Source organism: Maylandia zebra, linkage group LG11 (assembly GCF_041146795.1).
Source record: "Maylandia zebra isolate NMK-2024a linkage group LG11, Mzebra_GT3a, whole genome shotgun sequence".
NCBI lineage: Eukaryota > Metazoa > Chordata > Actinopteri > Cichliformes > Cichlidae > Maylandia > Maylandia zebra.
The window spans coordinates 20442914-20585715 of NC_135177.1; the positions used below are offsets into that span (position 1 = coordinate 20442914).

General features: G+C 39.9%; 8 protein-coding genes and 1 long non-coding RNA gene across 11 annotated transcripts; 3 read left to right on the forward strand and 6 right to left on the reverse strand.

Annotated features, from left to right (window-relative positions):
* Positions 1 to 3554: 3554 nt before the first annotated feature.
* Positions 3555 to 6626, forward strand: LOC101465511 (uncharacterized). Its single transcript, XR_190938.3, has 3 exons — positions 3555 to 3693; positions 5740 to 5906; positions 6018 to 6626. It is a non-coding gene; the product is annotated as an uncharacterized LOC101465511 (long non-coding RNA).
* A 1812-nt stretch (positions 6627 to 8438) lies between these two features.
* Positions 8439 to 13350, forward strand: glipr2l (GLI pathogenesis-related 2, like). The gene is made up of 5 exons (XM_004541410.3): positions 8439 to 8771; positions 9344 to 9452; positions 11161 to 11264; positions 11678 to 11755; positions 12397 to 13350. The coding sequence occupies exons 1-5, from the start codon at positions 8759 to 8761 to the stop codon at positions 12561 to 12563; spliced, it is 471 nt and encodes a 156-aa protein (XP_004541467.1). The 5' UTR covers positions 8439 to 8758; the 3' UTR covers positions 12564 to 13350.
* A 2349-nt stretch (positions 13351 to 15699) lies between these two features.
* nacad (NAC alpha domain containing) lies at positions 15700 to 28190 on the reverse strand. Its single transcript, XM_004541408.5, has 10 exons — positions 27666 to 28190; positions 24208 to 24494; positions 18580 to 24091; positions 18204 to 18437; positions 17532 to 17623; positions 17051 to 17119; positions 16783 to 16929; positions 16567 to 16701; positions 16338 to 16460; positions 15700 to 15844 (listed from the first exon to the last, which is right to left on the reverse strand). The coding sequence occupies exons 1-10, from the start codon at positions 27748 to 27750 to the stop codon at positions 15830 to 15832; spliced, it is 6699 nt and encodes a 2232-aa protein (XP_004541465.3). The 5' UTR covers positions 27751 to 28190; the 3' UTR covers positions 15700 to 15829.
* A 5315-nt stretch (positions 28191 to 33505) lies between these two features.
* Positions 33506 to 39897, reverse strand: tbrg4 (transforming growth factor beta regulator 4). The gene is made up of 11 exons (XM_004541407.2): positions 39759 to 39897; positions 38783 to 39292; positions 38348 to 38668; positions 37502 to 37676; positions 37183 to 37340; positions 36983 to 37093; positions 36745 to 36889; positions 35099 to 35341; positions 34901 to 35012; positions 34648 to 34762; positions 33506 to 34057 (listed from the first exon to the last, which is right to left on the reverse strand). The coding sequence occupies exons 2-11, from the start codon at positions 39203 to 39205 to the stop codon at positions 33956 to 33958; spliced, it is 1905 nt and encodes a 634-aa protein (XP_004541464.2). The 5' UTR covers positions 39206 to 39292; positions 39759 to 39897; the 3' UTR covers positions 33506 to 33955.
* A 3151-nt stretch (positions 39898 to 43048) lies between these two features.
* Positions 43049 to 51331, forward strand: LOC101464178 (ATPase H+/K+ transporting subunit alpha). Its single transcript, XM_004541406.2, has 24 exons — positions 43049 to 43177; positions 43621 to 43725; positions 43954 to 44013; positions 44154 to 44357; positions 44550 to 44663; positions 44804 to 44938; positions 45250 to 45367; positions 45528 to 45796; positions 45988 to 46066; positions 46529 to 46648; positions 46738 to 46847; positions 47100 to 47234; positions 47355 to 47547; positions 47747 to 47922; positions 48028 to 48164; positions 48323 to 48473; positions 48744 to 48912; positions 49121 to 49275; positions 49509 to 49632; positions 49867 to 50012; positions 50131 to 50264; positions 50683 to 50784; positions 51017 to 51108; positions 51199 to 51331. Exons 1-24 carry the CDS (start codon positions 43172 to 43174, stop codon positions 51225 to 51227), a joined length of 3063 nt encoding a protein of 1020 aa, XP_004541463.2. The 5' UTR covers positions 43049 to 43171; the 3' UTR covers positions 51228 to 51331.
* LOC101468254 (DENN domain-containing protein 3) lies at positions 51242 to 70221 on the reverse strand. The gene is made up of 28 exons (XM_023154510.3): positions 70134 to 70221; positions 67511 to 67659; positions 67120 to 67309; positions 66850 to 66942; positions 65396 to 65511; positions 65122 to 65246; positions 64825 to 64936; positions 64573 to 64692; positions 64368 to 64466; positions 63753 to 63872; positions 63485 to 63600; positions 62152 to 62307; positions 61959 to 62055; positions 61734 to 61837; positions 61227 to 61414; positions 60935 to 61094; positions 60556 to 60751; positions 60301 to 60469; positions 59042 to 59328; positions 58783 to 58953; positions 58034 to 58163; positions 57776 to 57883; positions 57330 to 57469; positions 55217 to 55377; positions 54940 to 55076; positions 53847 to 53965; positions 53343 to 53480; positions 51242 to 53150 (listed from the first exon to the last, which is right to left on the reverse strand). The coding sequence occupies exons 2-28, from the start codon at positions 67592 to 67594 to the stop codon at positions 52941 to 52943; spliced, it is 3846 nt and encodes a 1281-aa protein (XP_023010278.3). The 5' UTR covers positions 67595 to 67659; positions 70134 to 70221; the 3' UTR covers positions 51242 to 52940.
* Positions 70222 to 71738: 1517 nt separating this feature from the next.
* LOC101488062 (solute carrier family 45 member 4) lies at positions 71739 to 84242 on the reverse strand. 2 transcript variants are annotated; one of them, XM_004541404.5, is made up of 13 exons: positions 84084 to 84242; positions 81717 to 82023; positions 78608 to 78796; positions 78330 to 78509; positions 77292 to 77956; positions 77060 to 77170; positions 76718 to 76966; positions 76498 to 76617; positions 76183 to 76282; positions 76024 to 76104; positions 75801 to 75931; positions 75371 to 75439; positions 71739 to 75235 (listed from the first exon to the last, which is right to left on the reverse strand). In XM_004541404.5, exons 2-13 carry the CDS (start codon positions 81970 to 81972, stop codon positions 74924 to 74926), a joined length of 2463 nt encoding a protein of 820 aa, XP_004541461.3. In that variant the 5' UTR covers positions 81973 to 82023; positions 84084 to 84242; the 3' UTR covers positions 71739 to 74923. The 2 variants fall into 2 exon arrangements, with proteins under 2 accessions (XP_004541461.3, XP_023010289.3); XM_023154521.3 differs by having other exon boundaries at positions 77060 to 77173.
* A 2698-nt stretch (positions 84243 to 86940) lies between these two features.
* On the reverse strand, positions 86941 to 94530 carry LOC101487791 (G-protein coupled receptor 20). Of its 2 annotated transcripts, none has more exons than XM_076889595.1 (8): positions 94302 to 94530; positions 93979 to 94150; positions 90444 to 90721; positions 90065 to 90331; positions 89731 to 89975; positions 89092 to 89176; positions 87610 to 87735; positions 86941 to 87443 (listed from the first exon to the last, which is right to left on the reverse strand). In XM_076889595.1, the coding sequence occupies exons 3-8, from the start codon at positions 90639 to 90641 to the stop codon at positions 87258 to 87260; spliced, it is 1107 nt and encodes a 368-aa protein (XP_076745710.1). In that variant the 5' UTR covers positions 90642 to 90721; positions 93979 to 94150; positions 94302 to 94530; the 3' UTR covers positions 86941 to 87257. The 2 variants fall into 2 exon arrangements, with proteins under 2 accessions (XP_076745710.1, XP_076745709.1); XM_076889594.1 differs by having other exon boundaries at positions 93979 to 94205.
* A 6116-nt stretch (positions 94531 to 100646) lies between these two features.
* dgat1b (diacylglycerol O-acyltransferase 1b) lies at positions 100647 to 118363 on the reverse strand. Its single transcript, XM_004541402.5, has 17 exons — positions 117868 to 118363; positions 116677 to 116767; positions 114812 to 114852; positions 114380 to 114465; positions 109445 to 109497; positions 108838 to 108943; positions 106068 to 106196; positions 105745 to 105813; positions 105508 to 105611; positions 105144 to 105182; positions 105007 to 105048; positions 104462 to 104506; positions 104004 to 104116; positions 103547 to 103612; positions 103061 to 103148; positions 102187 to 102249; positions 100647 to 101720 (listed from the first exon to the last, which is right to left on the reverse strand). Exons 1-17 carry the CDS (start codon positions 118107 to 118109, stop codon positions 101571 to 101573), a joined length of 1527 nt encoding a protein of 508 aa, XP_004541459.3. The 5' UTR covers positions 118110 to 118363; the 3' UTR covers positions 100647 to 101570.
* Between the last annotated feature and the right edge of the window lie 24439 nt (positions 118364 to 142802).

Here is a 142802-nt window from a genome sequence, read left to right on the forward strand (position 1 = left end):
ACATCCGATTCGTAGTAAATCCACCATCTCAACCTTGCCTCTTTTATTTAGTCTCCAACTCGCTCAACCTGAGCGGTCACTGATGGGTTTGTCTGGCACAGACCCACCGCTGGAACGAGACAATTCTACTACAATGGCAAAAGCAAGACGCAAGTCACCAAAGTTCTTTGGTAATCACGTGCACGAGGGACAGAACTGTGACGAGTGCTGTTCCTGATGCTTGAACCCCAGTCACTCTCAGTCAGCCCCCCCGTAGCACTGTTCTTTATTGAGGTTACATGAATATGCATAGTCTCATTAAGATATGACATCTTACATAGGTGTACATGTGAACAAAGAGTACCATCTGTGTGTATGTGTAAGTATGCGTGTGTGTGTATGTGGGGGGGGGGGGTGACCCCATGAACGAGTCACCTGCTAAACAAAAGGCACTTATACCTAAACGGACATAGATGTGATTCCAGAGCACTCTGGAATGCATACAGTCTTTGCAGACCACTAAGGATCACACATCCTATCACTACACAATCGATTATACACCTCTAAGAATATATGGTTATATATTTCTAAGCATAAATGACAATCCACAATATAAACCTAACAGTCACTCTGATGTACTCTTTTCTAATCACAAAGCAAGCCATACTATTTGTCAGATAATTGTTCAGGTTTAGTGAGTGGAATTAGCAGAGGTGAAGACCAGCATACAGCTACTGGCCACATGTGCTACAAGTGTCAGTCCAGGCTGTCAGACTCTTAATTATACAGCCTTTAAGTAATATAATTTAAACATCTTATAAAAGCTGGGAAACTTGGACACATCATCTCTACCACATTATAACCATGTTTATTTCTGCTGTAAAGTTGCACATTTTAATATGGGAGTCTAATCAAATTCTCATTTGGAGCCAGCTTCAAGTGGCCACTCATGTTAGTGCGGTTTTTGCCACTTTGAGGCTGTTTTAATTTTCCAGACATGGAGGCTGTTGCTTGTACGCACTGCATCTCTATCGAACATGACCTTCGTAAAAGTTAATGAAATTAGACTGCAATGGGCTGGATGCATTAATTCCAATCATGACTTACAGCCATGTGTGACAGTCAGGAAGACTATGCTTATATTTGTATTTGAGAGGGGCACAATGGTGCCAAATATCTTATTCTATGTGTAGTAATGCAACAATGCTCATTCACATTCGACTCTTCAGTGCAGTGAGGAGGCAATCAGTTCACAGCACTGGAGGAGCAGCAGATTGAAGCACAGATACAGTTCTGCATGTACTGATTAATATCATAATTTCCTATCTGCTAACACACTGAGAAAGTTCCTTAAATCTGCTCTAAAGCATGTTTGAAAATCTAGTCCGCTCAGGAGTTACTATTTTTATCATGAAATATTCATTAACATGTGATAGTCAAATACCCCAAGGACGTATGTATGAATATTTGAAGAGTGCTTACTTGCTGTAATGTGGTTTAAGATGTAATTCCTGCTGGGTTTGCAGCAGTTGGTTTGATTAAATTCCATGCACGAACTCAGTTCATAATACTCACACTCTGTTCATTGTGTCAGCTTAAACACAGCAGGGTGACAAATTGTTGCTCATATGAAAAGGCCTGCATATCCATATGCATAAGCAGTTCTTGGATATGCATGCCTACTGGTGGATGCAACAGACTGCAGGTGACCACTGGCAAAAAATATCCTTCCTATCGTTCAAGAGTTGATGGCTGAATATTATTCATGTCTCTCTCCCTCTCTCTCTTTCTTTCTATGTTTTTCTATGTGTGTGTGTGTGGGGGGGTGGGTGTGGTTGACAGTCTGCTGATGGACTAACACCTTTTTTCCCTCTCACTAGAGCTTTGGAGACCCATTCAACATAATAAATGTCCCTCAGATCCATCTATCTCTATATTCACAAGCATGCAATTAAGTCTGTAAGTATTCGGACAATCCAAAAATTGTCCTAGTAGTTTTCGTCCTCTGTCCATCACAGTGATCAACATGTGATTGAAGTGCAAATTTTCAGCTTAATTCAAGCGGTTTTAACAACATTTTGGGATTAACTGTTTGGGAATTACATACATTTTATACACAGGACCAAATTTTAAATATGAAGATAAATGATGAAAATCATTTTCCCTCGATGCCTGCATAGCCATGAGCCAGTGGACATCACTAAATGCCATGTCCCCTTTGCTGAAATGATTTGGTAGGCTTTTACTGCAGCCGGCTTAAGGTGTTATTTGTTTGTGGGTGTCTCATGCTTTTGTTTTGTCCTTCATAACTGAAAATCATTCTCTGTTGGGTTGACACAAGGTGACTGACTTTTTCATTAAAAATATGCCAATTCTTTGGTTTGACAAACTCTTTGGTTGCTTTTGTAGTATGCTTTGGGTCATTATCCACTTGTCAGTTTTTCAGCATTTGGCTGAATCTGAGCAGAGAGCATAGCCCTGTACGCTTCAGATCCTGCTACTTCCATCTCCACTCACATTATCAATAAAAGCTAGTGACCTGGTTCCACTGGCATCCATACATGCCCATGCGTAACACTGACAATCTTTCCTTCTTGTTCTTAAATGTAACCAGGGGTTTGCATCTTGTTGTAAACCAAAGATGTCAAACTCGTTTCACATCAGGGGGCACACACAGCCCTCTTTGATGGTAAGTGAGTCATTCCAGTGAAACTTTGCTTTCTACAAGTGTGAAGAAGTGTAATTACACATTTGATGTCTGTGATATTTAATATAAGAAGAAGAAAAACAAAGCATACAATTTCAACAGCAAATCTCAATTTTCTTTCAGTGTGATTAAAAAAAATGCTGTCAGTGTGACTCCTGGGGCTTAAAATGCAAGAAATAAAACATAAATGTGAAAAATTACAAAAAAGACTGTCCTTTAAATATAATGCAGGCTGTTAATTTTAATTCACAGTATTAATTTTTATTATTATTTTAAATTGTGGGCTCATTGTAAAAACAAATGATATTTTTAGAGAAACGATGAAATAATTTTAATTTCACTGTTTGTCTATTGCTTGTTTATTTTAGTGTAGCGTAATTGCTAATAGGGGAGGACTTTGTCAGCAGGAAAAGCTGTTAAAATGATCCAAATATAGCTCAAGGTCAACAAATTTTCCAACACTGTCCAGTGGACTAGATTGGAGTCTTTGTCGGGCCCCGGGGCCTCGTTTTTGACACCCCTGTTGTAAACGTTCTGTATTCCATTCAGCAAGAAATCACTTGACAAGCTCTAGACTTTGACAATAATACACTTACCTCCCCCAGATTTTGACAATGATACACCTACCTCCCCCAGAGTGTTCTTGAGTTGGCTAGACATTTAGAGGCTAGAACAGGGGTGGGCAATCTCAGTCCACAAGGGCCGGTGTCCCTGCAGGTTTTAGATCTCACCTTGGGTCAACACACCTGAATCACATGATTAGTTCATTACCAGGCCTCTGGAGAACTTCAGGACATGTTGAGGAGCTAATTTAGCCATTTAAATCAGCTGTGTTGGTTCGAGGACACATCTAAAACCTGCAGAGACACCAGCCCTCGTGGACTGAGATTGCCCACCCCTGGGCTAGAAGATTTTCTTCTTCTTCACCAAGGAAAGAATTTCACGATCATCCACTTTAGTCATATTCTGTGGACCTTAAGGGTTTTTTTTTTGGTGTTGCTGACCTGGTAAGTGCATTCATTCTTTTTTAAAATGTACCGGATTTTCAATTTGGCCACTTCAAGTTTTTTGCTAGTTCTCTGATTGGTTCATACATGTATCCGTTCTCTTTGACTTATTCTTATCAGGGATGGGGCGTCTAGAGCCTGTCACAGCTACCATAGCGCAAAGGCAGGTTACACCACGGTCCAGGCCTTCATATTAAGAGTTCCAGTGACCAGCTACCAAATGAAAGTTTAATATGCATTTTTTTTATCTGCTTAATTTGTCATAAAATAGAGAAAAAGACTCATCTTTCTGCGAAACTGCTTGTCAGTCAATTGTCTAATTAACTTTGAGATTCTGAAAATGAGGGGATATGTATGAAAATGATTTTAACTCCTAAACAGCTGAGGTGATGCTTTTGTTTACCCCTTGTATTAAAGCTGAAATCATGCACTGCAGTGCTGTACTGAGGCAAAACTACAACAATTGTGTCGCTGTGCAAATACGTGCAAACCTAATTGTGGCGTTTAAGGGAACTTTATTTAACGCTAACCTGAAGAAACACCTTAGCATTCCCAAAGCAAGGTCATGAAAAAGTACTTAATGATACAAGCACAGCCCAAAATAAACCAAAGAGGCACCATCTAGAAATACAAAATTAGCAAGCCGCCAAGCCCAGCCACAAAAGCTGTCCTAGATGCTGAGAAAAGCGCCTTCGGGAGCCCATGCAGAATGCTTAAGGCTGGGTTGTTATTTTCAGAGGCAATAATTAGGGTCTGTAGTGTCAAGAATTCTCCCTGGCTCTGCAAATATTATTTTGTATGACAACTATTAAATGGCATTAAATCAGCCCAAGAAGCGTATTAGCTATGTTACTTGGGCATAACTATTTAAACTTGAATATGCATAATGCCGGGTGAAAAGAAGCAGAGCAGAAGGAACGGGCAGCAGATCCAAATGCTAAAAAGAGTTAGAAAGCCTCTTTAAACACTAAGAGCTAGAAGGAAATTGAAATTATGTACAAACAGATGGACGAGTGGGAAAAAGTTGATTGAATTCACTTTCTTCCTTGATATCAATTAGTCATGACCCCCTTAGACTTAATACTAAATTATAAATACCTTTGCTGGAACCTGTCAATTATTACACACATCACTTTTAAATGGAACTAAAGGGCCCTTGAAATAAGTAATTACTGAAGATTATTATATGCTGTCGGAGACATCACCGACCCGTCGACTGACAATTGATGCGTGAGAGCCTGCAGTTTTCTGAGAGACTGGCAGTCTCCTTGTTTTAATCAAAACATGACACATCAATCAATGTCAAGGTCAAATAATACTTGTTAGTGCTGCTCCCATAGATCCACATCTATGTTACTTTCTCCTCTTTTCACAGTTCAAGGTATCAGCTGACACACAGTTCTCCACACACTTCCTGTGAACATGCATAAATGAATGCACGCTTGCTGAAGTGTGTGGTTTGAGTGCGTGCATGTGTGTCTGTATGAGAATGAGGATGTGAGGATAATTTAATTATGGTCCAGATAGAGTGGGTTACTGGGGTTAATATCCTGCATGCACTCTGTTCCTCTCCGGACACAGTAATTGCTTTAAGCACATTAGGAACTTTATTGACTGTGATGGCCTTTTAAGACATTACATTTCTGCTGCTTAGTGTCAGACAAGCGTCGTCCAGCTCTTACTGTCTCCCACTATCTCGTTTTCTTTCTTTCCCACTCCAAGCCTTCCCTCTCCTACCCCTGTCACTCTCTTCTTTATGCATGTGTCTCCTTGCCTGTATCGGCTTAATTGAGGCTCCATAAATATGATGAGATTTGTATAGCGCCTCATCCGTAGAGGCGGCTTGATGAGGTTTGACTGGCAGGTGATTAACTCCTCTTAACCCACAGAATCATTTGTCCTCCATGGAACAGTTGCACTAATGACACCATAAAAGACTTCTTCATGTGTCAAATTCTGGAGCGGAGCTCTGGAGAGAGAGAATCCAACAACTGCCTGGAAAAAAAAAGTGCAGCCCCCTCACTTTCTTTTTTTTTTTTTTCTCAGCCGAGATCAATCCTCTCAACACCCCCTCAGTAGATGTCTCCATTTTCACTCAACTAGACCCCTTAATAAGGATGGAGGTTAATGGAAGGAGTTATTAAAAAGTCCTCACCTTCCTCCTGGGACCGCTAAAGAGGAATTATATGAAACTAAGTGCACTTACAGCCCCAGTATGAGTTATTTCATATTTCTGTTCTCATAAATCCACATCCACTGCAGTCATGACAGGAGTGGAAAACCTGTTCTGTTCAAGAAAGAATTTGGTTTTCTCTTCTCTTTAGGACAAGACCTGCGGGAAGATTCCTCGGAGGTTTCAAGTGGAAAAAAAAAAAGAAAATTACAGGTTGACGGTGTGGTGGTCCGGGATACGAGACCTGGAGAAAGAGATAGGGATGGGGAGAGAAGTTAAGGAACGATGTCACAGCTGACAGGGAGGAGAGCCAAGCAATATCTAGTCAAATGTGGTGGTCCGGGATACGAGACCTGGAGAAAGAGATAGGGATGGGGAGAGAAGTTAAGGAACGATGTCACAGCTGACAGGGAGGAGAGCCAAGCAATATCTACAGCAGATAAGGACAGTGTGCAGAGATAAATGATCTAATATCTGCATGGATCAATGTCTGTACTGTCCCTCTAAAAGGGGCTCTCCTTATAAATTGTGCTATCCCTGTTACCACATGCATACAAACACACACTTTCGCACTGCGTATACTCTTTGATATTACACACTCAACAACTATCTCAATTAGTACGAATTAAGATATATTGCTGTAAAGTTCCGGCGTGTCGAGAGCACTACGTAAATGTCTTCTTCCAGCTGTCCAGTCCCATCACTCTGCAGATGGTAGCAGGGAGGAAATCTATTTGTTAAGATAGCACTATCCAGCTAATGAGAAATCAAGTGGCTTGACTTTTCACATGAATCCCATCATGTCCACTCGTATTATGAAACCAGGATGCCATTAGTTGCACTTAGTGTGACTAATGGCCACACTGAGTACCTTTGCTAACAGACCCACCTTGTGGCAAATGAAATAATTACAATTCAAAGCATCACAGAGTTTGTCAGTAAAGTCTTATTTTCATTTATTAAAGATGAGTGGATGATTGCCTCAGTAGGATATATAACTAACTTTAGCTATGTCTCACACTTATTTAACCACCATTTCTGGATTTGTTCTTGAATTTTTGGCCCAGAGAACAGCACATACGTCGTCTGACAAAACAAGGACCCATTTTCCCCACTTTTCCAAATTTCACATTTTTAAATGCTGAATCATTTCATTTTCATTGCATCTCATTAGAGACCAACACCTGAAGCCTATACTGCAAATTAACATTCAGCTGACTCATTTACGAAGTTGTCTTTGGGATTACCATGTATTGTATTCACGGCATGAACTGCTGCATCAGTTGCCAGAACAGCAAAAATTACAAACCGTTGCAGAGAGCATAGCCTCAGTACAGAGCTACTTTCATCTACCCCCTTATTCACAAGGGGTCGCCTCTGCAGGTAGTTCAACATATTTGATTTAGCAGATTTTTACACCAGATGTCCTTCCTGACACAACCCCAAAGGGATTTGTGTATCCGTCTGGGATCAAAACAGGGATCTTTCACTTGTTAGGCAAGTGTGTAAACCGCTGCCCTACGTAGTCAAATATAAATCCTTTTAAGTCTGAGAGGTTTTACAGCGGTCCTCTAAACTACACGATAACACTAGCACAGCAGTAGGCTCACGAAATATACAACTGTTTATTCTGTTCAGTTGTTGAGCATGTCAGCATTACTGCCAAATGCAAAATACAGCTGAAGACATGATTAGTTTTGTATTTATGTCATTATAAATAGACTGTCAAGATTTTATGGCGTGCATCCATCAGTCTTTAAAATATCTGCATATTTGCAAGACGTTTAAATATCTTGATCCTACGTGCATTCATATTCCGTGCTGCGTGTCCTCATTGGCCTTGATTTATTCAAGCCCAGCAAACTGTGGCTGAACAACTGGGAAATTAGCCAGTAAAGACTCTGCATCATCTGCTTTTAAACATTAAGCAGTTTCCTCAGAGCACTTTGGTGCTGACACAATGAAATACTATTGATGGCAGTAAGAAAGCTGTAAGAGTGTTTTGTTTTCTAAAGTATTCTTTACACAAGCTGTAACATGAAGAAAATACTCCAGACACGATTTCCAAAGCAGAGTCAGACAGATGTGTGATAAAATATGAGGTAATTCTATGTGAGGTTTTGCTGCAAGCCAGCCCTGCTTTTATTATTTATTTTGAAATGACAAATATCTTTGGTAGAAGACATGGATAAAGTGTGGTGGGTAACATAGCAAAAGCTCTGCAGCTTTTCTGTAGCATGATGAATATTGAATCACTTTGTTTCAAGGGGAAATTTGTCAGTTACTAATTTCAATCCAGGGAGGGAATTAAGGAATCGCTCATTTTCATTTGGGTGCACTGGGAATAACAATGGAACATATTGATCCTCGGGGTATTAAACGAGTTCCCAGTAGTGAAAGTGAAAGACATTTATTGTCCTTAGTGCACACTATTTAGCTTAATTCTTCATCATGAACATGTAGATTGTGAGAAAAGAAGTACAGGGCTACCAGGGGCAATGTTTTCCTGAATATTAGGAGTTCAGAGCCATATATGGGCATGTGTCTCACAGAGATGATGTCACCAGTGACTGCAGGGGCTCCCCTGCTTGGGTGTGTGCTTCTCTAGGCCAGAAAGGAAGAAGTAGGGCATGCAGATAGTATGGTGTGTGGCCAAAGGAGGGACAAATGAAAAAGAGGAATAGTTGAGCAATAATTGTTACATCCCGATAGAGCTAAAGGGGAAGACTGCAAAAGTTTATGTGAGTTCACGGTAGAATGAGACAGGAAAAACCAAGAAATAAATGCATTAGAAGCACTGTCAGAGTGCCAGCATTACACTGAGGAGAGGCTGCTTCTAGTTTGCTCTAAGCTTGTTCCTGATCTTACTTGAAGGCTTCCTGTGTCAGCAACATGGGAAAATCAGGTAAGCAGATATTACACCCTGAAGCTTTTGATGTTTATTGTTAGCTGAACTTTGTCCCCATGTAGCTGTACAAGAGCCATGTTTGTTTACTGTCTGCATTTGTGGGCAATGCTCTTTTAAAATTAGAACAGACCACATACAGAAGTCTAAATCTAATTTCTGTCCGATGTCCTTTTCCGTTATTAATTTACTGTCCTCTTTGATGGCACTAAATTGTAAGGTAAGATTAATAGTGGTGCTGCATGCTTTCTCTCAGCCTTGTTGTTTCTGCGGGGCTGTTTCAATGTGCCTATTGTGTGAGTGCTCAAGAGACTGTGAGACTCATGAAAAGCCCCATGAGTGATAGGCACCAGTGGTGGTGGTGGTGGTATGGGGGAGGGGGCTGATCCAGATGATGTTTTCTACTTCATCACCTGTCACCAAGTTGGTACTCGCTATCTGAGGTCACTCAGGCTGTAGGTTTCAGCTTGAGTTTGTATTCTACAACCTTCCCCGAGTCTTCATGTTGCATCATTACGTCTGTTTTGTCAGAGGCTGACTTAGTCTTCCTGTCTGTCCTGTTTGTCTCCCAGCCTCAAAGCAGTTTGCTGAGGAGGTGCTGCGGTGCCACAACGACTACAGGATGAAGCACCAGGCTCCTCCGCTAAAGTTGAGCAGCAAGTTGAGCAAAGAGGCTGCCCGGTGGGTTAATGCACAAACAGATCAAATTAGAAACCTAATTAGCAAGGACTGCACATACTAGTCACTGTCAAACTGCTCCAGATAACAGTGACAGTTCCAGCGTAGCCTGTCAGATGCAATAACCACAAATTATAAAAAATATATCTTGGGTGTTTGGTTTGTTTTCATTGTGATTACAGGTTTTGTTGACAATTTGTTGTCACTAATTGCAGCTGCATTAGCATTTTATTCAAATGAAGTTTGAATAAAGCTTCATTTCCACTAGACTCTTAGAGAAGCTCCACAAGAGAGTTAAATCTCTCGAGTATGTCAGCTTGTCCACCGCTGTCAGGAAGGACCGAGGCAGCTGTCATAAAAGTCTTTCTCCATTTTCTTGAACATGTGTGATGGTGCAAAGCAACAATAACATGGCGCTAAAAACCTCTTCAGTTGTGTGATCCCTCACAGGAACATTTGAAGCACAATTAAAATGACAGTATTATTTTAAAAGCCATGTATGAACTTAACTGTAATATCTATCAGTATTCCAATATCAGTATTGGAATTTTGAGATAATCTGATGCTTGCATGGAAAACTCAGTTCACTGGAACTCGACGAATGGGGTCTGTCTCACTCTTTGTGTAAACTGACTGGGCACACAGCTCTTACACGCTGTGTGTCTTGGACATGATTTGTGTATGAAAAACATAAATAAACTAAGTTTAAAGCACAGTTCAGCCTAAATGGATAACAGATCTCACTGCTTCCACAACATATGTTTTTCTTTTCATCCAAAAACCCCAAATGACCTCGACAAGGAAGAATTTAACATGTATTCTGGATCCACAGCACATTGTGTGGGTCAATCAGGCCACTGCACACCTATATGAACAGCTATGCTAACATGTGAAAACTGTAGAAACTACCTTGGAATTGATTATAAATTAGAATAATCTGGACACTACTCCTGAATTATATCACTACAAAGTTCATAGGACAGCAGTTACTCCTATATGTTTGTAGTGAGTTAACTTTATGACTTTACAACATCAAATTAGTCTATGAAAATTTATTTTGACCCCTTGAAATGATCCAAGGGTTGGGCTAACCCAGATTGTTTACAGAGGAAATGGTTTCTGTTTCTGCCCCACAGGTTTAAGGTTGTTGTTCTGTTTCTTGTAGAAGTGGAGAGCAGGATATTGCAGCAAGCTTTAAAAATGTGAAAGCTCTTGAAATTATTCTTGATGAAATATGTCTGTATAAGTTCCCAATCATCCAGGTAGTCCTTTGAGCTTTTCAAAAAGAAAGAAACTAGACTTATTTAAGAAGAAAACATCTCGTCTAAGACCTTTCATCCAACAGGCTCCTTCAGTTTTTAAAGCAAAAGCTGGAGTATTGCAGATATTTTGAGTGGGGGGGGTCGAAGCACCTAGGAAGAGACTGATAGTCCAGTCTTGAGATCCCTTACCAGGTGCTTCAACCCCCACTCACACCTTGCCTGACAACGGCCATCTCCAAAATATCTGGAGACTGTTCACTGTTTGTTTTTAGAACTGAAGAAGTCTCTGACATGACAAGCGAAATTTCTTTCCTTTTTTCCTAGCTCTTCAATTTACTGATGAAGACTTGGACTTTTTAAAGTGTGCATCCACACATGCATCACCCAAAGTATAAATGGGAATTAACTCAAGCAGTACACTGTACAATTTTCTTTGTCTCTCTTTACAGTTATGCTGAAAGTCTGGCCAGCACACGGATCCTAAAACACAGCGTGGAGTCCAGTAGAGGGAGCTGTGGCGAAAACCTGGCTTGGGCCTCGTATGACCAGACAGGTTATTTTCTGCATTTGAATTTGTCTAAACTTTACAGTAATTCAGATGTCCTGTACATGTAGGTTTCTGTGAGAATGTGGCAGGAAAATCTAATAAGACACCTTCTTCCACAGATGCATTATTTTAGCCTGTGATGCCTAAATTAGATCCTCTGTGGTGTCTGCCAAACCCTGCAAGTGAACAGCTGGGATCCATTTCCCTTCCACTTCAGATACTATGACTCAGTGCAGAAATATGTCAGCACAGACCGGTGTATTTCACAAGATACACACACAGTGAGGCACAGCGTGACAAAAAGTGCAGCACTGTAAGCAGGAGCTTAAGGAGGATTTGTAGAGTGCTTTCTGCTTACTGTGTGACACAAGGCTAATTTGATTTTCCTTTAAGTTCAAGCCAGTTGTTTGCATGTGCAGGTAAGGATGTGGCAGACCGCTGGTATGATGAAGTGAAACAGTACAACTTCAACCGTCCCGGTTTCTCCTCTGGCACCGGTGAGATTCATGCACATCTATCTCTAACTGTCTTTTTTCATCTTCTTTTTTTCCAGTTTGTTGTTTTCTCTGTTTCTTTGTCGTTTTTTTGTTTACTCGATGTCAGCTTCTCCCTCTCAGTGTCACATTTATTCAGGCATGGAGAAGGTTGTTGTTATTCTTGTGCTGATGTCACACCTCAGACAACGTGCAACTGCTTGACTGTGACCAGCCAAGGAGAAACTGAGGGGAAATTACAATCCTATGCATCACTTCTAACCCTGCATGTCACATCCACTGTGCCTTAATTCCTCCAGATGGTTTCCCATAGCCTCAGACACCAGTGTACATGAGCTGGTGTAACTTAATCACACATGAAGCAGATCACTAGTAGGCCATCGCAGTGATTCACACTGAGTCATGCAAAGTTCCCTTAAGAAAGGACTAAAGCGGTCGAGGCAAGAGGAGAGATTTCGAAGCGATGAATGAGAGAGGAATTAAAATTCCTGTGTCTGCAAATATTTGGATAAACTGAAGAGCGTGTGAACTTAGCCTCAACTGTTCACTACAGTAAAAGCACGTTTCTCTCTCTCTTACGTGGTCCAGATTTTGCCTTTCTAATTTCTTTCTATTCATCATTTCTCCTTTTATATGTCGCCTAGGCCATTTCACAGCAATGGTGTGGAAGAGCACTAAACAGCTGGGTGTCGGTAAAGCCATTGCATCAGATGGTTCTTCCTTTGTGGTGGCCAGATACTACCCAGCAGGGAACATCACCAACCAGGGACACTTTGAGAATAATGTCCTCCCAGCCAAAAGCAGCTCTTAAAGAGATATTGATCTCCTGGCCTGACTCGGGCCAGAAAAGGTATTTATTCAGTTTTCCAGAAGAGAAGTTGCTGCTCGAACTGCTGTGGAGCACATTGAGGTGATAACCACTTTTTGCTGTACTACAATTTTGGATGAATTTTGATGATACAAAGCAGGCTTTAAGTCCTATGTTTATATTTTGGAAGGAACTGTGTGTGTTCATAATGAAAGATTTACCACTGTTTGATGTTTGCTAACAGTACATTTCCACTGACCATGGTGACTAATCTTATTTTATAGTTGTTGGGGTTTTTCCACCCCTATGGCATCATTTTCCTTTTAATACGATCACAGACTGAAACAGACATACTGTCCTTCACATCTGCTTTTGATGCTGCTTTTATATGTGGGAGTTAATTCAGTCAAAGGAACAGGCAATACTCATTAACAGTGGTCATTGCTTGTAATTTGATGATTCATCTGGATCAGTGTGCAGGCTTTTTTTTTTTTTTAACAAAGCACCCAGTAAATGTCAAATGTAGGTAGATCACCCACACTAGCAAGTAGATATTTGTACCAAAAATGTTATGCAACAGAACACTGCACTTTAGTGTCAGTGACACATATACATAGTACGTATTATTTTCCCTTATTTTTTTTATAGTTGTGTTTAAGTTTAAATGATTAACCAGTGATCAGTCATTGTGCTCTTGCCTCTACTTGTCAAAACAGACCCAGCATTTCCTCATCTATGCCTTGTATTTTAACCACTTTTGTACAATAAAAAAAATCATTTGGCATCTCTCTGTGATTGTTTTTTGTTTTTGTTTTTTTCTTTTTTGTGGCATTGTTATATGTAAGTTGTGAGGGTGAATTTTCAGTTTAGGTCACATACACTTAAGATTGCCTTCCAAAAACATTAAAACAATTACTTGTAATGTTTGTTTAAGATACAACCTGCGGCCAGTTAAATAAAGGTCATCGATATACAATATATTGTGCCAAGCATATTTTATACAGTCTTCATTTATCTCACACATTTAGGCCACAAGACAAGACAGTTTTTTGCAGTTTTGCCTTTGTACATGACCACAGCGCATTGGAAATTGACTGATCATAAATATGTATGCGTGCAGACTTTCAGCTGTAATTCAAGGGATTTTAGAAAAAAACTGCATTAACTATTTTGGAATTACTGACATTTTTATACATCCACCTCACTCATTTTCATAGGCTCAAATCAATTAACATTAACATGGTTTTTAATATTTGGATAAATATTGTTTGCGCCCAATGACTGCCTGATATCTAGACCAAATGAAAGTCAATAAATGCTCTGTTCTTCTGAGCCTTTACTGCAACCACCTTCTTTGTGGGTCTTTCTGCATTAAGTTTTATCTTCAATAACTGAAAGGCTGCTCTGCTGAACTAAGATTAGGCAACTGACTTTTTACAGAACATCCCATTTGTTTGCTTCTTGGGCTGCCTTTGCTGTTTGCTTTTGCTTCTTACCTAATCGCTTTGTCTGGGTCAGTCAGAGTACAGCCCTGTACACTGCACAGTTCATCCTGCTGCTTCTATCAGCAGTCACATCATCATTCTCTTCTGTTTTTTTTCTCCATACAGGTGATCCAGGTGTTTTGTTTGTTTTTCTTTTTTTTTTCTTCCCCCCCCCCTTCTCACCATCTCTTCTCCCCTTTGGTTTTCTTTCTCTCCCTCTCTTTCTTTCATTCTTTCTCCCTGTCCTATCCCCCAGTCATGTCTGTCCCGTTTGTAGCAACTGAAAATAAAATAAATTCATAATTATAATAAAGGTCAATCAAATGGACCAATATGGCAAGGCCATGATGATCCACTTGGTAAAATAAATCGCTTGGCATCTTTCTTGGCCTCAAGACAACAATTCTGATGGCTAAAGATCCAAACGGGACACAAAAAGTAAAAAAAAAAAAAAAAAAAGCAGTCACATCATCAATAAACAGGCATTATATCCATATTTGACAGATGATGTGGTACGCTTTGGATCATGAGCTGTTTCTTTCCTTCTTCATACTTATTTCTTCCACCATTCTAGTACTATATATTGGAGATAAAATATCTGAATTCCAGGAGCAGGACCACGACTCCAAACATGCCCCTTCTGGGTCTTATCTATATATGACAACCCCAGTTCTAAGGGCTGTTCGTTCTTATTTCCATGCCCCACCCTCCTTGCCCTTTTTTCAATTCCTTCACTTCTTCACTTTTCATTAGTTCATGTGCCTTTATTCACCTTTATCTACTAAATAACGCTGCAAAACCTAAACTGAGGATGTGGGCCCAGCTAATGAATCCTCTTTCATCTGTTTTCTGGAAAAGTCTAATTTGGATTTCTTGTTCTTGCTTGTAACTGGTCTTTTGCACCTTGTTGTAAAATGTCTGTATTCATATTTTCTGCATTTGTGACGGCATCTCTTGATTATAGACTTTGGCAATAAACCTTTTCAATATAATTCTTGCCTTAGTTAAATTCTGTGAAGTGGTTTTTCTTAACCATGGAAATAATTCTGCAATCATTTACTTGTCGTCTGTGATCTGTCAGACTCTTTGCTGTTGCTTAGCTGGTCAGCGCATTCTTTCTTTTTAATAATCTAACAAATTGTTGATTTAGTCACTTGGTGGATTTGGTTTTTCAGCCAACTGACGACCTTCCTCACTTGCACTGATATCGTTTAACTTCATATTTTTAAATTACAGTAAAATGCTATAAAACACTGCTTCATTCCTGCTTCATTTGTAATGAAATTACAAGAGACTGAGCCTCAACTGGCTATGAAACTGTTTTCCACTCGATTTTTCTCATTATTTTTGAGCTTTTCAAACATGGGATTTAAAATTGTTTGATTTAAAATCCCCTGTGGTGGTGTACAGATGCAAAACTGCAAGAATGATGTTTTTGTCCAATAAATTAAGGACGTAACTCTAGCATGGAATCGAATAGCACAGATTTTGCTTCCGATAACCAATCAGAAACATTTCGCCTCTTCTTTCATTTAAATATTTTCAACTTCTCCTGAAGTGAAAGTTGGCGTAAAGGATCAATATAGCATGTTTGATTTAATGAATGTGAAAGACTAATCTTTTCAGTAAGATCAGTTTCAGGGTCCAGTCAGAGCCCACGTTGGAACAGACTTTATTTAGCAGATATTGGGGATGCAACATATAGTAGCAGCGATATAGAAGAGTCAGGTGTTTAGGCTTTATAGGCTGGAATAAAGGGGTCAGGAGTTGAATCGTCTTCACCGCTCACATGGTCAGCTCCTGTGGAAATGCAGGGGAGAAAAGTGAAGGTGAGAAAGAGAAAAGGTGGAAAATTGAATTCAAGATAAATGAAAACAACAAAAATACTATCTTCACTTCTACCCAATGAAAAAGATGTGCCACTGTGGAACATATCTCTCTTTGTATATAATTAAAAGGGATACTCATTATGTGAGGCTTCATTTCCCAGTTATCTTAATAGTATTTTATCCTGCATCAAGAAACAAAACATCTGCGTCACTTGAACAGCTCCAGTTCTTATGAGAGCACTTGCTGCCATCTAGTGGCCATGAGACTGTACTGATGACCTACAGAACAGTGGAGGTTATTCAGTTACTGGGGAGAAATTCTACTTGTCATTTGTCCTCTGCTCTTTCATCTCACCCCCTCCCTGCTCACTGGCTGTGACTCATTATTTTATTCACCATCTGCCCTCCCTCCACACTCTCTGTCTTCCCCTCTCTTTCCCGCCTTCAGCCTCATCGTTTCTCACCATGATAGCATTCACAATGTCATTCTTGTTGTGTTTCAGCGCACGGACGGCTTTGGCTCGTGACACATTGGCCTGAGCCATCACCAGCTCAATGTCTCTCTGCTCAAGGCCTCCCTCATCCACCTGATGTATAGAAAGAAAGAAAGAAGCAAGGATAAAGAGAGATTTCAGAACATACGTTTTAACGGTTGTTGAAATAGGTATTCAGAAACAATAGTTCAGAAAATACCTCTTCTTCTTCCTCTTCACTCTCCTCCTTGATGGTGAGGCTGGGTGGGACAGGTGGGGCTAAGGGAGAAGAGGTCACAGGCACCTTGAATTTCTCTGCGGCTGCTTTGTGAGCCTGCTGAGACAGGTCCTCAATCTGAGGAGAGAAAAGGGCCGGATAAGTAAGCTAAAACTGAAAGCTGAAACTTGAGTAACCAAATAGACAAACAGTACTCACCTTTGCCTCTCCGAACACAATATAAATGTCTGATACGGGGCTTTTGAATACATCTGGTCTGCTGATGACAAACAAGATGCTCTTGGACTTCCTAATAGTGATTCTGGTCACACCGTGGACTGGCTTCAAACCCAGCTTAGACATGGCCTAAATGCACAATAGAGAAAACAAGAATTAGGGATTGAAATGAAAGAAAAAGAATCGTATCACTTTTAATATTATATTTGACCACTTATTAAGTTTATGTAGTAGCATATAGTAGTCCAACCTTGCGGGCCTTCTTTTCACTACGGCTCTGCTTTGGCCTGTTTAACCCTTCATCCGCAGAGGAGATAGACTAGAGAAAAAACAGTTAAGTTTATGAAATAATCCATTATGCTTTTAATATGCAAATGTTGCTAATATGTTTATGCTAATATACCTAAATATAACTCATGATGCTTCTGTTTTGTTTTGTTTTTTTGCTTTTTGCAATAGCAGCAACATTTTGATTAAAGAGTAGCTGGAAATCAGGGCTGCCACTGCTACTGGCTAAATAGCAAAAAGGCTAACATCTGATGAATATTAGATTTTATGAGTTTAAAATGCAATGCTAGTTGAACAACATGTTAAACAACATGCTTGGCCAGAAGTACATTGTGTAAAATATATATACTATATATATATGTATATATACTATATACTATATACTATACATATACATATATATGGAAAGATGGTCACCTTTAAAATCCCATAGACAAACTCACCTGTGGCTCTGATGGTCTCAGTGGTTCCAGTTCTTCCAGCTCAGGAACTGAACCCTCACTCTCAGACTCATTACATGAAGCCAGCACTGAACCTTCACAAAAACAAATTCAAAGCACACATATATAAAATAAGTCCATAGGAAAACTAGAGTAAAAATAATTTGTCTATCTATCGAATGATCTTCCTAATTAGTACATAATTAGCCTATTTTAATGATAGATAGATTAATTATGTACCAATTATGTACATGAATAATCTATATCTGATATCTAATCCGTACCAGAGACTTTAATTAGCTTATGTTGATTAAAAATATAATAAAAAATCACTATGTGATATTCACGTCTTTTGCAATGTGGCTTCACAATAGTATGTAACACAACGTAGCAGTGTGCTCAACTCCAGCTTGAATAAACATGAAAATGACAGAATGCTGGCACACATTGATAAGTGCACTTTCCTTGCTGGGTAATAACACTTCATCCATAATTTAGGTTACAAACTTTGAAACAGTTTAAAATATCCTCTCTGTCAGTAAACTTATAAATGTAAGATGGAGAGAGAATCAAAGAGAAAGAGAAAGAGAAAGAGAGAAGGGTGGGTTGTATAACACATAGCTAAAGAAATTTTGGGGGATTTCAGTGCCCCAGAGGAGGTATGAAACCACTTACAATTGCTCTGGAATGATAGGTCAGTCTCTTCACAAATGTTGTGGCTGTGTTTCATAGGACAGCTGGGCCGCCTGCCTGTAAGTTGGTGGGTAGAGAAGGGCTGAATTTCCCTTTGATTGGCTGAACCAGAGTTTTTCTGTAGTGATCCATTTCTGCTTCCTTGAACTCCTTTGGGCTGGGATGTTTTACCTCCATCGCCCTCACTGTCTGTCTCTTCCTCAGCCAAACTAGGACCTTACAAAACACACAATGATTATCACAGCTTTTATGATAACAGTGTTAGGAAGTGTTTACCTTTTCTTTGACAAACTCGCTAACTCAAATGTTTGGATTAGAGACGGAATGTTTGGTTTGAGGTAATCATGACTTTACTCACCTTTGCACCTGTCTTGTGTGCTCCATGTGTGACCTTGACTGACTTGTTTGTGAGACTGTACTCTTGCGTTAGCATGAGACTGGGAGTATGACTGAGACTGGGGATGGGAACTAGAGTCTGGAATACAGACTGCATCTAAATTCCCCAGCTCGGGTAAAGATGACTCCTGGGCAGACTGAAACAGACTTAATGGCATGGCAGTGGAGAATAAGGGTGAAGAGACAGTTGTGGCAGACACAGTTGATGTACTGAGGACATCAGTAATCTCTTGGAGGTTAGTGGTAGGAAGGAACTGGGAATTAGGGGTGTTCTGTGTTGTAGGGGAGGTTGACAAACGGACAGGGGTGGTGTGGCACGTGAACAGTGAAGGTTCTTGCCGTTGTTGGGCTGAGAGGTCAGGTTGGGATTCCTGCACTGGTGTGGAAAGATCATGCTCTGGGTCTGTTGAGGCACAAGGTAGAGAGCAGGAGGAAGAGGAAGAGGAAACAGGAGATGCTGAGTAGCAAAGTGGATTCAGAGAGTATGGTATGGTATTGTGGGTAATATCTATGTTGTTATCATTAATGTCCACTGTAAGTCCTCTCTGATTATCAGGTAGCGGTCTATTATCAAGAACTTCCTGCTGTACGTCTTGGTTCATCACCACAACAATATTTAGGTTGTCTGTTGTGTGTGTGGTAGAGACATCAGGACTCGGATTGTTTTCTACCTGGAGCTGTGAACCAGATTCAACCTTGTCTGTCCCAGGCGTCTTCTGTTGACAATCCAGTGATGAAAACTTGTTGCTTGCATTATGTCCTGTCTTAGATTTGGATGTTTCTGCATTCCCCTTTGACCGTACCCCTGGTGTGTTATTTAAAAGAACAGCAGGTTTCTCTGGATCAACAACAGATTCGGGGCTAGAGGCACCTTGACTGTCTGTCAGAGGTGCCCTCTGTTTCTGCCTTCCTCTCCTTCCTTTCTTTGCATCAAATGATGTATCTGTGCAATGTCCCTCCTTGGGGCTGTCACAGGGAAAGTGCTCTGAGTCATTTTGTGCAGAACGGGATTTCCTTTCCTGTTTCTTCTTCTTATCTTTTTTTGCACCTCTCTCTTTTGCTTTCTCTTCCACTTTGTCTTCTTCATTGTCTTCCCCTGAGTTATAAACAACATGCTGTTGTTCTCTAAAGGCATCTTTAGTCTTTGGTTCATCGACAACTTTGTCCATGAGGGGACTGCCATCACATTTTCTTTGGCTTTCTGTCTGAGACTCCATTATCTCTGTTTCTGACAAAGAACCAGTATTGACCTTTTCTTGACAAGCTTTACTTGGTTTGGAATCATCGGATTTGCATTTAGGAGTGAATGATCCAAAGGAGCCCTGTACCAAAGAAAATGATGTGTCACTCTCTGGAGTGATTGTCTGACACTCTGGGCCTGTATGACTTCTTAAGTTGGTTTCATTTTTTAAATCAAAGTGTTTGTTTGTTGCAGCTGCATCTGAGTGAGTTTCAGTTAATGGCACAGAGATGCTGGAGCCACCTTTCTCGGGGAATGGTGTCTGTGTTGTTTCTGGTGTCTGGTTTATCAAACTATCTGTTGATTTCCTGTCTCCATCAGGAATCATGTCCGAAACCTGAGGTGGCATCTCCTCAAGTGGAATATTAGAGACAGAGTCTCTAATACTGACACTCACACTCTGGTGTCTGACTTCCTCTGACAGAGCATTGAGACTCCCATGAGCAGAGCCAAATGCAGACTCACTGTTATTGTTACAATTCTTCCAAGTGTTTTGTATTTGTGTTTCTGTGTTATCGCCGTCATTGTGTGGATTTAGATTACTGATATCATCCTCCAGGAAGCTGGCGTTCCCGTCTTCTCCCCCTCCTTCTACTGAAATCTCCTCAGTGGACTTACAGCGTGCCAAGTTGGACTCAGAAACTCCCTCTCCAACCAGTTCTTCGGTATCTGTTTGGCGCTTCTCTCCATGCAAACTGTTGTTATCGTCTTCATCTAGCATAGACCCGAGAACATTATCATAATTTCTGCATTCTTCACTGTTCATGTTAGAAACCATGGCCGTCTGCTTGCTTTGGCCTTCTGCATCACACATGAGCAAACTTTCCGCCTCTAACTCATACCTCTTCCCCAGAGACAATGATAGAGATTCCCCTGCTCCCCAGACACCAAACTCAGCCTCTGCTCCTAATCCAAGACTGAACCCCATTCCCACCCTGGTGTCACACCATGCCCCTGCTACAGAACCCATCTCTCTGCTTGTGTCCATTTCTGAATTTTCCCTTTTCGGAGAGATGGCAAAAGGTGAGTGTGGGGAACCAACAGCTCCCAGTACTCCCTCATCAGTACTGAGGGTGTTTTCCCTTAGGTTCTCCTGGGAAGAGTCACCAGGGCAGTGTTCAGGTGTTAGGGCCAGATTGTCAGCTAGTTCTGAGATGACTTCTGGAGAGGTCGAAACAGGGATATTACTGGGATTGGGACTAGGGTCTTTAGGACAAGATAGAAGAGGAACACCTTTATTCAAGTCATTAGTAGCAATGACATTGTTCAGAGACGGACCAGAATCACTGATTCTACACTCCACACTCACTGACTCTGCTGAAGCATTCCCATTCTTCTGGTCAAGGTCAATATCAGACTCACTGTGAATACTGGTTCTGCACATGGCCTCTGCCCCTACAGGCACATCATATTTACTGCAGAAAGACTTTGACAACACACGTCTACTTGCTCCCACAGTCCTTTGGCTTTCAGAGTGATAGTGGCGAGGCTTGATGAGCAATTTGAAAGAATCTCTTTCTGGCCCATTTATGGGCTCAGTTACTGAGTTATCACTGTGTAATTTCAAAGAGTCTCTTTCTGGTTCTTTTTCCACTGTGCCACTATTACTGGGCAATTTGAAATCAACATCTTTGCCCTGGTGATCTTCTTCTGGAAAAACTGAAATGTTCTGGTCTATTGTTTCCTGCACAGAAGTAGCAGAGGGAGGAATGTGGGACATGTGGGACTCTGTTGCAAAAGAAGGTGACACATGGCTGGTATCAGGAGTGGAGGAAGGGTTAAAAAAGGGACTGGGCTTAGGCCCCTCAAGAGGATTGGAGAAAAAATCAAGATAAGTCATTTCACTCTCATTTGCACTCTTATTCAGGTCGTCGGAGTCTGACAGAGAAGAATTCGCTTCTGCAGGACAGGATAGTTTCTGGTGATCCAGTGGTTTGTCTGTGCTTGCTTGTAGAGGGAAATGTTTTGCCTGACCTGTTTCGCTGGTAGATTCTAGTTCAGGGTCTGATTGGGTCTCAGGGATTTTACATGCATCCACAGGACTGGGATCTACATTGTTTCCTTTAGGGTGGGCAGTGGCTTCAGACAGACAGGTGGTTTTGCAGCGATCCGCTAGTTCATCCATGCTCTGCTGTGAGGGCAAAGGTTCATTTTGTACTGTGTCACTGACAGTTGCCCTTTCAGGTTCTGATTGTATTTGACCTGGATCAGGTCCATCTACTGATGTGGGCTCTAATGATTGTGCATGCCTCTCAGTGCTGTACAGACGTTCGTCTTCCTCCCCGTTGTAGGAGGCAGAATCTGATGACTCCTCTGTATCGTCTTGGAAACAAAAAGACTCATCCAACCCCTCATTAAGAGAAGTTTCTGAAAGCGAATGAAGGAAGGATGCTGAGCTATCCTCATCTGTGGGATCCTCCACTGCTCTGCTATGACATTCATCATCGTCGTCCTCATCTTCTTCTTCTTCCTCCTCCTCCTCTTCGTCCTCTTCTACCACTTTCACTTCCACCTTAGCTTCCTCGCCTGACTCTTTACGGTCATCACTGCCATCATCTTTATTAGTTTTCTCATATTCATCACAGCTGACAGCACCATTAGCATTACCATCAAAATCATCATCATAATCATAATCGTCATCCTCTTCGTCTTCATCGTCATCTTCTACATCTGCCTCCTCTTCTCCCGCTGCATAGGCATCAACGTCCTTTTCTTCGTTTCTGTCATTAACTTCTATTTCATTCTCTTCTTCAGTGGGGAAGAGAGTGATTTCCATTGAATCAGCCTTAAAGATAAGGCTGGTGTGAAGGGGAAAGGAGATGAGGGAGGCAGGGATCATCCTCTCCTCCTCTGGTATATCATCAGCACAGGCTGCCTGGGATAGTATGAAGGAACTGGGACCAAGCCTATCAAACGCTCCAGGAAAGAAGGCATCCAGGGAGAGGACAGGTGAGTCAGGGCTAAGGCTTGATGAGGCCATGGTCATGTTCTCTGTGTCAGGAGTCAAGGCGGTTGAAGGAGGCTCTTGGTGGACATCCATCTGTCCATAATGTTCCTCTGATACGCATGCCTCAAGTTGCAGTCTCAGTCCCGACTGGATAGGTCTAGACGACTCAGCTCTTTCTATACTGTCCTCATCTAGAGGGCAGAGTGAACTTTCATAACCCCCTCCATCCTCCTGGGAGTCACTACTGCTACTGCTCCTCAGAGGGGATGTGTCCTCAGTTACCCAGCAGGGGCGACAGCTTTCTCTAGAAACACTGACCTCGTCCCCTTTTAAAATTTCTTCCTCCTCAACTATGACTGTGTCTGTTATACCTGTTGGGGAATTCAAAACAAAATCCCCCTCATGGTACAGACAGAAGTCCCCTGCCCTTTCTTCCTCGCGTTCTGGAACTATTCTTCCCTTTTCCTCCCCAACTTCATCTCCAATTTCAGACAAGGACCCCACAAAACAAGCAGGAGCCTCCTGTGTTTCTTCTGTGAGGAGTGGATTTGGAGATGTGGAGGGGGAGGTGGAAGATGTGTAAGAGGAGGTCCAGCTGCCTCCCTCTGCTGTGATGTAAGAGCCAGAAGGAGAAGTGAGAGGGGAACAGAGGTCCTCACTGTCAGAGGGAGAACCAGGGGACAGTGGAGAGACAGGGGAGCCAGGATATGAATGATGTTTCAGGTGTGAAGAGCGAGATGCCATTTTAATTGGGGTAGAAGGAGCAGTGTAGTAAAGGTCAGGGTCAAGACATGAGGGGACACCCACTCGTAGTGGGTCAACAGCACAGACTGGCTCAGAAAAGGACAAAGCAACTGGACAGGAAGGCTCAGAAAAAGAGTGGGAAGGCACTTCATCTTGAGAGAGGCTTTGACACTCTTCTTTTTTCTCCATCAAGCTGTCATCTGTCGTGAGTGACCCTGGGGAGGTAGAGGGAGGGAGCAGGGGGTTGTGAAAAGGCATAGGGAGAGTCGCTGAGGGGTCTGCACGGTCTTTTTGCTGAGCCTCCTGTTTTGGGGATTGATTTTCCTCTTTTCTTGTTTCCAACTGAGTCTCTTTTGCCTGTGCCTGAGGATCTGAAAAGCTTTGAATATCTGGTAAAGGTACAGCCTGATCACTTGGGGCAGTAAAGGGATTCCCTTTCTTGATCTCTGTTGTTTTCAGCAGTGTTTCTTCACCCATCACCACCCTTGTATCAATAGTTTGTGGCTCCTGGTAGTCACTCTCCACCTCAGAACCAGTTAAGACCTGGGAATAAAACATTTTACATACACAATTACAAATGTTCATAATGGTATCCTAAGTGCTATGAAGCTACAACATGATCAAACACACATACATGCACGCACACACAAGACACGCACCTTGATTCGCTCCATCTTAACAGGGACATGGCGGCCACATGGTCCATGGCCACCTAATTTTCCAGACAGTCTGGGTGTGCTGTTGTTGCGATGATCGGAGCCTTCAGGTTGAGGTCTTGGGGTACCAGAAGAGCTAGGGGACACATGAAATAGTCGTGGTCCAAATGGAGAAGTGCATGCTGGGAGCAGCTTTTGTGGAGTACTGGGAGAGGGACTAGAACCACTGTCACTCGGGGATGAACCACTGTCACTTGGTGTGGAGTCAGTAGATGGGTGTCTGGTCATGTCTGAAAAAGAGAAATGAAAATAAATCAACTTCATAAGTAAAAGAAAAAAAGATCAAAACAAAAATTAACCTCCTATGACCCGAACTCTTCCACGACATGCATTTTTGATTTCTCTTTGATATTTGGGCTGACTGGGGCCAGATGAATGTAAAAACAAAGAATTACCAGATTTTTTTTTACCTGATTTTTGTTTCTAAAAAAAATGAGAGACGCATATACGGATATTTGTTTAAAATTTCAATAGCACAGTAGAAGTATAATGTCCTCATAAGTGGATATCAGACCCTTGTTGAGCAAAATTGAATATTTTGGTCTAAATAACCCAAAATGTGATGTCCACATATGTGGACACCAGGTCCTAGGAGGTTAAGAGTTCGGATATTAATACATTTGAACTCTGAGGAATTAACAAAAATATCATATAAGCAAGCTGACTAAATCACCTTAGTACCACGGCACTAGACGTGATGTGGAAAGTCATGCCTCTTTTATTGTATAATATTAGACTTTAGATTTCTGTGTTTGAGTTTCACTTATCTTAGCCCACACATTAGTTCAGAAAGAGCAAAAGAAAATTACACCAAAATGCCAGTCAGTAAACAAATACCCCTCAGCTCTCATGACACAGCAAATGGCTTTCAGTAGAAAAAAAAGAGTACTGAGACTTAAAACAAGACTGTTTTAATGTATTTATTATTATTATTTTTGTAATGCGTGCGGCAATCCTCCAAAAGCTTGGTCTCTATAGATGGAAGTCAGAAACAATGTTTCTTCACATACACAAGAATCTTTACCTCTGCACGTCTCTTTCACAATTAGCACAATTAGCCAGAGGCAAAATAAGCTGTTATTCTATTACAGCGTTCTCTGTCCTCTTGTCCTTCTGGACCTTGTTATCATTTTGTATCCTCACCTGTCATTGGGAATGGAGAAATCACTGAGATGAAATGTCAGGCTGAATGAAGGAAATGAATCAAGAGGGAGTAGAGGAAGTCTTGGGTATGAGTAAGAAAGTAAAAAGCAAGAAGATAAAAAAAATTTAAAATTCTATTTGTCATCTTAAATCAGTTCTTTGATGCTCTTTGATTACTACAATGCAAAATTGTACTTTTTTCAAAATATCCCTCAGAAGATATGCTCTAAGCTCTTTGTCATCCACACACCGAGAACAGAAACCTCATTTAACTGGGCCATTTGTAGGGTGACCTCAATTCACATGCTGATTGGTCATTACAACACACAAGTGGCTCAGCTCAGTGCCAGCCACATATACACCCTCACTGACACATGCACGTGTTTTGTTCTCCATGGAGCATAGATATCACATTCACTTACTGTTATGTAGCTCATTCTTTCTATCACTCCCTTATATTACTCCTTAGCCTTTTCCTAGCTGATCCTCGCTTTGGCTCTGCTTTGTACGCAGATGTATCTAGCAGGGCGTAGTAGTAACTAAGCACATGCTCTTTTCTTCTCCTCCCTCGCTACTGTCCTGCCCTCCCTGGGGAGGTGGCAGATGCAAGCATCAGCACTTAGAAGCTCTTCCCGATCACTGCTCCAATATTAAGATGAAGGTGTGTTTGTGTGTGTGCTGAGTCACGCCACATAGACTAAAAGCTGCTGTTAGGTCAGAGAGATGCACAATACATAATACACAAAAGACAACTCTTCTGCTACAGCACAGCCTAGTCTCAACGGAACATAAACAGGCTGATTCTGATTGTCTTCTCCTGCAGGAGCTCAACAAAACCTCACTATGCTACGGTGACAAAGGCTAATATAGCACTGGTTTTCAACAGCATATCTGAGTTCAAGAAAATCAAGCAATATATACCTTGAAAACACATCTAGAAATGCTCTATCGTGCTTTAGTGACAATCATAGGAAGTACATAAAAACTGTTTGGCTAGGCTGCTAAATAAGTCAGTGACATAATACGACTGCCTGGCCTTGGAGCCTGGTCTCAGGGAATGCAGTTAATCTGAGCACCTAGCTTGCTGTATGAAGAACAGGCCGCAGTTGAGCAGACTAAAGCTGCGTCACAGTGGATGCAGTGCTGGATTTGCCACCCCCAAGAGCGAGTCTCTGATCTATCTATCTATCTATCTATCTATCTATCTAGCTATCTATCTATCTATCTATCTATCTATCTATCTATCTATCTATCTATCTATCTATCTATCTATCTATCTATCTATCTATCTATCTATCTATCTATCTATCTATCTATCTATACTCTAATAAGATCAAAGTAATTTATAATTATAATATATAACAATATAATGTATAATATAATACAATAGAATGATTATAAAGTTTAAGGTAAAACTTTCACTATAACCTATAACCATATTTAATGATCTTATATAGTAAACAATAAACAACAAAAATAATGAAAGCTCTTGTACCTGTGAGGTTGTGTTTTTGTGTTAAACTGTGCTCTGCCATGCTGCTGTGTCATGTTCCTGTTGAAGCTGGGGGGTAGGGAGGAGCTACGCCACACTGCTCTGCACTTACAGCTTGCATAAAACTGATGTAGAGATGGGGATGCGGATGTGGCATGAACATGGGGCAGTGGGAGGAGTGATAGAGACTACGGGGGCCAGATTTAGGGTGGGGGTAAGAGCACTGGGAATCCGATGAGGACTGAGGCTGGATGCTGGGGGGGGGGGGGGGGGGGGGGGGGGCAGTTACACAATGAAATTAGTCGGTACATACAATACTGTGGTAGCTGAAAGGAACAGATTGCTAATTTGGATTCTGTAATGGGGAGTAAAAGGAGACGAGGTAAGAGTTGATGTCTAGGGGTGGAATCTCTTGGGAGGCTGCTAATAGCTGCAAGGGGGAAGGAGAGGCAACATGCAGTTTACCGAGGAAGCAAACATGCAACTGAATCACAGCTTACTCAGCCTGCACATGTCAGACACACAGAAATCACCCAGGTCTAAAGTGAGATCTCCCAGGTACTTTTGAGCAGTTAGTGCTTGTCAAATAATCCTTTACCTTTGCTTTTCTTCCTGCTAATACTTCAGTCCTTCCTATCCTATCTGTTAAATACTACTTGCTCAACACAGTCTTGAGCCTTTCTTCTCGATTACGCCCTGGTCTCTGTCTCAATTAGTATCAATGGAAACCCTCTCCTTTCCCAGTGCTCAAGCCCAGTGGTCCTACCTGGTCCAGGGAGCCCTGTTTCCTCAGGTTCCTGCCCTGGATGCTTGTCGCTGGGCACGGATCTGTGAGTGCTCTCCCCCGGCATGCTTCTCGCTGGCTGTCTTTGACTCTGACGCAACGATAAACCATACAGCCAGAACAGACAAGGTGAACGAGGAGAGAGAGTGAGAGTGAGAAAGAAGAAGAAGGGGAGGGGGATATGAATGCTCAGCGACCCAACACTCAGATCTTCCCTGCAGCACGTGTCTGCCTCTATGTGTGTGTGTGTGTGTGTTTGTGTGTGAAAGAGAATGAGGCAAACAGAGAATGAAAGAGGGAGAGTCAGAGATGGGAGTATAGGCTGGTCTCTCTCTGTGGTGCAGCACAGTGATGCTGCTGTTGTGGGCGTGTGCTTCAGAGCCTCATGATCCAGTTCATCGGTGTGTGCGTGGTGTGTGTGTGTGTGTGTGTGTAGAATCTGAGAGGGAGCTGCAGTATTCTCTCTTGATGCCCAGTTCCTGCTTTCCTCCCTCCTCCTCTTCCTCGCATCTTCCATCCTCCGTGTATCTCTCTCCCTCCTCTCCTCCCTGGTCCCCCACCCTTCCCTTCACGCCCATCCAAGCTATGACTGGATCTTTGGAGATGATGTCAGCACATTTCTGCTGATCTCTCAGTGCTGCCCCCAACCTTAAAGGAAAGAAGCGGTACTGCAAAAACAAGAGTGAAATGGATAAATCAAATGGAAAACAAAACAGACAGTGGAAAGAGAAACCTGGAACACAGAGAATCGAATGCGCAGAAATGAATCCTGAAAGTATACTGCTGATTACACCCTCTGCCTCCTGCTCTGATTTGATCCAACAGGAATCAGGAAGGAGATATTTGCCCCAAGGGCCACTAAAACATCTGCTTCTGCCCTCCATCTTCATCTCTCATTAAGACAGCATCATTTAAAAAGCCAATTCAAAGTGCCTTACAAAGACTAAGTGGGTAATAGATGGTGTTAATCTTTGAGCAAAGGATTTTGGGACCTCAAGCTATGCTTATAGCGGCTCACTCTGATAGTTAGATGAGGAACATGCACATGAGTATTCTGTTGGGGTCATTTTGTAGGGCTCTAGGAGCACTCCTCCTGTTCCTCCTCCTACAAAGGCGCAGATACAAGTCCTGCTGCCAGGCTGATTCCCTCCTAAGGCCCTATCCTTGTGTAACAGCCATTCTCCTGGTATCTCTCTTCAGACTCTGCTGGGAGATACAGAAAACCTTCTTGCAAGGAGTTGGTTTAGCTGTAACTTGAATGGGCTGCAGGTACAATATCATACGACATGCAGTGGACACTTGCAACAAGCAAAACTGGAGTAAAATCAGTCAGGGGGGATAAGGAGATAGCAATGACCCGTAGCCACCACCTGCAAAACCATCAATTTTCAGGAGGGTCGTCTTGTTCACCTGGCTTACAGTGGTTTATGCCTCCATTCTGAATGGACTGATATTGCTTAAGTTGAGGTGACTTTGTGTTATACTGTGATGATCAAGTATCACACTCTTTTGAGCTTTTGTACTTTATAATGCTCAAGTAATCTAGTTCTAAGATACCTGATAGACCAAAGTCTGTTGTTGATATGGTTGATGGGCTAATTCTTTTGTATATTTAAGTGATATGCCAAATATTTCTCATCTAAAGGGGAAAAATAAAATAACAGCAGGCCAGAAACAGAGTGGCAATACTGTTTCAGTGAAGCTATAATTGATAATAACAGCCTCAAATTGCAACAAGAAACAAAGTAACAGTAGAACAAAGAAACTCATCAATCAAAACCACAGAAGAAGAATAAAGATTTTCATTGGGACTGAAGCTGCTATAATTAGATCAGATGTGAATAATCATGGAGGTGATTTCATGTGTGTGCAGTTAAAAAAGCTTCTGTTTGTTTGCTTCAGACTCCATAATGACCTAAGAGCTCTCGATACTAGGTTTATTCTTCATGAGAAATGTGTTTAGAGCCAAGACTGCTTAAATGGTAAATGGACTGATTCTTATATAGCGCTTTTCTACTCTCCCAGAGTACTCAAAGCACTGTATACAACATGCCTCATTCACACCCAGTTCTAAACACAAGTGCAAACTAATCTACATTCACACTCTGATGAACACATCAGAGAGCAACTTGGGGTTAGTATCTCGCTCAAGGATACTTGACATGCAGACTGGGGAAGCAAAGGATCGAACCACCAACCTTCCAATCAGTAGCTGATCTACCACCTGAGCCACAGCCACCCCTGCTTATTAACATTACATTAATATACAGCAGCACTTTAGCATAAGCTAATGCTGTGTTACACTCTTGGGGTATTAAAGTATTAAAATAGTTACTCCTGAAAATGAAACCACGAATGAGCTCCTCTTGGCAGGATACGTGACCTTTAATGTCTTTCTTCGAGATAATAGAGCTTGAGCGTGTCATGCAAAGCTGTGATTAAAATTATTCTCAGATAAGATTTTTACCAATGAAAGCATTAAAACCTGGAAAACTCCAAAATGTTGTAGTAGTCTGCTTAGATTTCAGGACTGTGAAAGATAATATCTGTCAGTTTTCCAGTCTGCCCAGAAGTTTTTCTCACCTAAATGGTAGGGATTATACCCATCCCCAGCTCCATGGTCATGTTATCTCCCTTTACCCTGCCTTTAGGCCAACTTTGTTACTTGATTGGCTGCTCCTTACAAACAGCAGGACCAAAAAGAAGATAAGTTTATGGCTAGAACCTCTCACATATGCATCTGCACTTTCCTCATTTCATTCAACATGAATATGATCCAACGGTATGCGCAAAGACGATATTAGGACCAATCAGTACCATAAAAGATGTTTTATGTCAATATTTTTTTTAAACAGCCAAACAGCATTCTCAGTGTCATTTTCAATCACTCTGGCTGAAATGTGACCAAAAGGGCATTTGCATTTTCCTTTAGGAAAACATGTTGAGAAAGCTATTTTGAATAACTTGCCTCCAGAAATGCAAATGTCCTTTTGGTCACATTTCAGCCAGAGGATTTAATAATGGGTCTGTATTAAATTAATAATTCAAGAAACAATGGCGTCAAGGTCAGAACAGCAGGTGGATGAATTAAAATGCTCCATTATGTCCTCCAGAGTTTCGACTTTGTTGGCTGTACAGTGTAGCCAGTTCATTTTCTGCACACCTAGAGCAGGAACCCTTGTTCCATTGTTCAACATGGAGCAATTTATGGCCACTGTCATGTTTTCAATTAAAAAATGGTGCAAACTCATTACATTTACTGAGAGATAAGAAGTCAAGGGTAACTGTGTTGGGGATTAGTCAGAGCCCAAGCAGTGATAAACAATAATTTATTCCTGCTGACCGTGTCAAAAAAACTCTTGTTTTTCCTCATTTATGTCAAACTAATGTCTTCTTGTGTCATACTCAATCTGAATGCGTTTTCCTCTTCAGTGGAGCTGCTTCCTGATTTTCAAAAATGTTCTTTTACCTTTTCTCATAAAATTGCAAGAGTAAAAATTTGGTGTCTCATTGATGTAAGTGCCACAGAAAGAACTCTAGCATAACCATTATAACAGCAGAAAACAGCAAACTACTGAAAACACTGAAGCTGTCAGAAAGGCGTTAACAACATTGCTTAAAATATCTTCTTTTTTCCCCAAAAAGAAAACCACCCTGTGGCCTTGAGTGCATGTGTGGGTTCCAACAGCTCGGCTTACCTCAGAAGTCCTCAGCAGTTTTCTCTTTATTGTTGTGAATAAATAAATAAATAAATAAATAAAAATGTGAGACAAAAGATGAAAGCCTCTCAGTGATTTTTGTCAATCATTTGTCTCAGATTATGACTCTTTAAATAATCAACTGCCTATCAATCACTGGGTTTTTTCCCTCCTCTTTTATAGACAACTAGCGAAGGAAATCTAGCCAGAAATAGAAAGCACGAGAGGGGGTGGCAGCAGTGAGCAAAATAAACAGCAGTGGTAGTTTCCATGGCAACCCAAAACTTCCCATGATGGAGTGCCAGCTCAGCACAAGTAATTAATGCTTCACTGGTCCGATAAAGTCTGATAGACTCTGTGCAAAACAGTTTACCTCAACCTTCAAAGCTTAAAAAACTGAAAGAAAAATGTATTTCTGGGTTTTCAGCTCCCAGATTGTCCTCTCAGATTGTGAGTTTCATGTGAAAGTGCTGCTGTGCCCATTAAATCTGCACCTGAAGCCATGTGCTAGGAGCAAAGGGGATTTAAAAAACAAAAGCAAAAAACATATATAACAAATAATATGGCTTGCTTTGTGGTTCAATACACTAACAGCTGGAGCGGGAGAAGCTGACAACAGACAGAATATTTTGGATGAATTTTTCATCAAGCATGTAACGGTTTTTCTTGTCTCTGTGCTGTGCCTGATATCATACTATATAATACTAAATTAATGACTTCTCTTAATCTGCATTTGGACATTGCATCATATATTATGACGTGCTTTGAGGGATGGTGGAAACTCAGCTTTCCCTCATCAGTGACGTGAGGCCAACAGATCTAATCTCATTTTACGTCAGTGCTTGTGTGAAGCTCTGTTAACTTCCTGGTCTTGATGGAGGTTAAAGAGTGGAGCTGAGAAAAATAGAAATGTAGCAGATTTCCAGAGTACATGCTGTCAGCATAGCCATCACCAGTGTTCCCATTACACTTCTTCTGTTCTGTTATTACTCCTTGATTCAGGTACAGAGCTTGAAAATGCCTGCAGTCCTGCCCAAGTCACTGATTGACCATCAGAGAAAGTGTTCTTTAATATCAAGATGCCACACTTTTCCTTATTTGATTTCACTTACTTTAACATCAGCAATCCCACTAAGCAGTCACAGGAAGGTGTTATCAGCTAATTTTGTCAAATCTGCCAATATTTGTGATTAATAACATGCAGAAAGTGGGAGTCAAAAGCGTGGACCATAAACACACATTTAATTTTGTGTATTGTCACAGTGCCACCATAGCTTGTTCATGTGAGACACGCAACACAAAAAGTTACACATTTCATGTTTTTGTTTTTTACCAGAAATACTGTTCAGGTCATGATTTAACTTTAACCCTATCTTACTTTTATCATGAAATTTAGCTTAACACCACTAAGCTGCAACTTTTAAACAGCAGGAAACAAAGGAGAGAAGAAGCAGCAATCTCAAATCGATTTTTTTGGAAAGTGCATTCGAGTTAAGTAATATTTTCTTTCTTGCTGCCTCATTCTTGGCTCTGGTTTTATCCACGCAGTGCTTTAACCATCGTTAAGTTCTCTCCTCTGCCCTGGTTTGCAGTTGTCAGTCTTCCTTTATACGCCACAACTGAGAGCTGCTGCAGCTGTCCATGATGATGTGTAAGCAGTTTCAAGTGAGCAACGTGTTTTATCAGTGAAGTTTACCCTAGCATGTTTCATCGTGGCAGTACTGCTGGGCTTCAGTAAACATGCACATTAATGCACATGCATATGAAGTTTGGAAAAATTACTTCAAATGCGGTGGAGTTATTTAAGAGATAACGCATTCACAAAATTCATGTTGCCGCTCAATACAGAAAATCTGGGCATCAAATGACTCGTCATTTTATCTGACATAGCAGTGAGAAGTTACACACACACACACACACACACACACACACACACACACACACACACACACACACACACACACACACACACACACACACACACACACACACACACACACACACACACACACACACACACACGATGTGCAAACCAGTTGCGAAACACAGAATTGAGCATCTTGTATCTGAGTGCCACTCAAAGCAAACGAATGCAACAGCATTAAAACACAAAGGGAGGTAAAAGAAAATTAAATAAAACAATTTATTCCATCACAAGATGACACACATTCAGAGATAAGTTATTTCAGTATATTCACACCCTGACGCTGAGCACATTAGGAACAAATTGAAACACAGCCGTGCTGCTTCGGTTTTGCCTTGTCACCACTGATGACTTAGTCCTCGATCATAAAATTTCTGCAGAAGCCTTGTGTTCATTTCAGCCTCTCTCTGGCTCCAAAACTCTATCACTGTCACCATGGAAACAGGGAAAGCCCCACACGTTTCCAAGGGAACCAGATGGAAATTATATGCTTTTTTTTTTTCCTTTTCTTTTTTTCGTGCCAGTATATGAGAGCTTCTCTGCAATGCTGCTCTGTTCTGAGTGTGTGAACGTGGGTGTGTGTATTCCCGGTGGTCCCACATTTGATTGGGAAAGCTCCGATTTAGCTGAGCCTGCAAATGTTGCCCAGTTCACTTGGCCATGTCCTCGGCCACAGCCTTCCCCATTTTATCTTTGAGGTAGGCTAATTTCTGCCACTCTGTCTTGAGCTCCAGCCACTCATAATACGGCACCTGAAAGAAAATAAAACAGACAAAGCATGTGTTTACAGAGCTGATGACCATCTGTCACCATTAAAGATGTATATTTAAAATAAAATGTTGGTTTTCACTCTTAGATTCATATAGTTGGTCAGTTAATACAGTCTGAAACACTGCAACCCGACAAGCAAGTGAGTATACAGTTGGCTAAGGAGATTGTCCTAGATGAGAGAAGAGACAGAGCTTGGATTGGCCTAGATGAGGCAGAGCTGCGGCTGGAGCTCTATTTATACCACAGACTGCAGCGGGGCCCACCTGACTCTCAGCTCTACAAGTATTAGCTCCATTGTTTGCACACAATCAGCCTGACAGAAACAGCAGCAGCGGCGGTGCTGGTTCTCTGCTTCTTTTCTTTGAAATATTGCTCACGAGCAGAGAAAAAAAACAGAAGATCTCTATTTCAGTTGGCTTTAGTGTGTGTTTGAGTTTGGGCAATAAAAAAAACTAATCTAAAGAACAAACAGAGCTGTTCAGCCTATATAGAGAAAATTATTCAGTCACTGTGGGGGGGGGGGGGAAACACCACCATCTCAGGCACTGCTACAACGCTGGCTTCTACTCACCTCTACTGTGATGAAGCCAGCCAACTGAAGATGTCGCTTCATCATGACAAAACGTCCCAGAAGGTCTTTACTCTTTGAGCCAAAGTTGGGAAATTCCCAAGATAGGAAAGCTACCCTAAAAAAAAAAAACATATGTGGGGAAACAGGAGGACAAATATATTTAGATTCCTGGAGCAAAAGATGCTGCAACATTAAAAAGCTCAAAATAAATCTTTAAGTACCCAAACCCACATGACTCTTCCCTATGACTCACCGTCGTGCTCCTGTGGGTAAAGCCTGATCTCCTCCTCCGCTTGGTAGATGAGGGGCTTTTATTGTTACCATGTCAACTGGTTTGTTGTCAGCATCCACGACGAGCTCACCATCTGAGAACATAAAAAACAAAACCGCTCTAGTAGTGATGAAGCATGTAATCTCATATTATATCTCCAGGCTTATTATATCTCCTTACCAATAGTCCATCCATACACTGTGTCAGCACCAATGCGAAGGGCTTCTGACCTCCCGCCCACAAACTTCAGTAATGTTTCTCTCAGGGTTCTCTGCAGAGGGGACAGGGGGGAGCTGCTGGCCGGGAAAGACGGGACACTCTGAGAGGACAGAGTATCCAAAGAACCAGGATGCTCCAAGCTGAGAGTAGCAGCGATATGCAAGAGCTTCAGTTTGTAGTTCTCTGCTCGAGCTGGACTTCCTTCTATAGTGAGGGAAAAAAAAAAACAACAACACAAAGGAAAGAGAAGGAGTGACGACAACTCACTGGCAACAGGGCTTCCAAAACCCTTACAAGAAGGTTTGAGGAAACAAAGCAATTTTTTGTCTCTACAGGAAAATGGGACTGATGATCAATCTTGTCCAGTCAGAAGTATAGTGGTGTGGTACTGCCATCTGCTGAGCAGGAATGGTATTTAGGTAGTTAACCATAAATGCCCAGAAAGACACTACAACACAACGTTAAAAAAAGAGAAAAAAAGATGGGAATCAGAGAAATCTGAGGTCTTTTATATATATATTTTTTTTTTTCTTTTTTTCCTTAAAAGTTTCCTTCCTGTCTTGCCTATATAGCCCAGACAGTTTCGTGGTTAGCATCCCTGCATTGCAGTTACATTGATTCAGTCACTCAGCTCTACTTCACCAGCTACTGTGAGTGGTAAGAGGTCTATACAATTGTCTTTGTTTGTGCACACCAACCACAGTTAGGGCTAAAACCTGTGATTAAGAAAACTACGGGGCCAATTTATTTTCCTTTATCTATTCCCTTTATTTAACAAGGAAGTGCCACTGAGATCAAATCTGGTTTTACACGGGAGACCTTGCAAAGGTAGCAACCGAACAAACTCAAAATCTCTCAAAAACTGAACAAATACAACATAAAATGCAAGAGACACTCAGAGAACGCAGACCACCACCAAGGCAGCTCAGTATTTATTTTAAAGGGAACAGTATCATATTTTGTATCTAAATTCCATTTTCTTTTAAATATACTTTAAGAAGTTTGCACTAAAGGTAAAACAAGCATTAGATTATTGTAATGCACATAAAGTCAGAATAAAATGAATCAACTGCACTAAAAAAGTATCCCATGCCAACATGTTCCTGTCAGCTCTTTATTCTGGTATGACTATTTAGTTTACAATCTTTGAGCTGCTTTATGTATCGGTCTCCATGACAACTGTGGTGAACATTTCCTCCATGTTTCAGCTTGTAAAACTTTCAGCCTGTGGTGTCACATAGGTGCTGTGTGGGGATTCAGCTCTGAATTGTGGGAGGGATGTTTTTCAAGTCTTTTATTTTATTTGGCAAAACAATCTTTGTGCTGGTTTTCTGGGTCTGATTGGATGTCCTGCTGTTATCATCTGTTGTTTCTGCCTCAACGCATACCAGGAATTTTGGTAATGTGCTAGGGGCTTCCTTATCAGTTACCTGAAGCACATTCACCAGCCTCTCCTACTTTAAAGGAGCAGGCCGTGTATTTCACCCTGAACGTCTGACAATTTAGAGGAAACCTGATTTACTTGTGTGAGCCTGCTGTGTCACATAAAGCGCATATCTGCAGAACTGAGAATTGAGGATAAACGCACACACAGTACCGATTCTTACCTGAAAGTTTGGAAACGTGATTTTGCTGTATGAGGGGAATGAGATAGTGGGGTTTGGCCTGCTGTAGCACACACAGAGACCAAACCACATCCGTTTTCAGAAAGGGTTCCAGGCCTGAGACAGCCTTCTCCAACACAGAGTGCACCTTTAATCAAAACAGCACAGAGAGCAATCGTTTCAGTTAGGAAGAAGAACGAAATGTGCACAATCAACAAAAAGCCTTTAATGACATTAGCACCTTGTTAAAGAACTCTTCTCCTTTGCTGGGCTGAAAGCCCAGTCTGGCAAAAGTCATGAGCAGATTACACAGCTGAGAAGTAGTATACTTGTCGCTGTTTGCTGTGTAGTGCTGATAAAACAAAATGTATAGAGAGAGAATTTGAAATCACAGATGCACAATGTTTTGAAAATGACTTTTATCAGGGGCTGATTACTCACCTCAGCAAAGGCTTCAAATAGAGGCATATGGAGCCATTTGAGAAAACCAAGTGACTTAGCACAGCGTGTGATGTCAGCAGAACTGAGCTCAGGGACTCTGGGTAATAACTCCGAGGCCATTCGCTGAAATACCTGAGAATGGTGGAAACTCAGCTTCCCTAAAAGCAATGATAAAGGTTCTGTTGTTAGCAGCGCAGAGCGTGTGAGCAGACAGTCATATACAAAACACAACAAAACCTCATTCATCAGGTTTATCAAACCTAATATAAAGACTTGTGATGATAACACATACATAGCCTATTATTTATGGTGTTATTACCGTATGCAAAGGCCATGTCCATTATCAAAGGTGTGGTGAACTCTGCCGAGGGTTTCTGGAGAAGGTGGTAGGACAGAGCCCTGAGAAGTGGGACGCTTCTGCGACTCTGAGCTGCCAAAGATACACAGACTTTGCGAATATCTTCTCCTGAAAAGCCCTCTGCAAGCTCCAAAGCCTAAAAGTGGAGAAAGAGGATCCTTCATATGATTTCAATATATGTCAAGTCAAATCAGTGTATTCATATAGCACATTAAACACAACTGATCTTGCCCAGCTGCATAAGCAATTAAAATTAACAAAGAAACAACACAAGTAATTAAAGAAGAATAAAAACAATAATAATAATAATAATTAGGGAATGGTGTAATAATATAAAAATGATAATAGTGAGTTACGGTAGATGAAAACAGTAAAATGATATTAGAATAAATGCACAGAGGAAAATGACAGTAAGCTTAGGTTATATTTATACTCCAAAAGAAGAAGATGACTGTATCGCTGCCTTAAATACTAGGTAAAATCTCTGTACAGAGTTTTATGTATATGGACACAGTGTCTAACTCTAAGTTACTTTCACTGTGCTGCCACTACAGACACAATCATTTTTATCATTTCTAATCAACACATTAATATTTCAACTTTTTCTATAATATATATATAAAATTTCACACGTGCTTTCTCCATTTAGCAATCTCAAGGGATTGCATGTAAATGACTTTAACCCAGTGAGAAGGGCCAAACTTTTAAACACAGAAATCTGCCTAAAACACTGACATTAAAACTTTAAACTTCAAAACTGGAACTTTAACCGTGTTTTAAAGGTGACCGTTGTTTGAAGTCTGATACCTTGTCCTCCAGTCTGTCCATCAAGCTTGGCGACATGCGTTCTCCTTTGGATATCAGCGCACTGACAGCTTTCGTATCATCAATCTCAGTCCAGCGCAGTTCAAGTTGTTTAAGCGTAGCGTTCACTAGTTCCACATCCTGCTGAGCTTTCCTGCCTGCTCCCCAGTCTACCAAGTAGCCCAGCTGTCTGTACGTCAGCCTTCGAATTCTCCACAGGACTTCTGTCTGGACAGAACTGAGCACCGGATCACCGGGGGAAACACCCATAATCCAGAGAGTTCGCAAGACAGACACTAGACTGCTGTTCCACACAGAGGCCACCTTGAATACACAAAGATAAATGAGATATTTATCTCAACAGACAAGCTTAAAGTTCTTTTGAATGTTGATAACTTTAATAGATGAGGGCAGAGCTAGTGCACTTCACTCATGTACCTGCCGAGATAAAGTATTCATCATATCCAGGAGCCTTGAATCCATCATCAGTTCTGGTTGTTGTTCCTTAAACTTTCCCTTGGTTTTTAGTACCAGCTGGGCCCACTTCATGAGGGCGGTGGCAGCTTGATTACCATTACCTCCATACTTTTCCCAAGCAGACAGGATGTCCTCTGGCACTGTTGCCTTGTCCACCGATTCGTCCAGCTGTGTGCGAGTAGGGCTCACTGAATAGTGGTCTTCTTTGGTAACTGCTGTTCTTTCACACATTGACCTCTCTGTGAGCCATGGCCAGCCCTTGGCTCTTTGATACTCTGCAGGCCCAGCAGCAGATAGAGGTAGGCGAGCAGCAGCAGCAGCTGAGGCCTGAGAGGAGGACCTGCAGAGCAGACGGGCACATCTGCCCAGGAGGCGGCCAGCCATGGAGTCTGAGAGACAGAGAGTGGCTAAAGACAGGAAAGAAGGGCTTTCTCACGGCTCAGCAGCTGGTGTCACCATCCCACTTTAAACCTGAGGGGGCAGTAAAGAATTCAACATTAAGTGTGGCTATAAGAAAAGGGTCGCCTTTTAAATCTCACTACAAGTTAACACATTTTCAAGTCCGCCAAATGCTTTAGCCATGTTTCATCTTCTACTTGTGATACAGATTTCCTGAACAGCGTCGCTAATGGTGATAAAAGTGGTTGTGTAACCAGTGGTACGCAGTTTTTCTTCGTCAATAATGCATCTAAGCCTAGCTCTGCAGTACATGCCACTGTAACGCTGATTAAAACCCATCTTCTTTACACGGAACCCGGCAGCAAGAGAGAACACGCTGGTCTTGTCATGTAACGTTGAATCCTGACCTTGTAGAGAGGAAGAGGCGCAGTGAAACGCCGGTCTGCCATCTACCTCCCCTCATAATACTCGTGTCTGTGCGTCGGAGAGCAGACTCACTGCACGGTTTCACCGGCTACCCAAATAACCAAAGGCTTACCTTTAATTTACGATCATTTTGGCGAAAGTTGTTCACATGGAAAGTGTCTAGGAGAGGTGGTCGCAGAAAATTGACGTCGTCGGACGCTGTCACGTGATCAGCGGATGTCGCTGTCATTGGCTGGAGTCGCCCGACAAGAATCGAGAGTCCAGGTCGCGTTCAATAGTGTGTGTTTGAATCTATTTTATAATGTAATGCATTTCTATATAAACCAAATCCAAACGTTCGCCAGTTCATGAATGAAATGAAGCTCACATTCAGGGCAAATCTGTCTTATTTGCAAGCTACTTAGTTTACCGTCACAGTTGGTGTGAACGCTCTCATCACACTTGACAGGAGAAAGCACTGTGCAAAACTCTTGAACCACCCATTGCATTACTTTGTTATATTTTGCTTACATTTTTTTTTCTTCTTGAGCAATAGTTCTACAGATTTTCTGAGGGTCAGTCAATCTTTCGACATTGGCTGCTTTTTCATTCGTCAGCACTGTCCTTGTACCTGGCCATTTTCACAGGAATTGGGCTTTCTCTTTTTCTTCTTCTTCTTCTTTTTTTGTTTTTGATCAGCCACTTAACATTGACCAAAGAATCATTAAAAAAGGGGCGAACCAGTGCTGTGTCTACACATAACAGACAACTTAGCAAAGAACTAATTTTAAATTCTATCTTTAGGCACAAAAACCCATCACTAGTTCCCATTTTATTTTCCATATTATTGTAGGTTACCATTTTGACAGGCAAAGTGATTTCCAAAGAGCTACAGCAAAAACAAAAACTTGGGGAAACCAGAGCGGTGGAGGCAGGGCTGGACTGTCTGAATGTGGCATACCTGGATTTAATGGGCCAATGGAAAGTCTAATGAAAGTGGTGAAAAGGTAGAGCTGAAAAGCTGAGAGAGAGAGAAAAACAAACAAACAAACAAACACACACACACACACACACACACACACACACACACACACACACACACACACACACACACACACACACACAGTACCAGCAAAATCAAACAAAATACAAACCTTTTATGGTGACTTTCTCACAGTCACAGGAGGCTGCTGTTGTTAGCATTAGTCATGGAGAAGTGCAGGAGGCGGGACAGCAGCCCCAACAACAGAGTGAGGAAGAGACAAAGGAGGGGTTAAATTAACTTGGTAAGAAAATAGATGGAGGGACATAATAAGGAAGGGAGAAGTTCAAGGGTTCAGGCAAAATGAATGGCTACTTGACCAGTGAATGGCCACTGCTTATAGTACCAACTGACTAAAACTTGTGTCAGTTTCAATAACAAATATATACTGAGTAATCATGGTGAGCCACCTCGACTAAGAGTTCAGCCCTGGATGGAGGATAAAAGAATAAGTAGCAGCCCAAAACACTATTTACAACAGATGAATAGTATCTGAAAGTCATGTTTTCATGAAATTGGAAACAATTAAGCAAAGTCCTGATACAGAACATGAGATATGCATCTGGACCTTTATTCTACCCATCTACTGTTTGCTTGAGCCTCATCAGAAATGGTCTCTGTGCAAGGTTGGCTGTAATGAAGACATGCTTAAGGAAGAGAAACGGGGAGAAAAGGCTGATATATGTCAAATTACATAAACTGAACAAAAATCAGTGGCGAGAGGTCTGATGGAGCAATATTTAAAAATTTGAAATTTTGCGTTCAAGCCATTGTCAGTATGTATAAATGAGGAAGGGAGAGTGGTTACAACAATGAGTGTCTGCAGACATCTGTAAAAACACGGCAGAGGCTCTGTCATGTTTGGGCCCTGCAGACGACAATCTGAGCAGAGAGTTTCCCCTCACCTATCCACCCTCCAGCACTGCGTTCTTAGAGCTGATAAAAGTACTTTGATTATCTAACCACTGTACAGACTATTATACAGTGTGGTATAATATTGACTCTCACAGCTTATCGTACCTGCTATTTATCTTTTTATTTACACAGCATGCAAAGAGTTCTACGTAGGAACAGGTAAGGGACAGTATGACCTTAACTCCGTTTGGTACATAACCACAGGCTATTATAGTTAAAGTATATGTTGATACATAAATCAACTCTGAACTGTCCATTTATTATTTTTAAATGTATTTCTAAAAATTACATATTTTTTCTTCTTTGCGTCTTTCCAATCTAATATCTGATAAGCAAAGTCCAAACTGAGTCAAAACTACTAAACGTTTTGTCCCTCAACACGACGGTCTCTATACAAGCTAAATCTTTTTTTGTACTTATTAACCAAATAGCCTATTCATCATTACAGTTTTTTGATTTGGATTAAATCGATTGATTTGCAATTGCTAATGTTTAAAAGTCAAATAGCCAGTAAAGGTGGAGATTCAGAATAAGGTAGAAGGAACTGGTAAAATTAATTTGTAGTTTGGGGTTAATGCTGTAAACGGAGGAGGATATGGGCTTAGACCGAACGAGTATGAGCTGTCACAGTGCCAGTCTCTGCGACACTCAGCTTGCAGCGGGAGGCAAGCGACATCAGTGAACACGCTGACACCATTAACCTTCCTCTGTGGTCGAGGTAACCTGCTCCAGCACCGCGGATAAGCTGAGATTGGCAGCAGGTGTGACAGCTGATTAACACAAGCTGCAGGCAATTTCCCCTCTGATGTTTTTGTTTGTATTTTGCTTTGTGGAGCTGCAGGCCGTCATTGGCTGTCTGGTCCTGTGGCACAGCTGTTAGGGTGTGAATTTTAGTTATGTCTGTTTTTTCACATCTTTTCCATCAGAACTACATTTTATTATATACTTATATAATTAGTAATAATCAGTGAATTATTTTCAATAATTCAGTCAATTAGATGTCTGAATTTATCAGAATCTATCAATGTAAAGTAGATTGTTGTTCAATATTGAGAGGTAGTGGGTGCACTGCAATGTTAAGATTATGTGGTTGGAATGACATTGGTCTCTATTAACCTTCACTGTTCCTTGCTTTTAATTTCATTCAGTTTATCAGGAAAAACATGCTAAGGTTAGATAAGAGATACACAATACAGTTTCACTCGTATCATAAGCTTGTGTGTGTGTGTGTGTGTGTGTGTGTGTGTGTGTGTGTGTGTGTGTGTGTGTGTGTGTTCCGTGTAACCTGACTAGAGGTGACATTTTACGCAGGCTGCTTGATAAACACGAGTCTGTTTCCAGCAGTGGGAGTGCGCATGTGCAAATTAAAAGGACTTTTTGAGGTATAAAAACCTTTCCCAGAAAATTTGTTGTGTCTCAGACCATTGTGTGTGTGTGTGTAAGATCGCGTGTGTGTGAGAGAGAGAGTGAGAAACAGGGCGCGTGTTCGGGACTGTACCTTAAGTGACAACATTTCGGGGGCAAAGAAGGACAGAGTGGTGTGGACCTCCATTGATTTGGGAGAACCTTCCCGTGTCACACCTGCAACCATGAAAGTAGGTGACACAGAATATTATGAATTAAGCGTGAAAAAGAGCAGCAGGTCGATCTAATATAAAAATAAAATGGACCTGTTTTGTAGTTTCTGGTATATTTGGGAATGGGTTCAAAAAAGCGTATATGTTTATAGATGTCTATAAATAACTGTGCAGTATACAGAAATGCCTCAGTTGAAATAGCAATACATAATTTCAGATATATACATAAATACATAAGTATTATTTATCTAACTGTACAGTTCATCTGTGGGTTTTGTAATGAAGTGGTAAAAAAATAATTTAACAAAAAACTCATTTAAGAAGCATTTAATGTTAGCAATACAAAGGTCACATTGAAGGGTGCTGTGTATACCAAATGTATGAAATTATTTTTGTTTTGGTCTCTTCACCATCCAAAATATATGGACTTAAGTATTGTTTCCATATCTACCTGCATTCAGGACTCATACGACATGTTCGAAATGAATGGCGACATGGACAAGAAGAAGAAGAAAAAGATGAAGAAGAAGGAAAAGCTGGAGGGCATGAAAAAAGAAATGGATATAGTGAGTGATTTTAAGAAAGCTCTGTTCTTTTATCACCTTTAATCATGTAGAAAGGATTGGGAATTAGTTGAATAAAGGCTCTATCACTTTCCACGTTACTTTTATGACTTATTCCAGCTGCTGTTGAGATCTGACCAAATGCATCAATTTAGATATGAGTACATAACCTTAGCTCACTCCCCTTTGGAAGATTTCTGAATCTGTAATTTTGTCTGTCTCCTTCTGCAGGATGACCATGAAATAACAATTGAAGAGCTTGAAATGAGGTACACCACCAGTGTCGATAAAGTAAGACATTTCTCATCTTTTATTTCAGTCTTGTTTATTTATTCTTTATTATGCAACATTAAACAAGACAAAGGCAGTGCCTCTGTCCTTTTTTAAAGTTCACTTTTTTTCATGTGTCTTGCTCTGTACTCCATCCACAGGGCTTGACCTCCTCATTCGCCCGAGAGGTCTTGGAGAGAGATGGTTTTAATGAGCTGAAGCCTCCTAAAGGAACTCCTGAGTATGTGAAGTTTGCCAGGCAGCTGGCTGGAGGCCTTCAGTGTCTCATGTGGGTTGCCGCTGTTATCTGCTTCATCGCCTTTGGAATTGAACTTGGAAGAGGGAACCTCACAAGCTTTGATGATGTGAGTCAGCACTCTTCCCTTTCTCTTGCTTCTCCTTTAGTGTACAACTGAACCGAATGCATTATGGCTCATGTAAATTGATTTGAGCAGGAAGTATCGGAGAGAACTGGGAGGCAAATGAAGAGAGACTGTGGGAAGGAGGGCAACGACGTCCTATTTTAACATCCTCTGTCTCTCTCTCTCTCACTCCAGCTGTACTTGGCCATTGTCCTTATTGCTGTTGTCGTGGTAACCGGTTGTTTTGGTTACTACCAAGAATTCAAGAGTACTAACATCATTGCCAGCTTCAAAAACCTAGTTCCACAAGTAAGTTGCACAAATGCAGGTGTCAAAATGTTACCAAATGTTGGCCTATATTATTAATGACGTCTGTTATATCTCTCTGGCCTTCATGTTTTAATCCTCTTTCATCTTGTCTAATCTGGCAACCCACTCTCCAACATTAGCAAGCCCTAGTAATCCGTGATGGTCAGAAGAACCAGATCAATGCTAACGAACTAGTGGTGGGGGATCTGGTGGAGATCAAAGGAGGAGACAGAGTCCCTGCTGATATTCGCATCATCACTAGTCAGGGCTGCAAGGTAAAATACACACATACTGCAGTGCACTGTGGACAGGATACTGTCCTATAGCATTGGATACTTTATTAGAAATGTTATAATGCTATGTTATAATGCAGGCCTATGGTCAAAGTTTAAAAAGTAAAATTTCTTTAAATAACACGAGTTGATGATTTGAATAATGGAGGGACACTAAAAGGTTCACATTTACTTGGCTAATGGAATTAAAAACATGAAAGAGCTCGGTCCATTATCGCACACCTCTGTTTCTTATCTCGATTTCAACATGCAGATATGTAGGAAATCTTTTGTAAATATACTTTGTGTGCCAGGTTGACAACTCGTCCTTGACTGGGGAGTCTGAACCACAAACCAGGAGCCCCGAATGTACTCACGAGAATCCCCTGGAGACCAGGAACATTGCTTTCTTCTCCACAACCTGTCTGGAAGGTACATTAGATAACAGGGTTGGCTTTTGTACTCTTTAACACATTATCTTTGCCTAAAATAGGTCTATGATGGCTTCTGCTAATATTTTTCAGTTTGTTGTGAAGCAGAAGCAGTAACTAAACACGGTAAACAAACATACAGTATCTCCTCTCCCCTCCAGGTGTGGCCACTGGCGTGATCATTAACACAGGCGATCGTACCATCATCGGTCGGATTGCCAGCTTAGCAAGTGGTGTAGGAAACGAGAAGACGCCTATCGCTATCGAGATTGAGCATTTTGTGGACATCATTGCTGGTCTTGCGATCTTTTTTGGGTTTACCTTCTTTGTGGTTGCCATGTTTATTGGATATGCCTTCCTGGAAGCCATGATCTTCTTCATGGCTATTGTGGTGGCTTATGTGCCAGAAGGGCTACTTGCTACAGTAACCGTAAGTTTCACATCTACTATAACATCTGTGTGTGTCAAATACCTGTCTGTCTTATAATAAGAGAACCCAGCTTTACAAGTGCTCATTTTGAAGAATCACGTGTTGTGTATTAGTACACAGTTACTCGTTTTCTCTGTGGTTCTTCTTTGTAGTAACACACCAGCCCATAACAAACTGTTTCTTTTGGACAGGTTTGTCTGTCTCTCACTGCTAAGCGACTTGCCAGGAAGAACTGTGTTGTGAAGAACCTGGAGGCCGTGGAGACATTAGGTCAGCATATCAGACTGTTACTCAGCGGAGACAGCTTATTATAAAATCACTTCATGATGAAAGGGATCATTTTATTTATAATTAGATTATTTAAAGTCTCACTGAGTTCAATTGTGGTGATAAAATCATTGCAAGTTTGGCAATATTTAGATATTAGTTAATAATAATGTGCTGAGTGGTTTTCCACAGGCTTGACAGTTTATATCTGTCTGTGTGTTAAATTGTTTTGGTTTTTTTTGGCTGTTTTATTGTCTCAAGTTATAATAAACCTACATTTTTTATGTTTTCTCTTTCATATGAAGCTTATGTAATGAAATGTCTTATGAATAAAAACTGTCATTGCCATTCATCAAAAAGTTTATCACGTATGCAATTCATAACATCGTAAAAATGTCCTCATAAAATCCAGTCTCTCGTACGTTTAGAAGACGCGTGTGTAACCTTTGACCCTTGTGTGCTTAGGCTCCACTTCAGTGATCTGTTCGGATAAGACAGGCACACTGACCCAGAACAGGATGACTGTAGCTCACCTTTGGTTTGACAACCACATTCACGCTGCTGATACCACAGAAGATCAGTCTGGTAAATAAGCACATTTAAAGCAGTGCCTTTTGAAATCACCCAGTTGTATTGCTGTAAACAGTTCTATAACAATAATCAAATATGCATAGGTCAAAGTTTCGATCAGTCATCAGAGACATGGCGTTCCCTGGCGAGAGTTGCAGCCCTCTGCAACAGAGCTATATTCAAACCGGACCAGGAAGGAATACCCATTCCTAAGGTACAGGATGATCTCTGGTGTTACTGTCTCATATGTACGTAATTACGTGAACTCTGTGCTATTTAATTAAACTTGGTTTGACTTGATTTGGAGTCAGCTTGCATATAGTGCAACTCTGGCCCTGCAAAATGTTGCATTTAGTCTTGCTTTATTATAAACATTATATAAAGTTATAGTAGCTCGGTGGCCCACTATCTAACTCTTTCATGAAAAGATTTGTTCTCATCACATTGCTTTTACCGCCTCTCATAGCGGATTGTGGTTGGAGATGCATCTGAGACCGCTCTGCTCAAGTTCACTGAGCTCACTGTAGGAAACACCATGGACTACCGAAACCGCTTTAAGAAAATTGTGGAAGTGCCTTTCAACTCTACCAACAAGTTTCAGGTAGCAACAGAGATATTTTGTCATGCTTGATGAATCCCTGCATTCTTAATGATAAAAAAAAAGATCATTTTGTGGTCACCTGGAGCTTTACATTACTTAATTGTCTTGTCTGATCCTTAGCTGTCTATCCATGAACTAGAGGATCCGCTGGACCTGCGTTATCTGCTGGTGATGAAGGGAGCACCAGAACGTATTTTGGAACGCTGCTCCACCATTTTGGTAAAAGGCCAGGAGCTGCCGCTGGACGAGCAGTGGAGCGAATCCTTTCAGACGGCTTACATGGACCTGGGAGGGCTGGGAGAAAGAGTACTGGGTTAGAGTGCTTCTCATTAAAATGTTGCTAGAGTTGTTTGTTTTTCCCGCCACACACTGTTGGAGGTTTGAGCAAATCTTTCAAAACATTTTCACTGTAATCAGCTTTGTTTTATGGCCCGTAATAATTGATAGTACATAATTAATTTTGGTGGCGCTTTGGGTTTTGTGTTTGTAACCATCCTTCCCTGCGCTCCCAGGTTTCTGTCACCTTTATCTAAATGAGAAAGAGTTTCCTCGTGGCTATCAATTTGAAACGGATGACATGAATTTCCCCACATCTGGATTGTGCTTTGCTGGCCTCATCTCAATGATTGACCCACCAAGAGCCACTGTACCCGATGCAGTGATGAAATGCCGTACTGCTGGTATCAGGGTGCGTTACTATGGCCACACTTAAACGGCTTGTTTTTTTAGATGGTTTGAGTTCTAAAAAATAGTTTTTACTCACGTAATGCAATTTTTTTTCTCATAACTTTAGGTTATCATGGTAACTGGAGACCATCCAATTACTGCAAAGGCAATAGCAGCTAATGTTGGCATCATCTCAGAAGGCAGTGAAACAGTTGAGGATATTGCCCAGAGGAAGCGCATACCTGTGGAACAAGTCAACAAGAGGTGACTGCATCGCTTCAGACCACAGTTTAAACAATTCCCATTTCAGTGGCTTATACATTTGACTGTCTGTACATTTGAGTCTAATGTTTATTTCTCACAATCATTCAGCATATGTTGTGACAAATAAATAAACGATGTATATGTATGTGTCTGCACAGTGAAGCTCGTGCTTGTGTGATCAGCGGTGGCCAGCTGAAAGACATGAGCAGCGACGAATTGGACGAGGCGCTGCGCAACCATCCTGAGATGGTGTTTGCAAGAACATCCCCTCAGCAGAAACTGATTATTGTGGAGAGCTGTCAGCGTTTGGTAAATACAAATACACTGTGATCTCTCACTACCCTGCCTCCACCTCATAACTCGCGGCCTGACTTTTAAACTTGTTGTGCACATGTTTCATAAAAGCATATGCTAATATCTTACGGTCCCCTTACAGTAAGATATTAGATATTAGACCTTACTATGGCCCCCCTGTGAGGACAGTGAATGAAGAAGCAGCAGGGGAAGAGATTGGTTTGCTCATATCATTTTACCCAGTGTGTTCAGGTTAATGACTGTTTTCATCTTTCACCACCCCAGGGCTCCATTGTGGCTGTGACAGGTGATGGCGTGAACGACTCTCCCGCTCTTAAGAAGGCCGATATTGGCGTCGCCATGGGGATCGCTGGCTCAGATGCTGCGAAGAACGCAGCAGACATGATCTTACTGGACGACAACTTTGCTTCTATTGTCACCGGAGTGGAGCAGGGTGAGACTTGAGAAGAAACTCTGCTGTGTATTAAAAGTGGTCGTATGTAGAGTGAATTTATATTTTCCTACTTAAAGTACTATTGATTTTGAGGTAAAACCTGTGGTAATTATAAACATCCTGCAGTTGCTTGTACTAAGCAATGAACAGTTAAAGCTAAAGCACATTGAGTCCTTTTGTTGTCACACCTGTGTATGTGTGTCTGTAGGCCGTCTTATCTTTGACAACCTGAAGAAGTCTATTGCCTACACGCTAACAAAGAACATTCCTGAGCTGACTCCATATCTGGTCTACATCACCGTCAGCGTGCCTCTTCCTCTCGGCTGCATCACCATCCTGTTCATTGAACTGGCCACTGACATTGTGAGTAACTATGTCATTAGTACCAGTTCCTTAAGGAAGAAAATTGCTTAATTACAGTCATTACGCTGATAATTTGGTTTAACTAGTGATGATTGCTGTTATCCTATATTTGCTTGCACCACTCACACACAGTTTAGCCCTTAACAGTGGGTGATTTAGTGATATTAATATATTCTTCACTCTCATATGTGCTTTGGACTGATATCTCGTATGTTTATTTCTCTCTGGTGTAGTTCCCCTCGGTTTCTCTGGCATACGAGAAAGCAGAGAGTGACATCATGCACCTTAAACCTAGGAACCCCCGGCGTGATCGCCTAGTGAACGAAGCCCTGGCTGTGTATTCGTACTTCCAGATAGGTGTGGCTATAAGTGTTTGTGTCATTAAAATATACATGCAGTACAGTTTTACTATTGGAATTGCTTATCCCAGTTACCCTTAACTGAATGACAAACACAAAACTATCTCAGTCCATCCTGTAAAGTGCAGCAGATGAGATGGTACTGCTAATACTTAGAATATCTATTTTTGTCTCTCTGCATCTACATACTGTTTAGAAACTTCTGACCCTTTTTATTCTATGTATGTTTTAGGAGCCATTCAGTCTTACGCAGGTTTTACTGATTATTTCACCGCCATGGCTCAGGAGGGTTGGTTTCCACTCTTATGCGTTGGCCTGCGGGGTCAGTGGGAAGACGTCAAACTTCAAGACTTACAAGACAGCTATGGACAAGAATGGGTTAGCTTAGACCTTCTGTTTTACTTTCAGTGTTACTATAAGTGTTTTTGGTAATAGGGATATTTGTAATTTCTTTATGGAAGGACTTACTCTCTCATTTCTTCTTCTCTGTGTGCAGACCTACAGTCAGAGGCTGTATCAAGAATATACGTGCTACACCGTGTTTTTCGTCAGTATAGAGATTTGCCAGATCTCAGATGTGCTCATCAGGAAAACACGACGTCTCTCTGCATTCCAGCAAGGCTTCTTCAGGTCAGCAAAGACCCGTCTATACCATGACTTGCTACTAGCTAAATGTGAAGCGGAAACATTTCTAGTTTGTCAATAACTGTGAAACCAGGATAAAGTAGAAAACCAGCATAATTCCTGTCTGAGTGTTTAACTGTTATCCAAGATGGCTAACCCTGCTGATTGTCTTGAAATTAAGCAAAAAGAGCTTAAAGTGCAACACATGAAACTAGAGTCAGGAAAGTGGCAACATTAGATGCTTGTATAGCCACTTTTCTTAAGAGCTACAGCTGACTACAGAGTCTTTGTTAAACACTAATTTTGCAATTCCTAAACACAAAACACAAGTTTGATACATTTATCTGGGAAATTTCCCATGTGTTTGGTCTAATAAGTGACTGTAACAAGATCCAACTGGGAGATTTTATGTTTTCGTGTGCAGGAACCGAGTCCTGGTGTCCGCCATAGTCTTCCAGCTCTGCCTGGGTAATCTGCTTTGCTACTGCCCTGGAATGCCCAACATCTTCAATTTTATGCCCATCAGGTAAAAACACAGGTCCTCATTTACATGGTCACCATCTTAAAATCATAGTTCAGACTGGATTGGAAAACAAATTGTCAGTAATCTACAGAACACATTTTTTATTAAAACATAATATTGAGACAATAGGTAGAAAATGTTTAATATTATACTTACTAACTTACACAATCATTTTTGCTTGTTAAAAACCAAAAGGTTCTTTAAATGTTAACACATTGGGTTATTTTCTCTTCAGGGTTCAGTGGTGGTTTGTTCCACTTCCATTTGGTATTTTAATCTTTGTCTATGATGAGATCAGGAAGTTGGGAGTGAGAAGACACCCAGGAAGTAAGTTTAAAAATCTTCTTCTTCTTCAATCATCATTAAATTAACCATTCTCATTCCATGACGATGAATCTATCTCTTGCTGTTTTACAGGTTGGTGGGATCAGGAATTATACTACTGAGATCATAGAAGAAATTTCAGCCTTTTGTCCAGTGACATGCATGAAAGCATCCTTTATTCACAGAACATGACAAACCAGGAGAATGTCACCCAATTCAACAATTATCTACATTTCACTGAGATTTATGTATTTAATTTAATTTCAGAAATTTATGAATTTTCAAAACTTCCTAAATGCTTTTGACAAAATAAAAAAGGGTTAATCGCTATTTCAAAACTTCACAGATGTGTGTTTTTGCAAATCTTTGACTGATTGCATTGTATTTATATTAATAATGAATTTTATGACTGTCAAATCAATTACGTGTCTTTTTAATAAAATATGCTTCATGTGTGCTGACCTTTTCCAACCTACAATGTGTTTCACAAATGTTAACACTGCACATGTGATTCAGATTTTGGGTTATCAGTTTTAATGGTTAAGGATAACCTTTTTAAATTAATTTGGCAGAGGTCTTTATAGCTAATATGCAGTGCAACTGTCATAAATACAAACACACACAGATATTTTAGAAATTTGTCAAAAAATTATTTAAACTAAAATTATATCGTTTATTAAACAAATAATAAACAATTTGGATTTTTACACCCAAATTTGAGCTGGCACATTGGACTTCTATTCAAATTAAAATAATTTTTTGATTTAGGATCTTAATCAAAAAACAAAATTCATGATTTTTTGCAAAACAGTACATTTGCAAATTTTTGACTAACAATGATATTTTGGCATTACAAATATAACTTTGATTAAAGACCTTGCACACATTGGTGTATTGACGATTAAAAACATAAAAAAATGATTTTGATAACTACGAATACTGTTAATTTGCAGCAGCTGTGACATAAACCTTACACTGGGAGGTGGTCTAATACATTTGTTAAGCACTGTGTGCAAAAGAATTTCTCCAAGAGAAATTTGATTTCAGTTGTTTTTGAAAAACACCAATAAACTGACAACAATTCCATGTAGAACTGATATTTAAAGGATGGGAAGCATATGAATTAAAGTTTAAAATCACACAATCATGTGGCAGATTGAATCTTTTTACATGTTGTGAATATGCAAAAATTAAAATCTCAAAATGCCATGTTTAAGGGCTTTTTGAGATTAGGGGTTTTTTGTTCTTAGATATCATTTACATTTGAAATATTGGTACAAATGTTTTCCCCTTTTTTAGTCTTCAGCCTTTTCAACTTTGTTGTATTACTATCACAAATGATCTGTGTACAGTAACAGATAATGTGTCTTCAAACATGAGATATGAATTCATTTCCTGTGATATTTTGCTGTTTCATTAAAAAAGAAAAGTGTTGCAGCTCTTTTGAGGACTCCTTTTAGGAGTTTCCACTTTTTCCTTTCACAGAGGTAAACTTTGCATTAAAGTCTATTTTGCCATTATTTAGTGAACGTCACGCTTAAATACGACTTGAGTAACGACTTAAACCATAAATATTTTAGACAAGTGTTTACTGATGGTGTGAATAAATGAGACGTAGGGTCATTTTTCTTCCACACATTCTTTTTTCAGCCAGATGAGTTGCACCCTGCTTTTTCGTTTTCTTTTTTTTTTTTACAAAAACAAATGTAATAATAATGCTGGTTTAAGACATGCATTGGCTTTCAGACTAACAAAACTGTTCAAAAATAGTAATTCTAGTAGTTCTTTTTTCTCTTCTTCTTCCATCTCTTTGGATCCTTCTTCTTTTTTGGACTCTATTCGACCTTCCAGATGGCGATCTTGCCGTCACGACACGCAGAGCCACTGAGGACATATCGATCCTCGGCAGAGCAGAGCGTCTGAATGCTGTCTGAATGGGCCTGCAGCTCCTTTGCTACCGTGTGGCTCTCTATGTCCACTACCAACACTTGGCTACTCAGCTGACCATTACACTGACCCCCAGCATCACTCCTTCCAACCCAGATCTAAGAATACAAAAGGACATCAATGAAAGGTTTCATTGGATAAATGAAAATGTTTTGAATGATTAAAACAACTGAATGGTTGACATGTTTGTGTAAACCTCACAAGACATGCTGACAACAATAGTAAAAATATCAATACAAAGCAGCAAACATAAGATCATTTCGTGACCTGACATGCTAATCACAGCTCACCTGGTCTTTGACACGAATCATACATGTGACCCCTGAACTTCCAGGCAGGGAGATTATTTTAAACGGATGCCTGTGATTGTTTGTGTGCCAGAGACACAACTCTACTGAGTCTGCACAGCCTGTCCACAGCTGTCCTCGCTGAAACAAACACACAAAACACATGAACAATCCTGTAACTGTAGGAGTTCAGAGTTAAGAGGTCAAGAGTTAATGTTTCCATTGTAACCCCTCCAGATTTGACAGAGAAACACTCATTTTTAACACTCGGTTTTAACTACTATCATTTTACACCTCAGAGTTACATTAAAAGAATGTGACTCTGCTTAGAGTAAAATTAACTCTACTTTTGCAAGGAGACTATTAACACCAAAACATTTAACACTTTTGAATTTGCTGTGTACACTGTGACTGCATGCCACCTACTGACTGAGACATGGATTGACACAATGAATCACCACTAGCGTTCTTAATTAACAGACATATAAGCAAGGATTGTAAAGTCACCTCTGGTATATAAATGAAGCTGCTGAAACTACTGGGCATGCTCTGTAGGTCCTTATGAAGTGTTATCTTTCTTTGTGGTGTCCCACTCTTTTTCACTTCCACAATGCCGTCACCACAACCTGCACGAACACACATCCTCAAATCATCATCCAAACACATTTGGCTTAAGGTGGCTTAATGTGTAGACATAATTGATCTACTTAGACCACCAAGAAAAAAATGTTAGGCATTGTCCCAGATACCTCTGGGCAATGTATGTAAGCAATGAGAACAAGTGGACTGTCATGCTCCTGGGCCTCCAGCCCAGTGTTTTGTTTTGTTTTTTCTGCACTTATTATAAACTTCCTTGGATTTAAGAAATATGCAAATTCAAGCTCTGTATTACTGAGTCTGGAGTTCAGTATTCCCTAGTACCACTGCACTTTTGTTATTTATATAGTTAATTCTTGGTTCTTGTTTATGTTAGTTCCCTTTTGTGTCCACTTCACCCTAGTCTCGTCTCCGTGTCTTGTCTCTGTGTTTTGTTACCCTTTTTTCTCCCCGGTCTGGTCTCCCTGTGTCCTGTCTCTGTGGCTGTATGGTTTCCCTGTCTTGCCAAGTTGTTACATCTTAAGCCCTGATCCCCGTGTTTGTCCCATCCTGTCCCTGTAGTCATCTCTCTGTGTTTCATCCTGTGTTCATCCTTTTTGTGTCCCCTTAAAGTCTGTTAAGTCTCTGTTTTTATAAGCCTTTCGTCTTGATCAAGCAGGTATGTCTTAGTCTCTGCCTCAGTGCTTATGCTTCCTGTTTTATTTTGACACTCCGTCGTCTCTTGTGCAATATGTTTGGTTTAACTTGCCATGTCTTTGATTGGCAGCTGTGCTCCCACCTGTTTCCTCTTCACCTGTATGTATTGTCAGCATCGCCCTCATTGTGTGTAAGCTTTTCTCAGTCTGCTTTTGCGTTTGTAAATTACCATCAACTCTGCTCTGTTATTGCCTGTCTCACGCCCGCTCTGTGACATGAAGCTCTTGAGAGAGAACTCATTACTCCGAAACACATAATCAGAAACATTGATTAAATGAGGGAGAAAGAGGAGAGAGCGTGTACTCACAGCACCACAGAGCACTGTTGTGGATCTGTATGGAGGAGAGATAATCACAGCTGAGTAAAAACTGCCGCTTCACTTTAAGACTGGATGAGTCCCATTGCAGGATCATCCCATCGCGGCTGCAGGAGTATGTCAGCAGGCTGGGAAAGAAGGCTCATTTAATACAGCATCACAACATGTTCATTAACACATTGAGACTCACTGTAATAAGACTGCTCTCATTTTTGCGCGTGTGTTGGTTTTTGTGCTTTGTACGAACTACAGATTAACACGTCTCTACCTGTTGGCTTGGTTGCTGGAGTCCACTGTGAGGCCAGTCACTTCATGTCTGTGTTCGGTCAGCTGTTTGTTGCTGGACATGCTGTGAGTGTCGATAATGTAGATTACAGAGTCCTGAGAACCAATCCACACCTGCTCCTGGACCAGTCCTATCATACAGTTCTACACAAAGGATAAGATAAGATGTATTTTATTCATCACAAAGCTGCCAAATTTCTATTTTTTACAACAGTTAAGCAGAACAAACAAATAACAAATAGTTTAAATAAGAAGATGAGTATGTAGCTCAATCAAATACACTACATATGTCTAAAGGTAAAAACTAATAAGAAATTAGAGAAGAAACAAATGTTCAAATTAAGTATGAATTTAAATTAGAATCTTAAATAATAATAGATAAAAGTAAAAATGTGATGGGAACTTGATGTATGTAGCTTAATGTAGCTTAATGAAAATCACTATATCTTAGAACACAAAGGCAATACAATGTTGAAATATTGGTATCTGTTTTACTTCTATTACTATAAACTAGGGCTGCCACAAACGATTATTTTGATAGTCGACTAGTCACCGATTATTTATGCGATTAGTCGACTAATCAGATCATCATCCACTGGACATAAAACTACAGCTTATTGCACCAGCAGCATCTGCTCTTATATAACTATCATTAGCTTACAGCTTTAAGCTTTTAAGGTGCTAACTAAAAATAAAGACAAGATGATAGTTTATTCAATTTTAATGAAATTTGCAGATTGTTTCGGTAAAGTTTAATAAACTCCTTGCTATCTAAAATATAACAGGACACCGGAGTATATTCTCCAGCATCTCACACTTCTGATAATCAGTTGTCTGCTTGACGTTTATTCAGCTGTGTAAAAACTATAACTTTAATCTCAGTCAAACCGATTTACTCAGGAACAAATAAAATACTAAAAAAAAAGCCAAACAATAACATTTTTAATTTATCTAAGTGACTCATATATATTTAACCTGAGTCACGAAAGACGGCGGTGGGTTTGAAAACAATTTGCCGGGAGTCCGGTGTTCTCACGGCGCTAGTGACCTAGCCCCCGGCTAGCTATCGAGCTAGTGGGTAACAGACGTCTCCGAAAACGTCGGAGCGCTTTTGAAAATATGTGGTGTCCTGATAAACTGAGCAGATATTTGAGGTTTACACAGCTACATTCTGGCCTGAAAATATGTTAAACGTTTATTTTGTGACCCAGAAAGAATAATAAGAGTAATATTAAAACTAACTAGCTACCGCCATTGTTGGAAACTAAGCTGGGCCGCGCTATGAATTCTGGGACACAGCTGCTTCTTCTTCTTCGGGGTTTAACGGCAGCTGGCATCCTTGTACATGCTGTGCTGCCATCTTCTGTTTCAGTCCGTTATTACACTCTTAAATCCTGCTATTATTCCTGCGTCTTTTGCGATCTTACAAAGCTTCAAACGACACGTCGACTATTAAATCAGTCGTCGACGATTTTGATAGTCGACGTAATCGTGACTAGTCGACAAATCGTGGCAGCCCTACTATAAACCTGCTCTTTTTGAATAATAAATACAGAGAACAACACAGAGAACAACAATACTGAAAACAACTGAATGTTGCACGAAAGCCCTCGACCAAAACAAATGTGTCCATCGACCACGCTTCCTGTGTCCCTTCACATCCTCTGCATGGTGTGGTAAACATAGACTGTGGATAAACAATTGGATGTAGCCTCTGGGTCTGAAAAGTGAAACTAATGTGGAAATGTCCCAGACCCCCTCTCAGCAGAAGGGACAGACATGACCCAGCTTTACACTTGCCATGTATTTGTAACTCAGCATGATATTTCTGGCTACACCTGTGGTCTAAAAACTGGCAGCTTGTGCGATAATATTGCAAGATGGTCTAAAGTTTGAATCACTGAGTACTGTAACAATCTAGCAATGCAAAAACTTATTGCATTTTCAGTATACGAATAACTAAGTCAAACAGCCATGACACTTTATACACATGTTGTTTGAGATCTATAAGCATGTTTCATTTTCATGGACAAAATCAGTGGAGAGATACATTAAATAGCTCATAGCTCAAATAGTAAAAGCACGCTTCCTCTCACCAGCTGCGACTGTCCAAGCTGGATACAGTCCTGCAGCATTGACCAACTCGCCGCATCAAATACAACCACCTTACCCCCACTGAGAGCCACCCACAGCTTTGGGTTCATATCACCCACTTTGCCAGTACCAGTCAGCTGACCTGAAATGAGAAAGAAACGTGCAAAAAATAAGAAAAAGTGTTCTAAATACATAAAAAAAAGGATAACAGCAGTCAGTTAACACTGATTTTAAATTCATTAATTAACGCTTATTTCACATTTTCCATACATAGTTTTTTTACATAACTATATCACGTGGTAATAGCTGTTTTATATAGTTGTACAAATATCAGATCCTCTTCAAAATAGTGTGTATGGATAACCAATGTTGATATTGACAAAATATAAATAGGTTTAGTGATATTCTGTTGTAAAGGTAAGTAGCCTCCCCCTCATTTCAATGATACCTGGAGTGTAAAGCAGCACATGTACGGTCTGTGGCTCAGCCAGGTCCAATGATGGGTTGATCTTGTGTTTGAGAGTCTCTGAGGTAGTTTTAGGCACTATCATAGGCACTGGCCAGAAACAAGAACACGATAAACAAATATAAACAGCATATACTGAACATACTCTTCTATATTTATTTATTTTTTCTTTTATCAAAATTACACGATTTGACAGAAACAGTCAAAAACAAAACAAAACAACAAACTCTGAGCCCAGACCTTCTTGTCTGATTTTATCAAAGTAAGCCAGCTTTGAAGCAGCAGTGATGGATCTCTGATTCTGCAGGCAGCCTGTGACAGCATCTATTAGCAGAACGTTGGTCAGAGCCTGAGTCATGTACTGAGGGTCCTAGAGACACAAAGTAAGATTAAAAACCTAAAATAATAACAAAAGGATTAAAAGAAGGGGTAAGGCAGGTTGTACTTAAGAACAGAAAAGTTATGGCAAACCAACAGAGTAGCTAAATCAGTAACACTGCAGCAAAAGCTATAAAAATACTGGTGACCAGTGGTACCCATCAGCCTCCTAGTAGATACACCTATGGTATAAATTTTAAAATGTTAGGCGACCTATTTCTTGAGTTGTTACAAGATTTTTAGAAAAGTTTGAGGTCAGCGTCACTGAGATTCAAACTCATGAGAGATTTTTAGTAGATACAGGTGTGGAATCAAATTCAAAGTCCTACCCCACTTTGTTCTTGAGTTATCAAACTAACAAACTTGGGTGTCCATATCGCCTGCCCACTCGCCAGGCATGGTGATGACAATACCCCATCAGCCTTTTATGGCTAACAGGTAAAAAGTATAATTTAGACGCAGCATGCAAGCAGCAGCCAAACGTCTACGGCTGACAACTTGAAGGACAGTAAATCCTCGATCCTCAGCATTACATAGATGTGGACTGGGAAGGTACGTCTAATAAAATCACATCTGTTAAACTGTTTTAAGATCATTTGAGTTTTCTGCACCTTGTGTTGATCTGCCATCTTGCGTCCAGCCCACATCTCTTTGATCACGAGGTTCCAAAGCTCAGTCTCTGTTTTTAGGTTGGCCTCAAACACTTCAGGCCTGCGGGATGTCTGGATACGAAGGGATGGAATACGAACGAGCAGAAAGGGAACTGAGGTAATTTTTACCTCCTGTAAGAGATTGTTTATTTATTAACAGACGAGAATGAGAACACACAAGGCACAATTATCAAAAATAGTCTTAAAGATGTTACTTGACCTGTATATCTCTGAACTTTGTGATTTCCAAGAAACCGGGCCGTCCTTCAGTGAGCAAAAACAGCCGTTTCTGCGTCATGGCGATTTTACCAACGCCGTGGGAAGTCTTGACACAGGAGGACAACTTGTAGACACACTCATTATTGTCAAGTCGGTCAATGACATCAGAGGGCAGGTTGACATCTTGTGCTTCAGCTTCCATCTCTTTCCAGAATGTGTAGAAGACTCTGAAAAGTTCAGGGTCCACCTGCTTTGGCTGACCTCGGACAGAGGGGTGTGCATACGCAACTAGATGCAAACAGACAGAGATATAGAAGACAAAGACACCCAATCTTACAATCTTAAAGTGATCCAAACCAAAATGTCAGTGGTTTTTCCTTTGTCCATTTATCCACAGCTTTACCAAGAGCTGTGGATAAATGAGGCAGACCAAAAACATACCCATGCTAAGGTCCACTGCTTTGGTGCACAGCTGAAAACAGCTGTTCTAAAGACGACCGGCATAATACTACACCATGAGCAATAAATTTTCACACTCAGCACTGAAACAGTTAGCATTTGGAGTCATGTTCTTCCACCACAGAGTGAATTAAAGGCCAATATTTACTGCCCTTTTAGCTATTTTGTTGTTTTTGTTGTTGTTGTTTGCTAGCCCCCTGGGTTTTGCTAGCATTGCTTCTTGCCCAGCATCCAGCTGCCCACAACCCTGAAATCACTAAGCAGTTAAAAAACTGATAAATGGGAAGCTTTGGTTTGTTCACAGAGTTTCTTTTTATATGCATTAGCGTACAGTTTTTAATTTCAGCAGTTGATAAGAGTAAAGAGAATGATCTTAAACTATTAGTCTTGGTTGTACAAACCCAAACTATGGCCTGAAAGACTCAATCTGAGACAGATATGCAAATCAGAAATTATAATTTCTTCGTTAAGCTGTAATCTATAGATAAAGGATTATACTAGATCATCTGATAGCTGCTTAAGTTAATCATAATGGCAACTCTGGAGCGTTAATGGAGAAAATAATTAGTGTAAGTAACTTCTGTGTCCATCTTATCAGGTCATCTAATAAAATGACTTGAAAAATGTCTTGGACATTCACAAGCCAATTGTGCACCGCAGCATTTTAGTGAGTTCCCTTGGCTTGCACTCCTGATTACAAATACACACGTAACAGTTTTAATTCTGAGGGATCTTGAGGTTACACACAGCTCATAAGAGAAAGCTTCAAAAAGCAGAAGACAGCTTTTCTGTTTGACTTACTGTCAGTGAGAGCATCAAATAAACGCTGTATGGTCGCCACATCTCTAACAATCCTACACTCTTGAACGCATCGCATAAACTCCTCCTGATACAGAGGCTTACAGGGAAGCTGAAACTTCTTTACATGGTCATCAGGCTCCACCAGCGGCTTCTCATTGTCTGTCTTAACCTAAGGCAGAAAAAAAAGACAACATCACTGCTTCATCACCAGCAGGTGCAGAACTTCAACCACGATGAAAACGTGCGTGAACCAACCTTGAGGATGAGTCTCTTGAGTTCAGGCCGCCTTTGAGCTTGTTGTCTCTCATCTCTTTGCAGCGAGTCTACGAGCCATGTGACCAGGCTAGTGGGAAAAATTGCAGTGTCGGTCTTATTGAGGTTTTGGAAGTCGCTCAGTGCGTCCAGTCGCCGCGAACACAGTGTGTTGATTAAACCACGCAAGTAGTAGTATCTGCAGGAGAAAACTTATTTTATTCATGTCTCAGGTCACTGGTGTCAGCAACAGCACTGAAAAGCTTTATAAAAGAATAAAGCGCAGGGAAAGCTGATTCTAAGCAGCGGGAAGCACATAAATATAGATATAGGTGTATATAATATAATATATAGGTGCGTATAAAGAATAACAAGAGAATACCTGGCCAGCATGGCAGGGTTCTCACTTTGGACAGAGAAAATGGCTTTTCCGAGCTGCTGGATGAGCTCAATGTAATAACTTTGGACAGAGTGGAAGGACAGAGATGCTGGGAAGTCTGGAAGCTTGAACACCTTTATAGGTTTTGGAGTTGTGTTTGGTGCTGGTAGAGACAAAAAACACAAAGGGGAGGAAGGCAGATTAGACAGATTTTCTTTGTCTTGACAGTGTTTCCTTCATTAAATCAGTCAATCAAGTATTATATCTAACTGGGTATTAACCCCTGGGGTCTCACCGGGGTCAGATAGGAGGATCTTGGAGAGCGGTGTGTTTCTTTGGAAGCCGATAATCTTATCTTCTCTCAAGTTAGGGAGACTCATGCCCAGTCTCTTACTCAGCCTCGTCTCTGTGATGGAGCCCTTTCTCCTGGCTTGAATCTGCTGCATGGTGGGTCTGTGTGGGGCTTCAACCATGGCCTTCATCCTAAAGGATGGAGGATAGAGACAAAAGAGTGCTGCAGAAAAAGTGTTCACCTGAACATTTACCAGCAGCGTAGTTGTCATATACCAACATAAGCATATCCATCATAACTTTATATCTGAATATATTTTTACTTTCCGGCTTAACAGGTACATGTAAGTAAAGCTGATACAGCCAAACGCGACATCCCTGTAACAGATCCTAACTTGATGAAGGTTGTGGTGCTTCTGAGTTTTTCCAAGAGCGGTTTGACCACCAGATTTGTGCCTCTTTTAATATTATCAGTTACCTCGAGCTCATTAGGTTAAAAAAATGGACATACTTTTGCATCTCAGAACGAGTGCTGAGCTCCATTCGTGCAAAGCTATCCATTTTCCTGTTGAGACGATCCTTGAGAAATGAATGGAAGATATGCGTCTCCAGCACCTGCAACACAGTCCTGTCAGTTCTTTTAATTATGCGTAACCTCTCCAGCATCAGTGTCTGTTGAAAGATGCCGGCTGATCTGTCGCCCTTCTAAGCAAAGCCGCACCGAGTCAGCCTTTACCTTCTTATAAAAAAGTTGCTCAGCTGGCTCTCTGGTTTTCAGGAACTCTTCACTGTGAAACACTCGATGTTCATAATTCAGATGACTGCTCACATCCCTGTTACACACACACACACACACACATCAGCAAAATATTAACACATATCTAAAAGAAGCATCCCACCAATAGTGGACTGATTAGTAAATTCAGAACCTGAAAATGTTGACAATTAATTCCAGTGCAATCCTCTGGATGTCGTTGTTAAGGCTGCGTTGCCATGTTCGCCTCTGTGCCCGCTGTTCACTGATGTCAGTGCAACTTGCATGGTGGCACTGATCCAAGTCTAAATGTATTCGTAATAACTTACACCTGCAAAATAAATTCAAGTTAAGTGAAAGTACGCCCTCAAACCCTCATCAGGTTCTTATCAAGGTCTACACCATGTTGCTACTTATTTACCTAATCCAGAATGCAGAAGCAGTGTGTGAAAAACTAAGTACACCCTTCCAAGATCATCAACAAATATGAGCATCTCTATAAAAGCAGATGTTTTGGCAGTTTGCAGGTCTGGAGTACTCAGCTGTATGTTATTAAAATGCTAAAGGAAAGGCTACAGCAATGATCTTAAAGAAGCGCCTGCTACTACCCATCAGTCACAGAAGGGTTTAAAGCAATTTCCAAACAATTTAAAGTCCATCATCCTACAGGAAGAAAGATTATTTATAAGTGAAAAACTTTCAAGACAGTTGCCAATCTTCTCAGGAGTTGACATCCCAGCAAATTCACCCCATTGTCACATGAGCAGTGCTCAAAGAAAGTGCCAATAACTCAAGCGCTGCATCTCAAACTCAGGTTAGATGTTAAAGTTCATGACAGCAAAATTAGAAAAAGACTGAACAGAGGTTTCAATATAAAGACTCGTTTTCTATTTAGAAAAATAAGGCAGCACAGTCTCCACAAGGTTTCTGGCACAGTGTCCTTTGGACAAATTACCAAAGAGGAAATGTTTGACCATAATGCAGATTAATATTTGATGAAAACCAAATTGAGCATATTAGCACAAACACCCTAAAACAACGATCAAGCACGGTGGTGGAGGGGTGATGCTTTGGGCTTATTTTGCACCCACAGGAACTGAGCATCTTGCAGTCACTGAGCTGAACTCCTCTGTATACCGAAGCATTCGAGCGTCAAATGTGAGGCCAACCTTTAGCTGCCCAATAGCTAAAGATGGTTCTACAAGTTTTTGAATCATAAGGTGTACTTAGCTTTTACTCACTGCTTCTGGATCTTGGCTTAGTTTGTAATAAACGATGACACAGTGTAATATGTTCTTGTTCATCTGAGGTTGTAACTAAATAACTGTAAGACCTACTTAGGATGAGATGATTTGTTTTTTAATGATGTATTTAAATTTAAAGTGTTACAATAAAAAGAGGGTGTACTTTGGTTTTCACATGACTGTAAGACTCTGACTTTTTAATCATTACCTGGTATTACAGCATAGTATTTACTTTAACAGTTTTTTGGCAGTAAAATAAAGTACCTCTGTGTGAAGCAGTGTGCAGCAACTGGAGGAATGTCCGGCAGGTTAACAGTATCAAAAGTAGAAGTGCTGAGACTTCCATTATCAATGTTAATTAAGATCAGATCATCTGTTTCCTGTAGAACACAGTAACATGAACCAGGTTCAAACAATTATAGAACTACTAACTTATATTTGAGCTTGGGGGGTAACTCCATTTCTTAACCTTATCCTTTACAAGAGGTGGGCGAATTAATGGGAAATTTAAAGTAGAAGGTTATGTACTTACAGCTGATACGTCTGCAAAATGACTGAGATGGCAGCCCATAAGAAAGGCTGTAGGAGCCATTAGAAAGTCCAGCATGCCTTTAGCCAGGACAGGAACATATGGGTGCTGCCACAGCAGAGGCTGGAAGAGTTATTAGACAGGCAAGGAAGAAATGAATGGACCAAAGATTAAGGAGCGGATGGCTTTATTGTGGACTGAGGGGGTCCATCGCCCACTAGTGTTGGCACTTTTTAGACATAATAATTTAGGTTTTCTATACAGAAGCTCTAAAGTTTAATATATGTGACTTTTTTAATGCTTAAAGGGAAATTAATAATTGAGTTATCCATTTTTATATCCCTTACTGTAATTTGGTGTAACATTAATACCAATTAACATCCATCATCCAGACACACTCATTTACATAAGAGGAATTTCATTTTGGCAAATTTTATGAAATACCCATATTCCCAAGGTTTCCAGCTGCACCCTTCCTTTTAACTGTGGCACTGACCCTTTAAGACTTTGATTGTAACTCTCAATACTTTTTTTTTTTTTAAAGGATGGAATTAATAAGTATTGCATGCTTATACTAACTCTAGACCCTTGAAGATATGCTGTGGATTTTGATCTAACCTGCAGAAACAACAACAAGCTCTCTGCCATCAGCGTGAGTCTTGCCCAGTCAGCAGAAAATAACACCACCCGCTGCTCCTGCAAGAGACAAGACAGCACCTACAGGGCGGGAGACAGAAGAACAGAAACAGAGGGAGGGAAGTGGAAATGAATGTGAGTCTCCACTCGTTCGATTAACACAAACACAAAACAATGTGTGTGTTACCTGCAGCAGCTGCTGTGGCCTGAAGCAAAGGAAGGGCAGGTGGAGGTCTAAATCTATAACCGGGTGGTCCTTGTCTTCTCTGGAGGGCAGTATGATGGTCAGAGGACGTATTGTAAACATCTGTAAAACATGTGGATATGAATGTAGTGCACTGTGCTGGATACACTGGCCTACTCTGAGCTCCAGATTTTGAAGTCTCTTAAAGACAAATTTCAAAGTCTTTATTTAAGCCGATTACAAACACACACAAACCAAGTGCAGCTGTCCAGGAGGTGGAATTGGCACAAGTGTCAGTTTGGCCGCAAACTCCTTCACTCTCTCTTCCATGTCTGACAATCGACAGGTTCTCAGCTGGATTAAAAGACTAGCAAATCAACAGAAAGAGTCAGACGAGAAGAAGGCTCTCTAACCTGCCATAACCACACTTCTGAAAGTCAGATTTCTTACAGCTATTTTTAAACTCAAGAGTCAAAAATGTCACAAAAACCCCTTTTTGATCTTAGCAATTTAATTTGCTGAGTAATTAGGTTCAGTTCTCGGGTTTCTTACCATGAAAGACAGTCTTTGAGTGCAGTGAAGTAAGGATGCTTGGATATGACACAGATGCTGTAGGCACAGAAGAGTTTAGGACACTTTGAAGACCCTCTACCATTTCGATAGAGAGACATCCCTTCCTGTGGAAACACAGATAATCCAACAGGGACTTATTTTCTTTTAAGGGTTTTGTTAGTTTCATGAAACATTACAGTACACTGCACACATGCTGACTGCTTATCTTATTATTATACTATCATATGCAGTATTATGTGTAAGTAATTCGTACCAGTATTGGACGGTAGCACTGCATTACTACTCCATGGGTCTTGTTGCCAAGGATGTCTGTGAAAACCAGGAAGTGGAATTGTTCCTCTTTCTGTTCACTGGTTACTTGGAGGCCACCTGGTTAAAAAATGAAAATGTACATGTGCATTGTGTTTTATGAACACAATGTGTCATTATAGTACCGCTACAGCACACACAGCCAGAAGGCACATGTACAAAATCTCTGAAAAACTCTATAATTAAAATATATTTAAGAGAAGACTGTTGGTGTTTTTTGATGGTATTTAGGTGCAGTATATACAGTACAGTGCAAAAGTCTTGAGCCACCCATATTTCTTCGTTCCTTATATTTTGCTAGAAAAATAGGGAACAGGTGCAGAAATATATTGAAACATGCAAACATGAATGGACATACAGTATATAAGGCAAAAACAGAGTTTGCACTATTCTAATGATCTGGTGTTGCATGGTGGCTCAAAATAACATGCAGTTAGAAACAACGAAAGCACCTCCACCATTTTTACCGATGCCTGTAGACACTCACTGTTGTACTTCTCTCCTGTTCTCCTCTGTAGATTCACTCTATCAGGGCGGTTGCCACTGATTTTCGCTCCAGTTCTTGAGTAATTTGACATACCTGAGGCTTTTCTCCCTGTTTCCTTTCCTGAAGAAAGGCTTCATAACAGCCACCCTTCCACAGAGACCATTTCTGATGAGGCTTCAGTGAACAGTAGATGGACCAGCTGAAAGGTCAGATGCATCTCTGAGTCCGTGTGTCAGGTCTTTGGTGGATTTTTTCTTATTTCATAAGGATGTGACTTTCATATGCTGTAGATTGTTTTTAGGTCTACCGCTTCTTTTGTACTCCACTTGTCCATCCATCCAGCCATTCATTCATTCACTTCCACTTATCCTTTTCAGGGTCGCGGGGGGCACTGGAGCCTATCCCAGCTGTCATAGGGCGAGAGGCAGGGTACACCCTGGGTAGGTTCGGTGAGATAGATACCACGGTGGCCTTGTCAGAGGGGTAGGTAAACCCAGAGTTTGCTCCCCCAAAGTCAACGGGGCTCTGTCTGGAAAACACGGTTTCTCAAACCCTCACCACGGTCCATATTTGCATCCAGAAAGCCTCACCCTGGTCAACAGGACTCAGTAGCCCCGAGCGAGCACTCTCGCACGCACGCAGCGGTACCGCCGCCGCCCGAGGGGCTACCTGGTTGATCCTGCCAGTAGCATATGCTCAACACCATATACAAATGTTTGTTGTAAGTTTGCCAATGTCCGCCATCTGAATGTTTCATCCCCATTAAAAGAACCATTACCATGTTCCAGTGGACGTCAGTAACATGAGCTTTCATCGTGCATTGTGCATGTGTACATGTACTATACGTGTGAGTGAGTTGTCTTAGTGTGTCTTTGTGTCTGACGTTGTGTGTGCTATGGAAAACCTTTTACCGGGGAAGCAGAGCTGAGGTAAAGCCATGAGATCGATGTTTTTAGGTACACTGACATCTTCTATTCCTCCTCTTCGACCTGCCTCATCTCCACCTGCAAAAAGGCAGCTGGTTGGAGAGACATAAAAACTCCAAGACACAAAAAATCTATGGTAAGATAGGTAAAATGAAGAAATACGATATTAAAGATCAATAACTGTTTTGTATTTAATAATAAAGTGTTTTTTTCTCATGTTCCAACTGGTGTATTTATGGGTCAAATGTACCAGACCTTGACTGGGTGTTGGTGCAGCTGAAGGAGGCAGTTCTCTCTTTTTCCTGATAAAAGAGCGCCGCAGCTTCCCATGTGATCTCAGCATTTCACTTTCAGCCTGTGTTCTGCTAACAAAAGGTGGCGCCAAGACTGAAAGAACCTCCGGCTCCAACAGGAGGTGTTTGAGAGTTTCATCATCGTTAATGGTCTGAGTGGGGCAGAAGATGGGAAAGATTTAAGAGGGTGGGAAGGGGGAGGAGAGTCCTTTCTCATACTGTACCTAAACTGGAACTTTGCTGATATAACCAGTAAAGGTTTCTGTTTATCATTACCATCACCCTTTTATCAGTTTATAGTAAATTACTTATGTCAAACATTTGTGTATCGGAGTGTATTTTAAGGCAAAAACCTGGCAGATTTCCTGGAGTTTGTCACTGGATGCTCCAACCACCACGCAGGCTTCCAGCAGAGCAGGCAGCAAAGAGTCTGCCATCTCTGAAACCAATCCACGACCTGGGTGAATACACCTGACCAAGGGTCTACTCAGATGTGCTGGATCTAGAGAAATAGAGAGGCAGGCTAGAGTAAAATGAGCCAGAAATTAGATACACATTAGGAGGTAAAGATAGAAGACAAAAAATACACTTAAACTTGTTTGTGTAGTAATAAATCAGACAGTTGTCTAAGCTCTCTGATCGTCATCCTTCTCTTTAAAAACAACACTTCTCAGCTAAATAAAGCTATAACACATGACCGAGCGGCTGTTCCAGCTCATTATTAGAGTCGCTGTTTTTGTTAGCATCATAAGAAAAATGGCTCAGATGAAAACTTCTCAGAAACCAGTGAGACAACACCACGCATTTTAGTTGCATAAAACATGCTGAATGATTCTGTTGTGCACTTGTTTTTGCACTTCCCTCCATAGTCGGTTGAAATTAATTCAAAGAGAAAAGTATCGATACAGAGCAAAGCATCTCTTGTTACTCTTGTTAAATGCACAGGGCTTTAACTTCATATAAAATTATATCACAACATTTCTCCCTTTCATACTTTAACATGTGAAACCATCACTGTCTGACTGATTTTACATATTGATACCACTAAAGAATGGTAGGATTTGCCAAATAAAAGCATAATTTTTCCATTTTCGTGACAAAAAACAAAACTCCTGAGACATGGTGTTGACATCATAAGTTTAAAGCTGCTGACTGAGTGCTCAAAGAGCTCTGTGAGAATATAAAATGAACCTCGCCATGATGACTAACAGCCCTCTGGTTGTCACAGCACCGTACATCACTTTGTAAGTGCGTTATAAACACAGTTGATGTGGACAGTCCAAATTTTTCACTACAATTTATTCATCAGCTAAACCTTTAATGTTTGTTGTTTAACTCTCAGACTTGTTAATGAAACAAGCATATTAATATGTTGTGGCCTGTAAAATGAACAACAATAAATGGCCAATAATATTGAGAAAATGTTGCCTTGCAGCTTTAATCTGAAGGCAACCATAAAGCAAATCCAAAGTGAGGCCATACTTTACACGATTACATGTGGAAAGTATGGACAGTATATGTCATTGCACCGCATATATTTCCTGTAGCACAGTTTCCACAATTCTGTCTACGTTGTATTATTATCTTTGGCTGTACAGAGCATTATTATTAGTATTAGTATTAGTAGTAGTAGTATTAGTATTGTAAATCCTATCAATAGGCATCCTATTCCCTTTATCATCTGCTTCTTTTTCCTTAGAGCTTAATCACCACATCACATTTCCCTGATGGTCCAGACAGTCTAGTCTTTTCCTGGAAAATTGGGATCATGTGTGCAGAGGAAGATGGAAACATGCACAGAAAGCAGAGATTACTTAGAAGTAGGCCACAAGTTCTACATGAGGGCTACATGAGTTGATATACTACCAGCTGGCTTTGATATAGTTAAAAGACTAAAAGGACTTTCTTAGAATCTGAGCGGCACGAAAGTACTTTAAATGCTCTCACAGGGACATGAGCACTTCAATCAACTCATTCTAACAATATCTTAACCTTGACCAAGTAACCATGGGAACAGGGTGAGACTCCCCTTGTTTAGTCTAAATTAACAGCTACTGGACAACACCAAGAATGTTAAGAATAAATAAAGTATTATTGCAAAAGCATGCTGCATACACATGCAGACGGCTTCTTTCAGTGATGTGATTATCATTTTATGCAGTACAGTCACATGACCCCTGGAGAAAAAAGGGTAAATTCCATACAAAACCACCACAGCACATATCAAGGCAAGTGTAACATGTTCTGATACCGCCACAACACAATCGTTTACATGAACACTTGTATCTTTGATACAAGTGCTTGATAGCAGCCAGACGTAAACATGATTTAAAAAGGAACATTGTGATTTTTACTATCAGTTTAGTGGAAAATGCCCTGAAGTTGCCTGATGCCTAAAATATGATGTCTCCTTTGATCTGCTCCCATACTAATTGTGAAAAGTGCATCAAACAGGGTTCAGCTTGAACAGTGGCACTGTTACCAACGATCGAGATGAGGTTAAAGTGCAGTCAAAACGGCTCACTGAGATCTAACAATGATTCTTTTTACTGTTTTAATTTTTACTGTTCTTTTTATTGTTTTACTGCTGGGGCCATCCTAAGCTGCCTTAAAACTATGCAGCCCCTGAAACATAATGTCCAAGTCAGATCATTGCCACTGTTATGATGGAAGGTAGCATATGCTTTTTTCTGTATAAAGGTCACAATGTATAGTTGTATATCGACACTTGCATTCCTAGAGAACATTAAAGTGCCACACTTTAAGTTTAGCAATAACTGTTGTATAGATGTTGTGACATGTGATTCCGAGTCACACGCTAAACGGGTGAGACGCTTCTGTTTGCACAGCACACACACACACACACACACACACACACACCTACACACACACACACACACACACACACACACACACACACACACACACACACACACACACAAATGTGTTTTAAAGTTTCTTTGACTTGTCACTAACCTCCTCACTCACAGGCTTCGCAGCTCCTTCTTATTTTTCCGCTCTCACATTAATAACGCCGATGCGGAGCTGAGCAGTGCGCAGCACGGACTGCGCAACCATGTCCTGAGCTGCTGAATGAAACAAACTCATCCCAGATAGTTCCCTTTAACGCGGTCTGTTTCCCGTTTCGCTATTGTAGCGGTTCAAACATGCGCACTGAATATTTGAGGAAGCGCAAAAAGCTTTTATGGACTTCAACACACGTTAGGTTTAAAGAGTGCATAAAGCGTAACTGGGCTCTGTATGAATGACTGGAACAATCTTTAACAATTAACGAAACACGTGTTTATTCTAATGTATTATATTTACAAAACGCTCATATTAAACACAAATACAATCTTGGGACTTACTGTGGTGATTTTTTAATTACATGAATTCAATGTAAAAGGTTACACCCATTACAAAGAGCCCTATCTGAGTGGATTAACCGCTCAGGAGATATCTACGTGTCTGACTTTTCACGGAAAATTTATGATTTTCGATAAATAGTAAGTTTCCTTTTTTCAGCATCCTGTCCGCATCTGTCAACGGAATGAGGTCCCCCCCAAAAAAAGAAAATAAATTACTCTCGCAAAGATAAAAAATAAAATAAAATACATATCTCTATATAACAAAATGGAGCCCGAAAGGAAAGAAAAAGAAACGTTTCTGCTGTGTGGGATCATTTCGATATTTTAACTGTTTGTCTGTCTTTGTTTCAGTGTAATCTATCAGAATAGGAAAAACAACAGTGTGACCTGCAGTGTAAATTATGTTTTTCATTTTATGCAGGTTAAATGTCGCATCTGTTCTGCGGAGCTTTCTTACACAAACAAAAGCACCTCCTCAATGTTTAGGCATTACAGAGCCAAACATGAAAAGGAAGAGACAAACACAGGTAGGCTTATATAGACATTGAGCAGCTTTATCATAATTTTTTTTATTAATTAATATGTTTTATTATTTTGAAATCAAGCATCTAGGAAGACTGTTCTGGGCCAGGCAGTCCTGAATTTTATTATAAAGGCCTGCCAACCCCTTAGTATTGTGGAGAGTGAGGGGTTCAGGGGGCTGGTTCAGGTGATCCATCATACGTTTTGCCAACCAGAAAGGTTTGTATAGACAACGTCTCATCAGGTAGCTGATGTTAAGTACTGCATACTGATTTAATTTTGTTTCATCTTCAGACCATCAAGGAATTGATAGCCAAAAAACATGCGGAGAAACTCGAACGAGTGAAAATGGAAGTAAAGCAAGCTGTGGCAGTGAGTATAACAGCTGACATGTGGACCTCTTTGAACATGGAGGCTTACTTGGCTCTTACCTGTCACTACATTAATGAGAATATGCAGTTGTGTACATCTGTGTTGGGTGTGAAACACTTTCCACAAAGTCACACTGCAGACAATTTGGCCCAATTCAAAACAGGCATGATGGATGACTGGGCCATCACAAATAAGGTAAGGTGTCCACTGACCGACAGCACCAAACATGATTGCAGCAACAAGAACTCTCCAAAGTCGACATTCAGTTTGCATTGCACACAAAATAAATTTATTAGTCAAGAAATCATGTGATCAAATCCCTGAACTTTCATCCATAAGAGACAAATCTAGACAAATCGTATCATTCTTCAGATCCAGCACTACAGCCAAAGAAAAGCTTGCCAAAGTGCAGCAGCAGATGGGACGGCCCATCTTGAAACTTATCAACGAGGTACCAACACATTGGAACAGCACATATCAGATGCTGTCACGGCTACATGATGAGAAAGAACCAGTCTGGGTATCTGTTGCTTCTCTTCAACAGATTTAACTCCACTTACGGCTGATGAGTGTAACATCATAAGGGAAGCACTTCTTGTGCTGACCCCTTTCCATCAGGCCACAGTGGAGTTGTCTGAGGAGAGTTTCAGGATCAAAGATCATCCCGATGATGAAAATGCTTTATTGTGCACTTGACCGGAACTCTTTACATCTACGCACACAAACAGCCACCCATCTCCATGACCAACTTAGGCGTCATGTCACAGACACTGCTTCTAACCTGGAGTCATTAAGTGTGTTGACCCTATCAACCCTTTTAGACCCCAGATTTAAAACACTCGGATTTCGTAGTTCCTCCAAGTGTAGTGAGGCAGTCAGTCGCCTGAAAATGGAGTGTGCTGCAGTCCCGCACAGCATCTGAGCCACAGCCTGGACCTTCATCAGAGCAGTCACCTGTTCCAGACAAGTTCAGTATTATCAGCTTATTCTTACATTTATTTTGATGCTAATGTGTACTAATTTGGGGTAGATGACAAAAACGAAAATGGCCATGCATTTTTTATTATTTCAGAAAACCTGCAGCTCGATGAAGAAGTTGGCAGACAAACCAACAATGCAACAGCGGACTCCATCACTGAGGTCCAGCTACTTGGCAGAGAGAAACATTCCAAGATCAGAGGATCCTTTAACGTACTGGGGGAATAGGAAGACGTCTTATCCGAACCTTTTCCACCTGGCTTTACAGTTTTTGTGTACCCCAGTTTCATCTGTGCCCCGTGAGCGTGTGTTTTCCAAAGCTGGGGAAATGGTGTCAAAAAAACGCAATAGACTGAATGGAAAAACATTGGATAAACGTATTTTTCTGAATAGAAATTTATAATAAACGCTGAGTCAATTACATTTAAATGGGTAATATTACATTCACAATACTTTCATTTTAATTTTCACTTAATGTCATTCACAATATATTTTAAAGATGCCTACAATATTTGAAATGTAAAAGATATAAAATGATTCCATGGAAAGTACAATACCTTACAGAGTATACAAGTATGAGTAGGTCATTGAATCAGTGTCTGTTGTGAGTCTCAAGTAAGTTGCCTGCAATGATATTTAAGGTCCAGCAGGTGTCAGTATGGAGCAAAACAACAACACTGTGTCGACATAGTATCGATACAGTTTGGGGAATGTGCTGAAACGCTTCACGAGGCCTCGTCTACCCATCACTAGTAGGATGTTCTCAGATGAGGAGTTTATCAAAGAGTATTTGGTGGACTCTGCCTGGCTAATTAGCCCTGAGATAAAAGAAGTATTTGAAAATATGCAAATAGTAACAAGACAGATCAAGGACACTGTGAAAAATGTGAGGCTTTAGCCAGACAATTTTAACTTTTCACTTCAGTTCGGGATGAGCGCTGTTAGGTCCGCAACACAGCCCAGTTTCTCATCTTTGTACGTGGGATAACAAAAGAGTGTGAGATTACAAAGGAGCTGGCAGAAATGCACTCTATGAAAGGGACTGTGACAGGGAGTTACTTGTTCACGGAGGTAACTGCATGAATTGATAAGCTGGGGGCTAAATTGGGACAAACTGGCAGGTGTTAAAAGCGATGGCTGTCCAAATCTGAAAGGAAAAAACATCTGACTTTTGAATCAGATACAGTATAAAGTGAGAGAAATGAACCTAGAACTGAAATTGGCATTTTTTGCACTATTAAATACACCAGAAGGTGTTGTGTAAGTCACTGCTAAAAATTAACTATGCTGTTGATGTTTCGGCTAAAATAGCTAACTTCATCAGGGTAAGAGCGCTGACTCACTTTGTTACACTTTCACTTGAAGTCAGTGTGACTGCTGGATTTTTATTCTTTTATTCTTCAAAGAGGATAGCCTTCCACACATAAAGAGATGTTTTTTACAAACATTCTCAGTCCTGACATTTAACAAATAAAGATAAACAACCTCTTTCAGCAATGATCACTTGTCTGCTTTCCTTCACATTTTTAACTCTGCCACAGAACCTGATTTTCATGAACTTACTCAAGTTCAAAACAGCCTAGATTTTGTTTGCAGAATTGAAAAACTGAGGATAAAATCTCAATGGTGCGACTAAAAAAAATGCTTTCGTTCAAGTAAACACAAAAAAGTCTCCACAACTCTGAAAGTCTCTGTGTGGTCAACAACAGACACACATTATGCATTATGGAACCTCTCAGATGCCCAAAGAGAATTCCAATTATCTGCCAGAGACAATACTGACAACAACAGTTTTCACAAATGCAACAAACCTTATGCACACATGACAAAATACTGAGTGAGCTAAAGTGACCTATGTCTAAATGACAGAATCCCATTGCATTAAAGCCAGCAACATCAATATCTCAAGGCACTTCAGCAAGAAATTGGAAAATGTTTTCTGCATCTGTATTTAGCCTGCAGGTAATGCAGGAATACACATAATTTTTACAGCATCGTGATTGTCTATTAAGCAGTTATAGAACAGCTTCTATGATGTAAAGTGTCAGACATTACTTTACTCTGCAGCATCAGCATTCAGAAGAGAGACAGAAAGTGCCCTGTGTGCTTCTTAAATCCATTTTTCAATAAAGTTTGTTTCAGTAGTACCATCTAATTTACTTTCAACAGTCACAACAGATAGCTGTCATTTGTCTTTTGGTATTCTAATGGCTTCTTTAAATCTAAGCAGCTGGAAATTTATTTGCATTAGAGCTGAGGTAGTACGACAAATGAAACATATCAAAACTGAAATACTTATTTCTGTTAGTACACAAAGCAAATAATTGTTCCAGCTCAGCTCCACCTTGATATCTTAATATGGACCTAACTTTCCGCCATGTCTTTTTTTTCTTTTTCTGATCTTTCCTTCAGAAAGGTCCAGAATGTAAAATCTGTAAATCAGGTAGATGCATTTGGTAAAAACCTCACATCCTGTGATTTCTGCTTGATGAGCATAATCCTAAGCAAGTCTTTGTATGGTCATGCTCAGGTAGAAGAGTGGTTTTCCATCTTATTCAAACTCTCCGTTTCTGTATCTGTGTTTGTGAGTTTCAGCAGAGCCTGTGTCTGCTCACTGGTATTTTCTGCATTCTGGTCTTCTACTCCAGGAAAACCCACCGAATCCTCGTCCTGCTCTGAGCTGCTGGGCTCCAAATCAGGATAAATGAGAAGGAAACAAGCTGCAAGAAAGCCAAGGAAAGAACCTCCAGAGGCCACAATGGGAATGACACGCACACTGCCAACTGCCTCTACCACAGATCCAAGTGCTGATGCAACCAAAATCTGGCTGATGTAAACCTGAAAGAGGAAATACTGTAACCAGACTATTTACAAAAACCTAAACATGCCGTTTCACTTTTGAACGTTTCTCATTTTGCTCAGTGTAACCTGAATTTATGCATCAGGGTCAGCTTAATTTGGTACAGTACTTACCTGGCAGGTTAAAATAGCGCAATCAATCCCAAAACCTCTTCGAGTGTTTTCTGGGCTGTGGTTAATGTACTGAGAAAAGAAGCATGACAGGAAAGACTGTAACTATACTGAAACGACCGATGTTTCTAATTGAATAAATGGGGAAGAGGCTCAAAACAAATAGTAATTAATTAAAGTGGTTTAATTGAATTATTGCATTAACTGTTTAGAAACTATAAAAACTGGAGCCATTTATAGACACATCAATCATTTTCAAAAGTAATTGGGGATATTAACATAATTTTAAATATAAGGATTGTTTTTAATTTTTGTGATTTGACACTATATAAATAAAACTGAATTGAACTGAATTACAGCACATTTGGTCAAACAACCTCAGACTTGACCATAATGGTTTTAGTATGCACCAGGAACATAAGTGTGATCATACCTCTTTTATTTCATGGTACTGGCCAAGTAATGCATAGGGACAGTAGGAGATACTCATGGAGATGATGCCCATGGTACTGATCATCACCATCGCAACATAAACATTAGGGATGATTGCCATGACTGCAGTACCTAAGATGAGAGGGAATCCAATCCGTAAGTAACTTTACAGAGGGTAACAACATTTATACTCATATTTCAACTATTCTAATAAGTCAGCTCACCTACTGAGAATCCCAGAGTCCCAAGAATGTAGATGACCCTAATGCTGAGATCAAAATGATCCAGATACTTCTGAAGGATGGCTGGGTGGAGAAAAACTGTCATTCACTGAGTAGTTAGCTGAATAGTTCTATAAAAAAATGAAGCTGTTTGAGTTTTACCAGAGCAGACAGCAGCAGTAGCAGCATAAACCACCAGTCCCCAGCAGCCCATCTGTACTCCTTTGTGATAATTTTGTAGCTCTGTGGAATTGGCTGGTGCCTTAAAGAAAAAAGAAAAAAAGTAGAAACACTGACGATTTGACTTCCACTGACATTTTAGTGCCTCATACTCATAAATTGTAAAATGTGCTAAGTCCACTGCACTACTGTGTGGTTTCCAAGGAATACAAAATACCAAATGATGTCAGGTAGTGCTTCAACAACAATACAGATGGGATTTGGAAGGTATCTGTATGTGTGTGCTTGTGTGTATACCTTGGGGTCTCCTTGGAAAATAACCTGCCCCATGAAATCTGTATAAAACACAGCTTCAGCTATAATGGAGAACCATGTGAGCAGGTGACACACACATAATCTCCAGAGCTGACTGGGCATCTAGAGTGAAAGTAATACAGGCAGTATTTATTACTGGAACATCAATCATCTCTGTTGACATAATCCAGTGCTGTAGTAGGAGAATGAAGAAGAAATTCACCTTCAACATGGACAACCACAGCAGCCGTACACTCCCACCCTTGTCTGTTCCTCCCTCACTGCTTGAGCCCTCAGATGACACACTGCTGGCTGAAAGCTGCAACCGTCGTCTGTCTGTATGCCGCTGGATGATGCTTAAATCATTCAAACTTTGGGACGTGGTGATTGGCCGAGGGGTGAAATGTCCTGTGTGTCGCATTCGATGCCGTTGTGCTCCAACTCGACCATAATATGAAAAGGTAAATGAGGGCTGAAGAGAAAAAACCCACCAAAATCAGTTTTTATACATCTGCAAAATAACCTATGTTGTCAATTAAAGATTAAACAATAAATTAAACCATACTTGTCTGTAGTAGGTGGGTCTGCCTGGCCGTGTACTGGATGTATGGTTTCCCGGCTTGGTGCCATGGGTTTTCATAACACTGGGGAACTCAGAACCATTGGCAGGTTTGGCCTGCTAGGACAGAAGAGAGAGGCAGTGTGGTACAAATTACTGAAGGAACACTGTTTGTCTCAAAGTTACCATAAGCTAAAAAACAAACAAAAACCATATTTGATCACAGCAGCCATTTTACCAGTTTCAACTGGGAATCCTCTGAGCCCCAGTTGGTCTGCTGGAAGGACGGATGACCATTTGCTGAATCTTTAAGTTCAGATAAAACTGAACTTATAGGCGTCATGTCGGCCATCCCATCAGGAGGGGGTTGTGGTCCGAAAGAAGGTGGGGCTTCAGCACTGGAATCTGATAGTTTGAAAACATCTTCAAGCTCTTCTTGCATTTCAGGTTGAAAGTGTGTCTCTGGCAAGAAATTTTGTGTGTCTGGGTCAAGGTCTGCATCTAACTCAATTGTAGCATCTGGCATGGCTAAGACTGAATCACTTTTACTCCTTACTGGCTCCACAGCAAGAAAGTCAATTTCCACTTCCTTAGGATCTGATTCAGGGTCGTCTCTGGATCGAGCTCGAGCAGAAGCATCCTCTTCTGTAATTACATCCAGTGTGCGGCCAGCTGGCTTCAAAGATACCTGGCCAGTAGAATCCCCATTTTCTGTGTCTTTAACCTGGTTTGATGGACTGAAGGGCTGCTCAGGGATACTGAACATGTGCAGTGTGACAGAGATAATAAAGACGATGGCTGCAAACATGAAGAGAACCTGCTCCTGTGATTGAAATGCTTGGCCCAGAGCTGTGCCAGTCCAGTCTAGACCTCCAAGCATGTATCCTATTGCTCCACCAAGCCCTAAAGAGACAGGTATAAGGGGATTAGTGTAGCATTATTATTTGTAAATATGTATGGAGGGTTGTGCAACTGTAATCCTAACATTATGCATGTATTCAGATTTGATAATATTCAGAACATTCGCTTTCTGCATCCATGTGAACATTCAAATTACACGGTCCATGTCTTTCCTCCACTGTGTCAAAGAGGTGAGCCTTCAACTTAAATTTCATTCTGGGAAAGAGGACGAAGTAGCTGTAGTATGCGTGGTGAACTGTGTGTTGGTGTCCAGATATCTAAGAATGTTGACAGTCTGATCCCCGCTGAATGAATTCCTGGTTCACAGTCTTGTGAATGTTGAGAACGAAACCTCCAAAAATCTACATAGACTTACCAGCAGAGAATGCATGAATGTTCAGCGCAATATCTTGCTCATCTGTGTCTGCAACATCCAGCAGATAAGCTCTGATTGGTCCCTCTGAGGCATCAGCGCAGAAGTCCAGCACCACCACGCCCAGCACAGTAAGAACGATGCCGATAGTATGCTTATTGGGAGTGTCGCCGACGGAAAGGCCTGAAGAGAATACCACAAAATATACACAGACCGGATTTGCTGAACTGCATTTTTTATGATTTGTTAGCAGATTATCTCCCTTGAAGCCTTGCACTCACCTATTAATGAACCATTTAAAAACAGTGCCACTCCCAGCAGTACACCTACACAAAGACCCAGAATGAACGGTCTTCTCCTGCCCCATCGCAGGCTACAGCGGTCACTGGCTGTGCCAATCAGAGGTGTGAAGAGGAGACCCAGGATAGGACTGAGAAACCAGGTTAAACTGTAATACTTTTCAGGAAGACCTGGAAAATAAACACAATTGATTCATTCAAGTATTTTCAATTACACTAAAGCTAATATAAGAATTAAAAAACAACCACAGCATAGTGAAGTGTGTGTATGTATGTATATATATATATATATATATATATATATATATATATATATATATATATATATATATATATATATATATATATATATATATATATATATATATATATACATACATATATATACATACACACGCATACATCATCAAATAACATAAAAAAACAAAATAAATGAGACGGAATAGACTGTGTGTTTCCAAGTGATCTAAAAGCCTGTGAAAATAGGTAGGTCTTCAAGTTGAGTTGAAGATTTCCAATGAGAAGGAGAACTATATAAAAGAGGGAAGACTTGCAGAGTCTTGGAGCAGCAACAGAGAAAGCCCTGTCACCTTTAGATTTTAAATGGGAGCATGGGACCCACATAAGTATTTGACTGGAGGACGCAGAGTTGGAGTGGTTAGGTGCAGGCTAAGGAGATCTGAAATGTAACCTGGAGCAAAGCCACAGAGAGCTTTAAAGACAAATTGCAAAACAGCAATCTGATCTGATCTGATCTAAGAGCAAGTGTTTTTGTTTTCTGACAGGCCACAAAACTTAACACTTAATGTATTACAACCAAATGTAAGTAAATGTCTCATATTTGTCATTTTATTTAGGCGGTGGTGGGAATAAAACATACTCTGCAGAATTTAATACCTTTATCTGTTATTTTTATTTTGATGCAAGGCAGTATTTGTCCATTGTCTATTCTTTTAAATATTGAGATCTATCAGGCTTTGGCATTAGATATTTGTAATTTGACTCTTTTGCATTAGATATTTGTATTTTGACTCTTTTGCATTAGATATTTGTATTTTGACTCTTTTGCATTAGATATTTGTATTTTGACTCGTTTGCAAACCAGTTTTTAGCTTTCACTAAAATAAAATAAAAATGCTGACAAAAAGCTGATGATTGTTTTGTAATAAGTTACTTATCTACCAGGCTCTGTTTTGAATAAGTTAAGTCAAAGTTAAGCCAAATTTAGATGCAGGAACAGGCACAGAACGTTTTCATTATGATTTCAATACACAAAGGGCAAGTTTTCCCATGTTTTAATAATATCACATGACTTGCATTCCACAGCTGAAGAACCACTAGTGCTTTTCCATTATCAGTGGTTTTTAACTTAGCAGAAGCATTTTTGGTAATATGGCGGCCAGTTACATCAACACAGTCAAAAATATGCTACAAACAGGAAAGTGGTGAAACCTGTAGTTGTGCATGTCGAAGACAAAACTATGTTACAGCATGTCTGCAAATCTCAAAACACTACTCTTCAGTTGTTTTTACCCATTTCCAAACCGGAGAGGCATTTCCATTTTTAGTGTACATCAACTCTAAAAGAAGTGGACTTTTAGGTTTAAAATCTGATGAATTATGTCAGCAGGCTGACTGAGCTGGATAATTCTCAAGGGAACATTATGCTCTGTTCCTGCCTTCCTTCTCCCTTAAGTCAACAAAAGCGAATATAACTTTCTCACAGCATGAAAAATATCTCTCTCTCCATCTGTCTTTTCCATTACTGCTTATTTCTTCTTCAACAGACTTATGCAGCAAAGCTCAGAGATGCTTTTTACACTTTTCACTAATGAAGTAGTTATACATGAGTGTGTCTCTGTGTGTCCAATACAAGTACATGGGGAAGAAAACTCTAAATGTTTGTCTGAGCTAAAGAATACACATACGGTAAGTAAAAGCATGATAAACCCATGAGACAAGAAAAATCGTGTCTATACTTCACTTGAGTTTTAGGTTACAAACATACCTTGTGCACTGTGAACAAAGAAACATGAACAAAGTTGTGTATCTGCAACAAGTTAATAAAACACATTTACTGTGCTTAAAGGCAATGTCAAACAGTTTTCTAAACACATGTTCAGTCAAGAACCCTGGGATTTCAACAAGCTATGGATGCATTTATTTGGCAATAATCAAAGGTAAGTTCAAAATTACAACCTGTCCCAGCATAAAATGAACTGCACTGCACTTGCTGAATGTTTGTTTTAAATGTGTTGGCTATGGCAAAGTAAGCAAGAGTATGAGTGGTAAGACAAAACAAATCCTGATGTTTCACCAGCTCAGCAGTGTCTTTCAGTCTTAACACAATCGTTTGCAAGTCCTGAAGCTTTAAAAAGCAAAGAAAAAGCATAAAGATTTCTCCTTTTCTAATGTAATTAGCTTAAAACGTATCCATTCCAAAAAATAAGTGAGGCTGATTCAGTTCAATAACTTTAAAAAAAATCCTATGTCAATAATCCGTTGTCATCTATAACCAATATTACTTGGTAGATCATTTACATTCAACAGGTTTAGCAATAAACTTTATTGGCATATGAAAAAATAACTACCCAATCAGACACGTTAATTAGAATCAGTCAGTCTTATCATGTTGTTAATGGAGCAGAAGAGTGAAATGTGCTGTGTTAAACATTCTTCTCATACCTAACCAGTAAAAAATGCTTTTGTTCCAGGTCTGTTATGGTTGCTAACTTGACATCAAACCACAAAGCTCCCCGCTTGAGTAGAGACACGGGCTACATGATACAGAAGAGCAGCCCTGAAACCAATGAATTGTGACAACAATCAAATTCCACAAAGTCACCACTGTTACCTGACTACTACCACAACCACAGACTGATGTGCATCTGGTTTGGATAACAGTGGTTAGCTTCACTGCAAATCAAATCCAGCTATTGTTATATAGATAGTGAACCAAACACAGCATAATCGCTGCTACACTGCAACCAATCTTCAAGTTTTTTGACAGTGATTAGGAGAATGCTGCCACAAATGTGTCACTAAGATAACTAACTAGTGGATAAGGAAAAAACTGTGTTGTGTCTCCTACCTATTTGCAGCAGAACTGGTGTTACCAGAGCGGTTTCCATGGCATAGCAAAACTCACGTCCAAACATCACTGTCCCGTGCATTACCCAGCGATGCAGAGGGATTCGTACTCCTCTGCCTTCCTCGTCCATGTCTGTCTCACTCTCACTGTCATATGCTTCTTCTTCTTTGGGTCTTCTGATCTCTGGAAGACGAGAAGCATCTCCACCCTCAGCTGCCATCTCCATTTCAGTCTGGTTTGACTTCAGGGGAACCATTTGTTGTGGCTGTTATAGATCAGTATATATGTCTTTGTGCCACAGTTTTTCCTATAAATGCAAGCACAATCTTACCATCTTATCACTGTCAAAAAGTGTAATAGGCATAGTTTTCACCTTGATTTTTTATAGCTCATGAGAAGGTAAAGCTATTTCAGAAGACTAACAAGTCACTACTAAGGTCAAAGCAAAAGAAACACAGAGGCGAGAACAATCACAGTTTTAGCACATCTCCAAAAGTATTTAATGGTGATGGGTAGGGAAGAGTGTAAGAGAGGCGAGGTGGGGTGATAAGTGTTTTATGGTCTCCAGCAGATGTTTGTGGTGGTGACCTGCAGTGAACTCCTGAATAGAAGTGGCTGTGTGCATGAAGTTTGGGCAAGTCCAACTAAGAAAGTTAGTGCTAGTCAGGCAAGTCCGGGTTAAAATATCTTGAGATTTCTCAGTAAACTCCTACTAATAATGTTACAAATTAACCTGCAAAAACAAAACAAACAAGAAAAACAGATACCAGCTGTGCAAAAAGCTAAAGCTATGACAACACAGGATGTAGCTTTGCCTTGATTTAAACAGGGAAACCTGTTAGTGCATTTTCCAGAAAATCTGTTCAGTCTCCAAATGCTGATACAGAAGTCTTATTATTATTAAGTAGATTTTTTAATGAACTGTTATTTCTGCAAGTAAATTCTAGTGTGAATGAAAAAACAAAACAAAATACACCACTGTCCTAGAAGGGTGCTGTAGCAACATCTTCCCCCAGAATTGCTTTATTCCCTCCTTATAAGATAAGATAACCTTTATTAGTCCCACACGTGGGAAATTTGTTTTGTCACAGCAGGAAGTGGACAAAACAAAAGTTATGTAGCAAAAATTAGAATACAATACATTATATTAATTGTATAACTCCCAGAGCCACTACTCAAAGAGATAATACCTCCCTTAATGATAAGATGATGTTGATGGAGAGAGTGGTCAATCAGATCAACCCATACCAATGCACAGGTATCCAGTTTGGTTCAGATCTGGTGACAGTGAAGGTCATAGACTCCTAGCACTCTCATATCTATCATCATCCTGGAAGAGATCAGTGCCCTTAGGATTTAATTTTCTTATCTTACAACTCTCTTTTCAAGGGGAATAAGTGGAACCAGACACTGCCAACAAAAGGCCTAAGAGTTCGAACAGAGACACCTGATTCCCTTAGTCTAGGGTTTGAGAGGTTTACCCCATAATGGGTTTGTATAAATTAAGCCGTAAGACATAACAAATAATTTACAATAAGTATAAGCATCATAGACTCAAATAAAGGGCCAAACGATCAAAAAAATTAGACTGAATTAACCCAAGATTGCTCTGTTAAATCCAGTGACATCGCCACTATCTAGAACCTTGAAGTCATAATAGCAAAATCAGACTCATAGACAAGAGCCACATTAAAAAATAAACCATTATTACACCACTATTGCTGTTGCGTAAGTGGAGCAGAAAGCAAGCAGATCCTATTGACACATACCTTACAAGAGAGCATGGCAAAGACCATTCTTCTATTCTTTACTTATTCATTTTCTGCCTGGCTCTTCTGAGTTGAGCAATATGAAAAAAAAGCTTAGATCATGTATAAGTTGATGTTTAATGAGAGCTTTGTGCAGTTTTCTGTCATTTTCACAAAGAGACAGATCAAAGTGTTTTTGTGTTTAGTTAGTAATCCGAACAAATTAATGTAGAAAGGTAACTTTTTTTTAAACTTCATCGAGGTGTGTGAGCTGAATTCTCACAGGACTGTGTGTACACGTGAAGGTCCGAGGGGCTCGTTGGACCAGTTATGACATGTTTTGCCTCACCTGAACTACCTGCCAGTCTATAAATAATAAATTAATATATTAAAAATTATTTGCCGTTTTATGCGAATAAGGCGCACAGCGATAAAAGTGTATTCTCGTCTGGACTGAGAGGAAAAACACCAGAATTCAGGCGCATTACCGTTAACCTGACTTTGACTGACGCAAAAAGTTACCTTAGCAAGCTAGGCTTGGCTGATATTAAGCAGCTTACGTTAGCGAGTTAATAGCGGAGAAACCCACTTTCACGACAGACAGGAACGTGTAACGTACCTGAGATTTTACAGCGCTGTGGTAAAGCTCAGCCAGTTCCGTGTTGTGGAAAACTTCTATGACGTGTTAGCACAAAAAAAAAAAATAATAATAAGAAAAAAAACCCTCTCACTTCTTTAGGTTTGCAAAACCTTTGCAAGCTAACTGGGTGACCATAGGGTTTACTACACTCACCAATTTCAATGGTTTCCACATTAACACAGCGGGGCGTGGCCATCAGAAAACCTTCGTGACGTCAGCGAACGCCTCACCTATGGACGACGGTGAAAGGGCAACTAGCTAGCATGATATAAGTGGAACCAACTGCATGGAAAATTGCATGGATTGATAACATAAAGAAATGAAAATATGTCAACAATAATGGACCTCAAGAACTGGAAAAAAAAGACAATTCACAAAGTCATAATGGAGGATATTTATTTATTTATTCATAATTCATTAATTCATTTACTCTTTTGTTTATTAGCTAGCACGCTTTCGACTCTTCCTAGAACTTGGTCCTATAGCTCTATATATGTTCCTATATGTTGTTCCTAAATCATTGACTTTGACTAACTTGACCATTAATTCGGTTAATTTCCTCCCTGCTCCAATATACATTTATTGCGATCTAGAGCTTCAAAAACAGGCTCTGAAGATTGATTAATTAGAAGCCATCAGTTCTTCAGGCTATTTAAAAATCGCATAATATTATACTCTGTTGTAAAAAATAAATAAATACATAAACAAACAAACAACCCTGTGCTTACATTCACAGAATCATTCGTCCAAGCGGTTTCCAATGCGCTGAAGTTTCCTTCGGGCTCGTTCTCCATTGGTTTTTTCAAAGAATAGGCAATGCTGCTCCCTGGTGTACATCAGTAGTTATTATTCTCTAATATGTTTTGATTATATTACTTGTTTGGGGATTGAGGAGGAAAATGCCCTCACTATTAAAGAAAGACAAGAAGAGAAAACGTATTTAATATACTTTTTAAATTCACATCTCAGTTTCTGAGCTGGTTAAAGATTGCATGGGATTAGAAATTAGTATGTATCAGAGGAACAGCACAAGTTGAGCTGTTTGGGGACAAAGTTAGAGAGGCAAGGCTGAGATGATTTGGACACATGGCGGGCAGAAATGATGGATATACTGGACAAACAATGCTGAAAATGGAGCTGCCAGCAGGAGGAAAAGAGGAAGACATCAGAAGAGTTTCGTGGATGTAGTGAAGGAGGAAATGCAGACAGAAGAGGATGTTAGATATAGGGTGAGATGGAGGCAGATGATCCACTTTGTCAACCTATAAAGTGAACAGTCAAGAGAACAAGTGTTTAAAATGAGCTCCACCTTAAATATCAGGAGCAGCAATACTGATCCATATATCACTGATGGGGAATTTTTTTGGTGCAGGATGAGTACTTTTACTTTTGACACACCTAATGTACAGTTTTCCATTGATACAGTTTAATGGGCAGTCAGGTATTTTCTAAGTGTTTTATTGCTTCATTTGCTAAACTAATAGTTCTATAAATGGTAACGACACTGCTCAAAAGTTTGCCTGTACTGATGTGGACTGGGTAATGTGTTAGGAAAGAAAGGATCCCACATTGTTTGACAGAAATGAAAACGATCAACCAACAGAGAACTGAATTTAAAGACGCCCTGAAAACCAAATTGAAAAAATGATATAGCAGCCTAGTCCGTTTTTCAGAAATTTCATTGCAACAATTTCAAATGTTACTCAGTATGTTGTATGGCTTTATGTATGGCCTGTTTGCATGCATGCCTAACAAGGATGAGGAAACTTATGGTGCCTTGGAGGATCTCCTCCCAGATCTGGACGAAGGCATCACTGAGCTACTCGACAGGACAGGACAACTTGGATGGACATAATATCCCAGAGGCGTTCCATTGAATTTAAGTCAGGTGAGCGTAAGATTTCATTTTGATACCAAATATCAGTCAGGGTGGGTAACCTAGCCTGTAGAGGTCTGTGCATCCCTCCATAAGCCTTTTCATCCCTGACCCATCCCCAAACCAGTCATGCTGAACAATGTTAAAGCCAGTATAACGTTCTCCATGGCTTTTCGAGAACCTTTCATGCCTCAGGGTTAATCCTCAAGGTGACCCTGCACGAAAAGTTCAGGGCCGCAGTGGCAAATTTTGATATTATACAGTAAACATCAATTAGGCTCCAATGTCCTGACAGTAAGCACAGGGCCCACTGAGTAAAGCTACCCTCATTAAGTTTGTCTGTGAATGATTGGTCAGAGACATTCATACTGGACGCCTGCTAGTGGTCATTTTGTAGGGCTCTGGCAGTCTTCTTCCTGATATCTGCTTTTTGCACAAAGGAGCAGATACCAGTTCTGCTGATGGGTTAAATACTTTTTAAAACACTTTCCAGCTCTTCTAATGTAACTGTCTGTCTCCTAGAATCTACTCCATGCTCTTGAGTCTCTGCTGGAAGACACAGCAAACCTTCTGGCATCCTGGAGGATTGGACTACCCGTGCAACCTCTGTAGGGTCCAGGTATTGTCGTATGCTACCAGCAATGACACTGAGTCTAGTCACATGCAAAACTGATGAAAAAAAAAACAGCCAGAAAAGATAAGGAGGGAAAAATGTCAGAGGCCAAACACATTTTGTTTAGCAGTGTATTTAAATGAAAACTATAGAAAGAATAACATTTTACAATTTTTCAGCCAGGAAGAGTCCAGCAAGAGGCTGCGAGCACACTGTTTTAATCTGGTCCAGTTCGTCTTGTTAAAGAGTCTCACCTTTCTGTAAGAGTGACACCGCGCCACTGATGAATATGCATCTTATTTCTGCCAAATTGAATGGCAGAAATAAAAGGAAAACAGACAACACTGGAATATTTACCATTTTATTGAGACATTTTCTTGTGTAGTTTCTAATAATATCCAGAGGGCAGTTGGCTAAATTGACCAAGTGTCTATAGACATTGACAAATGAAAAGTCAGTCCAGAGTGATGGCAATGTTTCTTGGTGTGAATATCATATACATGTGAATATCTGCATGTTATTGTGTTGGCGCTCATCATTGAAAAAAACAATGGCAGCACTGAGTGTCTGTGTTGAGTTCTGCTGGTCAGCAAGTTGCAGAACTCAGAACTTTAACTGTGCCATCCCTATAACTTATAGTTTTATGCACCCTTTGTAAAATATTTTACAGTGTGCGGTCCTTTCCTGTGTTGCTGCTCTGCAGTGATCTGAGAATCTTGGTCATCAATATAACATTATTAGTCATGGCGTTGTCCGTCCCTGCTGAGGCTTTAGAGCTGTGCTGCATACTGACAATGTCACCACTGGTCTGCTTGGGCTCTGCGCGGCGGAAAAGATGTCTCATAGTGGCCTGGAGACAGCAGGAGAAGTAAATTATTTGGAGAATCAATGAGTAAAAAAATGATGATGGGCATATCACACCTGAAGGGACAGGTGGATGTGGAGAAAAGAAGAAAAATGTCAAGTTAAGTTAAAGAACGTGGAGGAAGAGAATAGGAAAAGTGCTTCAGTCTTACCTGGAAATTATTTGTAACAAAACAGTAGACAACAGGATCCATACAGCTATTCAAACTGCTGAGGGTGACAGTTAGATGGTACACTATCACATGGTGAGGCATGTCAGGGTAGAAGTATACCACCACCTGCAGCACAAACAGGGAATGCCAAATGTTCCCATAAAAGCAAATACATTTTTCTCATTAAGTCAAACAAAAACGTTCATTTCATTAATATGTTTATTGTGTTTCACTGTTTACTGTTTTTATCTTTGTTGTATTTTATTAAAATTATAACTTTGAGATCCTTACTATTTTCCCTACTTTTGTATTCAGCTTTTTTAAAATAACATTCTATTGTATTTTAGTTTAGTATTTTATGTTAACTTTGCAGTCAATGACTGCCTGAAATCTAGAAGCCATTTATATCCAAATGCTCAGTTTTCTCCTCTGCCAGGACTTTACTGCAGTCATCTTCAGTAGCTGTCTGTTTGTGGATCTTTCTGAATTCAGTTTTGTCTTTGGTAACTGAAAAGCCTGCTCTACTGGGTTGACTGACTTGGGCATTGAACATTGTCCGATTTCTTTGTCTTGGGAAACGCTCTGGTTGCTTCTGCAGTAAGCTTTTTGTCACCATGAAGTGTTTGGTGCTGCTTCTGTTAGCAGTTGCATCATCAATAAATACTAATGACCCTGTTATACTGGCAGCCATACATGCCCATGCGATATCACTGGCTCCAACCATGTTTGACGTATAACGTGGTATGCTTTGGATCATGAGCTTTTTCTTTGCTTCTCCATACTTTTCTCTTCCCACAATTCAGGTACAAGTTAATCTTTGTGTCATCTGTCCAAATAATCTTTTCCTGCACTGTTCAGGCTCTTTTAGATGGTTTCTGACAAAGTCTAATCTGCCCTTCCTGTCCTTAAGTTTAACCAGTGGATTTGCACCTTGCTGTAAACCCTTTGTGTTTACATTGATTGCAGACTCTGACAATGATACATGAACCTCCTGGAGAGTGTTAGTGAGGAAACAGGCTTCATCTGACCATAAAATTATTTATCAGGAAGTTGTCCAATTATATTTGAGCTGCTGAAAATGGAGGACTGTGTACTGTGTGTATACTGTATGTGTGTGTATACATAAACTTTCTGTCTTTTTAATACATGTCAATATTGGTTTGAAATATTGTACATGTATTTTTGTCTATATATTTATGTTATATATATAGAGAGATTTTTCTTTTGTTGCTTTATCACCTGGTAATATTGTCTAATCAAAATTGTCCTGAACCTACCGGTGACCCACAATGCAGGGTCAAGGTTCACCCAAGCATGGACATAATTTATGAGCAGTTCAAGCAAAGGCTGGTTTTCTGCCTCACATTTGTTCATTTGTAATCCTTTTAGAGGATAAAGTTGAAAGCATCCACAGTTTCATAAGGGAGAATACAATCATTAATACTACTTGGCCTTTTACTTGTTCAAATACTTGTTGCTCACCTGTCTAACATGAAAGGGTGTGAAACAGACTGTGAAGATGATCAGCACAGTTGTCAACAGCTGGACAGCTTTCCTTCTCCTATCCCTGAGAAAATAAAGTTAAAGATACCATTATCTGCATATTTTTATGGGATATAAACTATCCTATGTGTCAGTGAGTCAAAGACAGACAGACGGCTCACATACACACATGGAACAAAGAGGCTCACATTCAAACCCAATTTCAGTTCAGAATCAACATTTAACAAACCCCCTGCACATCTTAGGACTGTACGGTGAAGCTGGAATAACTGGAGAGAATCCATGTAAACAGTTAATGCAGTGCATCCTAAAAGTATTCAGAGCGCTTCACTTGTTCCACATTTTGTCATGTTACAACCTTATTCCAAAATCAATTTATTTACATTTCACTCGAGATTCTGCACACAATGCCCCATAATGACAATGTGAAAAAGGTTTGCTTGAAATTCTTGCAAATTTAAAACAAAAAACAAAAACATAACATGTATATAAGTATTCAGAGCCAGTGTGTGATTTCCTCTGAATATTTTGTGGATGCACTTTATTTTCTTCAATACAAGAAAAACAACTTTAGTTTTCTTTCCCGCCATCTGTCAGTGTAATATTAGTTCTACCTACCTGCTCTGTTGCATCAGACGACGGTCTGTTAAGGCCCACATAATGCGCAAAGTGAAGACCACAATGATGACAAGTGGTAGAAAGAACTCAGTGATGGTGAGAAAGAGGAGCTTTGAGAGACAGCAGCCTGTGTGCTGAAAAGCGGTGGAAAGAAAGGAGTAGGTAACCACAATGGCAAACAGCCATACAGAAATGCAAACACATTTGGCCACACTGGAGTTCCTCCAGCGACGAGAGGCTTCAGCCTACAAAGACAGAGCAGAATGTGCAGCCTTGTAAGTGTCTAGCATTTTCAAAAGCACGACTGTGTAACCAAGCTACAGACGACACTCACCTGCACAATGGCAAGGTACCGGTCGACGCATATGCAGGTTAGAAACAGGATACTGCAGTACATGTTGACAAAGTAGCTGAAGATGTGCAGATATGAGCAGGTGATACAAGCTCCTCCACTGTAGTAGAGCAGGATGCGAGTCGGTAGAGAGAGATTCACCAAGAGGTCACTCACGGCCAGGTTGATGGTGTAGATGACTGAGGTGGTCTTTTGCTTGGTGCGGAAACAGAAAACATAAAGTGCAACTATGTTGAGCACCATGCCCACCTGAAAAACCAAAAGAGTTAAAAGATAGATGCGAGGAAAATTAGTAAGAGGTACTAAATTTCAACATAGAAATTATGTGCAACATTAAAAAGCCTTCGTCAAAACACTTTACCAGGAAAATAAGGGAGTTTATGACCACCAGTGCAATCCAAAGGCCATAGAAGTCATTGTAGAGCCCCTCATCTAAATGTGCCAGTCTTTGAAGATATCTTTCCATACCACTTGTGTTTGCTGGACCCGATATTTGAGGTGTATTAAAGGAAGTGTTGATGAAAAGCCAGGACTCTGTACCATTAATGTTCATCATCATGATGATGTGCGATGAGGTGATAAGCCGCCTTAATGATGCTGATGAGGATTGTGAGGATGACACGGATGATAAAGTGGAAACTGTCAGAGAGAATAATACAAGTTTTATAGAGAGATATATACACCACATTTACTGACAGATCCACGCATTAGTTGCATTAGTTTTCATGTTTAAACAGAAAACTGCAGTTTTACAGTTACATCATCTCTAAAGGCCTGCCTTGCTGTACTATGTTACTTCCTCTTTTCTATGTTTGACTTCAGCATCTACAGAGAAACATAGGGACACACACTGTCCTCCTTTTCTCTGATGCTCACTCTCTCTGTCTCTGACCTCATACTGGCTGTTGCTGTTGTCACAGATACACTGGCATGGCTATTTTAAACCAATATCTGGCTTGTTGAACCCATATATTTATAATGTAACTATATTTATTTATCACTACAGCAATACTCCCTGAGGGGCTAGGATTAATTCTCATTCCAGCTATTATTACAAATAAAAAATAAATACTTTTGCTCTTATTGGCCAAGATATAACCCTCTCACAAAGTACAGAAACAACATGTCATTACTCTGGACATCCAGGGACCTTTTCATTTAATCATAATAAAAAAGAGATAGATCATTTGTTTTCTTTTCCATTTAAATAGCTCACAAAAGCTTAGATCTATAGTAAGAGAGTCATTTCATGGCTACATTAATTAGCCCCTGTTTGAGCTGGTGTGTGTATGTTTATTTACTTTAATTATTTTACTTTAAGTGACTTTTACTAAAAGTGATCTGAGGATTTTACACCTAAAGCCAACAGGACAGCAGTAGCGTGTTGAGATGAAGACTGTGAAGGAGAAGAAAAAGGTTACAGAATCAATCTCATGGAGAATCTACTGGCATTTAAAGCACTAAAAAAGGCCAAAGTCGCGTGATGTTTCGCATAAATGAGCTGGATTTCACTCCTGCATCCTTTGTCTTCCATGACAAATGCAGTTTAATTGCTCCTGTGAGTGCCACACTGGGAAGGTTTAAGAAGCCCAGTGTATGTGATGCCCGGAGTTTGTGTTTTGTGCTCCTTGCTTACAACAAATCTCTTAGCAAAATAATCATCCGGCTGATGAAAAATGTAGTCTATTCATGCTAATGGGAATAACATGCTCAACTGAGGGTGAGGCATGAATAATGTGATTCATCTACATGAACCGGAGCAGTCTAGCCACACAACATTAAGAGCACTGAAGGAAATAAATGAGTGTTTTCACAGTGACACCCTCTGATATTAGTCAGCTTATTTGACCTAGTTCATCATTATTAACAGTGCTTACAAGCGTTATAGTGGAGCACTCTGAGGAAAGTTTTTATTTAGGCACTTGCTTCTTTCTCTCTCTTTTATGATATATGCACAAATATGAATGTTATTCATCCTAAGCAACCCATGAACTATGTGTAAGTTTCAGCAGAATGGCAAAAAAGTTAGCCCTGTTGTCATTTCTTCTTTATTTCTAATAACTTGTGCATTTAAGAGTTACTTAAAAACTGTTCCCAAACATTCTTTGAGAATTTTTCTTTTCAGTTTGTTAAAGTTTTTCCACTTAGATTTCACTCTTAGAAATGTAGTCAGACATTTTCCTGTGACACCCGTAACTACAGCCAGTTGCATTTAGTTTGCCCTTACACACTGTTCATAAACCGTGTCTTCACAGGATCCAAATGAAATGCTTTAAACTTTATAAATAGCCTATGAGACAATATTAAATTAAATAATATTTCACAGAGCATGAGAAAGTGTATATTTTTGGGTTTTGTAAAAAAAACCTCTACTATCACACAACATCATGCCCTGTTTAATCTAAATAATAAAAACATTGCAGCTATAATTGTTTAAATATATTTTATTGAAAGTAAAAATGGCGAGATCATGCTGGAACTGTTGGGATTTATTATACATTATAACCATTAAACATCATATCTACTGCTTATTGTATAACTGCAAACTAGTCTGTGTATCCAAAACAGCAATAAGATATCACCTAGCACTGATCTACCCACTCCCTATTCCTCTTCTGAGTTCTATTTTAATCTAATTTAGCTGTCACCTAATTTAATCTCAGAAGTTCAGAATACAGGGATTCTACTGTCTTCATTTTTAGATTATTTAGTTACATTGTTGCTTCTCGCTCTTGCACATCTTGTGTCTGTATCAAGGCACCATCTGACCTCTGTTCTTTATGTGCATCATACATATGATCACTTCTATGTTTGTTTGTTTTTACTATTTCCAGACCAGCAAGTGCCTACCTCTGTGGGAACCTGGGCAGCTGTGGTGGGAACACAGTGTCAAGGTCACCCTCGAACTCTGTCACCACTATCCCATAGAAAATACACACATAGTTTCAAGATTCCCTAAATCCACAATTTTCTGTGATTTGACTCACACGAGTGGATCTAGAATGCATCTCAACAGACGCGGCTCAAAATTAACCTGAAACAGCCTCAATGTACAAAATCTAGTAGCACCTGCAATCGTATAAATTGACTGACCCTCTCAAGTCATCACTTTTCAGGCTAAACGAATGACATTTAGGATATTTTTACTGATGTCAAATGTCAAATAAAGCATGTAAGAGTTAATACATGTGATACAGCTATAACATGATTGGAATCCTTAGGCAACCCTAACAGCACGACGAGCTCATGTTTGTTCTTCTATTGCCATCATGGGCCATCAAGTAAAGATTTATGATAGGAAAATTAAAATGCTATTAATTTAAAATAAAATTTACAGTAGGGCTCGCACTCTCTATCTGCTATAAACTCTAAATACTGCCTAGTGTAACTGTACTGTAATACCGCAACATTTGGCAACCCAGATGTAATCTAATGCATCGCTGTTTCCATTTTATTGTTGCTCCTCTTCTTCCGAAATCAAAGACAGTCATGATGCAATAACTGTAAAATGATACTGGGAGGAAAAGAGAGGGCTCAGAGGAAGATCCAAAATAACACTGTGCAAATAAATCCTAGCAGCGTGGGAGTCTGGCTTTATGTGTGTGTGTTTGTGTGTGTGTGTGTGCTACTGATCATCTAAAAGACAGCATTCAAGAAAACAAATAAGGCAAAATTATGGAGTGTGACAGTGATATATTATGTTTTTTCCTAGTTTTACTTAAACCCTTCAAGACAACTCTGATTTTAGAGACATATGTACTCGCGATTGGACTAAAAGCTTGCCGTTGGTGTTTCAGCACACCCTGATTAAGAAACAGTTCACAAAAATCTAACTTGGTGAAACACTTCATTAAGTTTTCAATTTTTTAATAAAATAGAAATTTTATATGACATACCTGCTGAGAAAAAGGAGATCAGTCAAATGAGTAACTCTGAAGTCAACTATGATGAAACTGGGGTGTCTTTAAATCCTAATCCAAAATTCCTTCATCGTTGTCCAAGGATACTTCAGCTTTCAGTGACCTTTGCAACTTTGTATCTTCATCCCCGTTTCTGGAAGTCGTCTTTCTGCGTTAAGCAGTTCATCATCAGGTAGAATTCCATTTCTGTTTTGTGCGTAAATCTGTGAACGAGATGTACTTGCCCATTCTGAATATCTCCAAATTTTTCAAACACCCTCCTGTCTATTGGCCTCTCCATCTGTGTTTGTAAATCTCACCTGTGTCAGTGTTTTCTTATTTTTCTCTTTTCCTATTTCTCCTTCTTTTTCCATCATTTTTAGTCTCTCTCTTCATTCAGCGGCTCGGGCTTAATACCTTCCTCCCTCACTCTCTAAAGCTCTCTTCAGTTTCATCCCCGGACAGGAAGTCTTAAAATGTGTTTACATTCCCGGGAACATGCATGTGCCCATATACACTATACACACACACACCAGTGTAAAGCACAAGCATGCACACATAAAACATATTCTGTAACAAATGTTGTGCATTTTCTAGGGGTTTTTCTTTCTGATTTTGTGACTTTCTTTCATATAAACAGAGTGCGCAGTGATGGATTCTTATATCAAACATGGCCAAAGTTTCAAAAGCTTAGTCAGTGTTTGAAGTCATTCCTGTGAACCAAAAGCTCAGGCTTCAGACTTGGCTCTCCATGATGTCAAACAGAAGGAGTATCTTTAACATAGTCCTCTCAAGCACAAGAGTTACATACATCTGCTGTTCAAACCCTTTGTTTGAGCTGAGTGGCCAATCAGGAAAGGCAGATGTTTCAGAAAAATGAACTAAGGGCATGCAAAGAGACATAGTGTAAGATACATATAAATTTGGCTCATCTGCACTTTACTACAATGGAAATAAAAAAAATATTGGTGAACTTGTATGAAGGAAAATTAGAGGCTAAATATTGTTTGCTGTTTTTCTTCACTGGATTTTTTAAAAATGTGTGAAAATTTGTGTGGATATGGACACGCACATGTGTGTGTTAGACACATCTACTGTATTTTGTAGACATTTCTTAAATGTGTTGATAAATGTATAAAGACATGATTAGATTGCTTTAAATGTATTTACAAGCAACAATTACATTACAAACTTTGAAAAACTCATGTAATGTAATGTACTCAAATTGATGGATGCTTAATTATTGTCATCATGTCTCCTGTAATGTGCAGCATTTAGCATATCTTATATTTTTTTATCCATAACCTAAATACAGGAAGTAAATACACTGGTCTGACTAAAAATCACATTCAAATGTAAAACTCGGGCTGTCTCTTGATAACTAGTCCTGGTTCAAGCATCCATCAGTCTTGCAGAATGGGACAGGTTTAGGTCTCCTGGTTTCCTGGCAGGAGAATCATCATCACTCATAACTTGTCAGGCTAGCTAGAAAAGATCCGGAATAACGGATGCCAAGAGAAGCGCCATGGATCAACCTGTTAGAACGAGCAGGGTAAGAACAGAATGGAAAGAAGTGCATGGAGCAAGGGCACGGGAACATTTTAGAGAAATACTCAGAGAAAAACATGGAGTAAATATATATGTCTGCACATGTGGGTAAACAGAAGACAGACCGTTACAGTATATAATGTCTTTGTGAATGAAGGCTGTTATAGAGATGGTGCATCAATCTGTGGGTAAGAGGATCTGGAAGGTGTGGTTTATATCATTCTGAACACCGATGATTCGTAACAGATGTTGACATTTTTTGCATTTCTTACATTGGTGCAGCCATCTGCAGCAAAAAAGTAAAGTCTCCTGCCTTCCTTGTTTAACGGGAATGAGGAGATTTTTTAAATTATTCTGTAAACAACTACATGTATCCCTCATGACAACAAGCACAAGAGGAAAACGTGAACTTACTTGTGGAGTCTCTACAGAAACAATAATATCCTTAAAGACAGGAACCAAACTAGCCTTGTACAATTTCCTACCAAGTCCTTAAAGAAAAAATTATACCTGTTTATTTTTGTTTTGAAGGGATTCCCTCACATATCCAAAGTCCCCTGTCTTATCTACAGTCTAATCACCCGTGATGATTGTTTAACCAAATGTCACACTTGAGAAACTTTATGATTTGTCCCAGACTTCATGTTTAACTCTCTGTCAACCTGACAAAATGCAGGTTCACAGCCCTGTCCTCACACCTATGGATGACTAATCTACTAGCACATGGAGAGAAAGTGAGAATGTGATCTGGTTTTGTGCCCTTGGATAAAATAAAAAACTAAAATAAACTCTCACTGTCTTACACTGAATATTTAGCCAGGTAGGCAGTGAGCCTGATCATCATGACTATCAGTCCTTAAACCCTGGTTTGGTAAATGTCTGTGACTAAAGATTGAAGTGTATGAGTATTAATGACTGTGTCTGGATGTATTATTATATCTTTGCAGTTTCTGCTTTTACCTTGCTATCATCCAAACACACATTAAATAGTAACCATTAAAAATAAACTGGTAAAAGAAATAGGAGAGTAAGATTTGAGGTTATTTTGGAAAATACATGATGTATATGACTCTCACTGTAATTTGGGATGCAGGTGAAGTGAAGCATTAACCCATCATCCAAGGATGGAAGTAAATTTGCTTTTCTGAATGCATCACACGATCGTTCTAATCTTGATAAAGGAGCTGAAAGAAGAGCTAAGTGGTGAGTGTCACAGACATCATCATCATCATCTTGATTACAGATTTATACCACTGCCTGGAGGTATTAATATTTGATTACTTCAGAGCCTCAGACAACAGGGTCTTGAATTTAATGACAGGAGCCACTGGCGGTACATACAGGTGTAAAATTACTATGCACTGCTGTACATCGAACACTGTTAAGGGGTGAAAGGAGTGCTTAGGAGAAAGCTGGAAGGAAACTGCAGTAGTTGTCTTTTTCCTCAATGTTCTTTGAGGTATGATTCTCTGAATGGTGAAGTCTCGGTAGGGTGGTAGTTTGAGAAAAAAGTAATCCTTTAATAGAGTAACTTTTATCAGCAGTGTGATCTTATACAGTGGCAATTATGGGAAATGGCCTGTATTTGTATAGTCCCTAAGGACCCCAAAAGCCATTCACACACTGGTGATGGCAAGCTACATTGTAGCCACAGCCTGGGCGAGGCGAGGCTGCTGGACACTGGCGCCACCGGGCCCTCTGACCACCACCAGTAGGCAACGGGTGAAGTGTCTTACCCAAGGACACAATGACCAAGACTGTCCAAGCCGGGGCTCGAACCGGCAACCTTCCGATTACAAGACGAACTCCCAACTCGTGAGCCATGTGAGCCATTAGATACAGTGGGGCAAAAAAGTATTTAGTGAGCCACCGATTGTGCAAGTTCCCCCACCTAAAATGATGACAGAGGTCAGTAATTTGCACCAGAGGTACACTTCAACTGTGAGAGACAGAATGTGAAAAAAAAATCCATGAATTCACATGGTAGGATTTGTAAAGAATTTATTCGTAAATTAGGGTGGAAAATAAGTATTTGGTCACCTCAAACAAGGAAAATCTCTGGCTCTCACAGACCTGTAACGTCTTCTGTAAGAAGCTTTTCTGTCCCCCACTTGTTACCTGTATGAATGGCACCTGTTTGAACTCATCATCTGTATAAAAGACACCTGTCCACAGCCTCAAACAGTCAGACTCCAAACTCCGCCATGACCAAACCCAAAGAGCTTTCGAAGGACACCAGGAAAAGTATTGTAGACCTGCACCAGACTGGGAAGAGTGAATCTACAATAGGCAAGCAGCTTGGTGTGAAAAAATCAACTGTGGGAGCAATCATCAGAAAATGGAAGACATACAAGACCACTGATAATCTCCCTCGATCTGGGGCTCCACGCAAGATCTCATCCCGTGGGGTCAAAATGATCATGAGAACGGTGAGCAAAGATCCCAGAACCACACGGGGGGACCTGGTGAATGACCTGCAGAGAGCTGGGACCAAAGTAACAAAGGTCACCATCAGTAACACACTACAACGGCAGGGAATCAAATCCCGCAGTGCCAGACGTGTTCCGCTGCTGAAGCCAGTGCATGTCCAGGCCCGTCTGAAGTTTGCCAGAGAGCACATGGATGATACAGCAGAGGATTGGGAGAATGTCATGTGGTCAGATGAAACCAAAGTAGAACTTTTTGGTATAAACTCAACTCGCCGTGTTTGGAGGAAGAAGAATACTGAGTTGCATCCCAAGAACACCATACCTACTGTGAAGCATGGGGGTGGAAACATCATGCTATGGGGCTGTTTTTCTGCCAAGGGGACAGGACGACTGATCCGTGTTAAGGACAGAATGAATGGGGCCATGTATCGTGAGATTTTGAGCCAAAACCTCCTTCCATCAGTGAGAACTTTGAAGATGAAACGAGGCTGGGTCTTCCAACATGACAATGATCCAAAACACACCGCCCGGGCAACAAAGGAGTGGCTCCGTAAGAAGCATTTGAAAGTCCTGGAGTGGCCTAGCCAGTCTCCAGACCTCAACCCCATAGAAAATCTGTGGCGGGAGTTGAAAGTCCGTGTTGCTCGGCGACAGCCCCAAAACATCACTGCTCTCGAGAAGATCTGCATGGAGGAGTGGGCCAAAATACCAGCTACTGTGTGTGCAAACCTGGTAAAGACCTATAGTAAACGTTTGACCTCTGTTATTGCCAACAAAGGTTATGTTACAAAGTATTGAGTTGTATTTTTGTTATTGACCAAATACTTATTTTCCACCCTGATTTACGAATAAATTCTTTACAAATCCTACCATGTGGATTCATGGATTTTTTTTTTTTCACATTCTGTCTCTCACAGTTGAAGTGTACCTCTGGTGCAAATTACTGACCTCTGTCATCATTTTAGGTGGGGGAACTTGCATAATCGGTGGCTGACTGAATACTTTTTTGCCCCACTGTATGCCTTCTAATTTGGTAAATGTTAAATTACTGTCTCCTAATCTAATTATTACAAACCTTCAAATTGTACACTAACAGGTGAAAGAGAAATTAGTCACCAACTCGGAGATTGTCTTTTCTCATAGACTTAAATATCTGCCTAGTCTACAGAAATCTAAGGAGATAAGGCAATACAGTTCCACAGTAAATTAGTACAGCTCTGAAACATCGTCTTCCAAAAGCTGCTTCAAGTTCAGATATTTGCAAAAATTTCCACCATTGTGGAAAGTTTAACAGCGAGAAGCTGAGTGAAAGTTATAATTGATCTTAAATGATCTACTTTAAGTTGGGCCTCTAAAATATACACTCACTTTGTTACATACAACCATTCAACTGAAGATGAATGCAAGTATGTATGAGTCAACACACAGCAGCACATTTAGGCTTGACATAGTTAAAACAACCTTAACAAAACTGAAAGCAGATGGGCTACAGCAGCAGCAGATCACAGGCAAGGCAAGGCAAGTTTATTTGTATAGCACAATTCAACAACAAGGTGATTCAAAGTGCTTTACAGAGACATTAGAAACAAGAACAAATAAAAAGCATGATTTAAAATTGATTAAAACAAGCAAATAAACTAACTAACTAATTAACAAACAAACAAACAAACAAACAACAGTATATAAAATCAAAACAGATAAAATCAGAACAGTAGATAAAATCAGTAGTTTAATGTAAGTTTTGAAATTTAAGCTTAAAGTGTGGATTTGGTGCTTTATTCAAATGCAGCTGAGAACAGGTGAGTCTTCAACCTGGATTTAAATAAACTGAGTGTTTCAGCTGATCTGACACTAGGTATCACTCCAGTCACCTAAAAATAGGAAACTGAGGCTGTAATTCAAGTCTGGATTTCCGATTTCCATGTGGATGACAGTCAGAATTTGGGCTTTAACAATATGAAAGCATGGATCCCTCATATTTTGTATTAAAGGTTCAGGCTGCTGGTGGTGTAATGACATGGGATAAATTTTCTCTGCACACTTTGGACGCCTTAGTACAAGGCAAGCACCATTTAAATACCACAGCCTACCTAAGCATTGTTGACTATACAACCAAATTATGAGAACAGTGCACACAGATACCGAAGGCTGCTTTTAGCAGGTAACGCACCCTTGACACAAAGCTCCTGTCACCTCAGACTGTTTTTTAAAAATTACAATCAGTTCACTCATTTGGCCTCCAGTTACCAACAGAGCACCTCTGGATTGTGGAGGAACAGGAGATTCACATCATTGATGTGCAGCTGACAAATCTGTGTCAAAAATCTCTGAGCACCTTGTTGAGTATTTGCCACAAAGAATGAAAGCAGCTCTGAGTGCGAAAAGGAGTCCAAACCAATGCTATCAAGGCTTTTCGAGTGTAAACAGGATGTGCAAAAGAAATTTTTTACAAAGTTAAAATCTCAACTTCCCTTTCTAGCAATATATTTACATATGGCTGCACGGAGGAAAGAAAATACATGAAGGCTATGAGAACGCTGCACTTGTCTTCTTGTTTTCTGTATATTTCACTTTCAATACCAAATATTGTCTATTTACTTTTAATCTTTTTTTTTTACTTTTAAACTAAAATGAGAAAGACCATGTTCATGCCAAAATGGGAAAAAAATCTAAATAACACACACTTCATAAGACTTAAATTAAAACTTTATTTTCAGACACAAAATGTAGTTTGAATTATCATTAGACGTTACTTGGCACTAGTCTGGTGTTTAATACAGCACATTCTGTAATTGTTTTTACCACATTAGTCGTTTTTGTTGTCATACAAAATTTTAAAAAAGTCAGTACAAAAAAAAGTGGTGCCGCAATTGATACATGGCAGCTTCTCAGTTAAAAAACACCCCAAACATACACACACAGACTTTATAACCAATAACCACAATTTGAAAGAGAAAGTTACATTAATAAAATCCTAGAAGTATACATTCTTCTTATGATCCTCCCCTCACAGTAAAACCAAACAGTTTAAGGCCCCTTCGGTCACAAAGTGAAAAATGATTGGATCATAGATCTCTTTCCTAACCAACAACAACCCTTTGAATCATGGTGTCATATTAGCATTTCATAGTGTTCAAGCACAGTGTCTCCACTGTGATTCACATGCTAAAGATAAGTAAACCCTTTATAGAAATAGAGTAAAGAAGACCCTGTGTCTGCTGTTCTCACAGTACCAATAACGACAAACTCACCATAAACATGAATCCCCAAACTAACCATCAGGTTTTTACAAGGCACTGAAATAAAAAAAAAATCCCCTGAGTATGATGCTGTATGCTACATCACCTTTCTCCTTATGTTACAGTAGTGTTTCAAGATGGACATTTAACTATTTCTGCTTTTCCCCCACTGTATTCTCAGCTTTTCCAGCAGGAAGACACAAAAGTCAGTGTGTCTAATGTAAACACACTACAACCACAACACAGTCGATGTGACCCGCTCATCCTGACATGTAGGAGTAGCGGACAATATGTGTTACCAGTGCTTTAGTTTAGTGGTATTTACACTTGAGTAAGAAAGATGTGTTGCAAGTTGTGTGAATATACATGTGTATTAGTCTCCCTCCTGTCTGTAGTGAATGACATAGTAGTCGTGGACGTACATGAGGACAGCAAACGGCTGACCGATAATGATGGAAATCCAAACTGCAGCGTTGCCGTAGTTACCACGCAGGAAACAGCCAACGAACCAGGCTAACGGAAGCTGGTGAGCGAATAAAACATCATTAAAAAAAGCCCACAAGGAGTAATCATGACATATCACTAATGACAGCCCTAATTAACCTAACTCTAATTTATTTAACTTCTTATTTCTTTTTGTTTGTAAATATTAAACCCAGAGAGACAGCCCATGATAGCCGATTATCATTGGTACATCAAACATCCCCCGCTACATTAATAAGGCTATTTATTAAGTTAATTATTTCGGGGTCAAACACTGACAACACCGCAAGATGTCCATCAACAGTTCAAAGAAATATCATAAAAACGTCTGTATTTTGACCCTCTGTATGACTTAGTTATATACAATGATGACATCTGGTCTCCATATAGCTTTGTTTTTCTTTTAGCATTTTTAAACACTGAGCAGGAATTCGCACCCATGTTACATTAAAAATTTCAGTACACGGCAGTTTGTGTCAACTGTAGCTGTATATTTATCGTCTTACCTGTGCCATCATGCCCATAAAAGCCCATAACCTGAACATCCTGAGGGGAACACTCACTAAGTACTGGCAGATAGGGAAACACACAGGGAAAGAAATCAGATCAGAATCATCAATATTCAGCTATAATTTCTAGAAATATGCTTGACAACTTGCACCACACTGATAAAGAGGTACAACACTGTGTACATTGTATTTTGTCCAGGTCAACGTGCGGCCATGTAAGAAAGAATGTTTTTCACAGCACTGTATGCAATCCTGTGAAAAACAAAACACACCCAATGATTCATAACTTGAAGCAGATAATTTCTGTAGGACTTTATCAGTCATGGAGGCATTTTGAGCCACACTTATTTACAACATTGTTTCAGTTCATTGAGGTCTGGACTTTGACACCTTCATTCATTTCTTTTTCAGCCATTCTGTTGTAGATTTGCTGCTGTGCTTGGGACCATTGTCCTGTTGCATGACCCAGACACTGGTCACGGTCAGGTCACTGAATGCAAGCGCTCATGTCCTGTGGCTGCAAAACAAGCCCAAATCATCACCCCTCCACCACTGTGCTTTATATTTAGTATGAAGAGTTTGTGCTGATATGCTGTGTTCTTGTTCTGGTCACTTTGGTCTCATCTGTCTAAACAACATTGTTCCAAAAGTTTTGTGGTCTGAACCACAAAACTTCTGTAATGTCCTGAACATCAGTAAATGCTCCGGATGAGCGAAGAGGAAAAATTTCTGCTCTCATAGAGGTGCTAACACTTCTTTACTAGTTAACCAATCAGTGCATTTGATTAGCAGCACCTGGTTGCTACTTTTTTCCCTTTTTGAATGACAGTGAAAGCTCAGCAGAAAAAGCAGTTCAGGTCTCTATTCTTACCTCATGGAAAAAGGCTGACAAGAAGAAGACAGCTGATTGGCTGAACATTTTGCTGAATCCTCTCCTCAGAAGCGGCTTGTAAAAGTGGCTGCAAGACACAGAAGAACAGATATAAAAATGTGTGAATACCTACATTCAAATCAGAGAGATTATTCTGAGAACAAATTATATTTTTTCAGTAAACTAGAATTTGTTTACCGTGTGTACTACAGTAGACCTGCTGTAATTCTGTCTCTCTAAGAGAAAATACACTTTAGAAAGCACCGCGTTCACTTCATCTTGTTTAATAGAAATGTATTTGCTCCTGTTGCTGTATTTACCACCGCTGCTTATTCAATTATAGCCAGATGAATCCACTTCCTAAATACATCGGTGTGCCTTGTTAAGCGCATCCCGCTGCATCAAATTCACCGCCGTCTCCTGTGCCGAGTCCTATAATTTAATTCCTCCCTTCTAATGTCCTACTGTGTGAATAATTCACTTTACCGTAGACACCACTTGTGCACTGGGATGTTCCAGTTCTGCCAGAAATATGTCACCGACTCCGAATTCCTATAAAAAAAATAAAATAATAATAAAAAGCCATCAAACAGTGTGCTGGATTACAGCCTCTAAATAATGAATTTAAAGCAGCTTGATTAATATTGATAGACATAAGGAAATCTGTTTTCATGAGAAAGGAGGAAATAAAAGCAATTATTCCACAGTCCACTGACTGACACCTATTTACAAATATTAGAAATACACAAACTGATTCATAAGTTTACTGCTTTGATTATACAAATGGCATTGATATAAACCAAATACATTCATGAGAATGCACATAAATCCGCTCTCTTATGCACACATGCAGTTATTAGCGCATGGAGCTACTCTGAAAAAGTGTTTGAGCACAGTCCACCACACCTCATAAAAATCACAAACAACACAGACAAAAACTTACCACCAGTCTTTGTAAAACTGTCTGTCACCAAAGCGCAGCAGCTCAGCTGTGAAGTTCAAAGATGAGTGGAAGAACCAATAGAAAAACATCAGCCAAAGCAAGTGATTAGGAACCTGGAAAGACAAGTTCAAGTCTCGTGAACAAGAACAACACATGACCCTCACCCAACATGCTGCTGCATGCTCAGTATACGCAGTAACTGTTTACAGCTTAAATATAAATTGGCATATGCGCGCACACTACATGCATGTATTTGCTTTAATGATGACTGAGAAGTTGCACTACAGTTGTAGCATGATCTCTGGTCATAAATAAACTGTAGCTTTATACTGCAAGTCCAAAACACTGACAAGTACAAGAACTGGAAATTAACAGTTCTGATCTCTTGCTTCACATTTTTATCAAAACTGGAGCTCTGTTTTGATGTCACGGTGCTTAACGTTATAGTGTTTACGCACAGCCAGTCGCAGGAGTCTCTCAGTCATCCTGGACAGATCCATGTCCTACAGGAGAGAAAACACGAGGCGTGAATTGACAAACACACAGTAAAGGTCGTTACACACCAAGCACATTCCTAAAAAGTGAGAAGAAATTCATGCATTTTTAAATCCGAACTTGTTGCATAACTTCAATTTCATGCAATTATCACGAGAATGCAGCAGCAAGGAGGATTTCCTCCACTGAGCCGACTGATCTGGAACGTTGTCTGAGGTAAAAATAATAATATATTATAGTTTACTATTTACATGTTTTTGTAAATTCAACACTTGTGGGAGCTTTGAGCCTAGAGCGCACTTGTTGCCAAATGCTGTGGTCTGATTGGTCAGATCTGAGCGGAAAATTGAGCTTGGTTGCAAATAAGGTTGAAAATTTGCAAAATTATGCAGCTGGTGTGAACGTTACAGAATTTATTTTTAAGGCACAAAATACTTGAACAGATTTTACACATCTGGTTTAAAACCACTTCACCCTTGTAGCGTCTGTCTCATTTTGCCTGACTTACCTCTAGTGGTTTCATTGAGCTCTGAATGATGGGAATCATCCACTGACAGAAAGAGAAAAAAATACTCAAGCTACTTTAAGACATGAGCTGCAATGTACACATTTTAAACGGTGATGTTTAGGTTTATCCGACTGTACCTGCTGAGTGAGTCCAACTAACAGCTGGGTGAAAAAAAGCTGAGGAGAAAGGCACAAATTGATAGAGTGACATTATTTCAGTGATATAAATGGCCTTTTTTCAGTTCCACTCTTAAAGGATGCACCTGTTTGTGTGACATGTTGGGATTGTGCCCTGTGTTGTTGATCAAACTTGTACATACACTGCATCGTATCCATAACCCAATATTTCTGCAGAAATATGCCACCTTTATACTGTGATCTAGCACTTAAGCACTTTTAGGTGATACTTCTAATCGTCTGAGTGTGTGTCTGTGCTTACTTTGAACACACAGCTACACTAAAGGTGTTTAATGGGTGATGCTGACATGAGATATTTCCTCACCATCTCAAAGAGTCTCCTTAGCAGGAAGCTCATGCGAATGTTTGGAGAGCGGGGGAAGTTGAGCTCATAGCACAGAGTTGGCGCAAAGATGAAGTAGTACATGTCTACAGAGGTGGAGAGAAAGTCAGTGTGTTAACCAGAACATGTGACACAGTAAAACAGAAACAGTGGTGCATCACAGAAACACGATCAACTCACATCCCAGCAAACAGTAATGATAATAAAAGCTCTGAGTACCTCGGAGGGTGAGGTTGCCAGGATAGCACACTTTGCGTTCACCTTCATAGAAACGCTGTTCTGACGGGCCTGTACCAGACATAAATAAAATTTACACCATTCATGTAAGTTTCATCAGAAAGCTGTGATGTCAACTATCTGCCAGTAGATGCCACCATAACAGCACGAGCGATATACTGAAACCTCTTTCTGGGTAGAAACTAAATCACATTAAAAGCCATTTCGAGTATAAAAACAAAATGATAATGTATATTGCTTACTTTCTTATGATGTCAGTGAGTGTAAAATATAAATCTAAATAAGCATGCGTATGTGTGACTTACAAGACAGTGACCTGGACAGTTTCTTTGCCTTCATAGTGCTCAGCTCTCTGCACCACAAGTTGACATCCTTATAGGAGTACAGTTTAAGTAAGATAATGGTGTAAGTACCAAGTACGAATAAACCACCAACTGTCATGGGGAGAGGGAGAAAAAGAGGTAAGGATTAGCACTGTGGATAAACTAATGCAGAAACATGTAATTAGCTCATATGTGATCTAAGAAGAAGATGAGGAGGAAGATATGAGGGGATGCTAACAGTAAGGAAAAATTAGCGAAGAAGAATGGATGAGGACATAAAAACTAAAAGAACAATGCGAGGAAAAACAAAATAATGGGATGTACGTTAGAAGCAGAGCCAGGGACAGGATGGAAAACAGAGCAGAGAGGTAGGAGAGTGAAAAAGGAAAGGAGACAGACAATGAGAGGCTGTCATTTGATCTGGAACAAACAGCTGAATAAATCATCTCAACACAAAGTATAAAAGCAGTCTAACTATGCCAAGGACATTATTACATAGTCACCATGTTGTTGTTGTTTTTTTGAGAGAATGTGCACTCAGAAACCCGTGCCAAAGTTTGTGCTAATTGGCCAATGAGGAAAAGCTGATTTGAAAGGAGATCAATAAACATATTTAGTAAATTGCAAGCGCACGCTTACACCAGCTTGCCTACCAGGGCTTTATCAATAGTCACCATATGCTTGATAGAAAGGGATCAAGCCGGACAGAGAACAAACACGCACACGTATACGTGCACAAACACTCAGAAACGCACAAACAAAAACTGCCTGTTGTGCCAGCAGGGTGAGGAGGAGGTCAGCACACCTGGCAGCAAACCATACCAGATCTTATCCATTAACCATCTGTCTCTCTGGCTCAGTGTGGCTCCTAAACTGCTAGATTTTCTTCAAGACAGTGACTCAAGAGATAGGAATCGTAAAAAAAAAAAAAAAAAAAAAAAAAAGCACACAGAGGCGAGCCTGAGTGGGGAAAAACATGCCAAAACCAGCCCCCTCTCAGATGTGGTGTCGCCTAACGCTGTACTACACTATGCAAAGAAAGCTTTGACAGCTTTATGCATGCAGTTTCTGAGTCGTCGTTTGATAAGCTGAGTAAGAGCGTGCTTTAGAATATTAGAGGGTGGTTTACACCTGCTTATAAAAATACACAATGTATGTGGCACTGCACTTTACACCATCTATGTGGACGTCTGAATATCTGTGTGATTTTTATTTTTCAGTTTTTCAAATTCGCACTGTTATCAGAAACACTGCTGTAAGGACACTCAAACCCAGGTGCACACACTTAAAGCCATGATGCATTAAAGGACCAATCCAAAGCTTTGGAAATAATGAAATGATGTCAGCAGATAACAGTAAAGTTTAGTAGTATGTTACCATATTTGATTGAATATCTATAAATGTGTTCTTTTTCTCCGTCTGTCACACAGACACACAAAATTAGCTGTGTTTTGTAACAGGACGTTGCATTTACATGATAATTGACAATGTGACTATGAAAACATCCCTAATATATGCCCCCAAAACCTAATATCAGTACACACACATATTCGTACATACACACACCTGCCCTCTGTCAATTGTCCTTCCTGTGCGAACAGCAGTGCAGAGAAAACAGACAGACAGATGGACCGACTCCTTTACTTCTACACCTCCCAGTGAGAGAACAGATGAGATGAGGGAGGAGAAGAGGAGAGAAAAAAATAACCCAAAAGGGGAAACAATGACTTTCTGGGATAAAATAAACCAGCCTTACATAGGAAACTCCCAACATGGATGTCCTTTGATTGATTTAAAGTCAGAGGTGTGCTTACTAAAGCTTGAAGAGTAAAGGACTGGTGCTGTGCCAAAACAACTGAACTAAATACATTTATCAAGTCCATGACATAAAACACTCCTACCGTGGAACATTTGTGGATTAAGTGACAAATGTGACCTTGTCGGTGAAATATTTGTCAAGTTCGTTACGTGTTCCAGCTAAAACTCTACACCCCGGTACAGGCTAAGATTTTACCGTAGTATAAACCAGTCAGTCGGCGGAAACAGTGAAATTTGGATAACCACCACCACCATCAAGAAATTTGCGATGACACAGCAAATTATTGTCATCAAGCAATAACATTTCAGTAGATGCAATAATCTATTGTTTTTATACAGAGTAATGCACATTAATGTGATTGTTTCATGGTAAAAGAAAAAAAAAAAAAGGTGCTTAAAGAGTATTTCTCATTAAATTTATGAGGACTTCTGTCTACTTGTCTTTCCTGTAAAAATACGGCGTGCTGTATTCCCAGTTCATCATGGGTCAATCATGTTGCGTGTATGATGAAGACAGAAGGTAGTGAACCTTGAATAACCCTGCACAGCAAGCCACACCCCTTTCCATTCCTTTCCTATCCTTTCTTCTCCTTTCCTCCCCTCTCCTCTCCTCAGAGCCAGCTGGAAACAATCCAGTCATGACCAACTGGTCCATTACCACTAACCGACTCCAATTATGACTCTGTATCAGAGATGCCTTTTACTGCACTGCCGAACTGGCTGCGTGTTTCTGTGAAGGGCAAGGAAGTGGATGTTCTCTTAATCTTTATTACCCTTAAATTATTTTCTACATTGTAAACTACGAGTGAACGGATAATGTTTTGGCTGCATAAGAGATGAGACCATTTTAGTAAATTATTTGTCGCAGTAATGTACAGTTGTTAGGAACAAGATTGCAGGGAGGACAGTTGAATAATAGGGAAACACATTTTACCTGAGGTCATGGAGGGAACCAATAGGACCACTGCTGCAGGGAACGTTAGCAGAACGGCCATGTTAATGAAATGGACCAGAAATCCCACAAGTTCACTGAATGAACCCTGTGTCCAAAAAACAAACAAACATAGGAACAGCAGGAGTTTTTTATCTTAACAATGTATCCATTTCTACAAAACTGCCTCCGTTTTGGTCGCATGCTTTTAGCCTTGGGTATTTACTGGTGACCTAATTCTAAAACACTGCCAATTATTACAGAAACTAAATGTTTTAACCATTTTTTACTTCTCACCCCACCACAGATCACATTTTAAGTTATTCTGGCCTAGTTAAGTTAAAAAACAACAAAAAACTGTTCCAATTCGTGCCAAACAGGCAGAGCATAACTGAATGTGGCCCAAATGTAGATGGTGAAACTAATTTCTCATTTTACCATTTCACATTTGCAGATGCAACTGGGGAGGGTCAGCTCCACAGTCAGCTTTAGAGAACAGTTTTAGGAAAATAATCCCACCCGAGACTTGGGAAAGTGCTCTGAATTCAGCAGTCCGGTTAAAATTCACACTGCTCTCACGTTTTAGTGCAAGCAGGGTTTCTCTCCTCACCTTCGACAGCTGCCTTTCGGTATAGAGAGCCACCAGAATGAACACATTGGACACTGTCGGACAAAATGAACCATGTCAGTGCTGATGCTCAGTGATCATTTTTTCAGCCTGTATTTACACTAGGGAGCTCATGAACTGAAGACATTTTGGCTCCGAAAACACTGGTATTCAGCAGAACTCCATCATTTTAGTCAGTGACTTCTACGTTTTAAAAGCAGTGCTGAGAGAATATACCAATTTCATGTTTTGACTGAAAATTTCCTGAAACCTGAGCAACATGGTGTCTCTCACACACAGACACACACAGACTTTCACATGATTAAATAGCAACACCTGATGAAAGAAATGAACCGGCAATAACAGAGCATATGTGTTTCACAGCATATACCAACTGCTAGACAGCTGAGTGACTAGACCAGTCGATGTGTGTGGAAAAGCTCTCTCTCACACACACACACACACACACACACACACACAAAGAATCACATCATTTTTTTATTCTTTTGTTTCCTGCACAGTATATCCATCTCCATATTCAGTGTCTGCTGCTCTTTTGACAACTTGTATGATGTGGAGGTTATCAAATAAATGAGTGTACTTTAAACTGTTTACTTGAATATGTAAGATCAAAAAGGCCATGGAGCAAATGACTGTGACAGAAAAATCCCAAGTGAATCAATCAAGTAACATAATCAAGAAGATTCTTTAGTGAAGCTTTAGAAAATAAAATAAAATAAAAAAGAAGATATTCTACAGTATGATTTCATATCAACACTTCAGAAAGACAGGTCTAATTTTGGGATGTATGGTACTGTGCAAAAGTCTTGAGCAACACCTCATTTCTTTTTTACTTTGCTTCCAAGGAACTAGACTTCTTGTAATTTTTAAAGTGGTGTTGAGCAATAGTTCTCAAGGCTTTCTGAGAGTCTTTGAAAGTTTTCCTTTGGATACTGTCTGCTTTTTCACTCCTTTTCAGTCCATCAGAGGAAGGTTATTCTTTTTTTGTTTATACCGTAAAAAAGCACCTAACTCAAGGGCTAAACCAGTGTTGTTTCAACATAGAAAAATTAGAAAAATTATATCTTTAGGCCTTTTATTACTTGCAGCCTCTCACAAAAATCACACCATTTGTTCCAATTTTATTAGGTGAAACTATGCAAAATTACAAGGATAACATGGTTTAACAGGCATAACATAATATTTTTGCAGCAACGAGGTGATTCCCAAAGAGCTACCAACCAAAACCTTGGATGATATACAGTGTTTCATATCACTTACATCAGATGAAAATCTACTTCTGTCTCTGCATCTACCTGTATCAATATCTGTTTCAGTATCTAAAAGTTATGTTAAGAAATGGGGAAAAAAAAACATCCAGCAAAGACTTGACAGAGGACCTGCGAGGTACATCTGGACCTTCAGATAATCCATCTGTTTGTTGAAGCCTCAGAAATGGTTTCAGTGGGAGGGTGACCATCAAGAAGACATTTTTAAGGAGGGAAATGGGGAGAAATGGCTGAGGTATGACAAATTACACAAGAACTGGACTGAAAATTGGTGACAATGGGGTTTACGGAGCGATGAGTCCAAATGTAAATTTTCTGGTTCAAATTGTTGTCAGTATGTACAGATCAGGACCAAGGTACATCACTGACTGTCTATAGCAGGGGTAGGCAACTCCAGGCCTCAAGTGCCAGTGTCCTGCAGGTTTTAGATCGCACCCTGGGTTAACACATCTGAATCAAATGATTAGTTCATTACCAGGCCTCTGGAGAACTTCAAGAAATGCTGAGGAGTCATTTAGCCCTTTAAATCAGCTGTGATGGATCATGGACACATCTAAAACGTCCAGGACACCCGAACTCGAGGCCTGGAGTTGCCTACCCCTGGTCTATAGTCATAATACAGAGGAGGCTCTGTCATGGTTTGGGGCTGCATTTCAGCCAGTGGTGGAGACAATGATCCAAAACACAAAATGAAACAATATCAATCATGGACTGGCCTCCTCAGAGCTCAGACCTCAACATTACTGAAGCAGTGTGGGATCATCTTGACAGAAAACTGAATAAAGGGCAGCCAACATCCACAGACGAGCTCTGAATGGACTTCAACAAATCTGGAGAACTATTCCTGAAGACTACTTAAAGAAATGACAAGAAATCTTGTCTAAGAGAGTTCAGGCAATGATGAAGATCACGTTGGTCATGCTAAAATATTGACTTTCAAGCTTGTTAGAATTGTATAAACTCTGTTTTTGGGGGGGTTCATCATGTGATCATCAACAGTGTCACCCTTGATAACTGCCATTACGAATCAATGTCTTTAGTCATTCAGTCACATGGTTGTTTTCGAGTTCGTGGTATACACGGCACATCAAAGACAGGAAGGAGGAAATGCGCTGCAGGCACAGCAGAGTCTATACAGTAAGATTACTGTGCACAAACGAAAGCAATTAATCAGCCTGTAGGCATCACTTCATCAGACCTCACAATACACTCCCATTATACTCATCTTTAAATGCACCTATAGGAAGGAAAAAGAAAAGTATGGAGTCAGGAAACCTGTCTTCTAACTAGGCTGCGTTTAACATAAGGACAACTCACGCTTTCAGCAAATATGCAAAGGAGAGTGTCGCAAAGGATAACACAGCAAATTTTACAAAGTACTGTGAGTGTATCAAGATCATTGGTGCTAAATTATAAAAAAGTTAAACAATTTAATACATTTAAATAAGGATCTTTATTGCTAGGACAGTTTTCTTTGACAATTTTATTATTGCCATCGTTGTCGTTGTATAATAATAAGAACAATTCACAGAATAAGAGACTTTTAAATGCAAAGAAGAGAAACCAGACAAAAGAACATCTGAGAAGAGCCCAAATCTTATTCCCTACTGCTTTTTCTTTTGCAAAGCATCTGTTGAGCCTCTTTGCCAAATACCAACTACTGTATTGTGCCCAAACTGCATGAAACTGGAACAAACAACTCAATTTAGCACCTGTTAGACACACAAACCTTTTATCTGGTGCCTTCAGGTATATATTGTAGAAGCAATGCACTTACTACAGCAAAGTAAAATAACATTTATCACTCACAATAGAGTTTTCTTAATGTCTAACTTTCTTTCCAAAGTTTGCCCATTTTGCTGGTAGGCTTCATGAAGTGTAGACTGTGTTTGTGTGTGTGGGAGTGTGCGTAAGTTACTGCAGTGACTCTCTGAATGCCCTCGGGGGATAGGCTGCTTTACAGTCCATGCCACTGTAAACAGACTCCCATCCTCACCTGCCTCTTACCTATTGTCTGTGCAGTCATTTGCCTTAACTCCATCCATTTCTCTCCTCCTCCCTCCCTTTCCCTTCTCCGGTCCCGAGTTGATGCAGCACTTTACTCCACCACTCTCCTGCTCTTTCTACCCCGTCTCTCTCTGCCTGTTCTTGTCCTGTTTTCCAACCATCTATACAAATTTACTTACTTAACTTGGCTTCCATTAAATCCTTCCTCCTTACTTCTCTTCTTCATCCCTCTCTCTTACTCCCTCCTCCTCTCTGCAGGAGAACACCAGTATGCAGTATATAGGGCAGGTGAGTGTCCCTCTAGAGACACTGAAAGCTGCACTACTGCAGACCTTCACTGCAATATACTATAAAAGTAAGTACTCGGAAAACAAAAAAACTGCATGTGTTCGTCTTATAGCAGGGTAGGCCTTAAAGGAAGTGGCTCTATAATCAGTTTTAAATGTTTTTTCCACCTAGTTTTCTGAAACGTTCTTGCTAGGTCGTTCGCAAATCGCAACGAATTACTGAAACATAAAAGAAAATACAGTACATAAGGCAAAAACAGAGTCTGTATAATTCTAACAAGCTTGAAAGTCAATATTTTGTTTATTCTTTATCATTTTTATTCCTCTCTTAAACAAGAGTCCTTTCAATTTCTTTAAGCAGTCATTCAGGAATAGTTCTCCAGGCTTCTTGAGGACATTCAAAGCTCTTGAACGTTAGCTGCCTTTTGTTTTAAAATTGTTCCGTTGTGTGTTTGACTGCTCTGGCAGTGGGTTTGGAATCATTCTCATGGTGAAAACAATGAAGCTGTTGCCAATCAGACACTTTCACAATGGTACTGCATGGTGGATGATAATCTGGTGGTACGGTACTCTTCTGTATACAGAAATCTATCAAGATCCCCAACACCACTGACTGAATTCAGCCCCAAACAATCACAGAGCCTCTACTGTGTTTTACAGATGGCTGCAGACACTCGCTGTTGTACCTCTCTCCTTACCTTCTCCACACATAGTGATAATAATTTAAGCCAATCCATTAGTTCGTTGCCACTGATTTTCTATCCAGTTCTTGTGCAATGTGGCGTGCCACAGCCTTGTCTCCCAGTTTCTCCTCCTTATGACTGACTTCTTGGCAGACACCCTTCCCGTGAGACCTTTTCTAATAAGCAGTAGATCAATAAACTTAAGGTCCAGATGGATCTATCAGTTTCTGTTTTTGTCCTATAGCTTAAGGGCAAGACTTTCAAACATTGTTCATTTACTGTAGGTAACTTTTTTTGCATGACCTGACATTTACACTTACATATCACACTTTTGTCCCCCACTTGTTTTGGTGATAGGATGTTATTACGTTTCTAAGGATTTTATTTTAAAACTGGTTCTTTGCTAAATTAAAACTTTCCCCAGAACATGTTCAGGTACAAGGAGTGGACTGAAAATGAGTGAAAAAAGTCACCAACCTTCATACAACCTGGAATACTACTGCTTAAGATCACTTAAAATTGGTCATCCTGGTCTTGGTTATACAAGCATTTCGTGCACGTTTTGTAGCTGAGATTTTTATGTTTTTTTAAACCCAGAAATAATATAATCAGTGTAAAATAATATTGAATCATTTCCATTATTTTGAAGTGTTACACAGAAAATATACCTACCAATCACTAGGCAAGCTGCTGGCCAGCTGTAGGGATCATTCAGAAACAAGGAAACCACCTGAACAGGATCGACCAAAACACCGTACCTAAAAAAACAAAACAAAGAACAATGGCCAAAAGAAAAGCCAGGATCCAAATTAAGACAGGTGTGTTTTTACAGATCTGAGCTTCAATGTAAGTAACAACTGATGCAGCAGAAAACTGAGCGCTGGCTCAGTTTTCTGCTTCATATATAATATTTTCCACAGCGGTTATTTTAACTTCTGAGAGGAAAAAAACCCCACAAGTGTAACAAATGACATTATGACGAGATGAGTTACATGAACCTCGTGTCACATTTAAAACACCACCCTCATTAATGTTAAGAATGGCACATTGGGTAAAAGTAGTCCATGAAGCCTTTTGAAATAATAGCTAATAAAACATTCTCACCGTAAGAGGTTTTCTAAGAAGAGGCGCGCGTTGCTCAGTACCTGTAACAAAAAGACAGACAATGATAAATATTTCTTGCACAACAATCCTCCTTACACTGTTCTCCACATGTACATTTATTTCATGGTTCTCATTTTAAAGCCTTCAGCTTTAATTGAATTGCCTCATCGTTCTGTATCACTCTCTCCTCCATGGTCGTCTCCTTCTCTTGCTCCCCTCTTTTGCACTCCTTGCTGTATCCTGTCCGTTTGCTCTCCTCAGCTAAATGGATTGTAATATCTTATTACCAAACACAAAATCTCTGGGTCTGTCAGAATGAAGGAAAAACCTCCTATAATGAACACAATGATTTGTTGGATTAGCGGGGTTCACCACCTGAATCTCCTCGTTTCCTGCTATAATTGGCCCATTCTCCCAAGCACGGGCGAGAAAGAACTGCAAAATGTGCTAAGCTTGACACTAACAGGTCAGTTATTTTATGGTGGATGTACACTATTCGACATCTCTAGAAAATACACATTAGCTAGTTAGCTCATCTGTTCACACTTCATCACAATGCAGTTAGCGTTGCAACGCAAAATAACAAATGTGATCTTCATCGTGTGAACAGTTTCAATGAAGAACTGTTTGAGGTTTCACTAAAAATCTGACCAATACTCTTGGAGAAGCAGCCATTCTTGTGAATGGGGAATAGATGAACAACAGATTCCTGACTATGGCTAAAGCTCATAGGGTTTTTTTTATTGATGAGTGAAAAATTATCTGCCTGAACTATTTAACTTGAACAAAATACTTTAGAGTCTTGTGTGTCTGTGTGTGTGTCTGTGGTAAAGCTGCTGAGCCCCGCCTGAGAGGAAACTCTGCACAAAGAGGAAATGAGTGGACAGAAGCAGCACAACAGTAATGACAGCAAAACGTGACTCTGCATATTTTTTTCCTCTTCACTTGGATGAAATGCAGTGAAAACTCTGCATTTTATCAGGATGAATGTTGGCTGAAACGCTGGTGACATTTTTATACAATCACCATTAGTACAAACAAGGGTCAGCAGAAGTGTCGGAGGTCATGCCCATATATCAGAAGATAAGTTAATCAGGGTCTTAATCCGGACAATCGTTTTGTTTACTATTTAATGCAATATTGAATTATCTCAGTGTATTAGTCTATGACAGTGGATGGTCTGTATCACAAAAGTCCATTACTATCTATACTAATTGCTAAACTGATATTAAGTCATATGCAATAAAATAAGATTTATCTTACTGAAAAAAATCAATAATCAAAAAGTCTAATTACAGGAAGTGTGGTTAGACAGATTGTTCTACTAATAGCTTGGAGGTGTCCACCTGACAGGCCTGTACTGCGAAGCAGGATATCATTGTATACAGGTCAGTTGGGGGCTAACACTGGGTTTTTGTATTATGAAGGTGGTTCCCATCTTACTGGGGTACATCACCGTGGTAACTTATGCTGCAACCCTAACACCATCGGGGCTGCAGCTGAAAGCAAGCTGATAACCAGTTTTCTTTCGACTGCTTATCCTGACTTCCATTTACTTCCATGTACATTGTAATCATAAAAATCATAATTTCATACAATACATCTGTCAAAAACACAAAAACTGACAATTACACCCACACTAAGAGCTGCTGGAATTAAAATTAAAGAAAAAACATGAGTGGGAAATAGAGATGGGAAAGACGCTTGGCTTTATGTCACTGGATACATGTTGGCCAAGTTTGGAAATTCATTGAAATATCAACAAAAATATCATCTTATGTGCTCAAACAACAAAACAAGATTGTCAAATGCTTTTTTTTTAGGATTTTCATGGGAACACATGTTTCCTTTTGTCTGTGTCTTACCAGCATTACCACACACCAGTTGAGGACTCCTCTGTAGTTTTTATAACCACTGGCTGAACTCAGCAGGGACTCCTGTGTCTTGTGACAGTTACTGAAATAAATCAGATGGATACAGTAAATGAGTGAGACAATTAAAAATGAATGTATTTATGTTGCATTGATTTTCATTCGAACTCTAGCTGCAACAATAGGACAAAGTTAAATACACAGTGAGATGCGCTAGGAGCTCTGTGAAGGTTTTTATAGTCCTGCAACAAACATGTCCTGTGTAAAACTAAGTAAAACCCAATCAACAGCTTGTAGAACCACCTTTAGAAACAAGAGCTTTAAGTAATCACTTCCTGTCTGTTTTTATTATTATCTCACATCACTGTGGGGAAATTTTGTCCCACTCTTCTTTACAGCACTGCTTCAATTGCTTGAGGTTTGTAGACATTCATATGTGCACAGATCTCTTTTACCGATGGCTGTAGACACTCACTGTTGTGCATCTCTCCTGACCTCCTCTGTACATACTGGTGATAATTTGAATTTCAAATTTGGATTCATCACTTAATTGAAACTGTTGCCACTGATTTTCAATGGAGTTCTTGTGTAGTTTGGCATTCCTCAGACTTTTATCCTCCCTGTTTCCCTATATTAAAAACTGCTTTTTGACTACACCCTTCCACCCAGGCCATTTCTGATGAGGCTTCAGCAATCAGCAATATAAACGAATATGCGAAACTTTTGCAAACCAAACAGTGTTATATCGGCTGTTTGTGTTACATAACTGGTCTGAGAAGATTAAGTTAATTCACGCCTATTCATAGGGTTCCCCTTTACACAGCCTCCCACGAAACAACCCACATTGTGCATTTTATTTATTGGAGACACATATACCCGATCTTAAAGTTCCTGGAACTCGGCCCAGCAGCACTAAAGAAGAGCGGGAGTGTAAGTATGAATGAATGAGTGACAACTGTGGAAAAATAAACAGGCTCTGGTCCAGATCGTCCCCCCACGACCCTGAACCAAGTCGTTACCGACAATGAATAACAAGGACACGTATCTAGCATTAAGAAACGCTAGATACAACATTAGCCGTTAGCTACGGGCAGCATGTTGTCATATCTTTCCTGAAGGAAAAACAAAAAACTCTTCCCACTTTCCTCAAACTGGGCAACACTTCAGTAAGTTTATCCAGCTCACCTCAACATGTCACTTATATCATTCCTGCGTTTCTTCTTATCGTTCTTCGTTTTATTCCGGCTTATTTCCAGTGAATGGTCATGTTTGTTATGTTCATTTTCAAAGCTAATGTCTGCGGCCACCAAGCTCTGACGATCCCCTTCAAACCTCCTGTTCATCGGCTGGAGAGTCGCAGCTCTCGCCACTGCGAGAGTCGCTCTTCTCCTGTGGGTTAATGCTTCGGCTGGCTTGTAGTCACCCATGATGACAGAGAGACAGCGATGGTATAGAAAAACCAAGTAATAACTCACAGAAGTCCACTTCAACCGTTCACTGCGGATAATAGCATGCTTGTAGCAACGGTGACACCCAGGCGTAGTAGTACAGAGAAGGGGAAGTAAAAGGGTTGCAAAACAATCCGCCCAAAGCTCAGATTTCAGTACAGTTCACACACACACACAGAGGTAGGAGTGTATTCATAACGCTGATGGTGAAAGCACTGTAACTTGTTTGACTGTTGCACACTGTGTGGCAGGTGAGTCAGAGTCTACTCTGAGGGCTTAGGCGGTTCATGGAAGAGGCGTAATGAGCTATTATCCGGGTCCCAAACAGCATGTAAGCATGTTAGAGACAACACAGCGCAGAAATGCGGGGTTTGAGCAATAATAAAGACATGTGATGCATACTAAACGCCAGCAAGACGGAAGACCAGCAAAATAACAAGTTGACAAAATAGTCCATCAGTTCATTCCCATTCACCACTCTCGAGGCTTTATTATTAGAAGATGTTAATTAGAGGATCAGTGTAATTTTCTTGTAGTTCATGTTGGGCAATTAAAAGTTGAGTTCCAAAATAATCAAGTATCAGCTAAAGATGTAAATGAACTTTTATTGCAAGTTTAAGTGCCAAACACGCGGCTGAGGTTGATTAATTTCAAGCCAGGGGTGTCATGTTTTGATGGGCATTTGGATTAAGAGTAGACTAAGCAAGTGTCTAGAAATTCATTTTGAGAAGGGGCTGGCGAGGTGGGACAATAGCATCCACATCTATCTATCTATCTATCTATCTTTAATTATAGTTATTTAGTCTTCTGTTTATTATGGTGATTTTTTGCTTTCTGCTAGCTATGTCTTGCTTGATCCCGTTCTATCCCCATGTTGGTCTGTGCCCTCTTTTAAGTGTATTCAGTTTCTTGCCAGATGTTTCCACTTTGCCCTATTCCCTTTTGTTTAGACAACCGTTTGATTGTCTGTATTCCTTGTTGCGTTGTCCCCTCATACCCGTTGTGTATGTGGTAGCTCTGACCTGGCTCTGTGTTTATTTTTGTGTCTTTGTAAATTAGCAGTAATAAAAGTCAAATGCTTTCATGTCCTGTCTCCTGCATCCTGTACTATGAGTCCAAATCCTTCCTTCAGCACAGCGATACATGCTAAGAGTTAGACTGTATGATGAACAGAAAACAGAGAATCAGCACTGGTTCTGGTAAATGGACTGGTTCTTATATAGTGCTTTTCTACTCTACTTGAGCACTCACTTTATACAACATGCCTCATAAACCGATACATATGAGTACTTTTTTCTACACCTGAGTGCTTTCTAACTAACATTTACACACATTCATACTCCAAAGCTGTGCCTGTATGGTGTCCATCTGTGTGATGAACTAAACTACTTCTGCCAAGGACAGACCCATGTGAAGGCTGAATGCTGAGTTTACCGCTAAAATCATCAATGTCAATGGGGAACTACAACAGTAAAATTAAACAATACTTCAGCGCAGTTGTTTCTGTGGTAAACTAGGATTGAGTAACTTCAAAGAAACACAGCTTGCAACATGTACAAGCTCAGCTGTGAAACCAGAGTGCACAAGACCCCTAATGCAACTTTTAAGAACCAAAGAAAGAGCGAGTGAAAATCAAAGGCATTAACCAATTTAATTGGACCGTGGAGAACAGTTCATTTAACCATGTCTGTGCCATATGGGTGAAAAAAGTGCTGTGATTGACTATAAAATGAAGAAGCACTGAATAAGTGCAGCCATGCTTTCTTTTATTAAATACAGTGGCTAGATGATTCCTTTGGGTGTACAAGGCCTATCCATAGGCATGCCATTGTTTCAAGCTGTGGTTGTTAAAGTGATGAATATCTCTTTTCAGTGATGTGGCACTGATGCCTAATCTAGAACCGGTTTCACGCATTCCCACTGGGAAAAAAATGCCAAAAGGCTGCAACTTGCCACCGACACCACAAAATAGCTGGGCCAGAAGTTGTAGCCACTTATATCAGGGTGCAAGTGATCAAGTGCTTCTGTCCACACTGATTTTTTTATGTCATGGAAACTGCACCAACTTTTCTTGTACCCTGTAAGTTACTGTACTCTTGGTGTAAAAGACTGTTTGAAAGCTTTTTTTTTAATGAGAATGCCCTTTCTGTCTGTTCTAGTTCAGTGTGTTTATCCATACTAAGGTGAGAGCTGATCAGTGGCATTGATTCGGCTTTATCAGTCCTTAAGGTTGTCTTTTAGAGTAATGAGCCCGCCTGCAGTTGTCGGGATAAGAGACCTTGGGGAAAGATCAATAAGAAACTTATGACTAATTGTTTTAACTCTCAAACTCCTGGACGAATTTGTCATAGACCTTTTTTTTTCCCTTGGAGTGACTGTAAAAATATCAAAAGCTGCCCTGTTTGTGGATTATAAGCACAAATCCCCATTGCTTCCACTGAGTGTCTTTCCTAATGACTTGTAATAATCTTCCACGGGGAATGCTCTTTCTAAGGGGACATCTCAACAGTCTTAGAAAGTCCACAGCCTTTTCTATCAGCCTGTCATATAAACCAGTAGAGGGAGTCCAAGGCTTTAATCCCGTCTCTGTACTGTGGTGAGTCAGAAGCTTATTTGAGGGTTCCAGTTTAAGGCTGAGATTTGTGAAAACGTACATGTTAAACTCAGCACTAAAATATCAATTTTATGCTGTGTTAGTGAGTCAAACAGTATTTGTTTATTCAAAATGCATGAATGATTGTAAGAGAGATGATTTTTTTCCCCTTCTTGAAACATCACAAGGAGGGCTTTGTAAGCATGGTGAGAAATATGGAACTTGTTTACCTTGGACCCAATGCCCTCTCTTTCCTGTAGTGCACTGAAGCCACTCTGTTGCGTGCAAGTTGACTAATGCTACACAGATCAAGTTATTTTTGATAACAGCCAGCCATTTAAAATTTAGAGAATAAGAGGTTTTATCCATGAATTATTCATGGTTTCTGTAGGGCCCTGAAAAACTCAGAGCTGAGAGAGGCAGGTAGAAACACAACAAATTTCTCCTCTCAATGACTCTCTTCTTGTTCTTGTCTTGCTATAGAAGCATGATTATTTTTAATCTCTTATCTATCTGAATATGAAAAATAAACCCATGTGCAACATTTTGGACTCCAAAAAAAACCAAACAAGGGCTTTAATGTGCTTCTGGGAGTTGGGGCTCTTTGCAGATTTTTCGTCAACATGAACTTCACTCCTTCATGGGCATTGCACAGGGGAATTATACTGAATCAGAAAAAAGCATTTTCTAAATTGTTGCAAGCAAGTTGGAGGCACACTATAATCTAAAGTGTTGTTTGTTGCTGCTTCAACGTTTCCTTAACTGGACAAGGTAGAATGAGCCTTTCCAAGACCATTAAAGTGCCCCAAAGTAGAAATAGCAGGAAAATGGAGTCCACATGCTCTTGGTTATATCTACCTAGACATGCTCTCTCTTGCATCACATCCATCAAATGTTTACATCAAGCTCTTTAACCATTCTGGTGCTTGCTTAAAGGTACATGGAAAAGGAAGAGTGAAACACTGTGTGACTTGGAGGGGAAAAAAGAAACGGTATAAGGTGATAGGTATGGAGATAGATGATAAATTTAGAGACAAGGGAACAAGAGAGAAAGGAGATGGGTGGATATAAAGAGAGAGAGGAATTTCACTTACTACATACTGTATCTCTCGTTCTCTCTCTCCCTTCATCTGGAGAGGCAGAGGGAGCAAAAGATAGTGTTTGCCTTTGCAGGTTGTAATGAAGCTGTGGAAGGATAGATGACTCACTTTAACACAGGCAGAAGAGAAATACACAATCCAACATCACTCAGCTGACCTGAGAGTGTTTGTGTGTGGGTGCATTTAATATGAGATCCTGTGTATTTGTGGTGGTGATGGTAGGAGTGTGGCCAGATTGTGTGCGTGTGTGTGACAATAGAGACTAATGCTGATTGCATGGGAGACTGAATGGAGTGATAAAGGTGTCATTAGATAGACAGACAAAGATAGAGAGTGGATGTGTTCCACGGTTGGAGTGTGCACATAGCCCTTGTGTGTGTGAGTTGTTTTTTTTTTTTTTTTACCATGCAGTATAACTCTGTGTGCCGATACAACACGGGCATTTTTCTGCGTGTAAGTTCAGTGTTTTTTGCAAGTGCCAGCATAAGCATGCACCTGCAAGTGTGTTTCTGTATGAACGCGCTTGTGTGTCTGTACGAGCGACTGCATCATAGAGAGACAGATAGAGGCGTCACCACGCAGTTAGAGGGCTTGGCGCCACGTCAGCACTTCTGCAGTTCAGCCAAGGACTCGTGCACACTTTGTCCATCCGTCTCCACAATTCTGATGGAGGGAAAGGGAGAGGGGGAGAGAGAGGAAGAGGGAAAAGATGAATGCACTGTCTAATAGATGGCTGGAATCGGGAAGAGAATATGAAATGGGTGGATGAAGGAATGACTGATTCCAAACTTTGTTTGCTCAAATACCTTGCAATAGATCCGCTTGTACCACTGCCAAACAAGCCGCGCCCTTTTCTGACCCAATCATAGTCCAGCTTAATTTTTTTAGCCATTGAAGGATGCTGAGTTACTGAGTACTTAGTTCACCTTTTCCTGTAGAAAAATGAACCCTTCTTGCTGACAGAGTCTTTGCTTTTTGGGGTTTTCTATAGTTTCATAACCTTGCTATGATAGTCAGAACCACAGAGTAAGAGCTCTTGTTCTTTAAAGAAGCCTTCTTCATAGAGTCACAACACACTAACAGTTGTTTCGTCTTTAGATAGCTACTGTATTTTATTCTTAGTACATACTAGCTTATGTTACTATTACTGCAGAAACATGAAATCTCCTACCTGAGAACTGTGACCCTGACTCTTTGGATGTTTATTCAGTTCACTTCAATTTTATTTAAATAGCGGCAAATCACAACAAGGGGCTTTATATTGTAAGATAAAGACCCTGCAATAATACATTTGTGTGAGTTATTGGTAGTGGATGGGATGCAATCCTGATCAGTCTTAGGTGTAACAGGGATTTAAACTGTGTGAAATATCATAACTAATCATAACTGCAAATCCCTCTGAAACGCGGGACAGTAACCTATGCCGTAACCTGATGTGTGCCTTCCTGGATGTAGGCCATATTGTGTAGTTACTCAACCTAGCTTTTTTGCATCTTTACTTTTTTACATCATTATTTAATATTCATTATATTGATGTCCACGATGGATTTTCTATTATTCAACTGTCCTTTGTTACTTATCCCCCCCTCCTTGCTAAAGATGTCCTTTTCCTGTGCGCTTATTCCCACAGAGACAAGAGAAATATAGCAGAGCAATCAACAATATTTGAGGAGCAGATACATGAACATGGATTACATTTTTATTCCACAAAAAGCACACAAAAATGACAGTAAAGTGTCCAGGCCACAACCAGCTACCATGCAGCGACTGCACAGACAGCATGTGAGTACAAAGCTCGCAGTGAAGTACCCAGAGTGATGTTAAAGCTGAGTGTCTGCCAAGCCCAACCGAGCAGCCAAAGCTTGATTTTCAGCAGGTAACAAAAGCAGAGATGGGCAGTCAGCTAGTAGCGGTTTCTACAGTTAAGTGGTCTTTTGGCTTTCTATTAATGCTGAAGCTAAAATAAGAGTTTTGTGTTGATAGGAAATTGTATCAGTGTGCAGTACTGTAGCCTGAGGTTTATGTTGTTATCTGGTAATTAAGTAACAGTGCATCTTAGACCTTAGTGCAGAGTAATGCAAAGGTAATGTGAGGAATTATTTTCTACAGGGAGCAAATAAGTAAAATAACGCATTATGTTTAAAAAAAAAACGTTACAAGCAATGTGTAATGCATTACTTTTCTCAAAATATATTTAATTTTTACCTTTTACCATAATCAGCAGTGCATTTTGATGTTTTGATGAGTACCTGTGTATTTTTGTCTGCAAACACATGCTTCATGTTGACATAGTTGTCACTTTTACTCTGAATCAAGGCCTGTCAGATGCCACGTTCATTCAGCCTTCTGTGTTATGGAAAAAGATTTCAAAATATTGAATCTAAACTCAAAGATAATTATATCATGTGGAAGGTTACCGTCAGAGCAGTTTTCTCCTGTTGTGATATGCATCAAAAACACAAGCAGCAGGAAGAGTTTAATGCCGCCTAACACGGTTTGACTTGCCTATTAAAGGGCACAAGTGGGAGTTAGATTGCGAGAAAAAGCTGAGAGGCACAAGACAGTTTGTTTTCATAAGCATCCATTTTATCTGTGCGTGTGAATGTGAAGCAGACCATGTTTAACAGTTGGCCCGGGGAAATGTCATTCACCACTTGCTACATGAGGTGATGTAAAAGGGAAGTTATTTTAGATGGGACTGATGGAACAGCATTTTATCTGTTTTCTTTGTAGCCTCAGTGTTTGCCCTACTGTGAAACAGGTAATTTTGTTGTTCTTGCCTTAAAAAATATCTTTAGATCAGAACTCATTGGAAGGGCATTAAAGCCTGTTGGGAGCAGCTGGGAGCAATCTTTGGTGAGTTGCAGTTATCAGCAAATTATTCATAGCCTATAATTCATTTACAGAAACACAATATCAAATGTTGGCACCAAAAAAACTGGCTTTTCTTGAATAGGTGCTACTTTTGAATGCCAGAAAAGGTTGGGGACAGACGCATGTTTACAATGGTGTTGCATCACATCTTTTAACAAAATTCTGTCAGCTTTTAAGAACTGAGGAGACCAATTGCTGTAGGTTTGAAATCAAAGTTTTTTTCTCCTGCTGGATTTATCTCTACTCCATATCAAAGTTTAGCTGCTCGATAGTTCAGTCTTGACATATTTTTCATTCAGTAGTGTCTCAAATGTTTTCAGTAGGTGACAGGTCTGTTGTCATCTATTGTATTAATTTGAATTGGTGGAAGTGGCATCAACCCATGTTGAAACAGTCGTCAGAAATGTTACTGAGAGCTTTTTAGTGTCTCCTGCCACAGAATCGTGCCTGTTTTTATTGCAGTGCCACTCGAGGGCCCAAAGGTGCCCAGTGAGTGCACTGAATTTTTTTTACAGTCGGGGACAGATTGCAAGTTGTTACAGAGACCCCTTTAGACCACTAGGTGATTGGTGGAAGGCAGACTGTCTCCAAACAGGTGTGACTGATTCTGGCTGACTGCAGTCACATTCAGATTGATTGGGAAAGGTTTGCAAATAACTGCTGTCTACTTTTTAAACGCAGGCAGAACGTCAACATGTTGCAATCAATCTGAGTCAGTCTGCAACGATGAACGCAGCTCATCTACGATGCATCTCTTTGGAATAGGGGACTCAACTCAGCTGCTTTCCAACTGGCACTTTTCTGACTATATTGGTTATGTCAGTGTTTCCCAACCTTTTGGAGCCACAGCACATATTTCACATTTGAAAAATCGCACCACCAAACAGAAATGTCACAAAAAGCATATTGATAATTTGCTTTTTGTGATGCATCAGGCATAGCAGAATTGGCGCAGTTTGTCCCCAGTATACCTTTTTTGCATTTTTCCGATCACTACTCATGCTAGGGGCTTCATCCGCGTTGGCATTTTCTTCAGGACCCAGATCAGATTGACAACTTTTTCTTTTCAACAATTTATCTATTGCTATTACGCGCTGCGCCGTCTCACAGCTTGACTATTATGTAATTTTTTCTTCATCTTCTTTTGTTTTACTGACAGTTGGCAACCCATTTAATTAGAGAAGGTAGCTGCACTGCCCTCTAATGGAAGAGAATGTAATTGAGAGTACTAATCAGGTGGAACCAGATAATCTTCCGCGGCACACCTGATCATTTCTCGCGGCACATAGTGGTTGGGAAACACTGGGTTATATATTAATACAAAAGCAAGGATACCGCGTGCCTATGTCATGTTGCAACTGCAAATTTCTCTTTTAGATTTATATGTTTTGGCCAGATCCTGAATGTATGTTAGTAGTTAATGCAAATTTCTGTGTATGTAGATTGCAACAGTGATTCATCACAAACAGTTTGCATGCAATTATCAGCTTGATGCCACTCATTCACAACTCATAGCAGACTGACTCCATCTTATTGCTGTTTTGTAGCCCATCTTGATGCAACAAAGTTGCCTTGACTCACAGTCCCTGTGTTCACAATTCACAAGATCACAATTTCATTTCTCACAGTGACAGTAACTTTGGTCATGCCGTGGTCTCTAACCACTGTTTTCCCCAGCACTGTGCATAGTAGGTGATGGAATTCACGTCTTCTTTTGAAGTTTGCTTAGTTGTGTTACTGAACTGTTGCCAGTTAACCTAATTAGCTGTAAGGTGTTCCAGGGTTTCACACAGCATCCCAAGCTTTATCAAAAAGTTTTCTAATAAGGAAAATGCCATTTGTATATCAGTAGGATAAGAGAGCTCCAACACTCCAGCCAGCTTGTATGTGCAGTCTTTGTTTCACATGGCCGTTAAAATATCCCTCCAGTTGGTCTGATTTTTTTGTCACCCCTCTTGTTGCGTGTCAGCAGTAGCTGTTTTATGACTGGAAATGAATAATATTCATCTCACACATGCTACCCAGAAATATGTCAGCATGATGATTTGTTGGAGGTGACACTCTCTGCACTCATTAATTCTTACTCATGAATTTTCAATACAGCATGACATTATGGTATCATAATAAAGTAGGCACAAAAGTCTAAACAGCAAGCAACAGATTTGATTAATTTATGTCATTTTTTTCGATTTTACTTTTAACTGTAGAAGTTTTTAAAACATGCACATCACAAAAGTGTGTTTTTTTTAATCTGTCGCTGTGATCAACACTCTTTTCTGGAAAAATATTCACCAAATTAGATTTAGTATCCATGAATAAAAATACAGTAAGTAAGTATTCTGCAGGTAGACGCAAGCAAATGAATCGTTTTTAATGCAGCTAGACAGCTGGAAAAAAAAGTTTGAGGTGATGAAAACAGATTTGAATTCAAAATGTCAAGATACCCATTTGAGGTTTCAAGAATTTTCATTCAGGGTGGAAAACCAGCTTAAGTCTGTGTGCATATACTCCAGCTCACAGAGACATTTGAGGAATGTATGCACGAATATATTTAACGTGATTTGATAAATGCATGGAAAACTGTGTTAATTTTAGATGCCCCTTTTTAATAGTGTATGAACTTAATTTATATTAAAATGTAAGTTCAGCTTTGAGCTAGTTTAACATTTGCTTCAGAGCTTCTTAGAAACTATCAGGGAACAAACAACACTCCAACGAATTTGTCAACTTGAGATAATTGTCAATGGAAAAGTCATTAGCAACACCAAATTCCACACAACATATTAATTTGTTTGTTTAGGAAAGCAGTAGGAAAACTCCAAATAGCTTCAGCTTAAATAATTTCCCCGAATCTTCATGTTTAAATGTGCTCAGTGTAAAAAATGAGATGTTCATGCTAAATTGAGCCTCTGTAAAGGTATAGCAGTATAACATAGCACCCTTTAGCTCCAGAGCTCTCTCTGATCTCCTGTTACTTCTAAACAGGGCAGTAATACAACTGTTTTCTTACCTTAGAGCGTGCACAAGGGTAAACGGTTGAAATGGGAAAGATGGAGATTTGAAGGGTTACAAGAAGAGAGGCGAGGTGTCCTTTAGTCACGGGGTTATGAAGCATTTTATCACAGCTTTTTTCTGACTCTGCAGCTCCTCTGACATTATCAACTTCGCACTTTGTGACAGCAAAACTCTGTGAAAAAACAGCAACACTGCAGTCTTCAAACAAATGCCTCAAACATTAATACATCCCCAAGCATTTTGTAGCCAAATTATCTTTTTATGCAAATCTGGGATCAATTCTCTTTTGATGAGGGGAAAAGCACCGGTTCAGTCTGGCGGTCTGCTGTTGTTTACATTGTGTTCTAGTTTTTAACAGCTTCATAATCAAAGGCTTTTCTCTTCCTGCACCGTGTTGAACTCTGAGCTGTGATAGAGGAATAAATTGAAGTGCTGAGATTTCAGCATACAATTTTGTTTTATCTCCTGCTCATTATCTTACACACAGATCTACACATGCAGACACAGAGTATGGATGCAGAAGGACATAAAGAGCACAACACAAATGCTGTCTAGAAACACAGTTTTAAACATGTGCATCCTTTCCTTAAGACACTCTAAAGCATTTTGTTCAAGCAGTTCTGATGCAATTTTCCCCAATGTGATGATTTCTCCACACTCAGCTCTTCTGTTATTACACACTTTTAACTACAGACTCCAATTAATTAATCTAGATCTTCAGTTGTTGTCTGCCCTCTTGCCGGCTGGTGATAAATCACATAACCATCCAGTATTCTCCTCTGATGCAGTAAAGGAGGTGGATATTTTGTGACTCTTTCATTATCCATACAGTGAGTAAGCGGTCATGGAGTTAATAAATGGGTTTAGGGCAGCTTTATCTTCCAATAAAGAAGAGCGTAGTGGGTTGTTACTGTGGCTCTAACTGCATTTATTCATTATAGTAACAAACTCTACCTCAAAAAAAATGTCTGCCTACTAAAATTTAATGATTAGTTAATCCCCAGATTGTGTGGTTGTTTAATTTACCCTTAAATTTCTCAAATAACTGTACCAAATGTTTATTTAGTTGTTTTTCTTTTTTGCTGAATTGTTTGTATTTAGATTAGATGAAACTTTATTAATCCTGCAGGGTTCCTGCAGGATTAATAAAGTATGGGGATACTTAATAAAGTATGGGGATTTAGAGGAGAGTAAAAAGGGACATCTGTGACTGATCATCATTGAACAGAAGTCTGAAAATGACATGAAGATGAAGATGTTTCATCTGAGGACCACGTCTAGGGAGGCATCCACACTAGGACTTCAATATTTGGACTTTCTATCTGCTGTTTTAGAACTGAAGAAGTTTTTTGGATGAAATATCTTTATGAAACAAAAAGAAGTGCACTCAAGAAGTGCATAACACACGCTATCAGCTCCCCAACCAATCGGGGCAGATGGCCACCCCCGCCTGAGCCTGGTTCTGCGGCAGGTTTCTTCCTGTTAAAAGGGAGTTTTTCCTTTCCACTGTCACCAAAATGAGCTACATAAACAAAAGTCAACTGTATTAAAACTGAACATTGTCCAAACAGCTCCAATAAACACAAACTCTATTTATGTGTTGTGTTAATAGGGAAAATTCTCATTGCAATAAAAATAATTTAAACAGTCAAGCAATTATCAGACCAGACTTAAACTGGTTCAAAGTTATTATTAGCAATTTTTTCAATAGAATCATTCTAATAAAAAGGCAAAATAGTTCAAATCTTTTCACTGTTGCATATTTTATTTTAATTAATTGTATGTTTTTAAACTTGTTTACAGTTTTACTAAACCGATTCATATTCCACAAATTCAAATCAGCAAATGTCTGGCAACCACATTAAGCTAGTAGCCATATACTACTAACAAGTGAGACAGTGCAAAAAAAGTCAATGTGTACACACATCATATTATATGATATAATACTAATTGTCTACACTATTAACAGCGTGCCATGTAGTTCCATACTTCTCCATATCAGGAACAACAAATGCATCCAGTTTAAGCATGTGATGATTCTGCTGTGTTTGTGTTAATGAAGGCAGAAGATGGTGTTTATTTGGAGCTGCTTAATTAGCAGCAACCGTAATGAAGCCACATGGGACACAGTGTTGGTATCTGGACAGCCAGGATATGATGATTATTTAGACTGGATTTGTCCAAGAAGCCGTTCTTTTGAGTCTCCATACAAGCAAATACACAATACAGAGAAGCACACGGCCTCACACACACACACACAGATACACAAGCTTTCTTCTGCTGCCAGAAAAGGTGCGTGCATGAAATCTTCTATGTGTGTTTTATGTGCGTGTTTGTTTATCCCTTTATATTCAAATGTGTGTCTGTATTGTGTATGTATTTATCTGCACTGTATGTGTGTGTGCACGTGTGCGTGCATGTGTGTTTCAGCTATTTGAAGAAGAGCTACCAGGGACATTGCAGGGATTAGCCTGATTAAGACGGGTTAGTTGATTGTAGTGACAGTATAGCTAACTGTTTTATATCTGCAGGAATTTAATTTCTTTCTGACTTTCATTAGCTTGTGTGGCATTAAATATAACCCAGTTACAAAAGGAAATATAAACCGAATAAAGTAATTATGGTAATATACATTAGATTTTTTTTTTAAATAATAGCCATTGAAAAATTTATGTAAGACCTCAGTCATTTAAATTTGTCCTGGGAGGTGCAGGAAATTAATATGTAAATGGAAGAATCACACTTTATGTCAATGTGGGTGTTCAGAATAATGAGGACTCAAACTGGCATAGGTGCATGTATTATTGCAGAAGAAAAGGAAAGGAGACGAGCAACAGTGAAAATGCAGCTGTATGTTTGCAAGCCCTGTTTTATAGAGAGAAAACATGGAGATTTTCAGTGTGCATTCATGGCTTTCTTTTCTTCTTTGTGTGCTTTTGTGTCTGTAAGCCCAAATAGTTTTGTATATGCGTGCGTTGTCCCAGGGACAATGCTAGTTGTTTGTGTTTTAACGATGCTGGGCAGTAGTTGAGCAGAAACAGCAATAAGACTGACAAAAGTCATGTATTCCTCATCACTCCAGTCATTTCCTCTTTTACTCAGTTCTCTTCCCGTCTCCTCTTCATCCTCCCACTGTCCCCTTCCATTATTGCTTCTCATTTCTCTTATCTCTAACACCTCCCTTCTAAGCCTCACCGATAGAAGCGACAACAATGCTACATGCCCAGTTGTTAAAGGTCTACATCGATGCCTTATTTATAGGTTTGAAAGCATTTTCTTACCTTTTCATTTGTCTCTGTGATTTTTTTTAACCTCTAAGTCATTTACGTTGCAACCACTAATATGTAAGTATATATTAAACCGACAGTTATCCTCTTTAAGGCTCCACTTTCTTTTTCATGTCTGTTTCATTATAGTCTTAAACTACCTGCAGGATAAAACTGCATCGCATTCAAGCTCTATATTGAAAATAATAGCTTGAGTAACATGTTTTAAAGTTCCCTTCAAAGTGTTCAGGTGAACAACGGGGACTCATGAAAACAGCACCCCATCGCTATACATCTCTGTCTGCATAGGGATGATGATTCTCTGCCAGAGTTTATGAGGACTATTTCTTAAAGTGATTTACAGCCCTCTAAAGCACTGCTGTAAAAATCCACAAATCATCAGGGTTTGATTTTATTACAGTCAACGCAGTGCAAACAAAAGTTCACTTCATCACCTGAGGGTGGAGGTATTGAGCTCTACAATGCCTTCTCTCCATCTGTTTCTGCAACCTGAAGAAACTGCGCTACAAGGTTAACATCTGTAGGAGTCAGGAAGAGAGGGAAGGCGGCAGAGGAAAAGTGCAATGAGGAAAAGAGGATGGAGGATAAAAAAATTGGGGAGAATATCAGAAAAGAGCAGAGAAATAGAAAAGAAGGCGAAGATACAATGATATCGGTAGAAAATATCAGGAAAAAAAGCTGAGTAAATGATAATTATATAGAAGAAATAAAATACATAAAAAGTATACATATGCGTTTAAAAAATATGCTGACAATGAAATGGTTGGAAAGAGCTAGAGAGTGAAAAAAGGAAGGACCAGGAAGACTGATGATGGGGATAGAAAAGAGAGCCACAGAAATAAGAGATCAATACTTTACTGCTGGGTGCTGAAACGGTGGTGGCAACTGTCTCCCTGAGTTTCCTTCTTTGCTAGACACACACACTCACACATACATTCACAGACACACACACACTGAGTTGTGTATCCATGAATTGAGAGTACCTTCCACTGGCTGACATCAGTTTCCTGGGGATTTATCCTCACCTTTACCATAACATCTTCTAATTGTAACCTTAACCTAACCTTGTAACACGTGTCTAATGATTTGCTTTCTCTCCCTGTAAGGAAGCCATCATCCCATAATGCGATTGTGTCCCCACAATATGAGTAATACCTGGACCACACACACAGATGCAGACTCAGACTCAGCTCCCACAACCCATTCCCAATAGACGTATGCTGAAGCCAACATACGCAGGCACACAGAAGCTAACTTCAAGCCTGAGTGGCAGAGTGTCTCTAACAGTTAGAATGATAGAAATGCAGGGCGTCTCCTGAATTTTAAGGAATATCTGTTAAGAGTGCTGTTTTAACTGTAGTGAACGAGCATGAAACAGTGTCCTTTACATGCAGCATATGCCAGGACTGGTCAAACGTTATTATATTATACATATATAATATACATTATACATATATTTCTTGAAAAGTGAGCAAAGTCCATGTGGTGAGGTGAAATGAGATGGGAATTTTTTTTCATAAGATAGGCCTTAAAGGAGTAAGTATACATATATATGTAAGTATACATATTCCCTCTGAATGTTCTGATTGAGAATTCAATCCTCATCCTCATCACTTCTCTCCTCTGTCAGTCTCTTTACCAGGAAATATGCTGGTGGTAATGCCCTGGGCAAGAAATGTTTGCAATATTCTTCAAAAAGCACTTTTCTATATGTATTATCCATTTATAAGTGTTTGGGGAGAAACAGTCCAGTCTGAAACTCATAATACAATTTGTGTTGCCAAAGCTGCAAGGTCTCTACATACGATACTGTACTGTATGTCACATTTTCCTCACTGAATTCCTCCTGCATGGGTAGAGTGTCAGTGTAGAGCTTTGTGGCAGCTTATCACAGCAATCTCCACTTACCACCCACCCTTGCAGATTTTTCTTGACGTGACATTGTTGAAGCGTTTCTCCACTTCTTTAGTTTTTGTTCCTACACACAACAATATACTGTTCTTGGATTTATCAGAGGGTCAGACTCCTGTGTACATATTTGAACCATGTCTGCTTTTTTTGACACTCGAGTACCAAAGATAACTGTTCTTAATAAGTGATGCGGTACCATCTTGCAGTTCTGTCCAAAGAGGAATGTCGATGTGTTGATCCACATCTGCTGTCATTGTAGGGACTAATACACTGATCCAATTTTAAAGGTCCTGGTAGGCCCTCTGTGCTGCTGACTCCTAGCTCATCAGCAATTAGGCGAGAGAGTGTTTAAGCTGAGGGAGAGTAGAGCTACTGTGCCAAAGTTGCCAATCTCTTGACAGCGTCTGAACTATGTGTTTGTGGCCTCCTAGTTTTTAGGTAGAAGCATTTATTGCATTAACCTTTTGACTCACTCTTCTGTTTGTGACCAACTTTTTCTTTGAAGTTATAACATTGGCTTTTCTGTGTCTTTAAGCTTTTTGATAAAAAGAAAAAAAAACTTCATTCCCAATTTTGCCTCCCAGTCTACTTTTTCACACAGACACTTTTATTGTTACCTCCTCACATCCTCTGAACTTACTTGGGAATGTAACACTAATCCTATCAAAAAGTCAATCCTACCAGTTAATTGTGTCCCTTCAGTGTGGCTTTGGCGGCGTTATTGATCTTAGACCAGTTTGGAGTTAATCAGAGCCCATTATAGTATCTTAGTTCATCCAATTATTATTTCTTACGAAAAAATGTTTGCTATGAAGAGGGGTTAAAAGAGAAATTAAAATTAATTCTTCACCGTTTATAAGCACACGCTATTCTTGCTATTCCAGTGTGTGGAAAAAAAGCTCTTTAGCAAGAATTCCACAAATATTTTATATCATTAGTTTGTGGAATAACACAAGGCTGCAGTTGTTTTTCCAAGTTAGAGATGTATGGAGATGTCCACATCCTTTTCAAGTAAAAGGTGCTTAAAGCCAAGACGACACAAGAATCAAAACAACCGTATCACTGCACACTGAGAACTGAGTACCGTATTTTTCAGACCATTGTGCGCACTGAATTATTAGACGCACTGTCGATTAACTGGTCTGTTTTCATTAGGGCTGGGTATCGTCACTGATTTCTAGAATCGATTCAATTCCGATTCACAAGGTCCCGAATCGATTCGATCCACGATTCGATTTAATTCGATTCGATTCGATTTGAATCTGGGAAATTTTGACAGTCAGAAATATTTTAATTCAGATCAGTACATTTACATATTTTTGTATCTATTAAAAGGAAGCTGACACACGCAAGACTTTATCAAAGGTGTGAGCGTCACAGCAGAGGCCTTTGTGTCAAAGTAGCTGAAGATAAAACACAGAAAAACATGAAGGTGATTTTTCCTGGCCTGGGATTTTATAAAAATAATCTGCAGTACATCAAAAACGAAAGAAAACCATTAATCAACACATGAACATTACCTCTGAAGTTACAGCGGTTTTATTAGAGACACGGCTAAGCGTTTTGCATTTTACTTACTTTTAACACCCAAAGAGCCACTTGGACCGGGTTTCCACGCAAAAGAAAACACTGGGAGCCGCAAATACTTTTTGACATCTAAAATGAAGAAAACACTGTATATATTGTTTTTTTTTTATCTTTATGCTTTGTGTGAACAACTAAAGTAAGTAAGTAAAGTTTATTTATTAAGCGCTTTTCACAGACAGGCAGTCACAAAGCGCAGTATACAAAGATTAAAATAAACAATACAATCAATAGACATTATACACAATGTAAAAGATTTCACTGTGTGTTATACTTGTATAACTATGCATGTGACAAATAATAAAGAACCTAGAACCTAGAACCTAGATGTAAATAATGTAAAGAATATAAAATACGTAGATCAACAAAAGGTTTGTTTGAACAGAAAAGTTTTTAACTGCTTTTTAAAAGAATCCACAGAGCAACTAAGGTGTGTTGCTTGTGAAATCCATGAAGTGCTACAGAGAAAATTGCATTTTATTTATGTAATTAACACATTTTGAACTCTTAAAGAAATATAACAAAAGGAAAGACACCCAGCTGAACTAAAATGATCCATGTAGCAAACAAAAACTGTTGTGAGCCGCCACCCTTATATCGCCTTTGGGCTTTTGGAGCCTTGACCTGACTTTTAAAAAATAATTGGAAAAAAAACCACTATGCTGCTAAAAAAAAATATAGATATTTTGCAAAATTCTGCCTAAATATGTATTTTACCTAGTTAATGTGTGTGGCGGGGCGTGGTCTGCAGCGCTGCTGCATAATCACGCCTCGCCGCCTTAAAGTCTGTGCTCTCTCTACTGTTGTGTTGTCGGGCTGTGAGCTGAAAAGCTCAACAACTTTTAACTAACTAACAATTAGCTAACTGCAGCCATAACACTTGACAGGATTGAATAGTATCTCACTGCTGTATTTAGAGCTCATGTTATTTACTCATAATCACTACAGAAAACTGTGGCATCATGAGGTTTTTGTAGCTAAGCTAGCAAGCATTTTAATCGATAAGTGATTTGATTTGAGGAGTTTGGGTTGCTAAATGTCAGAGAAAATGTTTCTGAGTGCTTGAAGAGCCTAACAGAGTGTACATTTATTACCAGTGCTGATATATGATAAAAACTATATTTCACGTTTTAAGTAAAAAAAAAAGGACAAAATACTAGTTGGAGATGTTGCCAGTTAATTTGTATTAGAGCACTGTACTACTACCACTACTACTGCTTCTGCTACTACCCCTGCAGTGTTATATATGTGTGACAATGGCTTCTACTTTCCTGTGTCATGTAAATCATAACAGTGGGACTGCTTTAACAACATTAGGATCCCAAAACTGAAGATAAACACATTTCAGCTGTGACTGTATTGCTGTGATTGATTGTATTACTTATTATACCTGTGATTTCCCCACCGTGTTGTGTCAGAATGTTTGCTGTGAAAAACAACTTTGTGATTCTCTTTTTGGGGCTTTTATGTTTGCTGTTGCTTTACTACTGGCCTTCATTGAAAATGTCATTGCTTCATCTGACTTTACAAACCGTGTAGTCTTTCTTCTACTTACTATAAGATACACAAGAACATGAGTGGTCAAACCACTCTATTGATTTGCTGGCAAGGGGGGCCTTGACAGTTCTTGCAGACTAGTTGATCATGGTCTCAACCAAACTGCCCCAAACTCATGCAACACAACATGAAATGTGTAAGACAGGAAGTTATGTTCAGACCCTCAGAGATAGCCCTCTCTGAATCACGTATCTTGCAAACTTCAAAATTGTATTGCCTCTGAATTGGAGAAGGAGCCAGTGTTAATGGTTACAGCTGTTACAGGATTCATAACACAAAGTCTGGGAAGCACAAAACCAGTCTGTTTTGTTATAGGCTTGTACTGCTCCCCTTTGCATCCAAACCTTGATGGGCAAGGAGATATACAGCTGGTTGCTGCATACTGAAAATCAGTGATATAAAAGATTTTACCGAAGAAAAACATACAAGAAAGACACTAAGTGGTGCAAACAAGGCTTAAATGAATGCAGGATACAGTTTTATTTGTTCCCTTGATAGTTTCAAGTTAGAGTACATCACCATTTTGAGCGTTTGTCAGTTTAATCATAACAGTGAAGGAATGTAATCTGTCAAAGACAGTGTAAAAAATGTAAAAAAAAAAAAAAAAAAATATTCCCATATCTGCAATATTATCTCTCACAGCTGTCATGATAAACTTTAATAAGACGTACATCACCGCCTCCGGGCCAGTGCAAAAATGTTATGTTACATATCGCACTTGTAGTTTCTTGGGCTTGCTGAATGGTAAACCTTCACCGCTGTCTTCTTTTTAATACAGCCTTGTGTAATATCTGGTGTATCTCAGCTTATGTGAGCATCTAGGCTGAGAGCATCTGTGCATGGTTTTATATGAACCGGCATTGTTTTGGTGTTTTTGGTCAGGCAAAACAGGAAAATGAGCTGAAAAAGTAGCTTAAGGCAAAATGGGATGTTGATTCGGGGAGCCATCTGATTCAATGTTCATGTAAAAAATATTGCTTAATGTAGCTTTAATGATCTTGGCTGCAACAATAGTAGACTCCATTTTTCACTTATTTCCTGAACTGAACAAGCTGTTGAGCTCCTGCATTAATTTTCAGTATGTATTTGTTCCTCATCTCCCCACTGCACGTCTATTATTTTGCTCCCTTTTCTCTTTAAACATAACGACCCTTGAGAAAGGCTTGCTACCCTCCCCGAGACAACATTTTCTGCTGCAGCCTTATCAATTAAAAAAGACAAAATAACGTACACCACCCGCAGTTATTTGCTGTTTCGTAATTCCACGCCATTTATCAATACAAGCTTCTTGCGGGGTGCATTTACATAAACCTGTACAGCGCTGCTTTATCATTTAATTGGTCCCAAGTGAGAGAGACACCTTAACATGCAAATAATACCGAAACTGTGAATTAGAAGCAGGGAACACGGAGAAGCTATTGAATGCACAAGTGGCTGACAACTGTGGTACTCTTGCTTCAAGAGTTTTCAATTTTCTTCAAGTCAGCAGGAAGCCAGAAGTCTGCTATGTGAGAAAAGGTGTGTGTGTCTGTGTGTCCGTGTGTTTTTTTCCTCGTGGTGTTGATGATTCCTGCCAAATTCGTACAAATGTTTCATCAGCTGGAGACAGCTTGACAACAAAGAGCAGAAACAACAGTCACGATGAAAAGGAGCAACATGCTAAAGTTAAATAAATACTTGGCTTTACGTTTAATTTGCAGTTAATTTGCAACTAGCTAAAGCAGATAGCTCTTCTGATTGTTATATATATATATTTACAGTTACCTTCCCACCAGCCAGAGCTTCTGAATGTGATAGTGTGATGATGATACTAAAAAATAACCTCAAGTTTTCCAGAACTTGAACAGAAATAAGACACATATGCTGTCTAAAAACCTGTTGTTATATCACAGAAAGCAAACTTCACAACGTTTCATATGCAGCCTAAGGTCATGATCACCTTTTGCTACATGCTTTCACTGCAGTGCGCCTAATGACTGTATTTCCGCTCCGTGCAACCTGTGACTTGCTATCCCTGAAATGACAGTGACTGGTAGGGTCTAGGTTGGATGACTTTGTTGTTTACTCTCGAGGGAAAAGTCCATTTATCATACTGAGAGTCGAAGCTGTGAGTGGGAGTAGTTTGATGACACGAGCTGCTGCACCGTAGAGAACTGCTGCTGTATGTGTGCTGCTGACAGGATGTGCAAAATATGTCTAAAATTAACGATTTTGCTGAAATAAATTTGTGGATTTATTTTTTAAGTTGGCGGTATGTGTCACATGAATGCCAGGATGTAAGGTCTCCCAGCATGATGATCAATATTAAATGAATATTCCCTGTCCAGTTAGCTTGGTGTTTCTGGAAGTTGCTGGCTATTGCCAGGTGAAATCTGTCACCTTCAATTTGCATGAAAGTTGCACACTTTTCTGCGAACTCTTGCTAACTAGCAGTAGTGAACTTCAAAAAGTGCAATGGAGACTGTTAATGGTGGATGTTCACATTTGAAATAAAAGTTGTGCCACACCACTGCAACCAATACTTTTTTAAAAGGCACAACTGTTACTTATTTACTTCTTTGGTTGGCTTTCCTAATAGCACCCTCAAACCAAAGGTTCAGGGAAGACATGTTTTTCACTAGCGACCAGTGGTCGGAATTGCATCACTAGCTGGTCACTAGGTCTGCATGACTGAGGCTTGCTGAGCAACCTCCAGCAACCACTCGAAACCTTGCCAGGCTTTACGCATTTCTCCTAACAACCTGTGGTTACCAAGTGGTTTCAAGCCGGCCTCCAGTCCTGTGTGACTGTGTCCGGCTTTTCCTGTTGAAGTTTTATTCCTGCATTTTTTGTTTCTCAAGCATTTTTCAGACATTTAGCATAGAAAGCAAAATAAAAAGTGTCAGAGAGAGGAAACAACATTGTGCGACATTTTTCTTATTCTTCTTTGTCACATTTTGTTGCTCAGATTAGCTGTAGATATGTCAAATTGTATCCAGGAACATTTTGCGTTGTATCTCTTAATAATGCCCCTTGGAAATTGAAACTGAACGGGGAACACTGGTCTATTGATGCCTCGGTATTATTTAGCATATGTAGGATAAGGAAGGACTTTATTTATCCGAGAACTTTAGGGAAAGCCAGTTTCTGAGGTATAATGAAATACTTGTAGTTCAGGAATTAGTAATTATAGCTAATAGATTCTGCATTGGCTTTTTAGTCCTAACAAAACAAGTTAGAATACCTCAGCTGATGGCAGCTGCCTTGCAAACAGAGGCTAAACTAGGCAGCAACTTAGTTTTACAGAGTGAAAAACGCTGTGGGTTAAGAGCCTGTGAAGAGTGATTTACAATGGTAAGGGTTTAACAGTAACTCTGATTACATATGTGGACAAGGACGTGCTGACTAAGTTCTTTGGTGCTCTGGCTGATTGGTCCCTTTGGACAAACGGATTCACTGAGTGGCCTACAGCATGCAGCGGGCAGCATGCAGGAAGTCCTCATAAAGAGAGCGGGTGTTCAATCTTCAAGCTCCCCAGACAACTGCATCCTGACTTCTGCTGAGCCTCATCTATTTCTACAGGCGTTGCTTTCTCTTCCTGTCTCTTTTTGTTCTTGTTTGTTTTACTGTTTAGGCTCACTCTTCTCTCTTTTCCACCCTCTGTCTTTCTCCTCTTAAATTGTCTTTTTGTATTTCTTTCTGCCTCCATAACATTCTCTCTTCTTCTCTCTAACACTGTCTCGGACCTCACACTGTCTTATATCTTCTTTTCCTTATCTCCCTGCAGTCTCCGTCTGCACTGCTGTCCCTTCTCTTTTCCTCACTGCTCTCTTTCTTTTCCCTAAAGCAACTCTCACAAAATTGTCTTCTGTGTGAAATGAGACAGCAGAGATTGACTAGCTGTATTAGAGTGAGAGAGAGACCCTGGAACGAGGTTGTAAAAATTAGTCCTCCATGGGGAAATACCCACAGCTGTATTAAGATCTCCCTGTCTTTTAAACGGCTCCCATTCTCCAGCTAATTGTTTTGAAGCCAGGCCTGCAGATCCCCAGCGAGATCTGGCATTACTCATTGAATTAGCCTGGAGTTACAGAAATATCTCTTTTATCAATCTTGGAGAGAGAAATATGTCCCTCCTCCCCCCTTTTCTCCCTCAATCTGTTTGCAGCGCCTCTGAATTTCTCCCTTCTTTTCCTGTCTCATGAAAGCATTTCTGCTTAATTCATTTCACTGAGCAACGGGAAAAAAGGACAATGTGACAGTGATTGTGAGGATTCACATCATGTCACATTTCTTAATCCACTGAACATTATGCATTGCTCCTAATACTGCAGGATCAAAATATGCTTACTCAGAACATATTATATCAGGAGGTAAAGACCCTAAATGGCAGATACCTTCCCTCCTTTCAGACAGTTTGTTATCTGTACCTGACAATTTATTAACGGGGTTATAGCTTCCCACTGAGGCTGGGGTTTGAAGGAGACTTTGACTGAAGTTAAAGCCCAAGCACTGCAAGCAATATACTGAAATGTGTCATTTGTAGCTGCTAATCTGAGGCCTGTACGATGCACTGCAGGTGGCAGATTTGAAGGGCCACCAGCTGCTGTATTTTAACACAATACCAGGTACCACCACAGAAAACTTTAAATAGACAGACTTTTGTAACCATTTTTGCATACTGATTTGACTGTTTTGACGTCAGTCATAAAATGTCTCGCAAACTACACATGTGATTTGTCCTTTTTCCAATGTTCAAGGACATTTCCCTGCTTTTACTTAGTTAAAACCAGGCCTCCTTGCTAGAATAGGTTGCAGCCTTTCTTGTGACGTGTGACTCATTGGGGATAGATGCAACCAGCTGTGGCCGGTATCATCCTTTGGAGAAAGTAATTTTTGAAATCATATTTTTCAAACACTAAGCTTTTTTCCTTGAGGACAGCGCAGACTGGGGACAAAGCGGCCGTGCTAGCTTAGTTTGCAGCCATCAGTTAGCATGTGACCTAGCTCAAAGAGCTGTCTGTAGTGTGTAATATAGTTATAGTTTGCCAAATAAAAAGCTACTACATTGCTTTACAGACACAACAGATGTACTTACTTTATAAAAAAAAATGACAGGACACCTGCATGGATCCTTGTAATCACAGTCTGATGACAAAATTCACAGCAGTGGACCTGTCATACTTACAGACACATAAACTGTAACAGTCTTGTAAAAGTACATTTGAGATTAGAATAAGTGTTCGTACATGACACCAAAAGTTTTCTGTTTTTACAGGTTAACATTTACACAACAGTGGCTACATGTTTATGCTGACACAGCCTACATGGTAAATGGGCCTGATTGTCATATAGCGCTTTAAACAACATGCCACAGTCAGCCATTCACACCACCACTTTCTTCTATGCTTTTAAGTACTTTCTAACTAACATTCACACAACTTGGTGTTAGTATCTTGCCCAAGGATATTTGGCATGCAGACTGGGGGAGGCAGGGGTGGAACCACTACCTTCTGGTAGTGATCAGTAGATGACCTGCTCGAGATCCTGAGCTTCAGCCACCCAAAAAAAAGAACAACTGCTTCGCGCCAGCCAGGAGTCGAACCTAGAATCTTCTGATCCGTAGTCAGACGCTTTATCCATTGCGCCACTGGCCCCATGCCTCACATCTAAACAAACATTTGTCCAGCCAACCATTACAGAATTATTTTTGTTTAGACAGCTATGATTTGCCATTTGGGGGAATACTTACTTAATTACCCCTGTGAATTTATAAGTTGGCTCACTTCACTTTCGAGAAATGAGCAGTCCAGTCTAGTACAGGTCTGTCTCACGTTTGCCACTGGACAATAAATAATACAGAGAGGGCTTGGGGGAAAGTGCTGTGGTCAGATGAAACCAAAAACAAGCTCTTTTGCAACAACTCAACCTGACATGTTTAAAGGAATTGAAATGCTGATTATGACCCAAAGATCACCATCTCAGCACAGAGGTGGAAACATTATGCTTTGGGTTGCTCAATCCTGGAGGAAGCTGAACCTTCAAGTTTCCAAGCGGCAATGAAGAAACCTAAAAAATTTAAAGAGAGCATGTCATTCACTCAATGACATGCAGATCAGTTTATAACTTTTCTGTTCTTTTCCCCCCTGAATCTCTCTCCATTAAGAAGCTACTATTAAAAAGTTAATTTCTTTGAAAGTGAGCAAACTTATTAATCCAGCAGTGGATCAAACTATTATTTACCCAATTGTACATTCCCTCCTGTCATAGGTAAAGAGAGGGTTGGCATTATTGACCAATGCTTAGCTTCCTGTTCCTTAAGTGGCTGCATAACATCTTAGAGCCAGTTGTTGTATTTTAATAAAATATGAACAATTACTCTAACTGGTATTTACTAGTCAGGGCAGCAATGTTTAATAATCGATTCAACTTACTGTGCAAGCCCCAAAGGTTTGCTAATTAAGTGGTTGCCATTCATTTGCTGCTGTAGGTGCATGTTTATTTTATTCATTTAATTATTCAAACGTGTAATTTTGAGGAGTATCAAAAAATGGTTTGTGCTCCAGGACTGCGAATAATAACAGTTTGTGGTGCACCGCAAGGAAATAAACGACTGTAGTAACAAACATTTAAAATAGGAACATATATCACTGTATCTGAAGAAGTGGTAGCAACCAGCAGGCAGACTATTGGTTGAGCAAGTGTCCATGCTATGGTGCTACTGTTAGGCTACTGAATTGGCCAAAGTTCATCCTAACCCCACACTTTGGAT

What these genes read in the sequence shown, in the direction of transcription:
- nacad (XM_004541408.5), bottom strand. Translation starts at nt 27,750, where the DNA reads ATGCCGGGGGAGAGCACTCACAGATCCGTGCCCAGCGACAAGCATCCA. An exon ending in TTAAGATGGAGCGAATCAAG is followed by an intron (nt 24,092 to 24,207) that starts GTGCGTGTCTTG and finishes TTTTATTCCCAG; the next exon opens with GTCTTAACTGGTTCTGAGGT. An exon ending in TGAGACCATCAGAGCCACAG is followed by an intron (nt 17,120 to 17,531) that starts GTGAGTTTGTCT and finishes TTTTTTCTCTAG; the next exon opens with TCTATCTCCTCTGCGGATGA.
- glipr2l (XM_004541410.3), top strand. An exon ending in TTGAGCAAAGAGGCTGCCCG is followed by an intron (nt 9,453 to 11,160) that starts GTGGGTTAATGC and finishes CTCTCTTTACAG; the next exon opens with TTATGCTGAAAGTCTGGCCA. An exon ending in CGGTTTCTCCTCTGGCACCG is followed by an intron (nt 11,756 to 12,396) that starts GTGAGATTCATG and finishes TATGTCGCCTAG; the next exon opens with GCCATTTCACAGCAATGGTG.
- LOC101464178 (XM_004541406.2), top strand. An exon ending in AAGGAATACCCATTCCTAAG is followed by an intron (nt 46,848 to 47,099) that starts GTACAGGATGAT and finishes CGCCTCTCATAG; the next exon opens with CGGATTGTGGTTGGAGATGC. An exon ending in TTGAACTGGCCACTGACATT is followed by an intron (nt 49,276 to 49,508) that starts GTGAGTAACTAT and finishes TCTCTGGTGTAG; the next exon opens with TTCCCCTCGGTTTCTCTGGC.
- LOC101487791 (XM_076889595.1), bottom strand. Translation starts at nt 90,641, where the DNA reads ATGATGATGAACATTAATGGTACAGAGTCCTGGCTTTTCATCAACACT. An exon ending in CACCCTTTCATGTTAGACAG is followed by an intron (nt 87,736 to 89,091) that starts GTGAGCAACAAG and finishes TTTGTGCTGCAG; the next exon opens with GTGGTGGTATACTTCTACCC. An exon ending in TTGTTACAAATAATTTCCAG is followed by an intron (nt 87,444 to 87,609) that starts GTAAGACTGAAG and finishes TGCTGTCTCCAG; the next exon opens with GCCACTATGAGACATCTTTT.
- LOC101488062 (XM_023154521.3), bottom strand. Translation starts at nt 81,972, where the DNA reads ATGGTTCCCCTGAAGTCAAACCAGACTGAAATGGAGATGGCAGCTGAG. An exon ending in CATTCATGCATTCTCTGCTG is followed by an intron (nt 77,957 to 78,329) that starts GTAAGTCTATGT and finishes CTGTCTCTTTAG; the next exon opens with GGCTTGGTGGAGCAATAGGA. An exon ending in GACTCTGGGATTCTCAGTAG is followed by an intron (nt 75,932 to 76,023) that starts GTGAGCTGACTT and finishes CTCTCATCTTAG; the next exon opens with GTACTGCAGTCATGGCAATC.
- LOC101468254 (XM_023154510.3), bottom strand. Translation starts at nt 67,594, where the DNA reads ATGGCAGACTCTTTGCTGCCTGCTCTGCTGGAAGCCTGCGTGGTGGTT. An exon ending in GCACACTGCTTCACACAGAG is followed by an intron (nt 62,308 to 63,484) that starts GTACTTTATTTT and finishes TTTATTTTGCAG; the next exon opens with GTGTAAGTTATTACGAATAC. An exon ending in TGTGCTGCTTTACACTCCAG is followed by an intron (nt 57,470 to 57,775) that starts GTATCATTGAAA and finishes TTCTCATTTCAG; the next exon opens with GTCAGCTGACTGGTACTGGC.
- dgat1b (XM_004541402.5), bottom strand. Translation starts at nt 118,109, where the DNA reads ATGGGTGACTACAAGCCAGCCGAAGCATTAACCCACAGGAGAAGAGCG. An exon ending in TAAGGAGACTCTTTGAGATG is followed by an intron (nt 105,183 to 105,507) that starts GTGAGGAAATAT and finishes CTTTCTCCTCAG; the next exon opens with CTTTTTTTCACCCAGCTGTT. An exon ending in GCTCAATGAAACCACTAGAG is followed by an intron (nt 104,507 to 105,006) that starts GTAAGTCAGGCA and finishes TCTCTCCTGTAG; the next exon opens with GACATGGATCTGTCCAGGAT.
- tbrg4 (XM_004541407.2), bottom strand. Translation starts at nt 39,205, where the DNA reads ATGGCTGGCCGCCTCCTGGGCAGATGTGCCCGTCTGCTCTGCAGGTCC. An exon ending in TATTTGAAGCCTTTGCTGAG is followed by an intron (nt 37,094 to 37,182) that starts GTGAGTAATCAG and finishes TTGTTTTATCAG; the next exon opens with CACTACACAGCAAACAGCGA. An exon ending in TTACCCACAGGAGCACGACG is followed by an intron (nt 34,763 to 34,900) that starts GTGAGTCATAGG and finishes TTTTTTTTTTAG; the next exon opens with GGTAGCTTTCCTATCTTGGG.